The sequence below is a fragment of the Scyliorhinus torazame genome, chromosome 19 (genome assembly GCF_047496885.1).
Source record: "Scyliorhinus torazame isolate Kashiwa2021f chromosome 19, sScyTor2.1, whole genome shotgun sequence".
Lineage (NCBI taxonomy): Eukaryota > Metazoa > Chordata > Chondrichthyes > Carcharhiniformes > Scyliorhinidae > Scyliorhinus > Scyliorhinus torazame.
The window spans coordinates 116,641,741-116,785,919 of record NC_092725.1 but is presented as its reverse complement, the minus strand read 5'-3'; the positions used below and the strand labels follow the sequence as shown (position 1 = coordinate 116,785,919).

General features: G+C 46.0%; 1 protein-coding gene across 1 annotated transcript; it reads right to left on the bottom strand.

The window, feature by feature from the left end:
- Nucleotides 1–42,941: 42,941 nt before the first annotated feature.
- On the bottom strand, nucleotides 42,942–140,685 carry myrfl (myelin regulatory factor like). Its single transcript, XM_072485093.1, has 25 exons — nucleotides 140,300–140,685; nucleotides 122,565–122,655; nucleotides 119,632–119,693; nucleotides 114,739–115,006; nucleotides 113,665–113,762; nucleotides 105,018–105,165; nucleotides 103,677–103,872; nucleotides 95,384–95,460; nucleotides 91,485–91,595; nucleotides 90,767–90,857; nucleotides 89,495–89,695; nucleotides 89,020–89,128; nucleotides 87,182–87,291; nucleotides 83,827–83,990; nucleotides 81,615–81,675; nucleotides 73,251–73,339; nucleotides 65,698–65,772; nucleotides 65,435–65,499; nucleotides 65,140–65,334; nucleotides 55,582–55,632; nucleotides 54,498–54,585; nucleotides 51,731–51,805; nucleotides 47,702–47,810; nucleotides 44,482–44,556; nucleotides 42,942–44,367 (listed from the first exon to the last, which is right to left on the bottom strand). The coding sequence occupies exons 1-25, from the start codon at nucleotides 140,343–140,345 to the stop codon at nucleotides 44,281–44,283; spliced, it is 2,742 nt and encodes a 913-aa protein (XP_072341194.1). The 5' UTR covers nucleotides 140,346–140,685; the 3' UTR covers nucleotides 42,942–44,280.
- Between the last annotated feature and the right edge of the window lie 3,494 nt (nucleotides 140,686–144,179).

Below are 144,179 nucleotides of genomic sequence, written 5' to 3'. Positions count from 1 at the left end.
GTATTGATGATAATATCGGCCATTTGCCTGGGAAAACGGACAGTCTATATTTGCAGCCGGTTGAGTAAACGCCTTCCCAATAAAGCTCTTGTTTGTTTGTACCTTTGTGGTGTGCAAGCATATGCTTTTGAAATACCACAAAGAAAACTGGTGATGAAGGGGTCAGAAATACACTGACAGACTCCTGGAGAAGAAAATAAAAGTATAGGAAAATCATCGATCCACGCTGTCATGATATACATCAGCATATCATGGTGCCGATACACACACACTGATGGACACACAGCAACCAATCAACACACACAACACCACAGCCAATCACCAGTTAGAGCACACTCACTATAAAGACAGGGGGCATCAGAGTTCCCGCTGATTCGGGATGCAGCCTCCTACAAGGACAGAGCTTATAGCTTACAGCACAGGTCCTCACCATGTGCTGAGTGCATAGACTGGTTCGGACAGGCATAGGTCTTTAGTTTAATCTAACATCGTGTTCACCCACAGTGAAAGTATGTTCAATCTAGGATAAGGGAACAGTTTCTAACTTAATAAAATAGTGTTGCACTATTTTAAGTGTTGGTGGCCTGTATGTGTTCTACGGATCCAGAACACCCAACACATCATGATACCAGGCGTCGAGGGATATTAGAACTTCTTAGACCTACCTGCAAGTGATCTGCCTTCCACCAGCATACAGTCATCCTGCAAAATGGCCGCCGCTCCGCATCACCGGTAATCTAGGGGCCAACTGGAAGATATTCAAACAACGCTTCCAGCTCTACCTGGAAGCCACAGACCGGGAAGATGCCTCGGACACCAAGAAGATCGGTCTCTTCCTAACCACGGCCGGGGAACATGCCATCCACATTTTTAATTCTCTCACCTTTGCTGGTGATGAAGATAAATCAAAATTCAAGACGGTCCTCCTCAAGTTTGACACTCACTGCAACATAGAGGTGAATGAAAGTTTTGAGCGCTATGTATTCCAACAGCGTTTACAGGGTAAGGTTGAGCCTTTCCAGTCCTTTCTCACCCACCTCCGCATCCTTGCGCAGTCCTGTAATTATGGGCCCACCTCCGACTCTATGATACATGACCAGATCATTTTCGGTGTTCAGTCGGACCCCCTACGCCAGCAGCTCCTCAAGGTACAGCAGCTCACCCTAGCGACCGCCATCGAGACCTGTGTGCTACACGAACACGCCACTAGTCGGTATTCCCACATCCAAGTGGCTGAAACGGCGCGGCAAGGTCCCCACGAGGCAGAACGGGTCCAAGCAATCGAGCAACTCCAGGGCCTCAGCCTGGATGAGGGCAGCCATTTTGCACGCTTGTGCGCACAGAACGAGGGGACGGCAACGTCGACGAACGTACTGCGCAGGCGCGCACCACGTACAGCCGAACCGCGCATGCGCGGTGGTGCAGCGAACGTACTGACGCTACAATGTGCGGCAACTGTGTCTCCGCCCACTTAAAGCGGCAATGCCCTGCCAAATCCTGACAATGCCTGGGATGTGGCAAACTTGGACACTATGCTGCTTTATGCAGATCAGCTCGGCCTGCCAATTCGTAATCCTCCGGCCAGACTCGCAGGAATGTCCGGGCCATTCAACCCACGGTCACCGAGTCCGATGCGGACCTACTACCCGATATTGACACCGAGGACCCGAAGACACCTTTTCGAATCGGTATCGTTACAAAAAACAGGGTGTCCCCGAAGCAAAGAATCCAGCCTCTATCGGTATACAGCATCGATCCAGACGATGAGTGGTGTGCCACCCTTATGGACAACCGGTCCCAAATACGATTCCGCCTGGACACTGGTGCCTCCGCCAATCTCATTGCGCGGTCTGACTTCTAAAGCCTTTGTGTCAAACCAGCCATCCTCCCATCAGCCTGCCGGCTATTAGATTATAATGGCAATGCCATTGCTGCCAGCGGCTCATGTCAGCTCGAAGTGACGCACAAGTCACGCAAAGCCATCCTTCCCTTTGAAATCGTGGGCTCCTCGAATGCCTCCCTGCTTGGCGTGCAGGCATGCAAGCTGTTGAACCTAGTTCAGAGAGTTCACTCTCTCCTGCTGGCGCGTCTGCCTTTCAGGCCACTGACTTCAGGGCGCAGCTCGACACCATTATCAACCAGTACCACGACGTCTTCGACGGCATGGGCACGCTCCCGTACACCTACAAGATTTTATTGAAACCGAATGCCACGCCTGTGGTGCACGCACCTCGCAGGGTCCCAGCACCCCTTAAGGACCACCTCAAGCAGCAGCTGCAGGACCTCCAGGACCAAGGAGTGATTTCCAAAGTCACGGAACCGACCAACTAGGTCAGTTCCATGGTATGTGTAAAAAAGCCTTCCGGCGAATTGAGAATTTGCATTGATCTCAAGGATCTAAATCGCAATATCATGAGGGAGCATTATCCAATTCCCAAGCGCGAAGAGTTCATGTGTGAGCTGGCTCGCGCCAAGCTCTTCACCAAACTCGATGCCTCAAAAGGATTCTGGCAAATCCAGCTCGATAAGTCCAGCAGGAAACTTTGCACATTTAATACCCCTTTTGGCAGATATTGTTACAACAGGATGCCGATCAGGATCATATCTGCATCAGAAGTGTTCCATAGGATTATGGAACAAATGATGGAAGGCATTGAAGGTGTTCGCGTCTATGTTGATGACATAATCATTTAGTCCACCACCCCGCAGGAGCATGTTAGTCGCCTCCAGCGCGTATTCAGATGTAATATTGAGCATGGCCTCTGCCTCAACAGGGCCATATGCTCTTTTGGTCAGACGGAACTCAAGTTCCTCGGGGACCACATCTCCCAATTGGGTGTGCAGCCGGATGTGGACAAGGTAGCTGCCATCACAGCTATGAAAACACCAGAGGACAAGAAGGCGGTCCTCCTCGTGAAAGTGAGGCAGCTGTTTTCAAACATTAGGAGGGTTTTGAACGTTGTTATGGCACCGGCGGAAAGAAAGGAACAGAGGTAGTTGTGGCATTGGATGCCGAGAAGGCGTTTGATCGGGTAGAATGGGGGCACCTGATGGCAGTGCTGGAGAGGTTTGGGATTGGACCAAGGTTTGTGAACTGGGTAAAGCTATTATATAAGGAACCGAAGGCGAGTGTCCGCACAAATAATATCAGTTCGAGATATTTCTCTCTCCACCGTGGGACGAGACAGGGATGTCCTATGTCCCCCCTGCTGTTTGCACTTGCGATTGAGCCGTTGGCCATCGCATTGAGAAGTTCGGGAGCATGGAAAGGAATAGTGCGGGGGGGGGGGGGGGGGGGGGGGGGGGGATAGAGCATAGGGTGTCCTTATATGCCGACGACTTGCTGCTGTATGTGTCGGAACTGAGTGCGTTGATAGGAGGAATATTGGAGCTACTGCGGGTATTTGGGTCTTTCTCAGGGTACAAGTTGAACCTGGACAAGAGTGAGTACTTTGTGGTGCCTCGGCCGGGGGTGGGGGCAGGGGTGGGGGGGCTGCCATTCCGTAGGGCAGGGACTCATTTTAGGTATCCGGGGGTGCAGGTTGCCCGGGAGTGGGGGAGGCTTCGCAGGTACAACATCACTAGTTTGGTGGGGAGAATGAAAGCCGATCTGGCAAGGTGGGACGGCCTTCCTCTGTCACTGGCAGGTCGGGTACAGGCGGTTAAAATGAATGTGTTGCCGCGATTCCTGTTTATTTTTCAATGACTACCGATTTTCCTGCCAAAGTCTTTTTTCAGAGAGATTGAGGGAAGGATTACCTCATTCATATGGGGAGGGAAGGTGGCCAGAGTGAGAAAGGTGCTGCTACAGAGGGGAAGGCAGGCAGGGGGTTTGGGTCTCCCGAACTTGTTGTACTACTACTGGGCGGCAAATGTGGGGAAAGTGCGGAGCTGGGTCAGAGGGGTGGATTCTCAGTGGGTCAGAATGGAGGAGAGTTTGTGCAGGAGGTCGGGGCTGAAGGCACTTGCAACAGCGCCGCTCCCGATAGCTCCGGGGAAATATTCAGGGAGTCCGGTAATAATAGCTTCATTGAAAATCTGGAGGCAGTTTCGCCAACACTTCGGGTTGGGTTTAGGGTCAAGGGAAATGCCGATTCGGGGGAACCACAGATTTGAGCCAGGGAGGTGGGATGGAAGTTTTCGGAAATGGGAAGAGAAGGGGATTAAGACGCTAAAAGATTTGTTTCTTCGGGGTCGGTTTGCAGGATTGAGGGAGCTGGAAGCAAAGTATGGGCTAGAGCAGGGAGAAGGGTTTAGGTACACGCAGGTTCGGGGTTTTGCCAGGAAGGAGATACAGAGCTTCCCAGAGGAACCGGCCTCCACATTGCTGGAGGAGGTGTTGACGACAAGGGGACTGGAGAAGGGGGCAGTGTCAGCGGTCTACGGAGCTATTCTGGAAGAGGATAAGGCACCACTGGAAGGGATCAAAGCAAAGTGGGAGGAAGAGCTGGGAGAGGTTATAGAGGAGGGGGTCTGGTGTAAGGTGCTCCGGAGAGTGAATGCCTCCACCTCATGTGCGAGGTTGGGGCTGATACAGCTGAAGGTGGTGTATAGAGCGCACCTCACGAGGGCAAGGATGAGCCGATTTTTTTAAGGAGTAGAGGATGTGTGTGAGCGTTGCGGGGGGGGGGGGGGGGGGGGGGGGGGGGGGGGCGCCCGCGAATCACGTTCATATGTTTTGGTCCTGTGCAAAGCTAGGGGAGTACTGGAAGGAGGTGTTTAGGGTAATTTCCAAGGTGGTGCGTGTGAAACTGGACCCGGGTCCCCAGGAGGCCATATTCGGGGTGTCGGACCAGCCAGGGTTGGAAACGGGAGCGGAGGCAGATATCATAGCCTTCGCCTCGTTGATCGCCCGAAGGCGGATCCTGCTGGGATGGAGAGCAGCCTCTCCACCCAGTGCCCTGGCGTGGCGGGGGGACCTGTTGGAATACTTGACCCTTGAGAAGGTTAAGTTCGAACTGAGGGGAAGCTCGGAGGGGTTCTACAAGTCATGGGCACTATTTATTATGCATTTTCAAGAACTGGATAACATCGAACATTAGTTGGGGGGGTGGGTGGGGGGTGGGGTGGGGGGGAGGGGGGCTGTGTAGATTAAGGGTGACTATGGGTAATCCCTGATTCCTTTTTGTCATTTGTTTATGTAAACATGTGGGCTGAGGTTTGGGGGTTGGTGGGCGGATGGGATCGTTGTTATTATGGGGATTGACATATCTTGCTGATTATTGTTTATTGTTGATGGGTGTAAATGTGGGAGAAAATGTGAAAAAGGAGGAGAATAAAAAAACATTTTTTTTTAAAGAAAAAAAAAGAAGGCGGTCCTCCGATTTCTGGGCATGGTCAATTTTTTAGGGAAATTTATCCCTAACCTCGCCTCTCATACCACGGCTCTCAGGAACCTGGTCAGGAAGACAACAGACTTCCAATGGCTCCCTGCCCACGAGCGCGAATGGAGAGAACTCAAAGCAAAACTGACCACGGCCCCAGTCTTAGCTTTCTTTGATCCAGCAAAGGAGACCAAAATTTCGACCACTGCCAGCCAATCTGGCATTGGGGCAGTGCTCCTTCAACATGATGAGTCCTCATCATGGGCCCCCGTTGCATATGCGTCATGTGCGATGACCCCCATGGAGCAGCGCTATGCGCAGATAGAAAAGGAGTGCCTGGGCCTTCTGACCGGTGTGGTTAAGTTTCACGATTATGTCTACGGACTTCCTCAATTCACCGTCGAGTCCGACCATCGCCCGCTGGTCAATATAATACAGAAAGACTTGAACGACATGATGCCTCGCCTCCAGGGTATTCTTCTCAAGCTCCGGCGATATGACTTCCAGCTGGTATACACCCCAGGCAAAGGCCTCATCATTGCTGACGCTCTCTCCAGGGCAGTCAACACTCCATGTGACTCAGCGGGATTTGTCTGCCAGGTTGACGTCCATGTGGCATTCGCGGCCTCCAATCTACCTGCCACGGGTGAACACCTCGTCCAAATTCGCCGCGAGACGGCGGCTGACCCCTTGCTATCATAGGTCATGCGCCACCTAACGGACGGGTGGCTCAAGGGCCAATGCCCTCAGTTCTATAATATCAGAGTTGATCTGGCGGTAGTAGACAGGGTTCTTCTAAAACTGGACTGCATTGTCATCCCACATAGCATGCGCCAACTTGTCCTGGAATAACTACACGAGGGCCACTTTGGCGTGGAAAAGTGCCGCCGACGGGCCCGATACGCTGTGTACTGGCCCGGCACTAATGAGGACATAGCCAACACAGTGCTCAACTGCCCCACTTGTCAGCGCTTCCAGCCGGCCCAACCACGTGAGACCCTGCAGCCCCATGAGTTGGTCACGTCACCATGGACCAAGGTGGGCATCGACCTGTTCCACGCGCTGGGAAGAGACTGTCCTGATCGTGGACTTCTTTTCAAATTACCCGGAGGTGATACGGTTGCACAACATCACCTCGTCTACCGTCATTCGTGCATGTAAAGAAACATTTGCTCGACGCGGCATCCCGCTCACGGTTATGTTGGACAATGGCCCCTGCTTCGCCAGCCAGGAATAGTCCAACTTTACCAGGCGGTACAATTTTGCCCATGTGACATCCAGTCCCCTGTACCACCAATCCAATGGCAAAGCGGAGAAGGGAGTACATATAGTCAAACGGCTCCTATGCAAGGCTGCCGATGCTGGGTGCGATTTCCACCTTGCCTTGCTGGCCTATCGCTCCGCCCCGCTGTCCACTGGCCTGTCACCAGATCAGTTACTCATGGGTTGTACCCTGAGGACGACTGTGCCGTCCATCCATGTCCCAGACCTCGACCACGTCCCAGTCCTTCGCCGGATGCAGCTGTCTCGTGCACAGCACAAGGCGGCTCGTGACTCCCGTGCAGCTGATCTCCCTGCTCTGGCTCCAGATTACAACGTCCACGTCCATCTTCCGGATGGGGGCTGGTATGCGACCGCTGTTGTCCTTCGGCAGGTGGCCCCCCGCTCGTTCCTGGTTCATCTACCGGATGGCTCTATTCTGCGCCGCAATCGACGCGCCCTTCATCTCGTTCCACGCTCACCACGTGATCCTCCACTGTCGCCTTGCCTTTCTGCTGCCCCTGTCACGGACTATGCAGAGCTCCCTGTCACTCTGCCTCCCCCTGTCTAACGCAGTCCAGCCCGCTCGTGAACCGGCGGCTCTCGACCCACCCTTGAGGCGGTCAACCAGAATTCGTCACCCACCTCAGAGACTTAATTTATGAACTTTGCGGACTTATAGACTCTCTGAATTGTTTCGTTGCTTTGTTTGATCGTTTCGCTGGTTTGTATATAGTGTTTATCTTGTTATTCTTGTTGCATACTGCTTCTCTGCACCAGGCACCTTCCCATGTAAATAGCTTAGTTCTCATATACGTAGTCCTGTAAATATGTCTTCGCACCCCACACGTAGTTAGGAACATTATCTCTGTACACACATACATTCTTTTATAAAAGGGGGGATGTCATGATATACACCAGCATATCATGGTGCAGATACACACACACTGATGGACACACAGCAAGACCAATCAACACACACAACACCGCAGCCAATCACCAGTTGGAGCACACTCACTATAAAGACAGGGGGCATCAGAGTTCCCGCTCATTCGGGATGCAGCCTCCTACAAGGACAGAGCTTACAGCTTACAGCACAGGTTCTCACTATGTGATGAGTACATAGACTGGTTCGGACAGGCATAGGTCTTTAGATTAATCTAACATTGTGTTAACCCACAGTGAAAGTATGTTCAATCTATGATAAGGGAACAGTTTCTAACTTAATAAAATAGTGTTACACTATTTTAAGTGTTGGTGGCCTGTATGTGTGCCACGGATCCAGAACACCCAACACATCACACGCTACAGCCATTCAAAAATGATTAAGATGAAAACATCGTTACAACAATGGAAGGGTGCTAAATATTAGCAGCAACCATCGAAGGAACTGAAATTTAAACAGTTTGGTGAAAACAGCATCCAAAGAAGTTTGCCACCTGCACTACCCGGAAAGCTCTGGGATAGTGTTCCCTCTCCTGTGAGTAGCAAAGTACCCCGCAACAATAGTTTAGAGCTGGGCCTGCTCCAAATTCAGAAAGAAATAGGCGTACATTGTTTGAAAAAAAAAGTGAGGTCATGCTAAAATGTTTGTGGCATATTGTGCTTACGCAAGCCCTTTCCGTAGTAAAATAGCTGGAAATTTTGTAGGGCCATATAATGAGAACACTGAACGATAGAGCTCATAAACTGAAATTTTCGATTATTTTGTCCCAAGTGAACAAAATTGCAGCAGACATTGTAGTCCCAACTTTCCTGTGTGCAATGGAGGGATAAACCTTCAACCTCATGCAAAGTCTGGTGCAACCTGAAAAACCAGGCTCAAAAACCTATGATGAGATTGTGGAGACATTGCAGGTCCATTTCTTATCTGAACCCATGGTGTGCTGAGAAGTTCAGGTTCCATAAACGTAACCAAGAAGATGATGAATCAATCACGCAATTTGTAACTACATTGGAAAAAAAATAGCTGAATACTGTGAATTTGGAGATGTCTTGGATGGCACCATTAGAGACAGACTAGCGTGTGGGTTAAAAAGTGAAGATATTCAAAAAAGCAACATAAACCTAAAGAAGGCTTTAGAAGTTGTGATCTCTATGGGAATAGCAGATAAGGAAGCCCAACAATTTACTTTGAACACTAAAATGCATAAAATATTGTCTGAGATGTGAACACAGATTCAAAATTGCCATCAATGTGCAAAAACTGGTCATGCAGCAGCAGACTGCTGGTGCAAAGTTGCAAAATGCTTGAATTGTGGTGAATGTGTGTGTTGGGGAAGAAAAAAACAAGTTCCAAACAAGAACTATAAAAAGTAAGAACTAAGTGTATCAAATGGAAAACTAAATAGAGGGAAAAGGATCCACAAAAGATACAAAAAAGGCACAAAAAAGGACCAGAGTCAATCTGATGAACTATCATTGAATGTACTGGCCATTGCAGGCGAACGAACCATTACTGGACGGGCAACTGGAGAAAATGGAGGTGGACACTGGAGCAGCAGTTTAATTTGCAGCAGAAACTGTTTACCAAGAGAAACTACAACATATCAGCTTAAAATCCACAACAGTAACACTTAAAATATCGATCGGAGAAGTGGTGCCATTGATGGGCTGTATTGATGTAAATGTGCAGTTAAATGGCCAGCCGCAGATTTGTCCCTGCGCATCGTGAAAGGTAACTTTAACCAGCTCTAATGGGGAGAACCAGGCTGGAGAGAATCGACCTAAACTGGGCTGAGGTCAATCTCATGTCGGAGTCCGAAGCAAGGTCCAACCAAAAGCCTAAAGGAGCAGAAGGTAGCAGCTGCTGAAAAAGCTCTAAAAATTGCTGTGGTTAAGGCTCAGGCTAGTAGTGCTGGGACCAAGATAACAAAGGTTCAGAGTAGTGTACATATGTGGTTCAGGATCCAGAAGCCAAGGATGAAGAGCTTAAAGAAGATGCATATGAACACTTTGACAAAAATGAAGGTCCAAAGTATACTGAGCAATTTGGCAAGGGTGACCGGAATGCATTTAGGTACTCCGCTCAGAGTAGAATAGAATAGAATCCTTACAGTGCAGAAGGAGGCCATTCAAGCCTGCACCAACCCCCTGAAAGAGCACCCTACATAGGCCCATGCCTCCACCATATCCCTAAACCTCACCCAACCTTTTGGACACTAAGGGGCAATTTAGCATGGCCAATCCACCGATCCTACACATCTTTGGACTGTGGGAGGAAATCTGAGCATTTAAAGGAAACCCACACCGATACGGGGAGAATGTGCAAACTCCACACAGTCGTGTGAGGTCAGATTCGATTTTGGGTCCCTGGCACTGTGAGGCAGCAGTGCTAAACACTGTGCCGGCCCTTGTAAATTCCCTTTGAACCACAAAGGAACAAGAAATTGAAACACCATTCTCGACCATAAGGAAACTCTCAAGTTCATTGGAAAGAACATTCAGTTTGGAAAAAGAACTGCTGACTACCTTCATGCATCAAGGGTAAACACAAATCAAAAAGGTGCTGATTGTAATTCTCCGGAATTCCTCAGGAGCAACAGCTTTAACTGGAGAGGTTGGAAGTTTCACCCCAGAAACAAGACCTAAAACGCAAAGGTGAATGCTGCGTGGGTGAAACTTTGAGGGCCACAATCTGGAGAAGGCACCGCAGAGGCTGTCCCATGGGGTTGAGGTAGAGGAGGCCCTGGTATGAGCTGGAGGAGCAGCAGTTAACAACGAAAACACAGATTGACAGCCTGGGACAAGAACTAGAGAGGCTGGAAACTGAGCTTGAGCGAAATCGAACGACTCCAATGCCCGCAGAACACCAACTGCACCTTACTACAACTAAGATCGATTCGGGGTGTACCATGCCCAGCAGTGCAAACAATAGTACGAAATGTAATGAAATGCAAAGGTTTGAAACCTGCCACCTCAAGCATTACACCAATGGGAATGACCATCAAGGCAAGGAGTTCATATGGATCACGTCGGATCATTTGAAAGACAAAGGTTTTTCATTGTGGCAGACGCACGCTCGAAATGGCTTGAAGTCGCCATCAATAATGACCTCGGAGAGGACAACAGAAATACTGGGTGAGATTTTTGCAAGATTCAGTTACCCTGAACAACTTGTTAGCGACAGTGGGCCAGAATTCATTTTGTAAGAATTCGCAAATTATCTAAAGGAGAATGGAATCCTACACATCCGCTCCGCTCTTTATCACCCTGCCACAAATGGGCTGGCTGAAAGGCTTGTTCAGACAATGAAGCATTAATTTTAGGTCAGTCGTGAGCAAGGATCATTGTCAAAACAATAAAGCCAATTCCTGATTACGTACAGGAATCCAACACATTCGACAACCCAAAGTTCTCCGGCGCTACTCATAATGAAACATCAGTCGCCTAAGACAAGAGAAATGATTGTGAGAAAGCAACAAAGTCAGGTTTTGTGATGTGAGAACAGGGCTAAGCAAGGCAAGAGACATGGCTTTATTAAGTGGCAAGGTCAAGGGTTTGAGCACTTAAAGACTCACTTAAGACAGGTCATCTGGATGAAGGTGGGGCAGTGGGTCCTCAATTCTCTGTCGCAGGCAAACCTCTGCGAGATCCATCGACCTTTTTGAGAATGGAGTCAAAATCCTCTACTTGGGCACATCCCCGCCCAGCTTCTCCCTTTCGCACCTGCTATGCACTATCTTCTCCTGCAGGTACACAAACAGGGATATTGTGAGCCTGATGGGTCAGAGGTCGAGCCCAACTGGCATGTGTAGGCACCATGCCTAGGCAGGGAGGGGTTCTGATGAGGAGTGCCGGGGGTGGGGTGGTTTGAGGATAATGGTGGGAGGGGAGGTCAGGTGCTGGGAAGTTGAGAGGTGACATTGCGGGGATGGTGGAAGAGTCCAGTGCCAAAGGGGGACAGGGGGCACTTACCCTTGCAGATTGCAGGAGGTCATTCATCTGAACCCACCCGCTTGACCATGCTGCTCGCACTGACCACTGCTGCCACTATCTCCCAAGTGGGATCTGCCACATTGCCGGGGGCCTCCTGCCAACCCATGGATACATCGTTGCCCACCTCTCCTCCACCGCATCCAAATGTCTTGAGAGCCCTTCCAAAAACCTTGGAGCTGGTCTTCGAGAGGCCATCTTCCTGGCTTGAATGAGAGGGTGCTGTTAGGCAGTTTATATGCTGTGCTCCTTGATTGAAGTGCTCAGCTGACCACTGCAGTGCTCAAATACAATAACAGGAACATTTGTACAAATAACTCGAATGAAGAAACTACTTCTTATGATCATAACCGCTTTAGTTTTCTTATTCTGGTTTTCTTATCCTTATTTTGAATAAGTCATTAATTTTCTTCATTATTTTAAAATCTGGATTATGCTAGCTCTTAACTTTTGGTTTTCCATTGAATGTATATTTAGTTTGCTTAGCTCATTACTGTAAAATTTGGAATCATTTTTATGGCATTTCAGTCAGCTATATTATTTTTGTCTTTCATGTAGCGCTTGGTATCCATGAATATGCCTTTAAACAGTGATGCACAGTCATGTTCAATGGAACTCTCTTTGCTTTGTTCGAACTGCTTTAAGGATCAAAACTGAAGGTACAGTATTTTACAATATTTCACAGTTTATCTATTTTCAAATCTGTAAGCTATGATGGATGGCCTTTAATGTTTATAAGTTGATTAGGTGCCTGCTTCGGGACATCTATTTCTAACGTGGTTATTTTGAAGGAAACAAAATAAGAAAAAGCCCAGATCTTCTGACCTCAGGATATTCGCAGACCAATGTACCCCAGAAGATGTGCTGCAGAATTCCTCAGAAGTCCCAACTCCAGGAGTCTGCGGGGATTGCCCAGAAAGTTTGAAGTTTGAACTGCTCCCAGAATCCTCCAAAACATTCTTCAACTGAGTTAAAGTCAGAGACTTGGTACAGTTTTAACTTACTTACCCAGGAAATGTTTAGCAAGTGAAATCCTGGTCTAACAACTGGGTAACTACAGAACTGATCCCCTCCAATCACTGACACTGACTACCCCACCGACTCCCGCCCCCACATATGCCAGTGCCCTCGACCCGACCTAATTAGCCCCTGACCTCATGTGGCAAAAACATTTTCAAGGTGCCTAAAGATCGCATTCTGGATTGCACCGATATTCATGCCGGAAATAGCACTTTCTAAGAAAAATTCTGGCCCTCTTTCTGTTCAATAAATACCTCCATGGTCTTCTCCAATCCAAGTGCTTGATCACTCCAACCTATTACCCTCTTGGTGTTTCTTTGACTCCACCATAAGAGCAAACCCCTCTTCTCTTTTATTCCACCAAGTCTATTCTTTTGATGGTCCTCTCTAACATTACAACAGTGACTGCATTTCAAATGTAATGGGGTTTGGGACTTCCTGAGATCATGAAAGGTGCTATATGTAAATAGAAGTCTTGCTTTTTGAAACTTTTTTGCCATTCCACTTCAAAATCCTCAGAACGCATCATTTTGAACAAACCCTTCCGTTACTATGAGCTCTCCATCCTTGCTTCGTGTCTGTGTGTTTTATGAATAATTGTAAAACCCTTTGGGACATTTTCTTTACATTAAAGCAATGCTATGAATGAACATTTTTGCTGACTTTCAGAAAATGTTGGGTGCTGTGTATGTTTTATTATATTCATAGAAAAACCTTTTGCAATGTAATGTTCAGAAGTAAAAGATCTATTCTTGTAATTAAATCCAGCCTATCTGGTTCTAGTACTTCATTAAAGCTGAAAAATGCCTAAGGGTTAAGTTGAGAAAGTTTCATTATAAACAGATAAAATTTTAATATGTATAGACTCAAGGATGATTCAATACATTCTGTACATTTATAAACTGCTGGTATGTAATGTAGTAAGCATAGATTCTATCACAATTAACTGTTGTTAATTCTTGTTCATTTGCACCAGAGCACACATCTGCAGAAGGTGATAATGCAAGAATTCATCACACTCCTTTTGCTTTACAAGTTAATTGATAATGAAGCACGTGCAGCCATGTATTTAAATTAACTAATTTTACACATCAATTTTAAACATCAATTATAACATTGAAGGAAATTTGTTATATGGTTTTACTTAAAACTCATCACTTCTTTTAACTGTCATAATCTTTTCAGTTATAATCTTTTCAGTTATCAAAGCAATTTTTCTAACTTTGATGAATATTTACTTTAATATCAGATATGATAAAGAAATATCAATGGCATTGACTTAAGGTTCACTTAAGGATGGGGATTATTTTCTGTGGTTCCCAATCTTAACCAATCCATTGAGTGAGAAGGGGAGGTTACATAGAATAGATTTTAGTGATGATGCTCATTGCTGACCCCGAAGAAAGCCGTCCACAATAATTCGGCAATCTCCACGGTGCAAATTCCCCGTTTCCCAACATCAATTTGGATCTTGTGTCAAGCAAAGGGAATCTCCAACTATTCCTCAACAGTGAGGGCAGGCTAAAATGTCAATCATATTGAAGAATTCTTACAAACAGTAAACTAAGAAGTAAAATGCACTTTTATCATCACTTGATATAAATTTTGCAGAGAGCAAAACAGAGATTGGGATATACACATAGGAATAAGTTAGGAAGTTGAAATATAAACAAACATGAACACCTACATCTGCACTATAAAAATACTTGTGCCTAGGGCGCTGAAGCCTGTTTACCCACAATATTATGACAGGGCCCACACGCCAAATGATATCAAGGGACTAAAACTTGTGGTTGTTCAATCTTGTTTACGACAATCAAAAAAAAATAGATTAAAATTAATTTGTTACTAAGTCATAACTACTGATGAACAACCTTTCTGGCCCTGAACAGCTTATTTTATCTTTGTGGAATGCCACATACCTATGTTACAATACAAATTCCACATTTTTAAAATGATTTTTTTTAAATAAATTTAGAGCACCCAATTTTCTTTTTCCAGTTAAGGGGCACTTTAGCATGGCCAATCCACCTACCCTGCACATCTTTGGGACGTGGGGGTGAAACCCACACAGACACAGGGAGAATGTGCCCCAGGGCCGGGATCGAACCGGGGTCCTCGGTGCCGTGAGGCAGCAGTGCTAACCACTGCGCCACCGTGCCGTCCAAAAATGCTTTTGAATAGAATAGAGCTTTATTGTCGAAGCAAAAGTGGATATTTGTCTTTAGCTTCACCTCCAGTGTAACAAATAATCATACGGCCATTAGATAAAAACAGTTAACTTCAGTCATTAGTTAAAAATAGTAACTATTTCATGAATACCTATATTCATACATTCGTGCATTTTTTAAAAATTCATTTACGAGATGTGGGCATCGCTGATCAGGCCAACGTTTATTGCCCATCCCTAGTTGCCCTTCAGAAGGTGGTGGTGAGTTGCCTTCTTGAACTTCTGCAGTCCTTCAGGTGTAGGTACACCCACTGTGCTGTTAGGGTTGGAGTTCCAGGATGTTGTCCCAGCGACAGCGAAGGAATGGCGATATATTTCCAAGTCCGGGTGGTGGTTGACTTGGAGGGGGACCTCCAGGTGGTGGGGTTCCCAGGTATCTGCTGCTCTTGTCCTTCTAGATGGTAGTGATCATGGGTTTGGAAGGGACCTTGGTGAGTTACTGCATAGATAACATGCATTCATACCATACAAACTTAATACATTACACTCTGCCAATAAATCATTTACTGCAGTTAAAATAAATAAAAACAGCAGGTTAAATTTACATTATATTATTTAGTAAACTTATGGCTCTAGAAACAAAAGACCTCCTGAACAGATTTTTTCTAGAAATAGGAATTCTAAAGCGTCGGCCCAAAGGGAGCCTTTCAAACTGATGATATAAAGAATGAGAGGTGTTGCTAATGGTGGCCTGAGCTTCCCTCTTAGCTGCATTGTTAAATAAATTATCGTCTGTCTCTGCTGACTACCAATGGGTTAAGCTGCAATGTTGGCGATTTTAGCCAGCCTACCTTTGCAATTCAAACTCAGGTCACAATACCAAAACGTAATGTTGAAGTTAAAATACTAGGCGGGATTTACTGACCACCCCGCCGCATGTTTTCTCGTGGGGAGGAGGCCCGTCAGTGGGATCTACCGGTCCCGCCGTTGTCAAGGGGATTCCCTGTTGACAGCACCCCTCGCTGCCAGGAAACCCTTGGGGTGTGGTGTGGGACCGGAATTTCTTGGCGGTGCGCACAGCCGATAAATCACATCCACTGTCTACCAGACTTTTGTATAACTTGTCTAAAACATCTTGACTCCAAACCCTTTCAAGGGGAATGTGTAATGAGACCTGGGCATCGTTGTGCACCATTTACTGAAAGTAAGCATGCAGTGCAACAGGTGATAAAGGAGGCAAATGGTATGTTGGCCTTCATAGCGAGAGGATTCGAATACAGGAGCAGGGATGTCTTGTTGCAATTATACAGGGCCTTGGTGAGACCACGGGCGAGATTCTCCGACCCCCCGCCGGGTCGGAGAATCGCCGTTGGCTGGCGTGAATCCCGCCCCCGCCGGTTGCCGAATTCTCCGGCACCGGATATTCGGCGGGGGCGGGAATCGCGCCGCGCCGGTTGGCGGGCCCCCCCCCACGCGATTCTCCAGCCCGGATGGGCCGAAGTCCCGCCGCTAAAATGCCTGTCCCGCCGGTGTAGATTAAAACACCTACCTTACCGGCGGGACAAGGCGGCGCGGGCGGGCTCTGGGGTCCTGGGGGGGGGCGTGGGGCGATCTGGCCATGGGGGGGGCCCAGCCCCTTAAAGTTGGGGCTCTGAGAATTTTGCCACTGGTCACTGCCGGCGGGAACAGCGCGGGAACGCTGGGGGGGGGCGGCCTGTGGGGGCGGGGGGGTGGTTCCTGCACTGGGGGGGGGCCTCAAAAGGGGTCTAGCCCACGATCGGTGCCCACCGATCGGCGGGCCGGCCTCTCAGAAGGAGGACCTCCTTTCCTCCGCCGCCCCGCAAGATCCATCTGACAACTTCTTGTGGGGCGGCCGCGGGGAGGACGGCAACCGCGTATGCACGGGATGGCGCCGGTCAACCCGCGCATGCGTGGGTGATGTCATTTATGCGGCGTCGCTTTTACGCGGCGCCAAGGCCCGGCGCGCCTAAATGACGCGGCGCTGCTCCTAGCCCCCCGGGGGCGGGGGAATAGGGGGCGGGGGAATAGGGGGCTGGGAGTGGCCTCTAACGCCGGAGTGAAACACTCCGGTTTTCACTCCGGCGTCGGGACTTAGTCTCCCGATGGGAGAATTGCGCCCATTGTGTGCAATCAGTCTCCTGGGGCGGGATTCTCCCCTACCCGGCGGGGCGGGGGGTCCCGGTGGGATGGAGTGGCGTGAACCACTCCGGCATCGGGCCGCCCCAAAGGTGCGGATTTCTCTGCACCTTTAGGGGCCAAGCCCACACCTTGAGGGACTAGCCCCGCGCCAGAGTTGTTGAAGCGCCGCCAGCCGGCGGGAAAGGCCTTTGGTACCATGCCAGTCGGGGCCGAAAGGACTTCGCCGGTTGGCGGAAGTCCACGCATGCGCGGGAACGTCAGCGGCCGCTGACGTAAACCCTGCGCATGCGCAGCCAGGGTGTCTCTTACACGTCGGCCATCGCGGAGGCTATGGCCAAGGCGGAAGGAAAAGAGTGCCCTCACGGCACAGGCTTGCCCGCGGATTGGTGGGCCCCGATCGAGGGCCAGGCCACCGTGGGGGCCCCCCCCCGGGGCCAGATCGCCCCCAGGACCCCGGAGCCCGCATGCGCCGCCAGTCCCGCCGATAATGTAGGTGGTTTGATTCACGTCGGCGGGACTGGCATGACAGCAGCGGGACTTCGGCCCATCGTGGGCCGGAGAATCGCCGGGGGGGGGGCCCACCGACCGGCGCGATTCCCGCCCCCGTCAAATTTTCGGTGCTGGAGAATTCGGCGGCTGGCGGGGGCAGGATTCACGCCGCCCCCCCGGCGATTCTCCGACCCGGCGGAGGGTCGGAGAATCCCGCCCCCTATCTGAGGAAAAATGTTCTTGCTATAGAGAGAGTGCAGCTAAGGTTTACCAGACTGATTCCTGGAGCTGATATATGAGGAGAGATTGGATCGATTAGGATTATATTCATTGCAGTTTAGAAGAATAAAGGGGGATCTCAGAGAAACCTATAAAATTCTAACAGGACTGGGAAGGGTGGATACAGGAAGAATGTTCTCGATGGTGGGGAGTCTAGAAACAGGAGCTACAGTCAAAGATTACGGGGTAAACCATTTAGGGCTAAGATTAGATGAAACGTCTTCACCTAGGGAATGGTGAGTCTGTGAAATTCATTACCATAAAAAGCATTTGAGACTAAACCATTGTATGTTTTCAAGAAGTAGTTAGATATAGTTCTTGGGACTAAAGGGGTCAAAGGATATCGGGGAAAGCAGAAACAGGCGACTGAGTTGGATGATCAACCAAGGTCAGAATGAATGGTGGAGCAGGGTCAAAGGGCCTGTTTCAAGTTGACTCCTTTTGGGGTTTTTTTAGAAACATTTTATTGAGGTATTTATTTTGGCATTGTAACAGCAGCAATATAAACAATGTACATAAAAATATAAACATATTTTTCCCACCCCCACAGGTCCCACCATTACTTAACCCCCTAATCTACACTAACCTACCCCTCTCTCCCCCCCCTTTCTGCTGACGATTAATTCTCTGCGAAGAAGTCGATGAATGGTTGCCACCTCCGGGCGAACCCTAACAGTGACCCTCTCATGGCAAAATTAAGTTTCTCCAGACAGAGAAAGCCAGCCATGTCTGATAGCCAGGTCTCCGACTTCGGGGGCTTTGAGTCGCTCCGTGGTAGTAATATCCGCCTCCGGGCTACCAGTTTCATAGAATTTACAGTGCAGAAGGAGGCCATTCGGCCCATCGAGTCTGCACCGGCTCTTGGAAAGAGCACCCCACCCAAGGTCTACACCTCCACCCTATCCCCATGCCCCAGTAACCCCACCCAACACTAAGGGCAATTTTGGACACTAAGGGCAATTTATCATGGCCAATCCACCTAACCTGCACCTCTTTGGACTGTGGGAGGAAACCGGAGCACCTGGAGGAAACCCACGCACACACGGGGAGGATGTGCAGACTCTGCACAGACAGTGACCCAGCGGGGAATCGAACCTGGGACCCTGGAGGTGTGAAGCAATTGTGCTATCCACAATGCTGCCGTGCTGCCCCAGGGAAGCAAAGGTCAGAACGTCCGCCTCTTTCTCCTCCGGGATTCCCGGATCCTGCGACACCCCGAAAATCGCCACCTCTGGACTCAATGCCACCCTTGTATTTAATACCTTGGACATGACATCAGCAAACCCCTGCCAAAATCCCCTCAGCTTTGGACATGCCCAGAACATGTGGACATGGTTCGCCGGTCCTCCCGCACATTTTGCGCTCCTATCCTCCACCCCAAAGAATCTGCTCATCCGGGCCACTGTCATATGAGCCCGGTGAACGACCTTGAATTGAATCAGGCTGAGTCTGGCACAAGTAGCGGTCGCGTTGACTCTACTCAACGCGTCCGCCCAAAGGCCCTCCTCTATCTCTCGTCCCAGCTCTTCCTCCCACTTTCGCTTCAGCTCCTCGGTCTTAGTCTCCTCTGATCCCATAAACACCTTATAGATGTCAGAAACGCTCCCCTCTCCTATCCATCCTCTAGAAACCACCCTATCCTGAATCCCCCTTAGCGGCAGGAGTGGGAAGGTTGATACATGTCTACGCAGAAAGTCCCGCACCTGCAGATATCGAAATTCGTTTCCCCCCGCCAATGCAAACATCTCCTCCAGCGCCCTCATACTCGGAAAGCTCCCCTCTATAAACAAGTCCCCCATCCTCTCAATCCCCGCTCTCCGCCAAATTCAGAACCCCCCGTCCATCCTCCCCGGGGCAAACCGGTGATTATCGTAGATTGGGGACCAGACTGATGCTCCCACTGCTCCCACATGTCTCCTCCATTGCCCCCAGACTCTCAAGGCCGCCACCATGGGGCTGGTGGAGTACTGTGCCGGCGGGAACGGCAGAGGCGCAGTTACCAGTGCCCCCAAACTTGTGTCCTTGCAAGAAGCTGCCTCCATACGCACTTGGATACCTGGGTATCTGAAACTGTCCCCTCTAAATGGCAGTTCCCTCAGTCGCCTCTCCTGACCCCTCGCCTGGACCACAAACATAAGTTGACTGCTTTTTAACACAAGGCTCTATGAGGACCACTGTAAATTTCTTTCTCAACTGCAACTAGAGAAAATCTTCCAGCTGTGCATCTCTCATGAAATCCAATCTGGGATAGAGTCCCACCCACCTTCCATGCAATGAATGATGAAATTAGTATTTTATCTGCTTGAAGTGCAGGCCGAACTGACAAATATTTCCTTTGGCTCTCTCCAGTAAAACTGAACTGTCTGCTTCTGTCACCAAATACGCACAGAGAAATTAAACAAAAAAATTTATAACCAAGGCTCTACCCTGAATCACTATGTGGCGTGTTTTGGGCTGAGACAAACAGAAATGCAAATTGATTATTTTGCCTTCGACACAATTCTTTGATTCTGCAACCCATATGAATAAAGTCTCATTTGTGGAATTAATGAGAAATAACCTGGCTCTACCAAGAGGTCTCGAAATTAATCGGTAATTGTTTAAATGTTCTTATTTCTATAAACTCTGACCTTGCAAAATAAACACAGGTTAGCTTTTAACTGCAATTAACTTCACACTTGTTTGAATTGCATTTACTTCAGGGTTGCTTATCAGTTTTTCAATCCGATGCCCATTATTTATCTGCAGCTAAAAGTTTAATTCCTAAAACGACATGTTATATTCTAAAACAAATGAATGATGAACTAGATATTCGCAACACAATGAAGATGGCTTCATTGAAATATCTTTGTTCAAAATTGTGCATGTCTGCATTAGGAACGGTATTGACACAAGGAGGAACTTACGTGTAGCTAAGTTGGAGCAGCAAGATGGTGTGTTTTTCTCAGAGCCTCGTTCATCTGCACAGAACATCCTGGCAGATTATCATTTAGCACAGCTTCAATGAATACGTTCAACAATCACTTGTTTTGACAAAATTATGTACATTTAATTTCTATTTTATCATGTTTGCTACTTTCTTTTTCTGGAATATCTATCTTACACGGCATCACAGATACAGTTTTACAGCTAGCAGTCACCATTCAATATTTCATCTCACTGCCACCAGGCAAATTAGTCGAAATATTAAGAAAAAGTTAGCATCGAGGGCCGAAGGGCCTGTACTGTGCTGTAATGTTCTATGTTCTATCTCCGGATGTTAAGCATAAAACCAGAGACTTCAAATCAGGAGTTTATTATTTGAATGCTGTGCTGAACTGTGTGTCTATGGTACAGACAACACACTAAAGTTCACAGCATCAATGCTAAGTATGTGGACATTGTCATGAAGAGCAACTAAGCAGTCAGGAAAGAAGGTTGTTACACTCCCCACACATGCCGCAACCTCCCTCCCCGCACCCCCCACCATGAATCCATAGGCCGGTGAGTGTAATTGTAACTCTTCTGTTGCCACCTAGCAGAGATCAGGAAATGATTGTTGTTGTTGTATGCCCCATGACACAGGGGCAGCACTTATAACTCTGGGCCAGGAGGCTGCAAGGGAAAGAACCCCTCCAGGGATTCAGCAAAACATCTACGCTGACGCAGCAGTATAGTACTGAGGCAGTGTTACACTGTCAGACGTGGCATCTTTCAGATGTGGCGTTAACCCAGGACCCCATCTGGGCAGATCTTTTTTTTAAATTCCATCGCACTATTTTGAAGAAGAGCAAGGGAGCTTCCCCAGTGGCCTGACCAATGCATATCTCTTAGTCAATGTCACCATAACAGAATATCTGGTTACTTACCTGGGGGATCTTCCTGTGCTTAAATTGGCTGCCCTGTATGGAACCTCTTTTTCAGTAGCTTAACAGTAACATAACCTGAGATTCAGAATTGTTTTATATCCAGAGGAAGTTGCTCCAAAATAGATTAAGATTAGAAAAGTATAATCAGGGTGCCAAATCTGCCCTCCCTCTTCACCACTGCTGAATCCCCTTTTCGAGCTCAGCAGAATGCTTACATTCGTAGAATTTCTATATATGATAGATGGAAACCTCCCAGTCTGAAATGGGTAACTTAAGTGGGCACTCATCAAATGAATAATATTAAAATCGGGACTCGTTTTCAAACCTATGTCCTTGCCTCAGGTTTTGAAGGGAATAGGCTTTATCCAAAATGGAGTTCAGCATGCAAAACCGGCCACATTCTTTTGTCGGTGATGAACTTATGTTTTTCTCCATTACATAACCCACTAAAGCTGTTTCACTTTGAGCCTAGTTCTCCAGAGCGTGACATAGTGGTTGCATTTTCAACTAATCTAATCCTATTCATCAAAGGAAGGTGAAGCTAACGTGTTTTATTACCTGACAGATCAAATTATTTCGAAGTGCAAAAGAGAAGCTTAAGATTGTTTGCCAGGGAGTCATTCATCTGCTCCATTCTCCTTGGAAAATTTATGGAGCAGCTGGACAGCAGTTGTGTGCAACTTTCAATTAAAAACGCCCACAATATATAGAGCTGGAGGTTTCCATGGAGCTGCTTGAAACCTTGTTTTCTGTGCAAACACTTGGGGATATTGTTTTGAGAACTATTTGAAGGTGCAGGGACCATTTTGGGGTCGCAAACCAAAATGCCTCAATCATGAGTGCATCTTCCAATGGGGGATAGTGCCAGAAGGGGGAAGGCCATTCAGAGTGGTTAGAGGGAAGGGTAGGTGTAGTGATAGCACAGTTATGTTGTAATTCACCGACTGTCCACTAGGAGTCTCATTAGTATATAAGTGAATGTTAGAGTCAGGTGACCTCAGATTAACCAGGGAGTTGGGGGAGATGTTGCTTGTGCATGGTCATACTATTATTCATCTGTTGTTTTGTATGTATTTGACCAACGGGTAATGTTAATAAACGTTTACACCTTTAGCTACAAGTGTTCTTGTAATATAAATCAGACCATCCGACAAGAGCAAGGTACTGCTCAGGTAAATGGAGAGGAAGAGGGCACTATAAACCAGCAAACAATCCCTAATGTTCACAACTATCTGGATCTGTCTGCTGAAGAAACCCTATCGCTTAACTCTATTATTTGCTGCTTATGCTGTTTGGCACACAAGTAGTCCTGCATTGTAACTTCAACAGGCCGACACCACATTTTTCTGTATGCCTGATGTTGCTCCTGGCATGCTGGCCAAGTTGATCCCTGGTTCAATGAAGTAGAATGGTGGGGTGGGAGGCCATGAGGTTGCAGATTGTGGTTGAATACAATTCTGCTGCCGCTAATGGCCCACAGCACCTTACGGATGCCCAGTCATGAGTTGCTAGATCTGTTTGATCATTTAGCATGTTCGTGACTTCCGGGTGCGGCGATGACCAGCTAAGTCGCACGTTTCGGCAGCTCCCGGTGGAACGGACTTTTGGGCTCTTAATAAGAGCCCCAACGGCAATTTTAACGGCTAGAAGCACTGTGCGGTAAACCAGAAGGGAATCCCCCCCGGATACGGATGGAAAAAGGAGGGGAAAGTGGCCAGATTGCAGTGGATCCTTTGGAGCAGCGGCAAGGAAGGCAAGCAAGAACCAAGATGGCATCGGAAGATGGCAGTTTAACATGGGGCCCTGAACAGCAAGAGTTTTTGAAATGTTGCGTGGAAGAGCTTAAAAAGGAAATGAAGAAGGAGCTGTTGGCCCCGATATTACAGGCGATCGAAGGGCTAAAGGATGAGCAAAAGACCCAGGAGCGGGAGCTTCGGGTCGTGAAGGCAAAGGCTGCCGAGAACGAGGACGAAATACAGGGCCTGGTGGTGAAGACGGAAATGCATGAGGCACACCATAAACGATGTGTGGAAAGACTGGAGGTGCTGGAGAATAACGCGAGGAGGAATAATTTAAGGATTCTTGGTCTTCCAGAAGGTGCAGAAGGAGCGGACATCGGGGCATATGTGAGCACGATGCTGCCCTCGTTAATGGGAGCGGAGGCCCCGGCGGGTCCGCTGGAGGTGGAGGGAGCATACCGAGTGATGGCGCGAGGACCGAGAGCAGGAGAAATTCCTAGAGCCATAGTGGTGAGATTCCTCCGTTTTAAGGACAGAGAGATGGTCCTTAGATGGGCAAAGGAAACTTGGAGCAGTAGGTGGGAGAACGCGGTGATCCGCGTATATCAAGACTGGAGTGCGGAGGTGGCGAGAAGGAGGGCGAGCTTTAATCGGGCCAAGGCGGTGCTTCACAAAAAGAAGATAAAATTTGGAATGCTGCAACCGGCAAGACTGTGGGTCACATATCAAGGGAGGCACCACTACTTTGAGACGGCGGATGAAGCGTGGACTTTTATTGTGGAAGAAAAATTGGAATAAGCGGGTTATTTTTTTTAAAAAAGAACGTTTGAAACAAAGTGGTGGGGCGAGTATGGGGGGCGAAGAGGGGGGAAAAAGGGGTGGAAAGATGAGTTTTATGTTATTAATCCTGCGATGCGGTAACTTTTCTCTCTTCCACAGGTGGTGGTGGAGGGAGGAAGGGAGGTGGAGGAGATGGGGCGTTGGCCATGGGGGGCGGGGCCAAAAGGGAAGCGCGGGCTTTGTTCCCGCGCTATGATAATCATGGCGGGAATAGGGAAGCAGGAAGGAGGGGGCGTCGCACGGTGCAAGCCGAGGTCACGGGGGGAAGCCGAGGTCGGCCAGAGTTTGCTGACTTCTGGGAGCAACATGGGGGGTGTAACTACGCTAGTGGGGGATCTAGCGGGGGGGGTGGGAGGGGGGAGTTACTGGGTTGCTGCTGCTGGGGAGAGGGAGGAGCCGGAATGGGGTGGGGTGGGCGGGGGGGCACTGCCTGGGGGGGACACAACTGCGTGGGAACCGGGTGAGGAGCTGGGAAAAGGGGATGGCTAATCGACAAGGGGGGGGGGGTAAAAAGCCCCCCAACCCGGCTGATCACGTGGAATGTGAGAGGGCTGAACGGGCCGATAAAGAGGGCATGAGTACTCGCACACCTTAAGAAACTTAAGGCAGACGTGGTTATGTTACAGGAGACGCACTTGAAACTCATAGACCAGGTTAGACTACGCAAAGGATGGGTGGGGCAGGTGTTTCATTCGGGGCTATATGCGAAAAACAGGGGGGTGGCTATGCTAGTGGGGAAGCGGGTAATGTTTGAGGCAAAGACCATAGTGGCGGATAGCGGGGGCAGATACGTGATGGTGAGTGGCAAATTACAGGGGGAGGCGGTGGTCTTGGTAAACGTATATGCCCCGAACTGGGATGATGCCAATTTTATGAGGCGCATGCTAGGACGCATCCCGGACCTAGAGGTGGGAAAGTTGGTAATGGGGGGAGATTTTAATACGGTGCTGGAACCAGGGCTGGACAGGTCGAGGTCCAGGACTGGAAGGAGGCCGGCTGCAGCCAAGGTGCTTAAAGATTTTATGGAGCAGATGGGAGGAGTAGACCCGTGGAGATTTAGCAGACCTAGGAGTAAGGAGTTTTTGTTTTTCTCCTATGTCCACAAAGTTTATTCGCGAATAGACTTTTTTGTTTTGGGAAGGGCGTTGATCCCGAAGGTGAGGGGGACGGAGTATACGGCTATAGCCATTTCGGATCACGCTCCACATTGGGTAGACTTGGAGATAGGGGAGGAAACAGAAGGGCGTCCACCCTGGAGAATGGACATGGGACTAATGGCAGATGAGGGGGTGTGTCTAAGGGTGAGGGGGTGCATTGAAAAATACTTGGAACTCAATGATAACGGGGAGGTCCAGGTGGGAGTGGTCTGGGAGGCACTGAAGGCAGTGGTTAGAGGGGAGCTGATATCAATAAGGGCACATAAAGGAAAGCAGGAGAGTAGGGAACGGGAGCGGTTGCTGCAAGAACTTCTGAGGGTGGACAGGCAATATGCGGAGGCACCGGAGGAGGGACTGTACAGGGAAAGGCAAGGGTTACACGTAGAATTTGATTTGCTGACAACGGGTACTGCAGAGGCACAGTGGAGGAAGACACAGGGTGTACAGTATGAGTATGGGGAGAAGGCGAGCAGGTTGCTGGCCCATCAATTGAGGAAAAGGGGAGCAGAGAGGGAAATAGGGGGAGTGAGGGATGAGGAAGGAGAGATAGAGCAGGGAGCGGAGAGAGTGAATGGAGTGTTCAAGGCATTCTATAAAAGATTATACAAAGCTCAGCCCCCGGATGGGAAGGAGAGAATGATGTGCTTCCTGGACCGGCTGGAATTTCCTAAGGTGGAGGAGCAGGAGATGGTGGGGCTGGGAGCACAGATCGAAATAGAGGAAGTAGTGAAAGGAATTAGGAGTATGCAGGCGGGGAAGGCTCCAGGACCGGATGGATTTACAGTTGAATTTTATAGGAAATATGTGGACTTGCTTGCCCCGCTACTGATGAGAACCTTTAATGAGGCGAAGGAAAGGGGACAGCTGCCCCCGACTATGTCAGAGGCAACGATATCGCTTCTCCTAAAGAAGGAAAAAGACCCGCTGCAATGCGGGTCCTATAGACCTATTTCCCTCCTAAATGTAGACGCTAAGATTCTGGCCAAGGTAATGGCAATGAGGATAGAGGATTGTGTCCCGGGGGTAGTCCATGAGGACCAAACTGGGTTTGTGAAGGGGAGACAGCTGAATACGAATATACGGAGGCTGCTAGGGGTAATGATGATGCCCCCACCAGAGGGGGAAGCGGAGATAGTGGTGGCGATGGATGCCGAGAAAGCATTTGATAGAGTGGAGTGGGATTATTTGTGGGAGGTGTTGAGAAGATTTGGCTTTGGAGATGAGTATATTAGATGGGTGCAGCTGCTGTATAGGGCCCCGATGGCGAGCGTGGTCACGAATGGACGGGGGTCTGCGTATTTTCGGCTCCATAGAGGGACGAGGCAGGGATGTCCTCTGTCCCCATTATTGTTTGCACTGGCGATTGAGCCCCTGGCAATAGCATTGAGGGGTTCCAGGAAGTGGAGGGGAGTACTCAGGGGAGGAGAGGAACACCGGGTATCTCTCTACGCGGACGATTTATTGGTGTATGTGGCGGACCCGGCGGAGGGGATGCCAGAGATAATGCGGATACTTGGGGAGTTTGGAGAATTTTCAGGATATAAGCTGAACATGGGGAAAAGTGAGCTGTTTGTGGTGCATCCAGGGGAGCAGAGCAGAGAAATAGAGGACTTACCGCTGAGGAAGGTAACAAGGGACTTTCGCTACTTGGGGATCCAGATAGCCAAGAATTGGGGTACATTGCATAGGTTAAACTTAACGCGGTTGGTGGAACAGATGGAGGAGGACTTCAAGAGATGGGACATGGTATCCCTGTCACTGGCAGGGAGGGTACAAGCGGTTAAAATGGTGGTCCTCCCGAGATTCCTCTTTGTGTTTCAGTGCCACCCGGTGGTGATCACGAAGGCTTTTTTCAAAAGGATTGAGAAGAGTATCATGAGTTTTGTGTGGGCCGGGAAGACCCCGAGAGTGAGGAAGGGATTTTTGCAGCGTAGTGGGGATAGGGGGGGGCTGGCGCTACCGAGCCTGAGTGAGTACTACTGGGCCGCCAACATCTCAATGGTATGTAAGTGGATGGGAGAAGAGGAGGGAGCGGCGTGGAAGAGATTGGAGAAGGCGTCCTGTAGGGGGACTTGCCTACAAGCCATGGTGACGGCGCCGTTGCTGTTCTCACCGAAGAAATACACCACAAGCCCGGTGGTGGTGGCTACTCTGAAAATTTGGGGGCAATGGAGACGGCATAGGGGAAAGACGGGAGCCTCGGTGTGGTCCCCGATAAGAAATAACCATAGGTTTGCTCCGGGGAGAATGGATGGGGGATTTGGAACATGGCAAAGAGCAGGAGTAACACAATTGAGAGATCTGTTTGTAGATGGGACGTTTGCAAGCCTGGGAGCGCTGACCGAAAAATATGGGTTGCCCCAAGGGAATGCATTCCGGTATATGCAACTGAGGGCTTTTACGAGGCAACAGGTGAGGGAATTCCCGCAGCTCCCGACGCAGGAGGTGCAGGACAGAGTGATCTCAAAGACATGGGTGGGGGACGGTAAGGTGTCAGACATATATAGGGAGATGAGAGACGAGGGGGAGATTATGGTAGATGAGCTGAAAGGGAAATGGGAAGAAGAGCTGGGGGAGGAGATTGAGGAGGGGCTGTGGGCTGATGCCCTAAGTAGGGTAAACTCATCGTCCTCGTGTGCCAGGCTAAGCCTGATACAATTTAAGGTGTTACACAGGGCGCATATGACTGGAACACGGCTTAGCAAATTTTTTGGAGTAGAGGATAGGTGTGTGAGATGCTCGAAAAGCCCAGCGAATCACACCCACATGTTCTGGTCATGTCCGGCACTACAGGGGTTTTGGGCGGGGTGACAAAGGTGCTTTCGAAGGTAGTGGGGGTCCAGGTCGAACCAAGCTGGGGGTTGGCTATATTTGGGGTTGCAGAAGAGCCGGGAGTGCAGGAGGCGAGAGAGGCTGATGTTTTGGCCTTTGCGTCCCTAGTAGCCCGGCGCAGGATACTGTTGATGTGGAAGGAAGCCAAGCCCCCGGGTGTGGAGACCTGGATAAAATGACATGGCAGGGTTTATAAAGCTGGAATGGATTAAGTTCGTCCTCAGGGGATCGGCTCAAGGGTTCACCAGGCGGTGGCAACCGTTCGTCGAATACCTCACATAAAGATAGAGGGAATGGAAAAGAAGAAGACAGCGGCAGCGGCCCGGGGTGGGGGGGGGGGGGGGGGGTGGGGGGGTGGGGGGGGGGGGCGGTGGGGTGGGGGGGGGGGAGGGGGGGGAGGAACCAGAGAGATTCTCAGGGATGTTAATATATAAGTATAATATGTATAGGTTGTTGTTATAGATAATTGTATATTGGACTGTTAAAACATATTTTTGGAGAATATTTATCTGGGACAAGGCAGTTGCCATTTAGTTTTGTTTTTGTTTATATATTATTTATTTCCTGTTTATAAAACTGGCCATTGTTATTTATATTGTTATATTACTGTGTAAAGGATACACAATGTACTGTTATGGTTGGCCAAAAATTTTCAATAAAATATATTTTAAAAAAAAATAGCATGTTCGTAGTGCCACACAACATGATGGAGGGTATCCTCAATGTAAAGACGGGACTTTGTCTCCACAAGGACTGAGCGGTGGTCACTTCTACCGATACAATCATGGACAGATGCATCTGTAGCAGGCAGATTGGTGAAGATCAGGTAAAGTATGTTTTTCCCTCTTGTTGGTACCCTCACCACCTGCTGCAGTCCCAATCTAGCAGCTATGTCCTTTAGGACCCGACCAGCTTGGTCTTGGTGATGGACATTGAAGTCCGTCTGATTTCATTCCTCTTTTTTGTGTTTTTATACTGGTTGAATACAACTGAGTGGCTTGCCATTCCCATTGCAGAGGGCATTTGAGAGTCAACCACATTGCTATGGGGCTGGAGTCACGTGTAGGTCAGACCAGGTAAGGACAGCAGATTTCCTTCCCTAAACAACATTAGTGAACCAGATGAACAATGGTTTCATGGTCGTCATTAGACTTTTTGAATTCCAGATGTTTTATTGAGTTTAAATTCCATCACTTGCCGGCTCCTCAGATCATTATTCTGGGTCTCTGGATTATCAGTCCAGTGACAATAACACTATGCCACCGCCTCCCCCTTCAAATGTGACCAGTGCAGAATGACAGCAGACTTCTGAAAAATAATTATAACCGGACAGAACTAAAAGTCCATTCCCAAGATGGCTGAACCAAATTATCAACCAATACCATTTTATCCAGAAAAAAGTAAATGCGATATGACCTGAAGATTACCAGACTATTTTCCTTGACAACCTTATATTAAACTTTGGACTGTGGCAGTTTAAAGTTCTCACCTGGAGAAACAAACATTACATTTGTGGGGGGAATACTTTTATTAAAACTTTTGAACAGGTTTAGTATAAATCCTACAAAAACACAGAACAACAATTGAACAGTAAAATTCCCCTCCCCACCACCTCTTCCCTTACAAAAGTAAAACTCAGTTACTAAGTCCCCCCATCCACACTTTTCTCCCCCCACCCACCCCTCAACAGCTAACAGTGACTAACTCTTTAAAATACAATATAAACGGCTACCATCTGCGGTAAAACTCTTCCACTGACCCTCTCGCAGTAAATTTAACCTTCTCGAGATGTAAAAATTCCATCAAGCCACCCAGCCACGCTGAGGCGCTTGATGGTGTAATCGAGCTCCAGCCCATGAGGATCGACCTCCTTGCCACCAGCAAGGTAAAGGCCAAGATGTCTGCCTCCCACCTCATCAGGGATTCCGGCACAACCGAAACCCCAAAAATCACCACCAGCAGGCAAGGCTCCAACCCAATGTCTCAAAAATGGACTTCCAGACGTGCGCCAGCTTTGAGCATGACCAGAACATGTGTGCTAGATGTGCCAGACCCCCCCAGACACCGAACACATCTATCATTCACCCCTTCAAAAAATCGACTCATTCTAGTCTTCATAAGGTGTGCTCGGAACCCCACTTTCAGCTGGATGAGACTCAGCCTCGCAAAGGACGAGGTCGAGTTCACCCTCCTCAATGCCTCACTCCAAACCTCCTTCTCCAAGAGCGGGCCTAGCTCCTCCATCCACTTTGCCTCCACACCCTCAAAGAGCCCTTCTCCTCCACCATCGTCCGCTGGTATATACCGGACATGCTGGCCCCCTCTGAACCAGAGCAGGTTAAGATCCTCTCGAGCAAGGTAAAAGACTGCTTCATCGGAAAGGATGAAAATTATTTTTTGACCCAGCTGCGCACCTGGAGATACCTGAACACATCAGCACCTATGAGTCTATATTTATCTTTCAGTTCCACTAAGCTAGCGAACCGACTTCATCATAGAATTTACAGTGCAGGAGGCCATTCAGCCCATCGGGTCTGCACCGGCCCTTGGAAAGAGCACCCTACTTAACCCCACACCTCTACCCTATCCCCGTAACCCAGTAACCCCACCTTCTAAAATTAAGTCTCAAACTTTCTCTGAACCTTTATCCTCCAATTCCTAAATTTCACGAACGACCGAGCAGATTCAAATAACTGATTCGCACGGATAGGCGGCCCTCAAGTTTAAACGCTAAATAATTTGGGCTCCTTGGGCTCTTATCCGCCTAAATAAACTCAGTCACCAGACGGTCAACCTCTCTGAAAAAAGACCTTGGGTAAGAATATCATAAGGCACTGGAATAAGAATAGAAATCTCAGTAAGATGTTCATTTTAACCGATTGCTCTTGGCCCACCAGACCATCTTGGAAGTCCACTTTGACCTTTATCACCAGATTCGCATAATTCAACGTTCAGAGTGCCCCCCAGTCCCTTGCTATCAGGATACCCAAATATCGAAAATGATTTATAGCTAGCCGGAATGGCACTCCCCTAACCCCCCCCCCCCACCCCCCCCACACACACACACCCCCCTCGTCTCTTCAACTTAACCACAATGTATTCAGTCTTTCCTATGTTGATCGTGTAACCAGAAAAGGCCCCAAAACGCTGCAAGGTTCGCATAATATTACCCATTGACCCCTCCAGATCCCTCACATGTAATAGTAAGCCATCGGCGTACAGCGAGACCCTGTGTTCCACCCCTCCTCTAACTATTTTTCCTCATGTATTTGAGGACCTCAGGGCCATGGCTAGTGGCTCTATTGCTAACGCAAACAGCAAAGGTGACAACGGACATCCCTGCCTGGGACCCCGGTAAAGCCGAAAGAGGTCGGCGGTCACGTTGTTAGTTCAAACACGCTACAAAGCCCAACCCACATCCAAATTTTTCTAAAACCGCAAACGGATAATCCCCCTCTACCCGGTCAAACACCTTTTCCACAAGATCATGGTCTCCAGGGCCTGACCCAGTCCCCCCCCCCCCCCCCCCCCCCCCCACCGAAGCAAGCACCACATTTAACGGTCATCTCATGTTCGCTTCAACTTCCGCCCCTTAATGTCGTGTTATGTACTCTGGGATACACAGGCTGCAACTGGATGCAGCTTTAACCAAAAAATATTCCAGACCTTGAAGTTAGTTCAATCTGATTTATTGAACCTGTAGCACAGTTAGCACAGTTCTCTATGAGTTCGACTCTCTGCTAACCTAAGTGTGGTTACTCTGTCTGACTGAACCAGACTAGCTCTTAGCCACGTGCTGGAGGTGTGATACTGTAAATACACCCTGACTCACTCTGTAGATATTCATCAGTGGAACGAGGCGGAGTGTGAGTGCCTCGTGCCTTTTATAGTGAGATACCGCCTCTGAGTGTCCTGCCTGCTCATTGGTCATGTCCTGTTCGAAACTTGTTTGGTCTTTTCCCACCACCTCTGGCAGACCAGGTTCCAGTCTTAATGCCAACACCTTAGCTAACAGCTTCGCGTCCACATTTAATAGGAGGATACAGACATTAAATTTAGTTACATTTTGAAACATACAGCTTAAGTTATAGGCAGCATTTCGGCGCCATCCATTCTTGGCCAGATGTGCTATTGAGAATTCTCTATCATTTTTACAACACCCAAAACAAAATATGCGTAGAAAAGTAATGATACTGTCCTAAATTTACAAGCCTTTAGTATGATAATTATACCCGAGTATGAATGAAGATATTTCAATTAAGCTCAACTTTGTGGGCAAGTAAGGTTAATTAGAAATAATTAATGCTTGAAAGGTCATTCTAACAGATTTTTCAAAGCTCAACGGTTTTTGTTCTATTTGTTCGCCCTGGAGTGCATAATATTTTAAATTCAGAACACCACCAGCATAGACTTCACTAAATGGGAGTTATATTTCAGGAAACTATGAAACATAAATCACAGAATGTTAAGCTACAAAACTCACATCCAACTCACGTCATGTGGAGTACCTTTACAAGCATTTGTTCATCGGCATGATATGGTCAATAAACGTAAAGGTGTTTGATCGAGGAAGAGAACAGATAATTCATGCACAGAGCAGGCTGTGCAACAGATGTCAAACCAAAGGGGGTATTGCTGGAAAGAAAACATGATGTGCAATACCAACAGGAGGACGAGCAATTTGGAGGAGACAGAAGACTGCAAGAGAGGAATGAATTTTCTCTGCAAATAGATAAAATGACTTAAAAAAAATTTTTAAATCTCAAAGTAAATCTCGTTTACTAAAATTGGAGCAGAATAATGAATATTTTTTCTGCTGCTAATTCTGGGTATCCTCGGAGCCGCTTCAGCTCCACCGTTTTAACATTGCCAAGCTACAGAGCAACTGTAGTAGGATTGAGGATGTGCAATGATGCAAAGTACATTCAGGGAACAATAAAACATGCAGTAAACAACAGAACATAAAGCACTGCTATAAACCCAGCATATTGCTGGAATTCGGTATAATGCATTGTGTAAGTTGCATTAGAAAATGTACATTACTAAATAATTTGTAATTAAAATAGGAAGTGCTTTGAGGCATCAATTTGAATTTTACTTAAATTCATCAGAGTAAGCCTCATTTAATTAAACATGGAGTTTAATTATTCGATTTCCAGCAATAGCATTAATATACATTGGAAATACATTCATAATATTTTCTTAAATTATGACCGTCAAGGTTAGTTTTTCAATTATACTCTAAAGTTACTCTGATTTGGATTAATGAGGTATGCTGTGTTGATTGGAAAAGTGTCTTCCATGCATTTCAAATTACTCTGAGTCTTAGGGCGCGATTCAATAAATGGAGCCAAAGTCCCACAGCGAGGGCGTTTAGCTGCATGTTTCGCAGCGCTCACAAAACCAAGAAACGTATGGATATAAAACGGCACTCACATTAAATAATGGGCTTCAATGGGGAACGTGTGGCCAAGGCCGCACATAGCCTTGTTTTCTACTCTGAGGAGCTCCGCTCACCGGGGGGGGGGGGGTGTTGGGGATTGTTTTGAGGGCTTCAGAGATTGGGGCGCGATTTAAGGCTATCCTCCTCACCATTTACACCCCACCAATTTGCGTGTCATCCATGAACTTAGTGATCAACCTTCCTACATTCATATCTAAATCATTTATATAAACCACAAACAGCAAGGACCCCAAAAATGATCCCTGCGGGATCCACTGGTCACAGGCTTCAAGTCAGAAAAAACACCCCGCAACCATCACTCTCTGCTTCCTCCCACTCAGCCAATTTTGGATTTAATTTGCCAAATTTCCTTGGATCCCATGAGCTTTTACCTTCGCTATCAGCCTCCCATGTGCGGCCTTATCAAAGCCTTGCTGAAGTCCAAGTAGACTACGTCAAATGCATTTCCCTCATCTACATACTTGATCACCTCTTTGAAAAATGTGGTAAATAGTGAGAATAGCCTTCAATCACGTTGGTCACGCATGACCTCCCCTTAACAAAACAATGCTGAATGTTCTCAATTAATCCCTACCTCTCCAAATACAGATTAATTCTGCCTCTCAGAATTGCTTGCAATAGTTTCTCCCACCACTGAGGTTAGACTGACTGGCCTGTAGCTTCCTGGTTTATCCCTTCCTCTCTTCTTAAATAATGGCACTGTGGTGTTGGGTGTTCTGAGGTGCAGATGAACCAACACGGTTGTATTTGGTACAACGCTGTTTTATTTCAACTTGCTATTTACAGTTCTGTCTTGATACTCTGCACGTGGTGACTCCCTGTGTGTGATGTTAATCAGGTCCTGTCCTTGTCCTGGTCTCCAGATCTACTGGCCACCAGGTGTCGTGTTTCTTCTCTTATACTGTCTCTGTCCTTGTCTGTGATTGGCTGTCGTGTTATGTGTGCTGATTTGTCTGTTGGTCTGTCTATCATGATGTGTGTGTTTGAATATCATGGCAGGTACCACATTGGCTATCCTCCAGTCCCACAAGTTCATAAGAAAAATTCAAAGTAGTTATGGTAACAACAGAAATGGATTCAATGGGACTACAGTGCTGAGGACCCGAGTTCGAATCCCAGCCCCATGTCACTGTCCGGGTGGAGTTTGCACATTCTCCCAGTGTCCGCGTGGGTTTCACCCTCACAACCCAAAGATGTGCAGGCTAGGTGGATTGGCCAGGCTAAATTGCCCCTTAATTGGAAAAAAAATAATTGGGTACTCTAAATTTAAAAAAAAAAGAAATGGATTCAAGGGGAAGGTGATTAAGTACATAACGTGGAAAGGAATTGAAGAACACGTTGATAGGATGAAGTGAAGTAAGGTCGAAGGAAGCACGTCTGGAGCATTAACCCCAAACATTGACCTGCTTGGCTAAATGGCCTTTTCTTTGTAGCAAATGGCATGCAATTAACTGATTAGCCAACCAGGTGGAAGACATTTGTTGAGAATAAAGTGCTTACATGGAATGTGAAAGTGTAGGAGAATGCCCTAATTATTGACATAAACATAACCTCAAAATGCAGTTAATAGTCAGGCTGAATGCTGGGAAAGGTAAGGGTTTATGGCAAGCTCATCATAAAAGATTATACAAACCAAATATTCTTCACCAGAAATAGAAGACAAACCTTGAATGTTATAAGGCAAGAGATGTTCCAATAAGGGCGATGATAAATATGTTCTGGATCTGTGTGAAGCCCTTTGTCAACAAAAACCTGATATTAGGGATTCAAATGGCCTGAAATTACCAAAGAGTCATTGGGTTTGAAACATCAACTCTGTTCCTCTAGAACATAGAATATTACAGCGCAGTACAGGCCCTTCGGCCCTCGATGTTGCGCCGACCTGTGAAACCACTCTAAAGCCCATCTACACTATTCCCTTATCGTCCATATGTCTATCCAATGACCATTTGAATGCCCTTAGTGTTGGCGAGCCCACTACTGTTGCAGGCAGGGCATTCCACGCCCTTACTACTCTCTGAGTAAAGAACCTACCTCTGGCATCTGTCTTATATCTATCTCCCCTCAATTTAAAGCTATGTCCCCTTGTGCTAGACAGCACCATCCGAGGAAAAAGGCTCTCACTGTCCACCCTATCTAATCCTCTGATCATCTTGTATGCCTCAATTAAGTCACCTCTTAACCTTCTTCTCTCTAATGAAAACAGCCTCATTTCCCTCAGCCTTCCCTCATAAGATCGTCCCTCCATACCAGGCAACATTCTGGTAAATCTCCTCTGCACCCTTTCCAATGCTTCCACATCCTTCCTATAATGCGGCGACCAGAATTGCACGCAATACTCCAAATGCGGCCGCACCAGAGTTTTGTACAGCTGCAACATGACCTCATGGCTCCGAAACTCAATCTCTCTACCAATCCCTCGCCGCAAATGAAGGCTCGTTAGCTAATTTGCTAGCACCGTGCTCACCAGGTCAAGCAGCCCTTAAACTGCACTTGCTCAGCCAACCCCAGCCAGCTCGCAACAATGGCGCTATGGAGACCAGCCCTAAGATTCGGGGATGCTGACCTGGGGAGGTTGCTAGACGCTTTGGAGGCCAGGAGGAATGTTCTGTTCCCTCGAGGGTCCCGGAGGGTCAGTCATAGGGCAGCCACTGCTGCCTGGGGTGAGGTGGCAGCAACTGTGAGCGGCGGGAGTGTGACCAGGAGGACTGGCCTCCAGTGCTGAAAAAAGGTCAACAACCTACACTGGGCAGCACGAGTGAGTGGAGACCAACACCCAACCCCCCCTCGAGACCTTTCCGCCCCCATGTGAGCATCCACCTGCCCAATTCTCCATGCGGCCTCTATCCCTCCTTACACCCCCCATCTCGCTTCGACCCTCCCTTTATCCCCACTCCCTTCAACGTCCCAACCCTTCCTTCATACCCCCTCCCACCACTGTGATCATGTCTGCAGTGGGCTGCATGGACTATGTTTCATCAAAAAGATCCACAAAAGCTATCTAGAAAAATGCTTAAACTAATCGAGTATCACTGCTAAATGAGTTGACTTCACCGAGGACTTTGCTAAGTGTATTGTCATTGCTAGCAACATGCATGCCTGAGTCCAGAGGGTTCCCTCAATAGAAACATAGTAAAGCTGTCATGATAAATCTTTAACATTTTATGGATAATTTAACTCTACTCACAATGTGTGGGAGAAACTACACATGTCACAATCTTCTTTAATTGTATTTAATTGTGTTCAACTTGGTTCTGACTTCCACAGGAGCATATTCATTTTACTGGCATTTGTCAAATTATAATTATCTCTAATGAATACTACATAACCTGTTGCTGAAACAAAACACCAGAACTGTGGAGCATGATGCAGAACTAGCAACTGCTCTAAGGACAAATTCACATTTCATAAAAGCTCTGACAACATAATGGGTAAAAGCGATAGTTTATGTCAATAACAGAGTATGGAAATTCCTGTTAATGATATTGGCCGGGATTCTCCGAGCCCGCACCAGCTCGGAGAATTGGAGTTGACTGCGAGACGGCCCGCGACGCCGGTCCGATGCCGGAACCCGATTCTCTGGTCGACGTGGCGCCAGTCAGGGGCTGTTAAAAGAGGGCTCCGCGGCGATTCTCCGTAGTATTCCCGCCGGCGTGGTTCAAACATGGTTCCACCCACCGGCATGGTTCTAACATGGTTCCACCCGGCGGGAGCTCGGACCTGCGGCCACGGTGGCTGTCCTGATGGGGGGGCGGGGGGAATCAGACTCCGGGGGGGTCCCCGCGACGGGTAGGCCCGCGATCAGGGGACACCGATCGGCGGGCGTGCACGATCCGTGGGGGGGGTTCTACCTTCTTCCGCGCCAGTCTGTTGAGTGGCTCCTCCATGTTGCGTGGGCCCTGGCGGAAGCGGCCGCGGCGCGCATGCGCATACCCGTGGTTGGGTGCCACGCACATGCACGGACCTGCAGCCGGCAGGGCAGGGCTGCATATCAGCGCCAGCGGTGCTAGCAGCACTCCGGCACTGTGCTGGGCCCCTATGGGCCACGGAATCGCTGGGCCAGGAGGCCCATTGACACCGCCGTGATATACTCCGGTGTTTACACTGGCATCAACACTTAGCCGCGATTTTAGAGAATCCCGGCCATCATCTTTTGAATAGATAATATGTGCATATCAAATTCCTCTTTTCTATTTAAATGGCGACATTAAAGTTATTTTTAGTTGACCAACACGTCTGTGAAAATGGCAAAGAATAATTTAATATAAACCTACATTAAAGTGATTGCGCCATTTAATATTCACACATATGGAAACAATAGAATTCAGTTTGTTACAAAAATGAGTAAAAATTTTTAATTTTGCATTGAAAATTGCCAAATATAGTTTTATATTTTCAGTTGTCATCTTTTTGGGAAGTGCAAATGTTTGAAAATTACTTGTGAAGCATATTTAAATACTTAAATGCTTCTTAAATTTATACATAATCCATGAAACTTGCTTTTCTGACCATGCAAAGATCATGAAATTAGATCACAAATCCTGTTAAAGAAACAAAATAACCTACAGATAAGAACTGATATTGCGTGTATAAATAGAGATGCCTCCCAATGATTCAGTGAGTAAAGATACAAGCTTGATCCTGATCACACAACCTTAGCTGGAATTGATGGTAGATCGGCACAACTGGCTTCAACAGCCATGCTATTGAAAACCGAGAGAAATCAGCCAGAGTTCCTGCTTTTGATCTGTTGAAGATGGTGAGTGAAATGATGTACAGTTCCATAGTCTTCTCTGCTTCACCAAAATGATTATTAATGCTTCCTGAAATTGTGACCGTAGCTCTGTTATCACCTTTTCAAAATAAATAAAATATCTCTCAAAGAACAAAGAAAAGTACAGCACAGGAACAGGCCCATCTGCCATCCAAGCCTGCGCCGACCGCACTGCCACCTAACTTAAAATCCTCTACCCTTCCGGGGTTCTATTCCCATCCTATTCATGCATTTGTCAAGACACAAAACATCACTACTGTACCTGCTTCCACCACCTCCTCTGACAGCGAGTTCTAGTCCACTACCCTCGGTGTAAAAAGCCTCCCTCGCACATATCCTCTAAACTTTGCCCCTCGCGCCTTAAACCCCGAGTTATGTCACAATCCAGTTAGGGACCAGTATCCTTTTGTCAGAAAAGTAAAACAATCTACCATATCAATATTGTGCTCTAACATTCAGAATTAACATAAGGCAAATATGAATTAACATGCAAACTAGCCGAACACACCACATTGCACATGAAGTAGCAAATGACACCAAGATTGATCCCACAGATTTCTCAGCAACTCACCCAGATGTTCTTGACCATTGTGAATCACAATATCTCGTTAAATTCACGAGGGTTTTTAAACTCATCACTTTTGAAGACCTAACCTCTGAATTAAAAGGAGCAGTGACTCAGACTGCCTTGACAACTACTCACCTGATGGTTCAGAGCCTCTTCCTCAGTCTGTGTTCCCTGGGATTCACAAAGCTGTATTCCTGTCAGCACACTTCCAAACCTTTTGCAGACTGCTTGCCTCACTAAGCTGGTACGGACCCTGGGGCTGATGGTTAAGTCTCTCTTCCTGGGACTGTGTTCTCTGGGATGCACAAAACTGCATTCCTGCCTCTAATTATCAGCACACTTCCAACTCTTTTGCAGTCACCCAACTTCACCAAGCTATGTAAATGATACCCAGGACTTCTTTGAGCCCTAACACTCTCCAGTATGGTGAATAAAAGTGAATAAACTCACACTTAGCCAAATTATATTTAATCTTGTTGCCCAGTCGCTTAATCCGTCTGTATCTTTTTCCAACCTCTTTTATGACCTTCTCACAGTTTACCTCCCACCTAACTCTTGTCAGAAATCCCAGAATCATCATTCTTGGTCATTTTGTCTCAGCCATTAATAAAGATTACAATAGCTGAAATACTGATCACTGCAGCACTCCACCAGTTACAGCCTGTGAATTTGAAAATGCATGTTTATCTCTATCCTCTGCTTCCCATTGTTAACCAATCATCCATCCACCCTAATATATTACCCACAACTTCATAAGCTCTTTCCTCGAGTGTTGTTACATTCCTGTTAAAAATTATTAATATTTAAAGAAATCCAAACACCCAGCAATTAACTGACAGAACTACACCAATAGATTGCACGTTTTCAAACTTTAAATTATTTTATGAACGATAAACCCTATTAACTTAACACTATAGTGTACAACTATTTACGTTACAAACTCAGTTTTGATTTTCCCCAAGAATTCCTTTATACGATACAACAATCTTAGGTGCATTCATTTCTCTCAAGACCAACTTGAAGTTATGCCATATCTCTCTGGAATTCACTTTAACTCTCCTCAGTGTTCCAGCTATCCTCCAAGGTAAGATTCTATGAAGGTAATTCTATTAGTTTTTGTCAAAGGAAGATCACGTCTTACAAATTTGAATAAATTATTTGAGGAGGTGATGAGGTGTGTAGTTGAGGATAATGCGGTTGATATAGTCCACATGGACTTTAGTAAGGCTTTTTACAAGGTCCCATCTGGGAGGCTGATGAAGAAGCTAAGAACCCATGGGATCCAGAGCAATTTGGCAAACTGGAATCAAAACTGGTTTAGTTGTAGGAGGCAGAGTGTGATAGTTGAAGGTTGTTTTTGTGACTGGAAGCCTGTGGTGTGCCACAGTGATTGGCGCTGGTTCCCTTGTTGTTTGTGCTATACATTAGTGATCTGGATGTGAATGTAGGAGATATGATAAGTAAGTTCGCAGGTGACACAAAAATTGGTGGTGTGCTAAATAGTGAGGAGCAAGGCCTTAGATTACAGGACAATATAGACAGGCTGGCTAGTTGGAACTCGGAATTTAGAAGGATGTGGGGGGGGGGATCTTATAGAAACATATAAAATTATGAAGGGAATAGATAGGATAGATGCGGGGAGCTTGTTTCCACTGGCGGGTGAAAGCAGGAACTAGGGGGCATACCCTCAAAATAAGGGGAAGTAGATTTAGGACTGAGCTGAGGAGTGGCAAATGGAATTTCACCCAAAGGGTTGTGAATCTATGGAATTCCCTGCCCATTGAAGCAGTTGAGGCTCCTTCATTAAATGTTTTCAAGATAAAGATAGATAGTTTTTTGAAGAATAAAGGAATTGAAGGGTTATGGTGTTCGGGCGGGAAAGTGGAGCTGAGTCCACAAAAGATCAGCCGTTATCTCATTGAATGGTGAAGCAGGCTCGAAGGGCCAGATGGCCTACACCTGCTCCTAGTTCTTATGTTCTTTTGGGCAGAAGAGTGGCAAATGGAATTTAACCATGAAAAGTGTGAGGTAGTGCATTTTGGGAAGACTAACAAGACAAGTGAATACACAATGAATGGTCGGACCCTAGGAAGTACAGAGGATCAAAGGGACCTTGGGTATGCAAGTTCACACATCTCTGAAGATAGCAGGACAGGTAGATAAAGGGTTAAGAAGGCCTATGGGATTCTTGCCTTTATTAAGCAAGCATTGAATATAAAAGCAGGGAGGTTATGCTGGAACTGTATAAAAAGCTGGTTAGGCCCCAGCTGGAGTACTGTGTACAGTTCTGGTCACCGCACTATAGAAAGGAAGTGATTGCACTAGAGAGGTGCAGAGGAGATTCACCAGGATGTTGCCTGAGCTAAATTGTTTCAGCAATAAGAGAGACTGGACTGGCTGGGGTTCTTTTCCCTGGAGCAGAGAAGTGGGGTCGGGGGGGCCTGATTGCATTAAGGACATAGATAGGGTGGATAGGGGTACTTTTCTCCTTAGAGGAGGTGTCAATAACGAGGGGGCATAGATTTAAGGTAAGGGGCTGAAGGTTTAGAGGAGATGGGAGGAAAAATTGTTTCCCCAAGTGGGTGGTTGGAATCTGGAACTCACTGGATTAAAGGGTGGTAGAGGTGGGAACCCTCACAACTTTAAAGAGTCTTTAGATGAGCACTTGAAATGCCATAGAGTACAAGGCTACAGATCAAGTGCTGGAAAATGTGATTAGAATAGTTAGGTGCTGATGGTCAGCGTGAAGACGATGGGCGAAAGTGCCTCTTTCTGTGCTGTAAAACTCTGTGACTGTAAGTATTCAATTGTACATAATTAGTGAAACAGGCACTCTTTAAATATAATTCATTGCTCTTTCCATGTTCGATTTGGCTTAGTTCTATACCAGGTGATGCTTTTATCCACCAAGACATTATCCATTTGCTCCTTAATAGAGTCAAACAGCCGCATGTTTTATCCTTCTTCACAAAAAAACGACACATTTTAGAATTACATTCGGCCCTCTAGTGGACTTGCATGGCATTTTCAATTAGTCGGCACATTGAACAAAATATTTTGACATTAAGGTTGTTTGTAAAATAAAGCTGTGATGCATGGGGAGGGATTACATCGAATCTTTGATTTTAAAAGATGCACAGAGCAGTTGTTCCACAAAATGTTTCTTTATTAACAGAGTACTGATTGTGCCACTTGTATTCAAACACTTGTGCATTACTATGATTCTTCATTTCCTTCCCAAAATATCACTAATTCCTAATGAAATTAAAGACTAGCCTATTAGAGTTCAGAATTGTGCTATTTCCTTGCTACTCCTGACCAGCTAACTCTTCCTTCACTACATAATATCATTTTTAAATTCATTATGTTCAACAGACCCAACTGTGTCAAATCGTTCCCAGTCTGCATTTCTACAGCACTTTCCATCCTTTCCAGCTTGTTTGACCTCTCCAATTCTTATGCCAAGACTAAGTGATTCTGGTCATTCTGTGAACCTATACCTCATCATCTTCAATCAGGGCCAATAACCTGAAACTGTTCACTTTGGCTCCTGGGTCACGAAATACACCTTAAGTGTTGTAATTGGTAAGGAACAAGACATCCTGCTCCTTCATTTTATTAGTCACAGAACGTATGTTCTGTCTCCTCAATCCTCATCTCCAAAGTCACTTAATAATATTCATTCCCAGACAATAATTTCTCTCTTTTGATTGATTCTGCAACTATGGATTTGTGGGGTAGTGCTCTGGATTTCCCTACTAAAGTCTTCTATCTGCATTGAAAATGTCCTTACACACCTCAAGCAGATCATCCTTTAATCTTCTTGTCTTTAGAGAATGCAACCCAGGTTGTTACTAAAGCTAGATTCCTTGTTTCATCCCAGGCGTTATTCTGGTGAATCATTAAGACATACCTTGCAGGTCTAATAAAACCTACCCAATTTGATTACTGATTTGGCTTTGGGTATGTAAAGCATAATTTCAAAGTCTGCAGATGGAACAAAACACAAATGTAGCAAACAACGAGGACGATGGGAAACACTTCAGGAACACAGATGGATTGAAGAAATAGGAAGACACCCACATGGTTGATGAAATTTAATGGAAAGAAATACGAGGGATTCATTTTGATAAGCAATGAAAGCATAGTGCAAATAGATTCAATGCCATATTTCAAACAACAGAAATAAACATTTCGGGAGAAAATGTGCCATGGGAAAACAAGGGAGTGGGACATGCAAGATAAGCTGAATAGCTTCCTTTGGGGTTTTATTGTTCCTTGTTTCTAGGATGGTATGCCCAAAACTGAAAACAATGTTCCAAATTAATTCTAACTAGTGCTCTATACAAGTGCATGGTACATGCTAATATTTACATTTCGTACTCCCCCAGCTGCGTCCCAATACATTCCTTTATCCATGCCCTCCTCCATACTTCCTTAATTTGATGATGCACTACTCTCATCTGTTAAAGTGCACTTTCTCACTTTTTGTTACACTCTATCATTGTATTCACTCACTCGATGCCATTTGGAATTTTCTGCTATTGTTGTCTTCATAATCTTTCATAATCTTTATTGTCATAAGTAGGCTTACATTAACACTGCAATGAAGTTACTGTGAAAAGTCCCTAGTCGCTACATTCCGGCACCTGTTCGGGTACACTGAGGGAGAATTCAGAATGTCCAAATTATCTAACAGCACGTCTTTTGGTACTTGTGGGAGGAAATTGGAGCACCCGGAGGAAACCCACGCTTTTACAGGGAGAACGTGCAGACTCCACACAGTGACCCAAGCTGGGGATCGAACCTGGGACCCTGGCTCTGTGAAGCAACAGTGCCAACCACTGTGCTACCATGCTGCCCCACAACCCTCCCACATCCACCTTGTCAAGACCGTTCAGGATCTTATGAAATTCAATCGAGAACATTGCTTAATTACATCTACGAACTTACTAAAACATGCAAATTCGATAACAGTTGACAGAAATTTATGTTTTCTAGAATGTTAGTGCTAATGCAGATTGTACTGAAGATACTGTATAGTGAAAAACCTCATTCATTGTGAGATTCATTTAGTTAGTTTCAATTTTATTAATCTATAAAGTTTACAGAAGTAAAAAAAAATTAAATACTGTCAAAATTTATTTTCAATCTTGGCAACTCATTTAAAATACATGTCCCATGTAAAAGTGTGCTTTTCATTTTCTGATCCATTCCGATTTGATGTTAGTCCTGTGCTTCAGAGGCGACAAGAATCATGAGCAGACATGTAACATGAGCAACTTTACATCTTAAAAAATTAAACTGGTCAATTAACATGTGCCAAAAAGCTAAATGGACTTATGGAGCTACAAGAAACCCCATACTAAACGAAAGTAATAAGTCCAAGGGCAATACGTACGTAGGGTTTGTTCTACTGAATTAGCTACATTGTCGATAAAAGTAAAAGTAGTAATCTGTAAAGAATATCCCAGCGAGGTTCTGATTTGTTCTGCAATCTGCTAGGCCCTGTAAAATAATCAATATTCAATGATTAAACAGATAAAGGTACGACTCAGATTCGTACGGTACAGAATATACTAATATGATATTAGATTTTAAGTTAATTACAGATCGACTTACTGGTTCTACAACACGGAAGTGGTATGTGCACTCCTGTAGATGTGCTACTGGCAAGAACCAGAAATGCTGATATCCCTGGTGGAATATTCAAAAATTCAGTGAAAAGGACTGCACTGTACATTAAGAGTTATGAAATAGAATTTAAGTAAACCAATAAAAATAATGCTAAATTACTTAAAACATTTCAAATTAACCAATTACTTCAGTCAGTTCATTTTTGTGACTTCTAGCAGTCCCAATTGCATGGTTTATGTGTACATACATAGTAATATAAGAAATAGGATCTGGAGTAGACCACATGACCCATCGAGCTTACTTTGCCATTCAGTACGATGCTCACTGATATTCTAAATCAACTCCACTTTCCTATCTGCTCCCATATTGCTTGAATCTTGAGAGAACAAAGATAGCTCGATCTCAGCCTTGAATATGCTGAAACAATGCAGCATCCACAACTCTCAGTGAATTCCAAGGATTCAGAACCCTCTCTGAGCGAAGGAAATTCTCCTCCTCACAATCCTAAAATGATCGAACTGTTGTCCCGAGGCTGCGCTCCCATATTTAAGATTCCCCAACCAGGGGAAACAACCTCTCCATGTCTAACCCTGTCAAACCCCTTCAAATCTTGTAAGTTTCAATGAGGTCAGATCATATTCTTAAAAACTTCAGGCCCAATTTACTCAGCTTATCATAGGACAACATTCTCACCCCAACGACCAATTACCCTTTACTGCACTGCCTCCAAAGCAATAAATATATCCTTCCTTAGATATGGGCACTGTTTGGGTTTTGAAATGTAACAGTGCTGCATGACCTATCTAGCTTGCCTCCGTCATGTGACCTCTGTCATGAGGCAGTCTCTCTATGAGCTGCCATTTTAGATGAGTTCAATGAAAAGTGCGACTGAGAAAGTCTACAGTCTTTAAATGCAGAACCTGGTGTCAGGAAGTAGAGGTAAACCGCACTGCAGGAACTCGCAAAGGCTCTTTATACACCACCTTCCAAACCCACGATCACTACCATCTAGAAGGACAATGGCAGCAGATATATAGGAGCCCCACCACTCACCAAATCACTCACCATCCTGACTTGGAAATATATTGCCGTTCCTTCACTGTAACTCTCTCCCTAATAGCACAGCGGGTGTACCTACACCTCAGGGGCTGCAGCGGTTCAAGAAGGCAGTTTACTGCCACCTTCCCAAGGGCTATTAGTGGTAGGCAACAAATGCTGGCCCAGCCAGCAAAGCTCCCACATCCACCTTGTAAAACAAATAAAAATAAAAATAGAGCTTTGAAATCCTGGAAATGCTGCAGAGAAGCCACAGCTTAGAAAGGCACACAAAAATGATCAAATCTGTTAAAAGCTGCTGAAAAAGCACAAGGAAAAACAAATACATATTCACGGTTGCAAGTAAAATACTTGCGTGGACATGGCACTAAACCTTCCACTCCCAGCTCCAGTAGAAATGAAAGGCAATATATTTCCAAATCAGGATGGTGAGAGCATCAAGGACACACCTGTGGTCACAGAAGCATATTGGGCACATCAAGATGAATTGACAGCCCAAAGATGGCTCTTTGGGCAAACAAAACAGAGTCATCATCCCTAAAGAGATGAAAGGAGATATGCTGAGCTTATGAAAGCCATCAAGGAATTGGATCGAGTCTGAGAAAGGCTCTACTGGCCAAACATGAGCAATGAAATTAAAGACCACATTTGCCAGTGTGGCCAAGCTAAACAAGCTACAGAACTATTGATGATGCATGACATCCAAGACAGATCATGGATGAAGCTGGGTGTAAACCGCTTCACTATCACAGGAAGTGATTACCTTGTCACTGCAAGCTACTGGTCTGACTACTGGGAGCTATGACTAGCTGATTTCAAAAATGACAGGAAATACAGAAGATGCCTAAAAGCACATTTCTGTGATTACATTATTCCAGACATTGTGATGAGTGACAATGGCTCTCAGTTCATGAGTGAAGAATTCAACAGTTTCACAAAGGATTGCGAAATTCAACCCTACACATCATGTCCGCACTCTCCCCAGTTGAATAGAAAGACCTAGGCAGCAGTGCAAATTGCCAGAAGAATCATCAAAAATCAAGCAATCTAGCACAGATATCCACAAGGCAAACCCCAATGGAGAAACACTGAAGGTAAGGAAACTAGTTCGGTCCAAAGACTAATGGTCACGCGGCACACAAACTACCCTTCCAAAAACAGAAAAGCTACTAAAACCAGATGTAGTAAAAGACAATTTTCATTTTTACAAAACTGACAAAACCATTGTCAGAGCTGACCATTGTAGGGCCAGTCAGGGTACAAACCTTCAATGCTCTCAACAGGAAATTTGGGACATGTGGAGAGAAGTTGTCACCTCGATCATCAGTGATGGAATTGAACACAAAGTATACCACCAGATTAAAGGGAAGACTTTACCCTTCATCTCACAGATCTTTAATTTTATCATGCTAGGAAATAGTTTACACGTTTTTAGGAAGACCTTTAAGGAATTTTTTCTCACAGATCTTTCATCTTGACATGCTGGGAGACAGACTAAAGGGTCTAAAATCCAAATGACCCCTATTCCAGAAAAGAAGCCCCCCCGACCTGAGCCCCTCCAGCCCAAGACCCAATCCCCACCTTCAGGAACCCCCGGCACCCTGGACACCTGCAGGGAGGGTATTCACCCCTTTGCCCACCCCTTCTGAGTGCAAGGTGTCAGATTGGCACTGCCAAGGGGCAGGGTCTGAAGGGGTGGCTGAGCAGGAGGGTCTTGCCAGTGACTCACGGGGACTGCAACAGTATACGGAGACCAGGGCACGTTTAAAAAAGGCGCTCAATCTCTGAGGAGCAGCACTGTCATTGGGCTTTGGCCCTGCCCCTCTCAAGGCCAACATAAAGCCCGATCCTGTGAAAAAAAAAATTCGAAGTGCTATTCATGTCAGCGTCACTCCTAGCACCAGCGGGAAACAATCCCGATTCCCCAATGGAGTGAGCACTTAGTCTTCAAACAGGAGAATCATGGCCAATATGTTTCGCTATTATGTTTCAAAACAAAACAGTGCTAAGAGTAGGTCATCAGTTGTAGTTAATCAATTGATGAAAAGCTCAACAAGCCTTTTCTAAGCAAACGATTACTCTGAAATTTCATTCAGCATTTAAACATATTCTACAAGGTATTATGCTGAGCAGGAGAATGACAAATTACCTGCGACATTTCTTGTGAAACATCTCTTTTAGTTGCACTGCTTGCAGATTTTGCACAAGTCCCGCCAAGGTTCACCGTACATTTATAAACAATCAAGGGCGCTGTGGTGCTGCAAAGTATGAACAGGTCAACATTTTAGCATCAAATAATATGTACTACACAGGAATTATTCTAACGTCTTCTTAGGCAGCTCCTCAAAGTAGAGGATGACGCTTCCACAGTAAATACGAGTTCTCCAGTGTGCAACCTACAGCCTCTGTCACAGGTTGGGCAGATGGCGGCTGGAGGAGCGGGCGATGGGGTGCCCGACTTTGCTGTCGACGCTTGACTTCAGTTGGTTCTTGGCAATGGATCTCGAGGTCCCTTCAGGATGCTTTTCCTCCACTTCGGGTTTTCTTGGGCCAGGGATTCCCAGGTGTTGGTGGAGATGTTGCACTTTTTCCAAAGAAGCTATGAGCGTGCCCTTCAAGCATTTCCTCGTTTACTGCGTTCAAGCTCTGAGTAGAGTGCTTGTTTCGGGAATCTCATGTCAGACAAGTGGATAATGTGGCCCATCCAGTGATCGAGCGTGGTCAGTGCCTCGAAGCTAGGGATCTTGGCCTGAGGCAGGACAGACACTGGTGCGCCTATCATGCCAGTGGATTTGCAGGATTTTGCAGAGGCAGCGCTGGTGGTTCTTCAGGGCTTTGAGGTGCCTGCTGTACATGGTCCATATCTCTGAGCCATATAGTAGGGCAGGTATTACTACTGCTCTGTAGACCATGATCTTGGTGCCAGGTCTGAAATCCTGCTCTTCAAACAGTCTCTTCCTCAGGCGACCTAAGGCTGCACTGTCACACTGGTGTTCAACCTCATTGTTGATGCCTGCCATTGGTCACAGTAGGCTCCCATGTAAGGAAAGTGGTCCACGTTGTCCAAGGCCTTTTGATGAAGGGGCAGGGCTGTGTGGTGAGGACAGGTTGGTAGAGGACCTTCCTCTTTTGGATTTTTTAAATTTAATTTAGAGTACTCAATTCATTTTTAAATTTAGAGTACTCAATTCATTTATTCCAATTAAGGGGAAATTTAGCATGGCCAATCCACCTACCCTGCACATCTTTGGGTTGTGGGGGCGAAACCCACGCAAACACAGGGAGAATGTGCAAATTCCACACGGACAGTGACCCAGAGCCGGGATCGAACCTGGGACCTCGGTGCTATGAGGCAGCAATGCCTCATAGCACTGCGCCACCGTGCTGCCCCTCTCTTTTGGATTTTTTGTGTAAAGCCTATGTTCCCATATGCCTCAGAGAAGGTATGAATGATCACTTGGAGCTTGGCATCGTAAGTGCGCTAGATGCAAGCATCATCTGCATACTGTGGTTCAATGAGGATGGAATAACCTTGGATCTGGCCTACAGGTGGTGGAGGTTGAACAGATTCTAGTTTGTTTTGCAGTTTAGTTGCACTCCAGCGGGCATCTTGCAGTGGGTGAGCTGGAGCATTGCAGCAAGGAAGATTGAGAAGAGCGTTGATGCGATGACACAGCCTTGTTTCACCCCACACCACAACTTGAATTGGGTCTGTGGTGGATCTGTTGGTCAGCATCATGACTTGTATGTCATTGTGGATCAGGCAGACGATGGCTGCAGCCAAAACAGAGGGTACTGCTCCATAATTCCTCATGGTTGAGTGTTGAAGGCCTTTGTGAGGTCAAAGACGACCATGTACAAGGGTTGCTGCTGTTTCTGCATTTCTCTTGTAGTTGCTGCGTGGTGAAGATCATGTTCGTTAAGCCCCTAAGTGGTGGAATCCACATTGGGACTCTGTGAGGAGCTCTTCAGCCACAGGGAGAAGACAATTAAGGAGGATTCTTGTACGACCTTCCCTATGGCCGGCAGCAGGGAAATTCCTCTGTAGTCTCTGCAGTCAGACTTGTCACCTTTCTTGAAAATGGTAACGATTATAGCATCTCAGATCTCTTGCCACGTTCTCCTCCTTCCTGATCAGAGAAATTAGGTAATGTATTCACACCAATAGTGCGTCTCTGCTATGTTTTTGTGCCTCAGTGGGGATTCCATATGCTCCTGATGCCCTGTTCTTCAGCTGTCAGGCGGCCTATTCTACCTTGCGCTGGGTTGGGATTCGTCTTGAGGTGGTGGCGGGTTTGCGTGCTGCGGAATGGAGTCAAGGACATTCGTGTTGAAGACAGAGATTCTGTTAAGCAGGTCTTTGCTGTGCTTCTTCCAGGGGGCACTGACTGCCTCTATGTTCTTGCTGAGCACCTTCCTGTTCATGGCCAGCAGTGGGATGGGGGCTTGGCGTTCTGGACTGTGCTAAAGAAACCTGGTCTCAATGTTGACAACTAACTGTTATAGCTCCTGCACTTTCCCCACCCATCATCTGTTCTTTAGGTCAGATTATTTTGCTGGAGATCAGCAGTTCTCTTGCTCTGGAGTTGGGTTGCTGTTTCAGGTTCAGAAATGCTTTCAGTCGCTGAATCTCCTGGTCGTTCTCATCAAACCAGTCTTGGTGTTTCCTGGTCGAGTGACCCAGCATCTCTTCACAGGGACTGATTATTGAGGCCTTGAGGGCAGACCAGGCACAGGTGACGCCCTGCATCTTTGGGTCGCCAGGAGTCATCAAGTTGTCAGTGTGGTGCTGGCTGAATAGGGCTTTTTTATCAGGGTCTTTGAGTGCCTCAGCATTGATTTTCCTGCAGCATTGCCGTTGCTACATTGAAGCAACATTGATGTAGATCACAAAGTGGATTAGGCGTGGTCCGTCCAGCTGCATTTCTCACACTCATTCCTTAAAACCAGGTGATCAAGGTTTTCTAGACTTCTCTCCAATGAAGAAAAGGCAAAGACCACACAACTGCAGTGGAACAGAAGGCATGAAAGGCTGGAAATAGCTATTCCCCTTCCTATTAATTAAATGCTGTTGTACAAACAAAATCAGGGGCGTCATTCTCCGCCGGCGGGAGTCTCCGTTTTGCCGGCGCCCGGGGGTTTCCCGACGGCGTGGGGCTGCCCCACAATGGGAAACCCCATTGACCGGCCGGTGTTACGGAGACTCCCGCCGGCCGGTCGGGGCAGAAATGTGGCGGGGTGGGTAGGAGAATTTCGCCCCAGGTTCGCAAAAAGGTCCATTTTAACATTCATGTACCCAAGGCATTTGCTTGCAAATTTACATTTTCTGATCTGTCCATTCATAAAACAGTCCAATTCTGATCTGCAGATCATGTAAAATAATAGACAGCTAGAAAACAAGAATTACACCATTGGCAAGGTAAATTCCACAGTCATTTTAATTGAAAAACTGCCCTCTGTAAGGAACTTAGACTTTCTCATTAGTAATGGTGTATAGGCAGGACTGCAATTGTTTACTAACCTGAAATACCAAGATTTAGAGATGCCGGCGTTGGACCGGGGTGAGCACAGTAAGAAGTCTTACAACACCAGGTTAAAGTCCAACAGGTTTGTTTCGAATCACTTTCTTTCGGAGCACTGCTCCTTTCTGAGCAGGTACATGAGTACATGAATGTTAAAATGGACCTTTTGCGAACCTGATTTTGTTTGTACAACAGCATTTAATTAATAGGAAGGGGAATAGCCATTTCCAGCCTTCATGCTTTCTGTTCCACTACGGTTTTGTGGCCCTTGCCTTTTCTTCATTGGAAAAAAGTCTAGAAAACTTTGATCACCTGGTTTTAAGGAATGAGTGTGAGAAATACAGTTGGAAGGAGCAGTACTCCGAAAGCTAGTGATTCGAAATAAACCTGTTGGACTTTAACCTGGTGTTGTAAGACTTCTTACTGAAATACCAAATAACACCTTGGATTAAGCAGATTATGTGACACCTTGTAACAAATGTTAGTTATGCTTTCAATAGTTATTAGTCAGCATAATTAAACAACTTTTGAATATCCTTAATTAAAATCCAGTCCATTCTAGATGATCGGACTGCCAATTAATATTGGTATATACAAGCTTATTAGGATTTGGTTTGTGGAGAAAATAAATTATGAAGATTTATAATTGTACTTACTTCATTTCCAAAGTCATTCTCATATTCACAGGAGTATATTTGTTGATTGGAATTATGTAGCTATAGTTGCCATTCCTGAATGACGAGTGGAGAAAAAAAAGACACTATAATTTGAAAACAAATTGCCTTTATCAGCCACGCAAACTGCACAGAAAGCTACTAAACTTTGTATTCTATAGGCAAACAATATTATATGAATGGAATATCCAAAGTAAAAATAGTTTTAACAATAAGTTCTACTTTTAAAAAAAAACAAGTTTACGTGAAGTCATGAACTTATCAAAAGTCAGGTACCAACTCTTGTCTATTAAACTGAGAGATGAAGTCCTTTAGTGGAATGTGACTGTGTAGTTCAATACAGATGCAAATGACTGCAGACAAGGCCAGGTCACATAACAGTGCCATTTTGTAACAATGGGGAAACTATCTTTAGTAGAGTATAACAGATGTGAAATTGTGACCAGCGAACACACGTCACATGTTTTTATTACTTCATGTTCACATATAAGCATAAATTTAAGATATATAGAAAGATTTACAGGGGCTGGTTTAGCACACTGGGCTAAATAGCTGGCTTTGAAAGCAGACCAAGGCAGGCCAGCAGCGCGGTTCAATTCCCATACCAGCCTCCCCGAACAGGCGCCGGAATGTGGCGACTGGGGACTTTTCACAGTAACTTCATTGAAGCCTACTCGTGACAATAAGCGATTTTCATTTTCATTTCATTTCAAGAAAGGAATATAGAACAGGATCAAGTCTGCCATTCAGTCTCCCCGTTCAGTTAAATCATGGTCGATCTGCATTTCAACTCAATTTAGGTGTCTTAGATCCATATCCCTCAATAGCCTCACTTAACAAAAACCTATTAATTTCAATCGTGAAGGTTTCAATCGACCCAGCATCCACAGCCATTTGCGGGCTCTGGGGCCATGCTGTCCAAACTCTTGAAATGAAAATGAAAACTCTTGTTGCTTCTGCAGACTACGAACCGCTTGCAATCATGGTCTCCGTTCTTAGGATGGAATCTCTAAAAGCCAATAACGAACCATATGCATGTTATACAACTTCAGAGCTCTTTGAAGTTTCACTTCTTGCTTCTGAGCTAAAGTTGCAGATCTCCAGGATATCAGTCCAAGACATAAAAAGTTCTAGTGATTCGCCCTATCATGTTTCATTCCTCAAACTTCCACAGTCTCAGCAGCACAAAAACCATTGATGGGATTCAATTATCTACTTCTATCACTTTCAGTTTGATTCTAAATCAATTTTTTATGCAGGAATTTTCTTTGAATTCAATAAATAAATATTAAGATTTTTTGTCAGGAGTCTATCACACACCCATAAAAGGAAAAATGCTAATCTCTCTTCTAGTTTATGCATGTTCACTAGGTACAGATCTTTGCTTTTGTAATTATAGCACAAGTTTAAAAAGAAACACTTGGGTCCCAATCATCCAATTTCCTGAAAGGTACTCCTCACTCACTGGTACCCCCTCACTCACCACTGGTACCCCCTCACTCACCACTGGTACCCCCTCATTCACCACTGGTACCCCCTCACTCACCACTGGTACCCCTCACTCACCACTTGTACCCCTCACTCATCACTGGTACCCCCTCATTCACAACTGGTACCCCCTCACTCACCACTGGTACCCCCTCACTCACCACTGGCACCCCGTCATTCACAACTGGTACCCCCTCACTCACCACTGGTACCCCCTCACTCACCACTTGTACCCCCTCATTCACAACTGGTACCCCCTCACTCACCACTGGTACCCCCTCACTCACCACTGGTACCCCCTCACTCACCACTTGTACCCCTCAATCACCACTGGTACCCCCACACTCACCACTGGTATCCCCTCATTCACAACTGGTACCCCCTCACTCACCACTGGTACCCCCTCATTCACCACTGGTACCCCCTCACTCACCACTGGTACCCCCTCACTCACCACTGGTACCCCCTCACTCACCACTTGTACCCCTCACTCACCACTGGTACCCCCTCACTCACCACTGGTACCCCCTCACTCACCACTGGTACCCCCTCACTCACTACTGGTACCCCCTCACTCACCACTGTGCCCCCTCACTCACCACTTGTATCCCTCACTCACCACTGGCACCCCTCACTCACCACTGGTACCCCTCACTCACCACTGGTACCCCTCACTCACCACTGGTACCCCCTCACTCACCACTGGTACCCCTCACTCCCCACTGGTACCCCTCACTCACCACTGGTACCCCTCACTCATCACTGGTACCCCCTCACTGACGACTCTGTCAGGCTAGAAAGTGCCACTGGTAATCTATGCCAAAATCAACATGTTAAGCATGTTAAGTGGGCTAGAGTAACAATAAACTACCAACTATATAAGTGCAAATTACAAGCAAAAATGCTGGAAATTAAAACAAGGACAGAGAATGTCGGAAATATGTGGCTACAAAACTGAAGATTTAAATTAAAAGAAACATAGGAATAGAATCAGAAAAAAATAGGGATTGAACAGGGAAAATGCACACTCCAGTCAGAGAAAGTTAATGACTTGAATGACCTTGTCCTAGCTGTCAGAAAGAAAACCATGTGCAAGTTAAATTCCATTAAGCATTGCTTTGAGGTTTTCCAGTCTGTAACTACGAATTAGGATAGACTTGCGGTGTAACAATAAAAAATACAAATTAAAATATTAGCACATTGGTTGCCTTTTGTAAAATTACATTAAAGAATTTTATCTATAATATTTAAAGTAACTAACCCACAATGAACTCCTTTAGCACAGTAACGGTGATCAATAAGTTGTTGGCTTTCCAGAACCCTTAATGATCTAACAGATGTGTCAAACCCTATTAATATCAAAAACAAACCAAAATCAATGAAATTCTATTGAGAAGAAAAATCAATATTCCAACCAACCTTTGAGCTCTGATAGCTTCAGTACAAAAATGTGTTTAAAACTGCCCAATCATTGTTTAATAGCGACACACAAATTTCTTTACAGATCTGAAATTAAAATACACTTTGTGGGGAAAATACCAGTAAAAATAAAAATTATATTTGACAATGTACAACAGCACAATGAAAGAACGACACCACAAAGCAACTTCAGTTAATTTATTTGAGGAATTATTATTCAGCCCTTTAAGTCTTTTAAACCAGAGGCCCAGTATGATTATTCTAGCCTAAGCTTCACTCCACTTGAGGGAATGGTATCGCCATCATCTTTAGTTTCAAACCCACCATACTGATATTATATCAAAATTTGTCATGGAAGGCGATAATTACCTTCACTTGACAACCTTGAATTTGTGTCAACCTCAACTGTATTTATCACAAACCAAGAATGCTCATGATGTTCTCTCTAGTTAATATTCAAGCTTCAGCCTTGTTGAAGTATTGAAGTAAATGAGAAGGTTGTGGGTTGAAGGCCCATTTCAGACATAATTGAGTACGTAGTGAGTATTATAATGTTGGAGATGCTGTCTAAACCCAGGATACATCTACCTATCCATCATTTTATAAAATATTCAGGGGCATTTCTTATTGTCCATCAGAGCATCATCTTTCTTTAAATCAACCATGTTTCCCCATACCACACTTTGGGCAGGATCTTCCAGCCCTTCCTGGTGGTTGAGGACAACCTCCCGTGGTGGGCGAGGGAAGATCCCAGAATTCATCCACTTGGAAATGCATCAAATAGTTTAGGAAAAATGTAACAAAATTATTTGATGGTCAATATTTACTACATTTTATTATAATATTACACAGAATTCTTTTCTTCCTTTTTAAATCAACATATTTATCAGCTTGTTGAGCAGAAGTAAACTAAGATTTTCACTTACAATCACCATTATTAATTTCCTTCACATTTACTACTTGGCTTGTTGTCAGTTCTGAAAGAAGAATTCAAAATATTGTTATCTCTAAATGTTAGCAGTGCAATTCATATCATAAGCATCATTGGGATCTAATGAAATCCAAGTATTACATATATATGTCTGGGATTGAAGGTAATAAGTAGAACTTTGTCTTGGGAGGTGGCGGGGGAGAATATTTGTGGCGCACAGATCTAGCACCAGTTTCAATGGCTTTTAATCTCTATAACTATCAATAATCAAAAATAGTCAACAAAATCCCAAGGGGTTTCATAGAAGCATTAACAAAACTGCACATCGAGATCACATAAGGACATTAGTGAAGATGATCAAATGTTTTGTCAAAGACGTAGGTTTTCAAGGAGGACCTTAAAGGAGGAAAGAGAGGTAGAGCTGCTGAATGTTTTAGTGAAGTGTAGCCACCTGGGTTGGCCAACTCCCGATGTAAAATGGAGAACAGCAAAGGCTGCAGGGAAATTCAGCCAACACAGGCAGAAACCAGCAGGTGCAAGTTACTGTGTATTAAACTCTGCAAAAGCCCAGACAGCATCGATACAAGCAGCCATCTGCATAATAATGTAGCAGCCATCTACATACTAATAAGCAATCCCCGGGAACAATTGCAACATTTGGGACAAACAAAGCTAAGCCAGACTCCCGGCGCCCGCAGGAGCCAACACAAAAGAGGTTAACGGACACCTCAAGACCGCCCATCGATCAGGGAACCGCTCCAGTATTGGAGAAATCGAACCAAGCGATTGGAACGAAGTCCAATCACCTGGAACCAGGTACAAGGTCCGCCCCGAAAGGCGGGAAGCCCCTGGGGACTATAAAGTTAAGCCCCCAAGCTCAAATCGTTCTTCGTGACCGGGTCACTCAGCAACGCGAACCAACCTTGACCGTGACCAGTTCAACTGCCGCCGATATCCAGTAAGTCTTAAGTCAACGCTCGCTACGAGATAGACGCTCCTAGCTACCAATCCGTACCAACTTCGAATCCCGCAGATTCAGAACCCGAATGAAAGGCCATTTGTTCCCCTGACCTGGTGGGCCAGTCCAAAGCTAAGTATAGGCCTGTTAGTCGTAGAAGTAGCTTAGACGTAGAATTTGTGCATGAGTAGCGATTACTGTGTATAATAAATGTGCTTTGATTTGAATCTTACTAATCGGTGTATTGAGTTATTGATCATTACTTGAACTTGAACCTCGTGGCGGTATCATAAAGATACCTGGCGACTCGAGAGCAAAGGTTATAAAACAGAGCCAATTGAGCCAACCAAAAGTTAGCAACATAAGGCATTGGAGCTTAGGCCTAGGCACGGAGGGCACATCGCCAATGGTAGAATGATTAAAATATGGATGCTCAAGGGCCCAAGAATTGAAGGAATGCAGATATCCAAGAGGGTGTAGGGCTGGAGGAACGTACAGAAATAAGTGAGCTCATGAAGTAATTTGAAAACCAGGATGGGAATTCAAAAATCAAAGCATGGTTCAACCAAGAGCCAATGTAGCTCAGTGAGCAATGAGACGATGAGTGAACAAGACTTGGTGCAGAAAAGAGTTTTGGATGACCTCGTGTTAACAGAGAGTGGGAAGTGGGAGGCGGGTCAGTAGTGAAATGGGAAAGTCAAGTCTACAAATGAGAAACAAATGGGCATGTGTTCAGCAGCAGGTGAATTGAGGCAATATTGGAGTCAGGCGATGTTATGACACTCTTACTGAAGGCACCGGTGAATAATCACTCTCTCATCTTAGTGTCAAATGTAATGCGAAGGTTGCAGGCAATCTGTTTCAGCCTCAAGACTGTTATCAGAAAGAGAGCTGGATTCAGTAGCTAAGGAACTGAGTTAATAGCAGGCAGTAAAAACGAATAGTTTTGTTCTTCCCAATATTTAGTTAGAGAAAATTACAACTCATCCAGCATCGGATGCCGCACAAGTGATGTGACAATTTAGAGATGGTGGTGATGTCAAGGGAGGTGGTGAGGTGATATTTGGTTCCGGAGGAATCTTTTGAGCAATTTATCCCCCCCCCCCCCGCCATGAGTTAAAAGAAGAGTTTTTCCAATCAGTACAGCGTTCTCTCTGTTTAGTGAAAGTATTGCATTTTATAAATTACATAGAGATGCTGAGAATACGCCTTCTTCTGGGAAGGCCAAAATAATCAACTTTGCAGTGGAAAGGCTCACTTTTACCAAAACAAAATCAAGATAAAAACAGAAAAAGCTGCAAATGTTCAACAGTCAGAGAAATCAGTTAACGTTTCAGACCTGTGTCTTTCATCAAGAATTTTATAAATGTAGTAGGTTTTGAACAAATGAAGGGGGGGGGGAGAGAATAACAAAAGGGAAGATCTGTGATAGGGTGGAGAGCAGGAGGGATTAAATGAAAAAAAAAGGTTTTCTGATTCAAAGCCAAAAGGAGACAAATAAATTAAAGATGTATCTAGAAATGGCATAATAGCCACCTTCTGAAAGTTAAGAAAAGGGAATAAGAGACAAGAGGAAAACAACCAAACAAGCAAAGAAAACAAAACAAAGGGGGCAGAGATCATGGATCCTGAATGATTGAACTCAGAAGTCAAATCCAGAAGGTTGCAAAATGCCCAGTAGAAAGATAAAGTGCTGTCCTTTGATGTTGCGTTGAGCTTCTTTGGAACATTGTAGCGGGCCAAGGACAAAAATGTCAGAGTGGGAGAAAAGAAAGAGTTAAAATGACAGGTGACTGGAAACTCAGGGTCACACCTGTGGACAGGATGAAGGTGCATGCGATTGGTCTCCCCAATGCAGAGGAGATCACATGGTGAGCAGCGAATTCAATATCCTAAATTGAAAGCAGCCCAAGTAAATTGCTTTTTCACTTGGAAGGTGTGTTTAGTTGAATGGTGAGAGCTAAAATGGTAATTGTGAGAGCTGTTTCTCAAACTAGTCTGACATTGTCTTTTGTCCCAGACACCAGTGGCAGGACCGAGCCGGGAGAGGTGACAGTACAGTGGTATACAGTAGGTGGGAAATTGCCCTGGGAATCCGCAACATCGACTCTGTACCCCATGAAGTCTCATGGCACCAGGTCAAACATGGACAAGGAGGCCTCCGGCTTATTGCTACATATCATTCCCCCTCAGCTGATGAATCAGTATTCCTCTGTGTTGAACAACACTTGGGGGGAAGCACGGAGGGTACCAAAGACACAGAAGATACTCTGGTGGGGTCTTCAACGTCCATCACTAAGAGTTGTTTGGTAGCACCACTACCGACTTAGCAGGCTGTGTTCTAAAGGACTGGGACTGGGATAGGCAGGTGGTGAGCGAACCAACAAGAGGGAAAAACATACTTGACCTCATCCTGACCAACCTGATTGCCACAGATTCATCTGTCCATGACAGTATCGGTAGGAGTGACCACCACACAGTCCTCATGGAGATGAAGTCCCATTTTTACAATGAGGAAATCTTCCATCGCGTTGTGTGGCACTACCGCTGTGTTAAATGGGATAGACTTCGAACAGATCTAGCACAAGATTGGACATCCAAGTAGCATAGAGGGTCAGCAGCAGCAGCAGAATTGTACTCAACCACAATCTGCACCTCATGGCCTGACATATCCCTCTACCATTACCACCTAGACAGGGGATCAACCCTGGTTCCATGAAGAGTGCAGGAGGGTATGCCAGGAGCAACACCAAGAATGAGGTGTCAACCTGATGAAGCTACAACACAGGGCAACTTGCGTTTCAAAAAGCAAGTCATAGACAGAGCTAAGCGATCCCACAACCAACCATAAGGCATAGGAGCAGAATTAGGCCACTCAGCCCATCGAATGTGCTCCATATTCAATCATGGCTGATATTTTTCTCATCCCCATTCTCCTGCCTTCTCCCCATAACCCCTGATCCCCTTATTAATCAAGAATTTATCTATCTCTGTCTTAAAGACACTCAGTGATTTGGCCTCCACAGCCTTCTGCGGCAAAGAGTTCCACAGATTCACCACCCTCTGGCTGAAGAAATTCCTCCTCATCTCTGTTTTAAAGGATCGTCCCTTCAGTCTGAGGCTGTGCCCTCTGGTTCTAGTTTTTCCTACTCTTGGAAGCATCCTCTCCACATCCACTCTATCCAGGCCTCGCAGTATCCTGTAGGTTTCAATAAGATCCCCCCTCATCCTTCTAAACCCCAATGAGTACAGACCCAGAGTCCTCAACCACTCCTCATATGACAAGCTCTTCATTCCAGGGATCTTTCTTGTGATTCTCCTCTGGATCCTTTCCAAGGCCAGCACATCCTTCCTTAGATACAAGGCCCAAAACTGCTCACAATACTCCAAATGGGGTCTGACCAGAGCCTTTCACAGCTTCAGAAGTACATCCCTGCTATTGTACTCTCGCCCTCTCGCCATGAATGCTAACGTTGCATTTGCCTTCCTGACTGCCGACTAAACCTGCACATTAGCCTTTAGAAAATCTTGAACTAAGACTCCTAAGCTCCTTTGTGCTTCTGATTTCCTCAGCATTTCCCCATTGAGAAAATAGTCTATGCCTAAATTCCTCCTTCCAAAGTGCATAACCTTACACTTTTCCACATTGTATTCCATCTGCCACTTCTTTGCCCACCATCCTAGCCTGTCCAATTCCTTCTGCAGCCCCCCTGCTGCCTCAATACTACCTGTCCCTCTGCACACCTTTGTATCATCTGCATACTTAGCAACAGTGCCCTAATTTCCTTCTTCCAGATCTTTAATGTATATTGTGAAAAGTTGTGGTCCCAGCACAGACCCCTGAGGCACACCACTAGTCACCGGCTGCCATCCTGAAAAGACCCCTTTATCCTCAATCTCTGCCTTCTGCCAGTCAGCCAATTCTCTATCCATGCCAGTATCTTACTCTTAACACCCTGGGCTCTTAAACGTATTTAACTGCCTCCAATGCTTCACCTTGTCAAAGCCTTCTGAAAATCTAAATAGATCATGTCCACAGGTTCTCCTTTGTCTAACCTCATTTTTACCTCCTCAAAGAATTCTAACAGATTTGTCAGATGTTGGAGAATGGTTCAAATGGGGAGGCCTGAGGCCAGGACAAGTGGATGTAGTTTCAAGGTTGTGTTCATAGATTGGCAGTAGTTGGCACAATGGCAGCAACAGATACAGGAAGAGGTAGGTGGAAAGAAGGCTGAAATTCAATGGAAGGGTGTGGCCGGAAATGAAACAAAACTGGGTTGGCTGCAAGTCAGGAAACCTGATTGGACTGAGATCATGGGGACCAGGCAGACTCACCAGTCACTTTAAAGGTAAGTGAATGTGGTGTGGGTCCCGAAGGTCGGACTGCGTGTGTTCCGGAAAAACACTGATCTAGAAGAACAAGAGCTGAAACTACCTGGAAAACCAGCACCTGGAAGTTCTCCTCCAAGCTTGACTTGGAAATATATCACCGTTCCTTCACTGTCGCTAAGATAGAACATAGAACATAGAACGATACAGCGCAGTACAGGCCCTTCGGCCCACGATGTTGCACCGAAACAAAAGCCATCTAACTTACACTATGCCATTATCATCCATATGTTTATCCAATAAACTTTTAAATGCCCTCAATGTTGGCGAGTTCACTACTGTTGCAGGTAGGGCATTCCACGGCCTCACCATTCTTTGCGTAAAGAACCTACCTCTGTCCTATATCTATTACCCCTCAGTTTAAAGCTATGAACATAGAACGATACAGCGCAGTACAGGCCCTTCGGCCCACGATGTTGCACCGAAACAAAAGCCATCTAGCCTACACTATGCCATTATCATCCATATGTTTATCCAATAAACATTTAAATGCCCTCAATGTTGGTGAGTTCACTACTGTTGCATGTAGGGCATTCCACGGCCTCACCACTCTTTGCGTAAAGAACCTACCTCTGACCTCTGTCCTATATCTATTACCCCTCAGTTTAAAGCTATGTCCCCTCGTGCCAGCCATTTCCATCCGCAGGAGAAGGCTCTCACTGTCCACCCTATCTAACCCCCTGATCATTTTGTATGCCTCTATTAAGTCTCCTCTTAACCTTCTTCTCTCCAACGAAAACAACCTCAAGTCCATCAGCCTTTCCTCATAAGATTTTCCCTCCATACCAGGCAACATCCTGGTAAATCTCCTCTGCACCCGCTCCAAAGCCTCCACGTCCTTCCTATAATGCGGTGACCAGAACTGTACGTAATACTCCAAATGCGGCCGTACCAGAGTTTTGTACAGCTGCAACATGACCTCCTGACTCCGGAACTCAATCCCTCTACCAATAAAGGCCAACACTCCATAGGCCTTCTTCACAACCCTATCAACCTGGGTGGCAACTTTCAGGGATCTATGTACATGGACACCTAGATCCCTCTGCTCATCCACACTTCCAAGAACTTTACCATTAGCCAAATATTCCGCATTCCTGTTATTCCTTCCAAAGTGAATCACCTCACACTTCTCTACATTAAACTCCTTTTGCCACCTCTCAGCCCAGCTCTGCAGCTTATCTATGTCCCTCAGTAACCTGCTACTTCCTTCCTCACTGTCGACAACACCACCGACTTTAGTGTCGTCTGCAAAATGACTCACCCACCCTTCTGCGCCTTCCTCTAGGTCATTGATAAAAATGACAAACAGCAACGGCCCCAGAACAGATCCTTCTGGTACGCCACTTGTAACTGAACTCCATTCTGAACATTTCCCATCAACCATCACCCTCTGTCTTCTTTCAGCTAGCCAATTTCTGATCCACATCTCTAAATCACCCTCAATCCCAGCCTTCGTATTTTCTGCAATAGCCTACCGTGGGGAACATTATCAAATGCTTTACTGAAATCCATATACACCACATCAACTGCTCTACCCTCGTCTACCTGTTCAGTCACCTTCTCAAAGAACTCGATAAGGTTTGTGAGGCATGACCTACCCTTTACAAAGCCATGCTGACTATCCCTGATCATATTATTCCTATCTAGATGATTATAAATCTTGTCTCTTATAATCCCCTCCAAGACTTTACCCACTACAGACGTGAGGCTCACCGGTCTATAGTTGCCGGGGTTGTCTCTGCTCCCCTTTTTGAACAAAGGGACCACATTTGCTATCCTCCAGTCCTCTGGTACTATTCCTGTAGCCAATGATGACATAAAAATCAAAGCCAAAGGTCCAGCAATCTCTTCCCTGGCCTCCCAGAGAATCCTAGGATAAATCCCATCAGGCTCCGGGGACTTATCTATTTTCAGCCTGTCCAGAATTGCCAACACCTCTTCCCTACGTACCTCAATGCCATCTATTCTAATAGCCTGGGTCTCAGCATTCTCCTCCACAACATTATCTTTTCCCTGAGTGAATACTGACAAAAAATATTAATTTAGTATCTCGCCTATCTCTTCAGACTCCACACACAACTTCCCATCCCTGTGCTTGACTGGTCCTACTCTTACCCTAGTCATTCGCTTATTCCTGACATACCTATAGAAAGCTTTTGGGTTTTCCTTGATCCTACCTGCCAAATACTTCTCATGTCCCCTCCTTGCTCGTCTTAGCTCTCTCTTTAGATCCTTCCTCGCTACCTTGTAACTATCCATCGCCCCAAATGAAACTTCACACCTCATCTTCACATAGGCCTCCTTCTTCCTCTTAACAAGAGATTCCACTTCTTTGGTAAACCACGGTTCCCTCGCTCTAAGCCTTCCTCCCTGCCTGACCGGTACGTACTTATCAAGAACACGCAGTAGCTGATCCTTGAACAAGCTCCACTTATCCAGTGTTCCCAACACTTGCAGTCTACTTCTCCAACCTATCCCCCCCAAGTCACATCTAATGGCATCATAATTGCCCTTCCCCCAGCTATAACTCTTGCCCTGCGGTGTATACTTACCCCTTTCCATCACTAGCGTAAACGTCACCGAATTGTGGTCACTGTCCCCAAAGTGCTTGCCTACCTCCAAATCCAACACCTGGCCAGGTTCATTACCCAAAACCAAATCCAACGTGGCCTCGCCTCTTGTTGGCCTGTCAACATATTGTGTCAGGAAACCCTCCTGCACACACTGTACAAAAAACCTGGAACTCCCTCCCTAATAGCACTGTGGGTGTACCTACAACTCAGAGACTGAATATTCAAGAAGGCAGCTCACCATCACTTTCTTAAGAGCAACTAGGGATGGGCAATAAATGCTGGTCTAAGCCACATCTCATAATTGGATAAATAATAAATAAAAGTGCCGCACCTCCCGAGCTTACATAGAAAGCTGCAGCAGAAAAAAAAGAGTGGGTGTTGGGCGGTGAATCAGGGTGTCAGGGAGGGAAAGGTCCTTTCAGAATGCTAAAGGGGAAGGGAATGGTAGCTGTGTTTGGTGTTGGAGGTGGCGGGAGTGGAAGAGGATGATCAGATGAATACGGAAGCTAGTGGGGCGGAAGATGAGGACAAAGATTCAGCTGGAAAAGACAGATTTTGGGGAGGGGGGTGCATTGAAGCAGTGGGAAGTAGAAATTGACTCTGTATATCGCATATTTCATCTGAAATCTGGTAAGATCAGAAAATGTAACGTGCCCACATTGCACCATTTTATTTTGCTCTCCTCTTTCATTATTTTCAAACTACTGAGGGGATCCCTTCAGAACCAAATCTCACCTGTTTGTCCACAAAACAGATATCCAACACCTAGATTAAAATATATTTGAAGTCTTCTAAACAAGTGGTACGATACACAGCTTTATTTCTCTCCAAATGTCATTTGTCATCACATTCGCCAACATTAAAAATTCATTATGGAGAAGAATCCTTTTTGGCAACAGTGATAAATGATTCAAAAGCATGCATTATTCAGCACTTTTTCTCTCAACTTGTGTTCTCGAACTTGGTCCTGGCAGAAAACTTTGCCAACTCAATTTTTCTTACATGTTCCTAAATTACTTCCTGTATAAAGCACTGCAACACTTTGCTGCTGGAGGGGGAAACAGGGCAGATGTATTACAGATGTCTCTCTGGTGCTTACCAAGAGAGCAGGAAAAAAGAAATCCAGGAGAAATTATATTGGTGTGCCAGTCGGACATCTCATTATGATCTTCAAATCTATTTCCTCGAAGTAAATATTTTAAACAGTAACATCCCTTCAGCATAATAAAGTGTGGTCTTCACAGTTTATAGCATCTCTGCCACTCAGCGATTATTCCAAGATAAGTGTTGGAACCTTATCATCCTAGGGTCCAGGATATGATGCCAGTGAAGGTCCTTTGCAATAATTCTTAAACAACCAGGAAGGCCTAAGTGGTGTAAGTGACTTCTGACTGTTTTCACCCATCCAGATACGAAAGATTGGTGGAACCTTTTTAATGCACCAGCAACAGATATTATAGTGTGCAGTTTGAAAGTTATCAAGTGGTACAGGCTTTCAAAATTCATGTTCAATGGAAGTACAGATACCTACCTGCTGTCAGTTATCAGTGGACTGAGGGGAATTTAAAAAAATAAATAATGTGAAATACCAATTTTCTTTTTAAAAGAGTATTAAGGAGTCATAAAATCTTACCTGAATGTAAAAGGTTTTGTGTTAGGTGATGATCTTTGGTGCTTCCCCTATTTTTACTTTGATTAGAGATGCCCTTTCTTTGTGATTGAAGCACACAACAGTGCACAGTAACACAAGGAAGGATATCGCAGAAGCTTACTTCAGGCCAGGGAATTTCAATATTTGCTGTTGTATAAACTGAACTTGCAGTCTCTGCTACGGAATAAAATGGGCAAACCATGTAAGTTACAATCAATTTGATGAAAAAATGTTTTTTCTATGTAACGCATCAAACGCATTCAGTGAAACAATTTACCTGGCAACGTTGTATGTGGAGTAAAGGCAGTAAATTCATTTGTTGTAAAAGACTCTGAAATATAGCTGCAACAGTAAACAAAACCGCTGACTTAACACATTTGCAGGAAATCTTTAATTTATTTTCTTCAAAGCAAGTATCTCAAAAGCTAAAGAACTGTCTTTTATTTGGTCAGAAATAGCAGTCCAGTCAATCACATGAGCATGTGGTAAGAGAGCGGAAATTTATAGGTAGATGGAGGGAACATTTTACAAAGAATTTACCTTTCATTGAGACTGTTAACAAGACTTCTTTCTTCATTCAAAGTGAGCACGTAAAGTGCAGATATCAAAATCACACTGTCACAAAAAACACGTGTTATTTGCCACATAGTAAATCAATAGAAACAATTGTCTTTCTTTGCATGTAGTCAATGTGACTGAAAAGTAAATAAACTTATCTTGTGTCCCAAACTATTCTAATTAGCAGTTCTATTTTCTACTGTTGCAAATGGATATCAAAGCTGGTATATTGTTTAAATGCAATAACTTCTGAAAATATAACAGACCAAATTATAATTAGAGATCTGGCACTGATCTGAGATGCTTTGCTGTTAAACCGACGTAGGTAAAGGCCAAGCTTGTACGCATCTTTTATTGTAGTTAAATGATATAAATAAATTGGATCATAAAAGCTCCTACTACTCATTTAGTGAGATTTATACAGCCATTACCATAGTAACATGTATGTGCTCTGCCCGCCTGTCAAGAAATGTGAAAAGGTTCCACTGACTTCAACCTTGCTATAACCAAATTGACAATTAACAAAACCGGAGTGACATTTCATGTCACAATATGAAGATTGAGAATGGATGGATAAACAGTATCTGTATAGAACAAATTTATCTGATTCAACCAATGAGCCTATTTTTCATTGGAAACAGAAAAATAATTGCTGGAGAGAGTTCATATGGACAAATATTATTTCAATTCAGAATAAGGCAATGGCATTTTTAAAATATATCTTTTTATTAAAGGCATTTATATAAATATTAAGCACGAACCATCACAAGAGTAAGAACAACTAGAAATCTCAGACAAAGTAAATAACCACCCGAACACCCCTACCTCCCTGCCGTCCCCCTCCTCTCGACCTACCTGCCCCATTTTAACCCCGATATGTCCCCCTGCTGACACCTTAATTTTCCTTGAAAAAAAATCGATGAACAGCTCCCATCTCTGGGCAAACCCATCAACTGACTCTCTTAAGGCAAACTTGATTTTCTCCAACTTTGGGAACTCCGCCAGGTCACTCAACCATACCCCCGGCTTTGGTAGCCCCGAATCCCTCCACTCCAGCAAAATCTGTCTCCGGGCTACCAGGGAGGCAAAGGCCAAAACGTCGGCCACTCTCGCCCCCCCTGGACTCCCGAGTCTTCCGACACATCAAATATCACCACTTCTGGACTCGGGACCACCTTCACCTTCAGGACCTCGAACATTAAGTCTGTGAACCCCAGCCAGAACCCTTTGGCTTCAGGCATGCCCAAAACATGTGGACATGGTTTGCGGGCCTCCCCACGTACCGCCCACACGTGTCCTCTACCCTTTCAAAGAACCTACTCATCCTGGCTACTGTCATATGCACCCTGTGAATTACATTAAATTGGATAAAGCTAAGCCTCGTGCACAACATAGATGCATTCACCCTCCTCAGAGCCTCCTCCCACAACCCGGCCTCCAATTCCCCCCAGCTCCTCCTCCCATTTCCTCTTGACTTCTCCTATCGGGCAATGAAAATTTTAGCACACTTCTAAATCTTAGTTTATCAAAAACACTTCTTCAGTGTTTCCCTCCCTACCCCCTCCTCTAACCAAAAAAAAAAAACAACCGCTGTTAAGATCAAGAGGAAGGCTCAAGGGCAGGTAGAACTCGAAAGAAGTTGAACCGTGACATCACAGCCTGCAGGTAAGGGACTGGCTGGTGACTAGTAAGTAGTTTTTCTTTTCTTTTCCCTCCGGTGTTATCGTGCGGGGTGCAGAGGTTGCTGAGTGAGTGCTTGCTGAGAAGGGGAGTGAATAACAGGTAAGCTCTTTCTTTCTTTTTCTTTTTTTATCTAGAGGAGATGGCAGGGAAGGTGGTGCAATGTTCCTCCTGCAGAATGTTTGAGGTGAGGGACGCCGTCAGTGTCCCTGCTGATTTCATCTGTGGGAAGTGCACCCATCTCCAGCTCCTCAGAGACCGCGTTCGGGAACTGGAGCTGGAGCTGGATGAACTTCAGATCATTCGGGAGGCAGAGGTGGTCATAGATAGAAGCTTCAGGAATGTAGTTACTCCGAAGAATAAAAATAGATGGGTGACGGTGAGAGGGGCTGGGAGGAAGCAGTCAGTACAGGGATCCCCTGCGGTCGTTCCCCTTAGTAACAAGTATACCGCTTTGGATACTGTTGGGGGGGAGGGACTTACCAGGGGTAAGCCATGGGGTACAGGTCTCTGGCACAGAGTCTGTCCCTGTTGCTCAGAAGGGAAGGGGGGAGAGGAGTAAAGCATTATTCATTGGAGACTCCATAGTTAGGGGGATAGATAGGAGATTCTGTGGGGAGAGAGAGAGTCGCGGTTGGTGTGTTGCCTCCCAGGTGCCAGGGTGCGTGATGTCTCGGATCGTGTTTTTGGGATCCTTCAGGGGGAGAGGGAGCAGCCCCAAATCCTGGTCCACATAGGTACCAATGACATAGGTAGGAAAAGGGATAGGGATGTAAGGCAGGAATTCAGGGAGCTAGGGTGGGAACTTAGATCTAGGACAAACAGAGTTATTATCTCTGGGTTGTTACCCGTGCCACATGATAGCGAGACGAGGAATAGGGAGAGAGAGGAGTTGAACACGTGGCTACAGGGATGGTGCAGGAGGGAGGGTTTCAGATTTCTGGATAATTGGGGCTCATTCTGGGGTCGGTGGGACCTCTACAAATGGGATGGTCTACACCTGGACCAGAGGGGTACCAATATCCTGGGGGGGAAATTTGCTAATGCTCTTCGGGAGGGTTTAAACTAGTTCAGCAGGGGCTTGGGAACCTGAATTGTAGCTCCAGTATACAGGAGGTTGAGAGTAGTGAGGTCATGAGTAAGGTTTCAAAGTTGCAGGAGTGTACCGGCAGGCAGGAAGGTGGTTTAAAGTGTGTCTTCTTCAATGCCAGGAGTATCCGGAATAAGGTGGGTAAACTTGCGGCATGGGGTTGGTACCTGGGACTTCGATGTTGTGGCCATTTCGGAGACATGGATAGAGCAGGGACAGGAATGGTTGTTGCAGGTGCCGGGGTTTAGATATTTCAGTAAGCTCAAGGAAGGTGGTAAAAGAGGGGGAGGGGTGGCATTGTTAGTCAAGGACAGTATTACGATGGCAGAAAGGACGTTTGATGATGACTCGTCTACTGGGGTAGTATGGGCTGAGGTTAGAAACAGGAAAGGAGAGGTCACCCTGTTAGGGGTTTTCTATAGGCCTCTGAAAAGTTCCAGAGATGTAGAGGAAAGGATTGCAAAGATGATTCTGGATAGGAGCGAAAGCAACAGGGTAGTTGTTATGGGGGACTTTAACTTTCCAAATATTGACTGGAAACGCTATAGTTCGAGTACTTTAGATAGGTCTGTTTTTGTCCAATGTGTGCAGGAGGGTTTCCTGACATCGTATGTAGATAGGCCAACGAGAGGCGAGGCCATATTGGATTTGGTACTGGGTAATGATCCAGGACAGGTGACCACAATTCGATTACATTTACTTTAGTGATGGAAAGGGATAGGTATATACCGCAGGGCAAGAGTTATATCTGGGGGAAAGGCAATTATGATGCGATGAGGCAAGACTTAGGATGCATTGGATGGAGAGGAAAACTGCAGGGGATGGGCACAATGGAAATGTGGAGCTTGTTCAAGGAACAGCTACTGCGTGTCCTTGATAAGTATGTACCTGTCAGGCAGGGAGGAAGTGGTCGAGCAAGGGGACCGTGGTTTACTAAAGCATTCGAAACACTTGTCAAGAGGAATAAGGAGGCTGATGTAAAGATGAGACATGGAGGTTCAGTTAGGGCGCTCGAGAGTTACAAGTTAGCTCGGAAGGACCTAAAGAGAGAGCTAAGAAGAGCCAGGAGGGGACATGAGACGTCTTTGGCAGGTAGAATCAAGGATAACCCTAAAGTTTTCTATAGATATGTCAGGAATAAAAGAATGACTAGGGTAAGAGTAGGGCCAGTCAAGGACAGTAGTGGGAAGTTGTGTTTGGAGTCCGAGGAAATAGGAGAGGTGCTAAATGAATATTTTTCGTCAGTATTCACACAGGGAAAAGACAATGTTGTCGAGGAGAATACTGAGATTCAGGCTACTAGACTAGCAGGGCTTGAGGTTCAGAAGGAGGAGGTGTTAGCAATTCTGGAAAGTGTGAAAATAGTTAAGTCACCTGGGCCGGATGGGATTTATCCTAGGATTCTCTGGGAAGCTAGGGAGGAGATTGCTGAGCCTTTGGCTTTGATCTTGAAGTCATCTTTGTCTACAGGAATAGTGCCAGAAGACTGGAGGATAGCAAATGTTGTCCCCTTGTTCAAGAAGGGGAGTAGAGACAACCCCGGTAGCTATAGACCAGTGAGCCTTACTTCTGTTGTGGGCAAAATCTTGGAAAGGTTTATAAGAGATAGGATGTTTAATCATCTGGAAAGGAATAATTTGATTAGAGATAGTCAACACGGTTTTGTGAAGGGTAGGTCGTGCCTCACAAACCTTATTGAGTTCTTTGAGAAGGTGACCAAACAGGTGGATGAGGGTAAAGCTGTTGATGTGGTGTATATAGATTTCAGTAAAGCGTTCCCCACAGCAAGCTACTGCAGAAAATACGGAGGCATGGGATTCAGGGTGATTTAGCATTTTGGATCAGAAATTGGCTAGCTGGAAGAAGACAATGGGTGGTGGTTGATGGGAAATGTTCAGACTGGAGTCCAGTTACCAGTGGTGTACCATAAGGATCTGTTTTGGGGCCACTGCTGTTTGTCATTTTTATAAGTGACCTGGAGGAGGGCGTAGAAGGATGGGTGAGTAAATTTGCAGATGACACTAAAGTCGGTGGAGTTGTGGACAGTGCGGAAGGATACAAGTTACAGAGGGACATAGATAAGCTGCAGCGCTGGGCTGAGAGGTCGAAAATGGAGTTTAATGCAGAAAAGTGTGAGATGATTCATTTTGGAAGGAATAACAGGAAGAAAGAGTACTGGGCTAATAGTAAGATTCTTGGCAGTGTGGATGAGCAGAGAGATCTCGGTGTCCATGTACAAAGATCCCTGAAAGTTGCCACCCAGGTTGAGAGGGTTGTTAAGAAGGCGTACGGTGTGTTAGCTTTTATTGGTAGAGGGATTGAGTTTCCGAGCCATGAGGTCATGTTGCAGCTGTACAAAGCTCTGGTGCGGCCGCATTTGGAGTATTGCGTGCAATTCTGGTCGCCGCATTATAGGAAGGATGTGGAAGCATTGGAAAGGGTGCAGAGGAGATTTACCAGAATGTTACCTGGTATGGAGGGAAGATCTTATGAGGAAAGGCTGAGGGACTTGAGGCTGTTTTCGTTAGAGTGAAGAAGGTTAAGAGGTGACTTAATTGAGGCATACAAGATGATCAGAGGATTGGATTGGGTGGACAGTGAGAGCCTTTTTCCTCGGATGGTGATGTCTCGCACGAGGGGACATAGCTTTAAATTGAGGGGAGATAGATATAGGACAGATGTCAGAGGTAGGTTCTTTACTCAGAGAGTAGTAAGGGCGTGGAATACCCTGCCTGCAACAGTAGTGGACTCGCCAACACTAAGGGCAATCAAATGACCATTGGATAGACATATGGACGATAAGGGAATAGTGTAGATGGGCTTTAGAGTGGTTTCACAGGTCGGCGCAACATCGAGGGCTGAAGGGCTTGTACTGCGCTGTAATGTTCTATGTTCTAAAACAGGTTCTGGACAGGCACAAAGCAAACAAGTGAAGACAACCATTACCTCTCAACGTTTAATGAATAAAACAAAACTGAATTCTTCTTCCAGACATTTCTGTAGTCATGCCCTCATGTAGACCAATTTTTGTTGTCAAATTAAGGTTCGTTAATCTTTTAATAACTTTTAAAACTCTGATCTTTTGTTTGCCATTAATGCTAAATTGAAATGATCTGTTAGTGAGAGATAAAACTGGTGCCTGATTTCTTTTTCACTGCATATACATTTAACATATACATCTGTTGTGTGCGCCTGAATGCCATTGTAATGCAAAGGTGCTCAGTAGAGAAAAGGTTAATGTGGGACTGCAAGATAGCACACCCACTGTATGATGTGTAGAGTCACATGGCAATAGACTCAGAATAAAAGTAGAGAAGTATTGTTGCAATTGTATAGGGTGTTGGTGAGACCACATCTGGAGTAATGTGTCCAGTTTTGATCTTATTTGAGGAAGGATGTGATGGCATTGGAAGCAGTTCAGAGGAGGTTCACCAGATTGATCCGGAGATGAAGGGTTGACATATGAGGAAAGATTAAACAGACTGGGCTTATACTCGCGGGATGGGTATACTAGAAGGATGAGAGGGGATCTGACCGAGGTATATAAAATACCAAAAGGGATCGAGAAAGTAGATATAGACTAAATGTTCCCCCTGTGCGGCAATCTAGAAAAAAAAGTCACAGATACAGGTTGAGAGGCAGTAGATTTAAAACTGAGAAGAGGAGGAACTACTTCTCACAGAGGGTGGTGAATTTGTGGAACTTGTTGCCCCATAGTGCGATGGAGTCTGAATCGTTAAATAGTTTCAAGAAGGAGATAGATATATTTCTGATTTTAAAAACGGGTTAAAGGGATATGGGGAATTGATGGGGAGGTGGCTTTAGGAGCAGGAAGAGATCAGCCATGATCTGATTGAATGGCAGAACAGGCTTGAAGGACCAAATTGCCTACCTCTGCTCCTAATTCCTATCTTCCTATGTTCCTAATAGTCTAGAAGGAATCTACGTACATGGCAGCAGCACCGTGCATGGCAGAAGCACCAGGCATGGCAGTGACTGGAATCTGTGCATAGTTAAAGACTACCAATGAAGTGTTCATGTTTAAACATTCAAGTTTTGAGATCTCATAATTGAGACACCAAACAAACCCATAACACAACAACATCTATTAAGTCAATAATCGTTCTACAAGCTCTTAAAATAATTGAGAAGCTGGCAATTGAATGGCACTGCACAATTACCCTTCAATAGTATGGATTCTATTGTTCTGTCCCTGTCTTAAACATATCCAACTCCAACTCATTTCTTTCCCTGTGGAATTCTTAGCTTCCTCAGACTTTACTTTCATCTATAATCTACAGACTTTGATCAAATTTAAGATTATCAGCTAAACACTACTTTATTTTGATCTATCTTGTATTTTCAACTTTGGTGGCATACTGCACAATGAGTAAATATTAAAAACACTGCACACCACAGTAGCCCCTATAAGAGGAAGTTCAATGCTGGAAGGGTGAAACAAGGGGTGGTTCTTGCGTACCGATACACACCTTTTTTACAGTTGCAATTGATGGATTAAAGAGCAGCGATTGACAGATTTTGAATGAGTTGCTTGTCCTCCCATCCAGGGAACAGTAAATGGAAGGATAGAGGCAGAGCAGCAAGTTAAAAATGCATTTTTTTGCCCCTGGCTGAGGCCACAAAGAGGTAGAGTTGGACAGCTGACGGAGGTACAGCATCGGCCTGAACCCGGGTACTAATTTGCACAGCTTCAATGACAAACTGACAAAATACTGCATAATGTATACTTAGCTTAGCTGCTTACCAAAACGCCATGAGTCCCAATAAAGCCATGATGACAATATGGAAAACCTTGTGTAAAGAACAGTCGCCTTTCTTCTGGTTAAAGTAGGCCTGGATTACAAAAAGTAAAACAATTGTAGAAATGTTTTCGCTTCTGCCTTAACCAATTTGCTGACATCAGAAGCTTCCACAGAATCAAAGGGCTAGTTTCACAAGTTACTTCAAAGACACAAACAATGAAATGCTTCCAATAAGAAAATTAATATTCTATTGAGCAATGACATCATTAAATACAATTCCATGTAGGGACTACCATTTTCCTGTGATAGGGAAATAAGTACTAAACGTTTTGTCAAAATTGGAATAATATACTTCCACTGAATTGCACCTTTGATAGAGTAATGCATAAAGGAATGTGTTCCGACAACATAATGTTTCTGGAAGTTATAATTTTTATAAAGCAATGCTCAAATAATTTACAATATTATCAGAACCTAATCCATGCACTGGTTCCCTGTCACATACTTTAGTCTGTGTGTTCTTTTAAGGAGATTTTTAAAATCAATTTGCACAATTTATACACAGACCCGGTCAGTCACCACTCAGATTTGAATTTTTTAGAAGAATTTATTCCAAATAAATTAAGGGTGGAATTTGTTGTGACCCCCCTGGGAAGTAAGGAAGTGTGTATCATCCAGTTCCCATTAACTCAGAACGAGTATGACCCACCCCCCCCTCCCCCCGGGTAATTGGGGGCAGAGCTTCCCCCTTAACAGGGAAGGCCCCTAGGCATAAAAACACCGGCCTGGATGCAGGTCGGGGAGGGTGGCCCTTTGGGGTGTGGGAGTTTAGTAGTGTATCATAATAAATCTCTTTCTTTGTCTCCTACTGTGCGTCATATGGGTGTTTCTCGCCTGTCAGATTCTACAGGACTTAATGTGGCCTACTTAAGAGGGCTCAAGGCAAGGGGAGGGGGGGGGGGTGTAAAATCAGGAGGGGAAGCCTGACAAATTGATGACAGATCCACATTTTACCAGCAGCAGGAAACCTCTAAGGTGGCACTGTCACGATGATGTGGCAGGCAGCTAATACTAATTGGTGGGCAAGTGTCAGTGTGTCATCTCTGCAGAGCTGAGCATGAATCTTCTGGCTGGGTCTGAGAGCCAATGGGTCATTTCTGAGGAGCAGAGGTTTCAGATTGTAGCAGTGGCCTCTCAGCAGGTTAAGCATAGGCACAATGCCACAGGGAGCAGGGGTGTTAACAAGGCCTGGGAACTTTTTTGCAAGGGCAGTACCCGGACCAAGGAGGATAAGCAGCAGGATATGACTCATCCAATCAGTCCTACTGGATAGCCATGTGGAGGAGTGTTGATGAAGAGGGAGGAAGGCAGCTGCAGCAAGGGCCAGTCACTGGGCAAACCACAGAAGAATGACGAGTGCAGTAGTAGCATGATCCCGCAATAAGACAAGGTCAACCATAGCCCAGAGATTTCAGGACATGCTTGATCTATGTCCAGAAGTTGAAAAACCAGTGCCAACAAAGGAAGTGGCTGTCAAGGGAGATTGGCATTGACCTGGGAGATTGGCAATGACCTGGGAGATTGACATTGACCTGTGCAGAGCACTCAGAAGGAGCTCTGAACCATGGGACAACACCTAATACTATTGGCACTGTACGTTACTGTAGAGTGTTGCTAATTGTGTTTCTTTTAATTTGGCTCTGAAGATAGCGGCCAATATGGTCGCCTTCATTCTAATTACGTATTGCTCTAGAGTCGCCAGGTATCTTTCGATACCGCCACAAGGTTCAAAACCGAATACTGATCAAAGACTCGATACACCAGTTAGTAAGTTCAAACTCAATGCTCATTTATTTAGACACAGTCAAATATACTCCTGCATAAAACTCTACAAACTAAACTGTCACTACTGCTAAAAGCTTATACTTAGCTTTGGACGCCCACTCAGTTGTCATGATATTCAGGTAAACATCATAGCACAAACATACATACTGATGGACAGATCAACGGACCAATCAACACACACAACACCACAGCCAATCACAGGCAAGAGCATACACAGTACAAAACAGGGAACACAACATTTCCTGGGCATTCCAGGAGACAACTCAGGGCACAGAGCTCATAGCAAACCACTCAGACATCCACCATGTGCTGAGTGCCACTACAAGATAGTATTAGGAATAGGTCCACAGATTCTAGGGTTATGATCGAACATCAGTAACCAGTTTACCACTGTAAATAAATGTTAGTAATAAAACTGAGTTGTACCATTCGCAACCGTGCTGGTTCGTCTGTGTAGCAGAGCACCCAACACATCATCAGTCAGAGGAACAATGGCCGTTGTTCGGTTCTGAGGCTGCTGGGGTTGAATTGGTACGGAATAACAGCTAGGAGCATCTGTCTCGTAGAGTGCGTTGACCTTGGACTTACTTGTTCTGATGTTGCTGTTGGGCAGGTCTCTCCTTGGTGAGAGCCGGAGCCGCAAGAGAGCAATTCTCTCTTGGGGGATCCTTCTTATACCCAAATGGGGCTTCGCGTGATTTTGGGCGGGCCTTGAACTTAGCCCCAATTAATTGGACCGTTTCCCAATCGTTCCTATCGATTTCCTCCAATAGAGGGGTGGGTGCCCTGATTGCTGGGCATGTCCTAGGTGGCCGTTGGCCTGCTTTGTTCTGGTCTCCTCTGGCGCCAGTATTGTTTTCTTAAATGTTACCCTTTTTGTCCCTGAGGATGGCTCATTAGTATGGAAATGGTTTGCAGTATCGGTCTTGGCTGGGAGCTACGGCTCCAATCAACAGACAAACCTTGCACCTGCTTGCTTTCTCAGTACTGTCCATTTTCCCTGCAATCTTTGCAAAGTGTCCATTTTGTAATCGGGAAGTGGCCATCCCAGATGGCTACAAGAGATGAACTTCTACATACCCAGAAACTTCCAGGGATCCACCAGGAACATGTGCAGGCTCCCCCAGGCAGCAGCTCATTGCTGTATTGAGGAGGTTACCAATGCATTGTTCAAGAGGACCAGAGTTTGTGCACCATCGAACTGACCCTGATAACCAGGCTCTATGTGGCTGATACCAGAGGTCTATCATCACTCTGAGGCTCAGATTCCCCCAGTCCACTGACTGTCAGCGACCTCAACTGACACCAGCCTCCATTAACTGCTCGCGCATAAATGTGATCAAACTGGTGACCCTGAATCTACTCATGAGCACATTCCCTTTGACGCAAGAGTATTTGTGTTGGTGGAAGGTGTGGGGGGAATGAAGTGATGGTGCACCCGGAGATGAACAGCAGGGCCCCAGTCCCTGCGGCTACCCATCCTTCCAGAGTACGAACAACTGCATGAAAGAACACAAACAGTGAGAAGTGAGGCCTTCAAATTTCCTCCTCCCACCCATATGCCTGCTGTGAATATTTTGTCCAGTGGTGGACACGAGAGCCTCCTCAATCTCTTTGTCCGCGACTCCAGTTTCTCCATCCACGATCACTCAGCCACCCTATTGGTTCTAGGCAGACACCAGTGTGCAATTATCGACCACTCATCAGTGATCTTGACCCCTTTGTGGGCCTGTTTCTCCTGCAAGCAGGAGGAGGAACACAGTTTCCACACAAAGGTCAGCTGAACACATACGCAGCTGTCATTCCTCTGGCCATGATGGGGGTTTATGGATGTCTTCTCCTTGCCTCTACTCTTGTGGAATGTGGAGGGCACTGACAAAGAGAGCCTGTCACCAACATGCATCAATGCATCATCAGGCAGCTGGTGCACCCCAATACCAGGACTCACCTTGTTGATTCCTCTCCATGTGCCGATCCATCCAGCTTTGCCAATTGCACGCCTCAACAAACTGAGCAGTAAGTCGGACTCACCCGGACAGAGTGGAGGAGGTTATTGAGCTGTTTGTGGTACTACATTTCTGTACCCATGAATGCTGGCCTCCACTGTTAGCCCCATCCAAGTTTCCTTGCACATGTAGGTTTAATAAGGACACGCGGAGTTCACACCGAGTAAAATAAAGAAATGTAATTTTATTTACACACGATATTTACACTGCCCAGTTGATTCCTAACGGGTTCCTGTTCTGGTCGGTGCCTGACTGGCCAACCTTTTATACCGAGGTTAATAGAGATCCCCCGCTCCTAGCAAGGGAGCTCTTACTCCACAAGAACCACGGGGAAGAAAATCATTCCGATCCTGTTGGCATTGTGCGGGTATTACGGTAGGAGAGTCTTTTCTTGCTGTCCCTAGGGAAGTGTACCTTCTACCTTTCCCATGCATCCTAGAGGACAGCGTGCAAGGAGGCATTGCTAAACCATGGAGACACCCAGTGTCTTCCCTCAGTTATGTTGGCAGCAGTCTCCTGGTCCACCCCTCGGACTTCAGTTGAGTGAGGGCTGTTAGACGTTTTAATTGCTGTGAAATGAAGAGTCTAAAGTTCTTGTTTCCTTTTCACCAAACACCATTTATTTCACTTCCACAGCCTCTGTACAAAACTCTTAACAACACACCACCTGACAGAGGCCACCTGAAGCCCCTTTACATATCAGTGTCAATTCATGGATACTTAACATAAATGAGGCAACTAATTGCAATGTCTCTTAACCCATTACTTAACAGTCTCCCCTTCCTTGGAGAAAAAAAATAATTAGGTGAAAACAAAATTTTAAGAAACTCAAAAACACACACATGATGTCCCCCCTTTTTTTTGTTTGAACAAGAAAGAACAAAAAAACAGTCACAGAAACAAGCGCCCTTCATTAACAATATCCAAAAGTTTCTGTGAACTCGCCCTTCTTTTCGTAAAACAGTCTGACAGTTGATAGTTCCTGTCGACCCATTTAATTTTTGTTATTTCCCCTCTGTCCAACATCTGCTTCAAACTTGCAATGTCTATCCGTAACCTCTTTTCATTGACACTTTTTGTAGAGTGCACATTTTCCCACAGGGATTTATTGTCAATGTGACAGTCAATAGCTATATTACCCAAATCCCCGAATCCCAAAATTTCTGTCAATATCATACTTATATAAAAAGCCATATCCACCGCCTCTACAAGGCTTAACATCTCAGCAGCCAAAGTGATTTTTACCACTTTCCTTATTTTCTTTGTTTGCCACACAAGTGGGCTACATTTACCATTGTTCCCCAAAAGGAAAATTATAAAACCTCCTGCGCTTGAAACCCCATCACATAAATTTGGTAAGGACGCATCACTATAAACTATGAGTTTCAAGTGCTTAAGGTCACCTAAAACCGGGAACTTCAAAACACACTCCTGCATTTTTAGTTTGGCCAACGCTTTATTTGCTCTTATTAGGTCTTCCACTTTGGGATCATTCATTTTTGTACTCAACTCTAAGACATCAAAACTCACGTCCGGTCTAGTCTGTCTACCTAACCAGTTCAGTTGCCCAATTAAACTTCGCAGTTGCTCTTTTTCTATCTTTGAAACCATTGCGTCTTTTTGTGAAACTCGGCCATGACTAATTGCTATTGGGGTGATGCTTTCCAAATAAGATTGTTGATGTAAAGTTGCCCCTAACTTAGTCTGTCCAATTTCCAGTCCAATATATTTAAATGCATCGGAAGCCTGACTTCCAACCCTGAATTTTTTCCTCATACCAGAGATTACAATAGCTTCAAAATCACTAGTCCCACCCCACAAAATATCATCGACATGCATCATAAGAATGCCAGAAAGATTTCCTTTATAGTGCCAGTAAAACATTGCAGGATCTGCTTTCAACTGGCAACAGCCTAACTTTAACAAAACTGACCTTACCGAAAAATACCAGACTCTAGATGCATCATTTAATCCATATACACATTTGTTCAACTTCCAGAGTACCCCTTCTGTATATGCTGCTTCTTTAGGAGGACGGAGAAAAATGTCTCTCTGGAGCTGATGCCCCTGCAAAAAGGCAGCTTTTATATCTATAGATTTGCATTCCCATGGCTTTGTGGCTAATAGAGCGAAGAAGATCTTTAAAATAACCTTTCCTGCTGTAGGTGAATCTACCCTTAAATCCTGATCTTCTACGTTTTCTTCAAATCCCCTTGCCACAAGCCTGGCCTTTGCCTTATAAGTTCCATCCGGAAGAACCTTTTCCGTGCAAATCCATCTGTGGGATAGAGCTCTTTGTCCCCTATCCGGTACTTCCGTGTATACCCCAAATTCACTCCAACTATGCAATTCTTGCTGTTTAGCTTCTTTAATAACTTTTTCATCTAATTTATTTGAAGCCACCAAAATCTCACGTGCATGTGGGCTTCTACTGCTATTAGTATTCGTAGTCTTACTCATGTTCCGAGATCTTGACAAACTACGTCCCCTCTCCCGCCTGGTACCTCGTTCTGTACTGCTACTGCTTGATCTTTCCCTTCTGCTGTGGGATGTCCTTTCAATAGTTCTCGACCTTTTCCTGCGGACCTGTTCACTATCCGATGTACTATCTGAACTGGCACTGCGTTTCTGTGCCCTCCATTTTTGAACTTTGTTTTCCCAATCCATTGTCTGGACTCCTTCCCCTGAATGCTGTACATTCAACCAATGTTTATACTTTCCAGTGGCCTTCCCTGCTCTACTAATAACAGTTGCATCCTTCCATTGTCTAGACCCTTCAGGCAAGTATGTCACTTTTGTACCAACTTTTGGCAGTTGCCCTTTTGGAAAAATGGCCTGTTTTAATTCACCAGATGTGTTGTGTTCCTCCACAGAAACCCTGTCTATATCAGTTAATTGGTCCTCATTGTTCTGTAACACATGCGTACCAGATGACTCTGGTTCCTCGTCATGTCTGTCTGCTCTGTCTAAATTTGAAAATTCGTAATCTGTACCCATTATCCTTGATGAATGGACCCTAACAGTTTGATTACCATGTTGCAAAATAATTGTTTTGCCACCTATGCCTATGATCTTCCCTGGGCCTTTCCATTCATTAGAATTGTCTCTCTTATAGTATACCATGTCTCCTTGCTGAAAAACGGCATCTGATGGCCGTACGCTATGTCTGAAAGCTCTGCGAATTCTTTCAAAGACTTCTGCTTCCAAAAAAGCTTTTCTACTGCTATGTAATGCATTTAAATGTTCAGCAAAACCAGAGCTAATTGTAGTCCCCTCCCAAGCTGGAGGCAGGTCATCCAAAATGGACGGAATTTTAGGATTTCTACCAAACACTAATTGATAAGGACTATAGCCCCCAACGATCTGCAATGAATTCTTTGCATGTACTGCCCATGCGAAAGCTGAATTTAGCCTGCAATTTGGTCGATCTGCCAATATTTTCCGAAGCATGTCATCGATGACAGCACGATTTCTTTCACAGACACCATTACTAAATGGGCTTTCTGCAGCCGTATTCATAACTCTGATATTCATGTTTTCACACATATCCCTAAACTCATCATTAGCAAATTCTCCCCCATTGTCCGCAAGGAATTTTGCCGGTGGACCCATTCCTGTCCCTATCCATTTTTCCACGATTTGATCCAGAATTACTCTCTTTTCTTTACTTCGTACAATCGTTGATCGACTAAATCTGGTTGCTAAATCTACAAAATGCAAAATAAATATATTATTTGCTTTATCCCAGATCTTAAGGTCCATGATCACAATGTCGTTAAAATCCCTGGCCAAAGGTAGGGTTACTGTCGGTCGTGCTGGTGTCCTTATCTTATTGCATGAGGAGAGAATGCTGATTGGTTGGCAAATGAACTCCGGTTGGCAAGTGAACTCTGATTTGTTGGTTGGAAAATTCTTACATATACAATCACAAATAAAAATTCTCTCTTTCCTTAAAAGACACAAAAAATGGATGCTTTGCTCATTTATTGCTGCTTGAGGCAATTTTGTACTGTGTACAAATTAGCTGCTGGGTTTCTACATCACAACAGTATTACACTTCAAATATCCGAAAGTCACTCAAGGTAGTATATAAATGCAAGTCATTTTGTTTTACTTCACTTAATTCAAAGGGGCTTCATATAACATTTTTGTATTAAATTTCGACACTAATATTTAAACTGGTCAATTAAAATTATTAGATAGTTGACTTTTCAGTGCAAAAATGAATTTGAATTACCTGTCCTTAATATATATTTTTTAAAGGATTATTTAAAAAATAATTCATTCTTTGGATGTGGGTGTCTTTAGACAAACCATCATTTATTACCTTGGCTTCAATATGGTAGTGGTGAGCATCTGTGTAGTCAAGGGACTTTCCGCAATGCTTTCAGTCGGGAATTCCAGCATTTGACACACAAATGCTGGAATTTTAAACAAAAACTCTGCCATGCTGCTCATTTCTCAATAGGGAAAGGAATTGATGAAACAATACAACTTGCCTCTGCTTTCACATACCTTGCGTTTGGCCATAACAGATTTCCTTGAGGGTGTCACATTGGATGTCCGACCAAATATGCTATAAAACAGTCAACAAATCTTCATTTAACCAGTCCTTTCACTAGATACACAACAATATTGCTTTGTTGTAAATTTAAGTTATAAATCTATAAAGGGGTAACTTTACTCTATTGGCAATAGTTGAAAACATTTTCACAATACATATTTCAATTGTGTACCCCCCCCCCCCCCCCGCCCCCCAACACCGCCAGAATCACAAAGCCAAAAAATGACCTGTATTGAGTGTGACAATTGGAGAAGTCATATATAACACATCATAAACTAGGTTTTAAAGGGAATATAGAGTTTACAGATCTCGTATTGAATTAAATACTAATCATGCTTTTGGTTTATACATGTTGAAAAAAATTAGCACTTTTCTATTCTGGGGCAGACTTGAGAGTGCTTCAAGAAACACACTCTAGGGGATGGCATGTGGCACAGTGGTTAGCACTGCAGCCTACAGCGCTGAGGACCCGGGTTCGAATCCCGGCCCTGGTTCACTGTCCGTGGGGTGTTTGCACATTTCCCCCGTGTTTGCGTGGGTTTCACCCCCACAACACAAAGATGCGTAGGTTAGGCGGAATGGCCACACTAAATTGCTCCTTAATTGGAAAAAAAAATTGGGTACTCTAAATTTATTTTAAAAAAGAACCACACTCAACACATGAAATGAAGATGGAGTCTTGGAATTGGTCACATGGGGATCTAGAAATTAAATCAGCTGGGGTGAGTAACAAGCAATGAATAAATTTTTTAAAAGACAGGACATAAACAGGATGAATGAGTAAACAGTGCAGGAATTCACAGAAGCGAATTAGCAGTGGGTATGACTTTGAACGGTTCCTTCTTCCCAGGGTAAGTGATTTTTTAAAAAGAATATTTAACAGCTGTAGTTGGTAGGATTTAAAAATACAAGCCAGGTAAAGGACCAAATGAAAACTCCAACTTGTCCCAGAGTGAAAGGAAGCATTCAGCAGAATGTCTGCTCCTCACTTCATTGCAGTGTTGATGTAAGCCTACTTGTGACACTAATAAAAATGATTGTGATTATTATTATGCTGATAATACTTAGGAGAAGAGGAGAATGTTTCTTTGAAAAGAAAAGCTGCAGTGTCCGCTCTTTGTGCTGGGAGAAAGAATGCAGTCGATATTGTGGGCACACACTCAATTGTTGCTGAGGTGATCAAGTGAATTATTAATACGTTGCTTCACACAGCTAAATAAAGATCAACAATGTAACAAATTATAATATAGAATAGTTTGTAGTAAGTTCATTACAAATACCAATTAATTATTTTAGTGAAGCAATGTATTGTGGTAATAGCATATTACAATGGTAACAGAAAAAAAATATTAAATAAAGTACAACTTTTCTTTTTTTTGGTTTTATTTTTCCACTCTATTAACATGGTTTTCTTAACTCTTTTTCCGCATGGCCAAAGAATGTTTATACAGCTCCATAGACATTGGGACGCCTCTGGTATTTTCCAGATCATTTTAATGTGGGAAAGCTCTCACTTTGTGATGTTGGACTATTTTTAATCCTCTTCACATCAGTCTTCCACAACCACTTCCAGCACCAAACACCGACAGTCTTTATGAATGGGAATGTCAAGGAATGATTTCCCTCCCTAACTCAGGAGTGCAGGTGGATATTTTAGTGGCTTTCTTTTGACCTCAGCTAAGACTTGCTAGCTCACCACAGAAGCTGGGAATTTCATGAGTGGTCAAGTGCCAATTTCTTCAGTGAATGTACCCATGTAGCTCCTCATAAGTGCAGGGTCTTCTCAAGGATTGTATAGGACATACATTGGACAGGACGGCACAGTGGTTAGCACTGTTGCCTCACAGCTCCAGGGACCCGGGTTCAACTCCGGCCAAGGGTGACTGTCTGTCGGGTCACTTTCTCCCCTTATCTGCATGGGTTTCCTCCGGGTGCTCCGGTTTCCTCCCACAGTCTAAAGATGTGCAGCATAGGTGGGTTGGCCATGCTAAAATTGCCCCTAAGTGTCCAAAAAGTTAGATTGGGTTACGGGGATAGGGTGGAGGCGTGGGCTTAAGCTTAAGTGTGGTGCTCTTTCCAATGGCCGGTGCAGACCTGATGGGATGAAAGGCCTCCTTCTGCACAGTAGGGATTCTATGATTCTATGAAAGTAAATACACTCACCTGCTCCTATTCTTCTCACTTATTGTGGATTTCATGCTCCCAATCCGCTTCAGCTTGGCAAGATTTTTGTTCCAGACTTCTAATTCTTGAATTCTTTTTTCAAAATTGTCAGTCAACTTGCATAACTCTTTCACTGCTCCAACATTCTCCATGAAAATTTGTTCCTACAGAAAGGAAACATTCTTCTTCATCTAACAAAAGTACAATTTCTGCATAATATTGGGAAGAACAAATCAATTTTCCTTAAAATTACTAACTACCAATTAAACATCTTGCAAAAGTGGAGATGATTTAAGCTGCCTTCACTACAACCAAATCTAAGACAAATTCAAACTGGCCAATTACTTCCCATCAGTCTACTCTCAATCATTAGCAAAGTAATAGAAGGTATCATTAAAAGTGCTATCAAGCAGCACTTCCTCAGCAATAACCTGCTCACTGTCTGTCAGTTTGGGTTCAGCCAGGGCCACTTAATTCCTCATCTCATTATAGCCTTGATCATGGGGCAGCATGGTGGCACAGTGGCTTAGCCCTGTTGCCTCGCGGCGCCGAAGTCCCAGGTTCAATCACGGCTCTGGGTCACTGTCCGTGTGGAGTTTGCACATTCTCCCCATGTTTGCGTGGGTTTCGCCCCCACAACCCAAAGATGTGCAGGGATTGGCCATGCTAAATTGCCCCTTAATTGGAAAAATTAATTGGGTACTCTAAAAGAAAAATTTAAAATTACAGCCTTGATCCAAACATGGACAAAAGAGCTGAACTCATGATGCGAGTTGAAAGTGACTGCCCTTGACATCAATGCAGCATTTGACTGAGAATGGCATCAAGGAACCTGAACTAAACTGACATCAATGGGAATCAGGGGGGAATGCTGTTCACTGGTTGGAGTCAGGGATAGCACAAGAGAAGATGGTCGTGGCTATTGGAGGTTGATCATCTCAGTCCCAAGGCATCACGACAGGAGTTCTTCAGGGTAGTGTCCTAGGCCCAATAATTTTCAGCTGCTTCTTCAATGACCTTCCTTCCATCAGAAGGTCAGAAGTGGGGACGTTTGCTGATGTTGATGTTCAGCACCATCACTCTTCAGATACTAAAGCCGTGTGTGCCTATATGCAACAAGATCTGTACAACATTCAGGCTTGGGCTGATAAATGGTAAGTTACATTCATACAAGTGCCAGGAAATTACCATCTCCAACAAGAGAGAATCTAACCATCTCCTCCTGACATGTAATGACATTACCATCACAAAATCCCCCACTATCAGCATCCTGAGGTCTACCATTGACCATAAGCTGAACTGGACTAGACATGTAAATACTGTTGCTGCGTAAGAGGCTGTGAATTCTGTGGAGAGGAGCTCACATCCTCATTCCCCAGAGCTTCTCCACCATCTTCAAGGCACAGGTTAAGAGTGTGGTGGAATACTTTCCACTTGCCTGGATAAGTGCAGATCACACAACAATACGCAAGAAGCTCAGCACCATCCAGGACAAAGCAGTTTGTTGGATTGGAACCAATTCACTATCCCCACCCATGGCGCACAGCGACAGCAGTGTGTACCATCCACATGATGCACTGCAGCAACTCACCAAGGATCCTTCAACAGCGCCTTCCACTTAGAAGGATAAGGGCAGTAGTTGCATGGAAACACCACCTGAAAGATCCCCTCTGAATCACACGCCATCCAGACTTGTAACTATATCACCATTCCTTCATGGTCGCCAAGTCAAAATGCTGAAACTCCCTCCCTAACAGCAATGTGGGCTTACCTACATCACATGGACTGAAGCGGTTCAAAAAGGCAGCTCACCACCACCTTCTCAAGGACAATTTGAGATGGGTGGTAAATGCTGGCATAGCCGGTGATGCCCACATTCCGTGAAAACATTTTTTGAAACGGACTGACCCTTAGCAATCAGTCTTGTTTGAACCATTTAAAACACAAAAGAACATATTCCTAATTAAATAGGGAGTACAGAAATGTAACCTTGATGTTGAGGAAAGAGAATATTGAATATGCCATTAATAGGCCCTTAGGTAGCAAATTAAGAAAACCAAGAAGCTTGAACAGACATTCTCATTTCTTGGTTTTTTTTATGGTAACCGATGGGTATTTTAGAGTATACAACAGTAAAAAGAAAATCATGGGGGCGAATAACCAGCCTTGTCGCGCCCTACTTTGTGATGCAACGAGGTCTCTCATTAGATCTTGAGAGGCGCCGTGATCTGGATCTCGCCCTCAATGGGCATGATCCAGTTTTGCATATTCAAGTCAGTAGTTAGTCTCACTTGAATATGACTATGCTGGAGTTACCCAATGTGCGAGATTGAATGGCCTCGCCTCAGAGACCCCCCCCCCCCCCCCCCCCCCCGTGGCACCGTTGACCAGGTGTAATGGCACTTGAGATTATTTCCCAGGTGATCGGGGTTTCCTGGGTGGTCGGGCCCTGAGCAAGCTGGTACCCTGGTACTCCTGCTGGCACCCAAGCACTGCCAGGATGTCAAGCTGGTGGTGCTGAGGTGGCATCTTGGTGGTGCCAGGGATCAGTTACAGGGATGCCCTGCCCTTATGAGATGGGATGCGGGGGGCTCGAGGGCTTCCTAATTAGTGAGTTTGGGCATTGGGGGGGGCCAGAGGCCATGGTGGCAGGTTGAGAGATTGGGGCACCCCGATCTCTTCCTGCACTGACGAGCTGAGCTATTCGGAACAGTCTAAGTGATGCCTTGGTGAGGCGTTCCTTGCTGAGGCCCAAAAAAGAAACAGTCGAGTTTAATAACGGGGTCATTTTCAGCGGTGCAGGCACCGGGAATCACCCCACCAAACACACGCAAAATGGGACTTCATTTTCCATTAAATCGGGCATCATATTTTCATCTTACAATAATGAAACTAAGCCCAAAACCAGTAAGAAAAGTTCACTTCAGAAATTAGCAAAATAATTACACATACTTCGCAATTTAAACAGGCTTCTTCAACTCCAAATTTAAACAGAAAAGTTATGAAAATGGTTAAGATGTGAAGGGCACTTTATAAATCTACTTTAATTTGTTCTTCATTGGACTGGCATGCAATCCTAGCTTTTATTTAATTGGAAATTCCAAGAGTTAGACTGGATTCTCACTTATGAAATGCAAATGAGTTCCAATCATTGCCTTGTATGATTTTTTTTTAAAAATCTTTAATAGGTAGGGTATAAATTAATAATTAAGTAGTTTTTCAAAGGATTAAACTCAGAGTCTCAACTTTTTTTAAATGCTAACATTCAGTACGTCTATGGATTGAAGCATATAGAATTGCCAAGGTGTCAGGCCAAAAATCAGTCACAAATATTAGAAATTGCAAATTCTATTACTTTGTCGACCATGAGGAAATTCTCGATTTTATCGCCATTCGTATAGGTCACATCCCCAACCTCCTTTACAGCTGATGGCAGGATTTCCTTCACTTCCTGTGCTATTATACCTGTTTAAAACAAAGATCATTGGACGTAATTCTTGCTGTGCTTGAATGCTGACTGCTGATAAGATTTACACATTACAATGTTTCAAAGCCATTATAAAAGCACACTTGCAGTATAATAAGATCACATGATTAAATTAAAAACAATTGGTTTTTAAACGGATATTGATTCAATAGTTTAAATTTTTTTACAATCTAATCTCAAAGATGGTCATATATAAAGGAATTCCAGTTTAAATATGATACAGCAAACATCATCAACATAATATCACCTCTCATTGACTTGCCATTGTGAGTAAAGGCATCCTGCTACATGATCAAAATTTGTACTGATGGTATCACTTTTGGATACAAAAATAAACACTCAAATTTAATTTAAATAAATTAAATGCCAATATCAAAAATCCAATAAAGTCACAAAACACAAGCACGGCCCTATCAGCACATCCCCCCTTATTTACTAAACTAGTTTCCCCTTAAATTCATGCATTATGTTCACCACAACCATTCCATGTAATGGAGAGTTCCACATTCTCACCACTAAGGTATCATCCGAATTTCTTATTGGATTTAATTGTGATCAATATTTATGGGCTCTAGTCTTAGACTCCCAGAAAAGTGAGGATATTTTTATTTAACAAAAGCAAAAAAAAATGCATGCCACATAATAGCAATAAAATTATTTAGGAGAAAGATTTGGTGCTGACTAAAATCTATAGATTGAAACAACTTCACCTTTCCTATCCTATTAATCTGTCATTAAATAGCCCCTGGCCTCCACTTATGCCAGGTTTTTCCATGACGGATTAAAAGGAACATCAAATGGGAAGGTGTCATATTAGCAAAAGAGCAATCAATTTTACTATTCCATCAAACAACAGGCCAGCACGAATAAATTTTGAAAAACCCAGGATATCAACCAAGAATGCACCATAACAAATGATGAAGGACACCCAGTTACACTTTGTAAAATATGTACAGAAACTTCAGCAGAGATTAATCATATCCATTCCAGTTATATCTGAATATGAATGCATTTATAGGATTAGTGGCATCAGCCATCAAATAAGAGTTAACTAAATTGCATCATTACTTAAATTGATGAAGCAAAATGTAAATTAAAAATTGCAGGGAAACCAACAGATCACATCGCATTAAAATATCTCACACATAGGAACAGGTCTTGGTTGTTTAGTCGCTTTAGTCTGTTCTGCTATTCAACAGGTTTATGATCATCATTAGGTCAGTACAATGCAAGCTTTCCTATTGTGGCATGCCAGCTGTGCAATTACTGTTAAGCTCGATGGTAACTCTAGGAAGCAAGTCTTCACTTCTTCAACTCCAAATTTATTTTATTCAGTGATCACTTCTCCATCAACAAAACAGTGCCACTTGTATCCCCTCTATTGACGCAGTATATTAAGCAATAAGTGCAATCTATAACCATTTAAACCCAATTCCAACTCAAGTACCAGGGACCATTAACTCTTTCCTAACAATTATTGAACAAATGGAGACAGATTAGACAAGATATTTTGGGGTTTGTACTACTCCCTATTTAAATGCTTATCACATTAGAATGTGCGTCCATGTGTACTGCAAAATGCACAGGATGTTCTTCTTTAAATGCCAATTTTAATTGGACCAAATTGACGTTTTCATGAAAGGATAAAAATAAGATGCTATGTGGAATATTTTCAGAATGGTTAATAAAACTTGGAGTTGTATTACCAGTTTCATGAGGTCGATCTACTCCCATTTTTGATGCAAAGTCAGGCTTGTAATCATACTCAACTAGCCTCATTTGTGTTATCCGCTTTAGTTGTTCCGTAGTATCAACCTACACAATAAACATTTTTGATACGTTATATGCTTGTACACACTGTAGAAATCTAGCTGTGACAACTGACCATGACAGCATTGGCAGAAGAAAGATTTGCATTGTTGAATTTTGAGATCTGCATTATTTGCTACTTCCAGGCCGTGTTCTTTTGAGCTATTCCAGCAACAGACATTTCTCCCTCACCCCCATGGCCAGCTCACTTGTGCACAGAAGTATATGCCAACTGAAATATGCCAAAGAAATGTAAGTACTCACCTCAAACACTTCACTGAGGTAGATCGGGGGGGGGATATAACTGATAATTGTGCTGACAAGAAAAATCTTGGACTCTTTGTACACAGTATAGGCGTTAGAAATACTCACCTCATGGATGTTCTCTTTGGCTCGTCTGTCAGATGGATGCATGACTGCACCCATTACCTTCACATTGCCACACACAACCAATGCCTCATCCGGAGTATCCGTGTTGATTCCCACTTGACCATGGCAGACAATTGTGTTAGCAGTTTGCCCTCTTTGCCATGTTGCTTCACGGTCATTTTCAAACTGACTAGGATTTGAAGCCTAAGAAATCAAGGCGAAAATGGTTACCTCAAATTCCTGACTGGACATTTTAGATATGATATAACTCTGATGGCTTAGAAAAACAATTTTGTACAGCTTTTGATAACAGATAATCATTCTTCCCCTAACAGTGTTTGTCCTGACAGATGTTGGTGTTTTTAAAATGGACTTTACAGTGCTCCTGTGTAACAGCCGTCACAATAACTGGCTGATTCATAAAGCAGACGTCAGAAAACATTTGTTTACTACATATCATTTATATGTAACTTATTGATAACGTTACTTATAATATTAGTACCAAACTCACAGCAACAGTAACATCTGAAGATAAGAGATCATAACATGCGGAAGTGACATCCTTCCATTACAAAGAACAAAGAACAAAGAAATGTACAGCACAGGAACAGGTCCTTCGGCCCTCCAAGCCCGTGCCGACCATACTGCCCGACTAAATTCACTGCTAATTACATTAAGCAGTGAAACAAATCCGGACAAATACCACACAGTGTTGAGTTGGACCATCAGCTACTATCAGGCACAAATATTACTATTTTAAAAAACACACGTTCATGCGTTCGAAGGGAAAAATATGATGAAGCAATAGAAATGATATTTTGAAAGATTTTGACAGCGGTTATTGTTTGGTTATTATGGCAATTTAGTGGCCACATCTGCCATGAGCACAAAAAGTTCCCCCCTCACACTGGTGAGATTCACAACAAATAGTTAAGAATGTGAAGCAGTCGAGGGGAACCCACCGGGAGTGCAAAGTTAAGTATAGCTCCGACGGGAGCGGGGGGAGAGGGACATGCCCCCTGGCAGTACAAGGGCGGCACTACCAAGGGCAGAAACACTGGGGAACTCCATTGGGGGCGGGGGAAGGGCGGTGAGGAGAGAGTTGTCCCGGTGGGGTGCTGAGCCAGCACTATAAGCGCGAAACCTTGCCTTATGTTTCTGCTTCACGTGATCTTGTGATATCTTTGCGATCCACTTTAAGGTTTAACTGTAAGAATATTTTCAAATATATTTTAAATTGTTTTCTTAAATGCAACTGAATTTCAATATACTTACCCGCACAATTATTCTTTCAGATGTATGAGCAGCTAATAAATAATTCTGGTTTTGGCTGGCAGCATATAAGCCAACTACAAGCATAAAGTATCTAAAGAAAGGAGAGAATCCTATTAAAGCAACCATCATTCATTGTTGACAATGACCGTTCTGATGTGTTGGGTGTTCTGGATCACATACAGGTCACCAACACTTGAAATAGTGCAGCACTATTTTATTGAATCATGAACTGTTTAAACATACTCAGACTGTGGATTAATACAATACTAGCTTTAACTAAAGACCTTTTCCTTGTCCTAACCAGTCGATGCACTCAGCACATGGTGAATGTCTGTGTTGCAGGCTGTGAGCTCTGTCCTCCTAGCTAGCTGCAACTCGAATGAGCGGGAACTCTGATGCCCCCTGTCTTTATAGTGCGTGTGCTCTCACTGGTGATTGGCTGTGGTGTTGTGTGTGTTGATTGGTCCCACTGTGTGTCCATCAGTGTGTCTGCACCATGATATACTGGTGTATATTATGACACGTTCTGAGTGAACCCTTTTCTAAAAATCATATGTATTCCACAGCAGGTTTATCAGGATCTGAAAAATAATGAGTTAATATTTTGTTTGGATTCTTTTTTTAAATGTTGTGATTAATGTAAGGTGTCAAATAACATATCCATGCTGTACCTGTTTTGCTACAACTATCTATTTTGTTACATATGGATCATATATACCTTTGATCAGGATTAGGTTTGCCTTTTTTCCTCATGTTATTTGCTGTTGTTTCATCAAAGTGCAATCTTCCTAAAGTGATTTTTGTGGTTTGGTCTCCTGGCAAATCAATCCTTGAAAGAAAAACACTGAATTCAGTCTAACCCATGAAACATTGGATGTAAAACATGAGATAATTTATAGCCATTTGACCTAAAATGCTACTTTAACAGTAACTTGTAGAGCTTCAAATCTACCCAGATAAAAATTCCACACATTAGAGTTCCTCTCAGCAGTTATATTTTAATAGATTGGGCTGAAATCTTGAAACATTTAAATTAATTATAGATTTGTTTGAAATGTTCCCCTCCTTTCGCATGGCACTAGAGCCGGGGTCTCTGCAAAATCATATCCTAATTCCAGAATTATTTGGGCTACTCCAGCTTCAAAGTGAAGTGAAAACCTCTTTGTACCAATGCTGTAACCGTAGTTTCAATGTATTCTTACATTTATTGGTTGCACATATGGAACCATTGTGCTCAACCCAAATTAAATAATTTCCTGTCTCTTCAACATTTCTGATACTTAAAAGCATGTTGACACCAACAAGTTCATTACCATGTGAAGATGGGGTTTCAATGTATCTATTTCTACTTTGCACCACTATGTGTCTATCTGATCTCCATTGGTTTTCCGCCATCCCAATGTTGCATCTATTTAACCTTTTCTCAGGTGATGTTTTTGATTTAAAATTGTTCACATTTTAAATAGAGGGTGGGAAAGAACTGGGGAGATTAAGAAAAAGTAGTGCAAAAAGGGTCCATTGATACAGCTAAAACACTCAGTAGAGGAAATGGCTACAGAACTGAATTTGTAGGCGCGATTGTTGCGCCCGGCATGAATCGGGGCTAGCCGGTTGAATAGCGGGAGAGACAAAAATTGAGGTTTGCACCGGGCGCAAACCATTTTCTGATTCACCCAGCCCACTCCCGATGGGAGTGAACCTCGAAGTGGCTCAGTACACCCCCTGTCTTTTAAAAAAAATAAATGTAGAGTACCCAATTCATTTTTCCAATTAAGGGGCAATTTAGCGTGGCTAATCCACCTAGCCTGCACATCTTTGGGTTGTGGGGGCAAAACCCACGCAAACACTGGGAGAATGTGCAAACTCCCCACGGACAGTGACCCAGAGCCGCGATTGAACCTGGAGCTTCGGCGCAGTGAGGCAACAGAGCTCACCCAACACCCCCTGTCTTTAATAAGTCCTGCTGCCTGTTACATTTGGTCCCTTTGCGATCAGGATTGGACCTCAGCCTTGCAGCATTTAAATAGTTGGAAGTGTAGTTGCTTTGAACTCCAAGGCTCATGCTCATGTCTACATATCAGAGAGGTGACAAAGATGCGTCCCCCATTGCAAAGCGTTATGGTGAAGTCTCTCATCAGTCAGCCCATTCAAGGGATGACAGGGGGCAGCGCTGGTCCAATGAATGCACTCAATTGCCCGAACTCCTGACTGGGGGTGGGGGGGCACATGGGTCATTGAGGCTCTTAAAGGTCAAAGCTCTTCATTCAGGTGGATTTGAGGGAAGACTGTGGGGGTGACTATTGTGTGACATGGGAGGGAATGAGGTTTAGTGGAAAGGTGCTCACATAGGGGATTGTACATGGGTGATGTCCCAGGTCCTGTAAGGGCTGAGGGTCAAGGCATTGTCAGGAATCCTGATCACTCACTTTGATGTTCTCTTCCTTTCAGCTTATGATTCTGGAGAATCATGGAGCAAGTTGATTTGCCAATTCTAATGATTGCGATCAACGAGCAACAGCGACATGCTGCTGCACGCGGCCAGGAACTGCGCCCTGCAGAGGAGGAGGAGGCAGGGCCCCTTGTTCTTCCAGGAGCAAGGCCACAGATAGTGGAGCCTCGGAGAAGACACTACCAGTCATGGGTATTCTGGAGTCAAATTTCCCACCGCCAGATGTTAGGGGTCCAGTGCCAGAATAGGCTGCATCTTTCCTGGGTGACGATGGACCATCTGTGCCAGGTGGTGCAAGAGTTGCCACTTTGGGCTGACAAAGGGTCATCTGGACTCGAAGCGTTAGCTCTTTTCTCTCCCTACAGATTCTGCCAGATCTGCTGAGATTTTCCAGCATTTTCTCTCAAGAGTTGGCACCACATGGGTTGGCACCACATGGGTTGGCACCGCATGGCACCACATGGGTTGGGAGGTCAGCCATTGCCTGCAGCCCTGAAAATTACCGCTGCTCTGAACTTCTATGCCAGCGGCTTGTTTCAGAGCTACATGGCAATTGCGGTCTTTCACAGTCAGGTGCAGGGTATCATCAACTGCATCCACGTGGTTCTGTGTTCCCCATGATGCCATGGGCAGCATTTGTTAACTGCAAAGGATACCACTCCCTCAATGTTCAGATCATCTGTGACCACACAATGCGCATTATGCAGGGGTGTTCCTGTTTCTTGGGGAGCATCCATAAGTTAAATCTTGCAGTCCTTGCCATTTTTGATAGTGAGCAGTGGTTGGAAGTATGACTCCTCGGGGACAAAGGGTACCCACTCAGGAGGTGGCTGATGATGCCAGTGCGGAAGCCCCAACCACCCGCAGAGACTCGGTACAATGAGCTCTGGGATGACCAGACCCAGGGGCGCGTCATCGGCCAAGGGCTCTGCAAAGTCCTGGGCTCCAGCATCTCTCTGAGTGCAGGATCCCTGGGACATGTCTTCCTCTGCCTGTTATGGATCTTCAGCTGTCAGGTGAACACCAGTGAGTGACCCAGAAGCCTGCCTGCTAGTTAATCCCACTGAGGTGCGAGTATCTGTGCTGGTGGAGGGTGCGGGTGACAGCTGTGGTGCCCCCTCGATGCTCGTCTCTGAGATAACTCCCTCGGAGCTGTACTGGTCTGTGGTCTCCAGAGGGCGCATGGATGGTCTGGGCTGGTCAATTGATTTATCTGCAAGGGAAGTGAGATGGCATTGGCGCATCACAGGAGCAGACTGATGGGAGAACGTTAACTCACTTGTGGCTTGAACCATGGCTGCCCTCACCTCACCCTCTACACAGGTGCAGTCCTGCTTCTCACCTGCCAGTCTCCACATAGGGAATGAGGCATCTCAGCTCAGGCATGGCTCTAGCAGGCTGTGCCCGCTCATGCCAGCTGTGCTTGAGTTTGTCCTGCAATGAGACAGACTGGCAGAGTGAAGGTGAGAGTTGCCCAGTCAGATGGCGATGAAGGTTGGAATGTGTGGGAGGTGAGTTCAAATTATTTACTGTGGCTGGGGGGTAGTGCCATGACAAGTGTTGGGAACTGTGAGATGGATGGGTTAGAGCTCACCATGGAGATGTGATAGGTTTGTGGAGAGGTGCAGCGGAAGTCAGGTAATTCATCTTCTTCTAGCACTGTTGCCACTGTTACATAATGCGCATGATCTGAACATTAAGGGAGTGGTATCTTTTGCACTCTTATGGAGTTACCACGTACCCTTATGGAGCAAACTGGTACTCACTATCACGGCCACTGTCTCCCAGGCAGGGGTGGTGACATTACTTGATGGATGTCTGAGTGATCGTGGTTAGAGGATGTCACGCCTCTTGGTGCTGTCTTCCTGGCTGCCAGGCCATGATTGGACTTGGAGCAATTCAGGGGAGTGCTTGGGAGGTATTTAAAAGATATGCTTTTCACAGAGATTAATTTTTCTCGGGGCAAGCCGCCATGAGCTTGGCGCGAATCATGTGGGAAATAATTTTGTTAAAGAGGCTCAATATTCAGTGAGTTTTCTTGCCATTGGCGTCGGAAGCATTCTTACCGATATTCTCACCAGAACCAACGCTTTGAAAAAATATGGTAAGATTCCGCCAGATATCTTACATCTCCTTTAAAAAAAAAGACCTACTGTCAATCAATTTACCTGACTGGATTGAAAGGCTTCTTGCTCCGGTCTGACTGAGATTGTTCGATGGTGATCACCTGATTCGTGGCCTCAACCTGTGTGTAAAGGTAAGTTTCAATACTACCATACTTTAATCGCAATGATGAAAGAAAATATTATGCAGTTACTAACCACAGAAAAACGTTGCTGAAAACAAAACAAAGTAAGTAAGGAGAAAACACAAAAAATGCCAATGAGGAAGTGGTGTCTGAAGATAATGATTTTGCTGAAATACATCTTGTTATTCCAAGTGTTCACAAAAGGAATGTGACAAAATGCTACAATTACGGATACAGTTTAAAGTTGAACATAGATTGAAAGAAAAAAGTTTGTTGAAAGAGAGAACATAGTTGGGACCCTGTGGAGGTTCAAGTTGGGTTATGGGCTGGATTCCCTGCCGCCCACCGTCGGCAGCAGCGTTCCCGATCCGGCGGAGAATCCAGCGTTGGGGAAGAAATGAATTTGGCGCCCATTTCTGATGCTCCGGCCCCCTGCAGGCAGCGGCATCAAGGTTCATGCCCCACGCTAGCGGGAGGGGGGGTGCAAATGGTTCAAAATGACCTATTTGCATTCCTATTAACCAGCTGGATATCAGATTCTCCATTCCTCCGTGATGCTCCGGCCCTCTGAGTCGGGATTCAAGCAGATGTGGGTTGGTGCAAGTATTTGCCAGCATAGCCCTTTTATGGTGGGCCTTGCGATGGACCAAGGAGGTAAGTATTTAAGGTAAGTGCCTCTAGAGTCCATCAGAGCCCCCCCCCCCCCAACAATGCAAATCCAGTCCCCATCAGATCCCCCACACCAGAGGTCCCTCTTCATATCAGAGACCCCCAACAGATGCCCCACCATAACAAAGACCCCCCCCTATAACAGAGTACCCCTCATAACAGAGACCCCCCCTTCAGAAGCTAAAGATCCCCCCAGGCTGATCAGCGAAAAAAAATCCCTGCTGTTTCACTCGCCTGTCCCTAGAATATAAACATCTCGGAGCGAAGTGCTTTTACCTACTCTTTTCCTGAGCACAAAGCACTTAACTGCTTTTGATGTAGTCTGAGCCGTCAATCATAGCTAGATGTTTGTAAAGTTTCACAGCAGGTTACTGGAGATCCATTGAAGCATGACATCTGGCTGTCAATTTACAGCCTACTAACAGTTATTGCTCTTTGAAGTGAATAGAAGCCTTGCAAATCAAAGGAACTGATGGGGTTTAAAGCCTTCCTGTGAAATTACAACTGCTGCTCTGGGTCTCTGGTGTTGGAAGGGAAAGGGAAGTCTCTAGTATCAGGAGGGGAGTCTCTGGTGTGGGGGTCGGATCACCCCTGCATGTATACACACTGACTAATTAAGCTTAGTTTATGGCACTAGTTTCCATAAAATGTAGGCAGTGAGATTGTGGCATAGTGCTCGTGTCCCTGGACTAGTAATGCAGAGACTCAGCCTAATGCTGCTGGTGGAATTTAAATTTACTTAATAAAATATGGAATTGAAATTATGGTGAATGGTGGCCATGACAATCATCATCAATGGTCATAAAAATCCATCCAGTTCATCAATGTCCTTTAGGGAAGGAAATCTGCCATCCTCACCTGATCTGGCCCATGTGAGACTCCAGATCCACAGGAAAGTGGGTGATTCTTAACTGCCCTGTGAAATGGCCAAGCAAGCCACTCCATTCAAAGGCAATTAGAGAGGGTGACAAATGCTGGCCTTGCAAGCGATGTCCATGAAAGAATAATTTTAAAAAGGGAGGTGGGGATCATCTTCCCTTTGATACACCAGTACTGCGATGAAGCTCTTCATGGACCTCTATACTTTACATTTCTGAAGAAGCTGGACTCGGAAGACACAGCGAGAAAGGCAGAGCAGAGTCAAGGCATAGAAAAATATGGGCTGAGTGGCAATCTAACGATTATGACGATATTAATAGATCAAATTCGGTTTAGATTAGATTAGATTATGTGGTAGTACCAGGTATTGCGGTACCTAAGAGGCTGATGACTCAGGAGTCTACCATTGGCTGTTGTTACGTAGCTCCGCCCTGACAGGCGGAGTATAAGAGATGGTGCCGTCCCAGCAGCCTTCACTTTCTGTACCGAAGCTGCTGGGGAACAAGTTCTAGTAGATTAAAGCCTTCAGTTATGAAATCACTTCGTCTTGAGTGTAATTGATGGTGCATCAATTTAATCTACTAGATTTAAGCTGGAGGGATGGATCTCTGAATCAAACCGGAGGCCTTCAACTCAGCCCCCACGCGGAGAACTTGGCTGCAATATTTAAACACTGGCTGGCGTGCTTTAAAGGCTACCTGGAGATGGCCGGAGGCACCCCCTCAGAAGGACAGAAAATGCATCTCCTGCGCTCAAGGGTCAGCCCTGGGATCTACACCCTTATCGAGGAGACGGAGAACTATGATGCCGCGATCGAACTGTTGGAAGGACATTATATCCGCCCTGTAAATCAGGTCTACGCACGTCACCTGCTTGCTACGAGTCGGCAAAGCCCCGGGGAATCGTTGGAAGATTTCTACCGGGCGTTACTGGTGCTGGGCCGAAACTGTGGCTGCCCGCTAGTTTCGGGGAGCGAGCACATGGAACTTTTAATCAGGGATGCTTTCGTAGCAGGTATGGGCTCCTCAGATATCTGCCGAATACTCCTAGAAAGGGACACCCTGGCACTTAGAGAGGCACGGGCCCTGGCAGGGTCCATGGACGTTGCCTACAAAAACGCGCAGTCCTATGCGCCCGACCGCGCGGCGGCCCCATGGGCTGCGTGGCACCCCACAGCGGCAGCCCCACAGACCTTCCCCCTGACCCCGCAAGCCTGTGCTACGAGACGGCCCGCTAACGCCGCCGGGCCCCGCTGTTTCTTCTGCGGGCAGGCGAATCATCCCTGCCCACGCTGCCCGGCCCGCACTGCCACCTGCATAGGGTGCGGCAAGAAGGGGCACTTTGTGGGGGTCTGCCAGGCCCGCGCCGTGGCCGCGGCCTCCAGCAACTCCGGACCGCCGCGGCAACCCCCCCTTCAGGCCCCGGCCGGCCAGCGCTCACCGCCACCCCCCCTATCCTAGGGCCCGGGCACGGCCATCTTACCCCCCGGACACCACGCTGGACGGGTGGGCACCGCCATTTTGTCCATCCCCCTGCCATCTTGTTAATCCCCGGACACCATGTGCGACCCATGGGTGACGCCATCTTGGATGGGGCCCCAGGACCCCAGCTCGGCCGACTACACGCTGCCCGATCAGAACTCGCAAATGCTTCACCTGGCCTCGGTGACACTGGACCAAAGTCGACCACGGACACTCGCAACGGCTACAACGGCGGTCTTCATCAACGGCCACGAGACGTCTTGCCTGATTGACTCTGGGAGCACGGAAAGCTTTGTTCACCCCGACACGGTAAGGCGCTGTTCACTTGTAACCCACCCTGTAAACCAAAGGATCTCCCTGGCCTCCGGGTCACACTCGGTGGAGATAAAGGGGTTCTGCCTAGCGAACCTCACTGTCCAAGGCAGGAAATTCAACAATTTCCGCCTGTATGTCCTGCCGCACCTCTGCGCGGCTACCCTCCTGGGACTGGACTTCTAATGCCACTTGCAAAGCCTGACCTTTAAATTCGGCGGCCCTATACCTCCCCTTACTGTCTGCGGCCTCGCGACCCTTAAGGTCGACCCGCCTTCCCTGTTTGCGAACGTAACCCCGGATTGCAAATCTGTCGCCACCAGGAGCAGGCGATACAGTGCCCAGGACCAGACCTTCATCAGGTCAGAGGTCCAAAGGCTGCTGGGGGAAGGGGTCATCAAAGCGAGCAACAGTCCCTGGAGAGCTCAAGTAGTGGTGGTAAAGACCGGGGAGAAGCATAGGATGGTCATTGACTACAGCCAGACCATCAACAGGTTTACCCAGCTGGACGCGTACCCTCTCCCCCGTACAGCCGACCTGGGAAACAAGATCGCACAATACAAGGTCTTCTCTAAGGTGGACCTCAAGTCCACCTACCACCAACTACCCCTCCGTAATAGTGACCGCAAGTACACTGCCTTCGAAGCAGATGGGCGGCTCTATCAATTTTTAAGGGTTCCCTTTGGTGTCACTAATGGGGTCTCGGTCTTCCAGCGAGAGATGGACCGAATGGTTGACCGGTACGGCTTATAGAATCATAGAATCATAGAATTTACAGTGCAGAAGGAGGCCATTCGGCCCATCGAGTCTGCACCGGCTCTTGGAAAGAGCACCCCACCCAAGGTCCACATCTCCACCCTATCCCCACAACCCAGTAACCCCACCCAATACTAAGGGCAATTTTGGACACTAAGGGCAATTTATCATGGCCAATCCACCTAACCCGCACATCTTTGGACTGTGGGAGGAAACCGGAGCACCCGGAGGAAACCCACGCACACACGGGGAGGATGTGCAGACTCCGCACAGACAGCTTACGAGCAACGTTCCCGTATCTGGATAACGTCACCATCTGCGGCCATGACCAGCAGGACCACGACACCAACCTCCGCAAATTCCTCCAGACCGCGAAAATCCTTAACCTGACATACAATGAGGATAAATGCGTGTTCAGCACCGACCGTCTAGCCATTCTAGGCTACATAGTGCGAAATGGAATTATAGGCCCCGACCCCGAACGCATGCGCCCCCTTATGGAGTTTCCCCTCCCTCACTGCCCCAAGGCCCTGAAGCGCTGCCTCGGGTTTTTCAGCTATTACGCGCAGTGGGTCCCCAACTACGCAGACAAAGCCCGACCCCATATCCAGTCCACAACCTTCCCCCTGTCGACGGAGGCCCGCCAGGCCTTCAGCCGCATCAAAGCAGACATTGCAAAGGCCACGATGCACGCCATCGACGAGTCCCTCCCCTTCCAAGTCGAGAGCGATGCGTCCGACGTAGCCCTGGCGGCCACCCTCAACCAAGCGGGCAGGCCCGTGGCTTTCTTCTCCCGTACCCTCCATGCTTCTGAAATTCGCCATTCCTCGGTCGAAAAAGAGGCACAAGCCATAGTAGAAGCTGTGCGACACTGGAGGCATTACCTGGCCGGCAGGAGATTCACTCTCCTCACTGACCAACGGTCGGTTGCCTTCATATTCAATAATGCACAGCGGGGCAAGATTAAAAACGACAAGATCTTGCGGTGGGGGATAGAACTCTCCAACTTCAACTACGAGATCTTTTACCGTCCGAGGAAGCTAAACGAGCCTCCTGATGCCCTGTCCCGCGGCACTTGTGCCACTGCACAAGTGGACCGCCTCCGAGCCCTCCACAAGGACCTCTGCCACCCGGGGGTCACTCGTTTTTTCCACTTCATCAAGACCCGCCACCTGCCCTACTCCATCGAGGAGGTCAGGACAGTCACCAGGGACTGCCAAATCTGCGCGGAGTGCAAACCGCACTTCTACCGGCCAGAGAGGGCGAACCTGATAAAGGCTTCCCGTTCCTTTGAGCGCCTCAGCATGGATTTCAAAGGCCCCCTCCCCTCCACCGACCGCAACACGTATTTCCTGAACGTGATTGACGAGTACTCCCGGTTCCCATTCGCCATCCCCTGCCCAGACATGACCACAACCACCGTCATCAAGGCCCTCCAGGGTATCTTTACACTGTTCGGTTTCCCCGCGTACATACACAGTGATAGGGGGTCCTCCTTTATGAGCGACGAACTGCGTCAATTCCTGCTCAGCAAGGGCATCGCCTCGAGCAGGACAACCAGTTACAACACCCGGGGAAACGGACAGTTGGAGAGGGAGAACGGAACGGTCTGGAAGACTGTTCTACTGGCCCTACGGTCTAGGAATCTCCCAGTCTCCCGCTGGCAAGATGTCCTCCCGATGGCCCTCCATGCCATCCGGTCGCTGCTCTGTACAATCACAAATCAGACACCTCATGAACGTCTCCTTGTTTTCCCCAGGAAGTCCTCCTCCGGGACCTCGCTCCCAACCTGGCTAGCGACACCCGGACCCATCCTGCTTCAGAAGCACGTGAGGGCGCACAAGTCGGACCCGTTGGTCGAGAGGGTCCACCTGCTGCACGCTAACCCCCAGTACGCCTACGTGGTGTTCCCTGACGGCCAGCAAGATACAGTCTCCCTTCGGGACTTGCCGCCCATCGGAACCCCACGCGCTCCCGAACCATTACCCTCACCCCCACCCCACCCCCCCCACAGCAGTGGGAGGGGTCAGTACTCCCGCCACTCCTGCCTTGGCCCGCCCACCCACCGACGCCTCCTACAGGCGCCCCCCCTTTGTGTCAAACGTTTGCCCCAACAGCGCCGCCTAGGGGTGACGAAGCTGCCAGGGAGGCCGAAACCACGCTCCCGGAGCCGCAACCACCGGGACCCCCACCAGAATCACCATCGAAGCCCAGACGCTCCAGAAGGACGACCAGGCCACCCGATCGACTGATTGCTTCGCTGTGACTTTAACTGTTGTAAATATCCTCGACTGCACGGTACCTCCATACCTGATCATACCATGTTAAAGGCGCCTGTTACCACTGGCCTCCACCCCCGCCGGACTCTTTTTTAACAGGGGGTGAATGTGGTAGTACCAGGTATTGCGGTACCTAAGAGGCTGATGACCATTGGTTAGACCCAGGAGTCTACCATTGGCTGTTGTTACGTAGCTCCGCCCTGACAGGCGGCGTATAAGAGATGGTGCCGTCACAGCAGCCTTCACTTTCTGTACTGAAGCTGCTGGGGAACAAGTTCTAGTAGATTAAAGCCTTCAGTTATGAAATCACTTTGTCTTGAGTGTAATTGATCGCGCATCAGATTATGAAATATAACTTCACTTCTTCTCCACTATTTATATGTGTTTTTCCACAAAGAACATTTTAGCAGTGGGGGTGGCACAGTGGTTAGTACTGCTGCCTCATGGCACTGAGGACCCGGGTTACTGTCCATGTGAAGTTTGCACATTTTCCCCGTGTCTTCATGAGTATTACCCCCACAACCCAAAGAGGTGCAGGGGAGGTGGATTGGCCACGCTAAATTGCAGCTTAATTGGAAAAATAAATAATTGGGTACTCTAAATTTATTTAACATTTTTTTAAAAAAGAACATATTTGCAGTTAATTAATATAAACAAGTCATGATCAAAATACTGGATAGGCCTCAGCTAACGTAGTGTGCGCAATTCAGAGCACACTTAAGGAAGGTTATCAAGGCTTCAGAAAGGAAGCAGAGATGATTTACAAGAATGGTACCATTGCTGACAAGCTTCCGTCACATGGCAAGACTAGAGAAACCAGCATTGTTCTCTTTAGAGCCCAAGGGAAAATCTGATTGAAAATCATGAAGTGTTTTGATAGAGTAAATAAGGAAAAGACTGTTCCCAATGGCAGAAGGCACAAGAAATGTCCTGGAATGCACTGCTTGAAAGATTAATGAAAGCAGATTTAATGATAGCTTTCAAATGGGGACTGTCAACTTGAAGTGGATAAATCTGCAGGGCTATGTGGAAAGAACAGGGGTGTGGAACTATTTGGTTAGCTCTTTCAGAGAACCAGCATAGGCACAACAGGCAGGATTCTGTGCTCTAGGATTCTCTGGTAAGAAGAGGAAATTTAATATAGTATGAAAACATCATAGAGCTACTTCAATTATAATTTATAAACTCAATGATTTTCTGATGAGGAAAATTCCGCTAGGCAATGGGGAAAATTCACGGCGGATAGCACTGGATAAACTGCTCTTGCAGAGGACACAACAGCTCAAGTAGCAGTAAGCAGGAAGAACCTTAACTATCCAATGACTATGGTTAGCAAACAATCCATTTTGTTATTACCGCTGCCATTTTAATTTTGTTTACTGGTAATATATCAAAGTCGGAATTTGAATCTGACAATTAGAATAATTAAAAATGGTGCTGAAGGGATTTAGGTCAGCACAACCCTTTAGTGACATGGCCTTGAAAAGGAAAAAAGTGTTTACTTTGAAATGAAGGCTTGAGTAATAGTGAGTACACAAAGTGCCAAGATTGCATTGTTTTCCATTTTAAATCTGGTGTATGTTTTTTTCCCCCTCCAGTGCATTACTTACATGAATACTTCCCAATAAAACCAACTTCAATCTTAAAATAATTTGGCAAAGGTTTACTATAAATAAAAGATTGAGATGTAAAATTAAACAACGTCTAATTTCTAATATCTTTCCCACTGTACACTTGTGCTATGATTGGTGATAAGCTTTATATTTTAGAGGCTTGCATATGAATTATTTAAATATGGAAGTGAAACTGCAGAAGCAAATCTAATTTTGAAACTTGCCTTTACTCCCAAAACTTTCAAGAAGAACATTTCAACTGGCTTAAGTCCTAGAGGTGTTTTGACATATTTTGGACATCCAATCAAACCGATATGAACTGTGACCTGAAAATGGTTCTTCTTTTGACAAACAAATGAATCATCTGCAGGTGAAAAATTAAATCCTTTGTCCGCATCCACTTGATAGCCTGGAGCAGGTCTAATTAAAACAGCAACACAATATATATTAAATTGTATGTGCATAAATTAATCAACTTAATCATAAACCATAGTGTAATAATCAAAAATTATATTAAACACGTGGAATATTTTCAAAGCATTTTGTAGCAGGTATTGAGATTCCAGCAACTCCTAGAACTGTGATCCAGTTTTCAAATCTAATATATAACAAGTGATACGAATAAAATCTGATTTTTTTTGGCCCTTAGTCCAATTATTAAAGTACAGTTAACATTATATTAAAGACATAAATCAACGTATGAGAGTCTCATGTGCCATTAGTCTTAAAAGCTTTAACATCTTAGCTAAATTAATTAAAAATTGTGCACAGCCATTTCCATCAGTAAGCAGGAAGAACCTGTTTATGGCCTCAGTGTGACTCCCTTATGCATGTTTGAAGCTTCATATATTCCGACATACAACTCTGTCCTTTGCAGACATAAGAAGCAAGTCCATGCATTGCACCTTTTTCCATTAAACAAAACCTTGGCTGGCGGACAGCCATTCCCTGCTTCATTCCCCATGCCGTGACCAGGGTTGACCTGCCTGGTTTGAATTTAAACAAAAGGTTTAGCAGTTAACTGTTCCCTGGTGCATTCTCCATAGCAATGCCTCTATCAATCAGAGTCCACTTGCCAACCAAATAGCACACAATCCTCATGCGGTATAAGATGTTGTTCCCTTTACAATTGGTATTCTTGTGAATTTGGCCTGATGAGTGCAAGACAAAACGTTTTGACAGTATGTTTCTTTTTTCAGCGATTAAAAACAGTTACTATTATTTGAACAAAACTTACATTTTACATTTTGTTTTTTCACAGAGTGAATTGATTCTTACCAAATCAGTGATTGTGTTGATTTTGTCAGCAAAGCCTGTAATAACACAACCTGTGGTGGAAGTGGTCATCTCTAGCAGCAACATCTGGATTTCTCTGTTTTACTGGGTATGTGCAGTACCAGAAGCTGCTATCAATTCTACACAGTAATAATGGTGATGTCGAGAGCTTCACATTATTACTAAAATGAAGTCTGGGGCAAGATGCTTGGCCATCTCTGCCACTTAAAGTTTGTGAAAAAAATGTTTAAACATTGGAAGCCAAAAATAAATATATAATGGGTACTTACAATTCATTGTAACTACTGTCATACAAAGTTGCCCAATGATTGGGTTGAAAAGGATACCATTTCAAACATGGATAGCCCCAGTCCACAGAAAGTCCATTCTGACTGTCAGTATCATAACTATTGATATTGATACTGTGGTCTCTGGAATCTATTGTTGAGAAAATAAATGTGAATATGCAAATTCATGTCCCTTTTGAGAATATTTTATTTGGAGTTAATATCTCAAAAATAATAGTCCACAAAAGATAAATCATTCTGCATCCACCTGGAAGTTCCCCTCCAAACCTCACACCAACCTGACTTGGAAACATATCATTGTTTCTTCACTGTCGCTGGATCGACAATCTGAAACTCCCTCCCTAACAGCACAGTGGGTGTACCTACACCACATGGACTGGAGCTGTTCACGAAGGTGACTCATCACCACCTCCTCAAGGGCAATAAGGGATGGCTAATACTCCCACATCCCATGAATGAGCGTTAAAAAAAGGTAGGATACAAAACCTCCAGACTGAAAGTACAACCAAATACATCCAATTTATTTGGTTTATACAGAGAGATGCAATGAAATGAAAATGAGCAGTCACTGGGTGTACCACAGATCATCAGTTTGAACTTCAAAAAGTTACACGAGAAGATTCAATAAAAATGGACAAATCAAATACTAAGAGATGCATGCAATGATCCCATTAAAGAAAATTAATGCAGTACACAATGATAACAGAAGCTATTTATGAAAAGCACCATTTTCAGAGTTCACACTAGATATATTTAAAGATGATAGAACTCTGTATTGAGGCCATATTTGATCATGTCTCAATTTGATATCTCACACTTACTGGTTTTACTCTGTGGTCTAGCCATCTCCCTTTTCATCTTACTTGTCTGCTATTTCTGTGCCTCACTTTTCTTACCAGTTGCAGGGCTTTTGACTTCCCACTTAGATGTAAGGCGCAAAACCCCAACATTGTTTTTTCTTGTTCCTCTTTCTCATTTCACAATGTTTTGATCATGCTTTACACCCCTAAGCACTCTTCATGGACTATGGTCAGTTGTAGGTATAACTGTTACAATCCCAGTTGATGTTATAACTGGACAGGAAGATCCAGGAATGGAAATGGCTCAAAAGACCGTAACTTTTATTTATTTTTATAAAAACTGGAGGAACAGAGTCACAGGACCACTGATTAGTTTCAACAACAAGAAAAAAACAGTTATTAAACAATTATGATGCAATATGCCTTTACTCCCCCCGCACCCCCTCGGTTTAATAATTACACACAGATTTTAGGGTGAATATGGATTATAAAGTACATCTTTTTTTAAAATATTTTATTGAAAATTTTTGGTCAACCATCACAGTACATTGTGTATCCCTTACACAATAATATAACAGTATAAATAACAATGACCTGTTTTATAAACAAAGGATAAATAATATATAACAAAAACTAAAACTAAAACTAAATGGCAACTGCCTTGTCTCAGATAAACACTCTCCAAAAATATGATTTAACAGTCCATTATACAATTATTTATAGCAACGACCTATACATATTATACATATATATTAACAACCCTGAGAGTCCTTCTGGTTCCTCCCTCCCCCCCCCCCCCCCCACCCCCCCACCCCCCCACCCCCCTGGGCTGCTGTTGCTGCCTTCTTCTTTTCCATTCCCTCTATCTTTCTGTGAGGTATTCGACGAACGGTTGCCACCACCTGGTGAACCCTTGAGCCGATCCCCTTAGGACGAACTTAATCCGTTCCAGCTTTATAAACCCTGCCATGTCATTTATCCAGGTCTCCACCCCCGGGGGCTTGGCTTCCTTCCACATCAACAGTATCCTGCGCCGGGCTACTAGGGACGCAAAGGCCAAAACATCGGCCTCTCTCGCCTCCTGCACTCCCGGCTCTTGTGCAACCCCAAATATAGCCAACCCCCAGCTTGGTTCGACCTGGACCCCCACTACTTTCGAAAGCACCTTTGTCACCCCCACCCAGAACCCCTGTAGTGCCGGACATGACCAGAACATGTGGGTGTGATTCGCTGGGCTTCTCGAGCATCTCGCACACCTACCCGCTACCCCAAAAAATTTACTGAGCCGTGCTCCAGTCATATGAGCCCTGTGTAACACCTTAAATTGAATCAGGCTTAGCCTGGCACACGAGGACGATGAGTTTACCCTACTTAGGGCATCCGCCCACAGCCCCTCCTCAATCTCCTCCCCCAGCTCTTCTTCCCATTTCCCTTTCAGCTCATCTACCATAATCTCCCCCTCGTCCCTCATTTCCCTATATATATCTGACACCTTACCGTCCCCCACCCAGGTCTTTGAGATCACTCTGTCCTGCACCTCATGCGTCGGGAGCTGCGGGAATTCCCTCACCTGTTGCCTCGCAAAAGCCCTCAGTTGCATATACCGGAATGCATTCCCTTGGGGCAACCCATATTTCTCGGTCAGCGCTCCCAGACTTGCGAACTCCCCATCCACAAACAGATCTTTCAGTTGCGTTACTCCTGCTCTTTGCCATATTCCAAATCCCCCATCCATTCTCCCCGGGGCAAACCTATGGTTATTTCTTATCGGGGACCCCACCAAGGCTCCCGTCTTTCCCCTATGCCGTCTCCACTGTCCCCAAATTATCAAAGTCGCCACCACCACCGGGCTTGTGGTGTATTTCTTCGGTGAAAACGGCAATCGGGCCGTCACCATAGCTTGTAGGCTAGTCCCCCTACAGGACGCCCTCTCCAATCTCTTCCACGCCGCTCCCTCCTCTTCTCCCATCCACTTACTCACCATTGAGATATTGGCGGCCCAGTAGTACTCACTTAGGCTCGGTAGTGCCAGCCCCCCCCCTATCCCTACTACGCTGTAAGAATCCCTTCCTCACTCTCGGGGTCTTCCCGGCCCACACAAAACTCATGATACTCTTTTCGATCCTTTTGAAAAAAGCCTTCGTGATCACCACCGGGAGGCACTGAAACACAAAGAGGAATCTCGGGAGGACTACCATCTTAACCGCCTGCACCCTCCCTGCCAGTGACAGGGATACCATGCCCCATCTCTTGAAGTCCTCCTCCATTTGTTCCACCAATCGCGTTAAATTTAACCTATGCAATGTACCCCAATTCTTGGCTATCTGGATCCCCAAGTAACGAAAGTCCCTTGTTACCTTCCTCAGCGGAAAGTCCTCTATTTCTCTGCTCTGCTCCCCTGGATGCACCACAAACAACTCACTTTTCCCCATGTTCAGTTTATATCCTGAGAATTCTCCAAACTCCCGAAGTGTCCGCATTATCTCTGGCATCCCCTCCGCCGGGTCCGCTACATATAACAACAAATCATCCGCATACAGAGATACCCGGTGTTCTTCTCCTCCTCGAAGTACTCCCCTCCACTTCTTGGAACCCCTCAATGCTATTGCCAGGGGCTCAATCGCCAGTGCAAACAATAATGGGGACAGAGGGCATCCCTGCCTTGTCCCTCTATGGAGCCGAAAGTATGCAGATCCCCGTCCATTCGTGACCACACTCGCCACTGGGGCCCTATACAACAGCTGCACCCATCCAACATACTCATCTCCAAAACCAAATCTCCTCAGCACCTCCCACAGATAATCCCACTCCACTCTATCAAATGCTTTCTCGGCATCCATCGCCACCACTATCTCCGCTTCCCCCTCTGGTGGGGGCATCATCATTACCCCTAGCAGCCTCCGTATATTCGTATTCAGCTGTCTTCCTCAATTGGTGGGCCAGCAACCTGCTCGCCTTCTCCCCATATTCGTACTGTACACCCTGTGCCTTCCTCCACTGTGCCTCTGCAAGTTGTCAGCAAGTCAAATTCTACGTGTAGCCTTTGCCTTTCCCTGTACAGTCCCTCCTCCGGTGCCTCCGCATATTGCCTATCCACCCTCAGAAGTTCATGCAGCAACCGCTCCCATTCCCTACTCTCCTGCTTTCCTTTATGTGCCCTGATTGATATCAGCTCCCCTCTAACCACTGCCTTTTGCGCCTCCCAGACCACTCCCACCTGGACCTCCCCATTATCATTGAGTTCCAAGTACTTTTGAATACACCCCCTCACCCTTAGACACAGCCCCTCATCCGACATTAGTCCCATGTCCATTCTCCAGGGTGGACGCCGTTCTTTTTCCTCCCCTATCTCCAAGTCCACCCAATGTGGAGCGTGATCCGAGATAGCTATAGCCATATACTCCGTCCCCTTCACCTTCGGGATCAACGCCCTTCCCAAAACAAAAAAGTCTATTCGCGAATACACTTTGTGGACATAGGAGAAAAACGAAAACTCCTTACTCCTAGGTCTACTAAATCTCCATGGGTCTACTCCTCCCATCTGCTCCATAAAGTCTTTCAGCACCTTGGCTGCTGCCGGCCTCCTTCCAGTCCTGGACCTCGATCTGTCCAGTCCTGGTTCCAGCACCATGTTAAAATCTCCACCCATTACCAACTTCCCCACCTCTAGGTCCGGGATATGTCCCAACATGCGCCTCATAAAGTTGGCATCATCCCAGTTCGGGGCATATACGTTCACTAAGACCACCGCCTCCCCCTGTAATTTGCCACTCACCATCACGTATCTGCCCCCACTATCCGCCACTATGGTCTTTGCCTCAAACATTACCCGCTTCCCCACTAATATAGCCACCCCCCTGTTTTTCGCATCTAGCCCCGAATGAAACACCTGCCCCACCCATCCTTTGCGTAGTCTAACCTGGTCTATCAGTTTCAAATGCATCTCCTGTAACATAACCACATCTGCCTTAAGTTTCTTTCGGTGTGCGAGTACCCGTGCCCTCTTTATCGGCCCGTTCAGCCCTCTCACATTCCACGTGATCAGCCTGGTTGGGGGGCTCTTTACCCCCCCCCCCTTGTCGATTAGCCATCCCCTTTTACCCAGCTCCTCACCCGGTTCCCACGCAGCTGTGTCCCCAGCAGGCGGTGCCCCCCCGCCCCGCCCACCCCACCCCATACCAGCTCCCCCTTCTCCCCAGCAGCAGCAACCCAGTAAATCCCCCCCTCCCACCCCCTCCCCCCCCCCGCTAGATCCCCCACTAGCGTAGTTACACCCCCCATGTTGCTCCCAGAAGTCAGCAAACTGGCCGACCTCGGCTTCCCCCCGTGACCTCGGCTCGCACCGTGCGAAGCCCCCTCCTTCCTGCTTCCCTATTCCCGCCATAATTATCATAGCGCGGGAACAAAGCCCGCGCTTCCCTTTTGGTCCCGCCCCCAATGGCCAACGCCCCCAACTCCTCCACCTCCCTTCCTCCCTCCCCCACAACCTGTGGAAGAGAGAAAAGCTACCGGGTCGCAGGATTAACAACATAAAAATCATCTCTCCCCCCTTTTTCCCCCCTCTTCGCCCCCCATATTCGCCCCACCACTTTGTCTCAAACGTTCTTTTTTAATAACCCACTCATTCCAATTTCTCTTCAACAATAAATGTCCACGCCTCATCCGCCGTTTCAAAGTAGTGGTGCTTCCCTTGATATGTGACCCACAGTCTTGCCGGCTGCGGCATTCCAAATTTGATCTTTTTATGAAGCACCGCCTTGGCCCGATTAAAGCTCGCCCTCCTTCTCGCCACCTCCGCACTCCAGTCTTGATATACGCGGATCACCGCGTTCTCCCATCTGCTGCTCCGAGTTTTCTTTGCCCATCTTATGACCATCTCTCTGTCCTTAAAACGGAGGAATCTCACCACTATGGCTAGAGGAATTTCTCCAGCCCTCGGTCTTCGCGCCATAACTCGATAGGCTCCCTCCACCTCCAGCGGACCCGTCGGGGCCTCCAATCCCATCAACGAGTGCAGCATCGTGCTCACATATGCCCCGCCGTCCGCCCCTTCTGCACCTTCAGAAGACCAAGAATCCTTAAATTCTTCCTCCTCGCATTATTCTCCAGCACCTCCAGCCTTTCCACACATCGTTTATGGTGTGCCTCGTGCATCTCCGTCTTCACCACCAGGCCCTGTATATCGTCCTTGTTCTCGGCAGCCTTTGCCTTCACGACCCGAAGCTCCCGCTCCTGGGTCTTTTGCTCATCTTTTAGACCTTCAATCGCCTGTAATATCGGGGCCAACTGCTCCTTCTTCATCTCCTTTTTAAGCTCTTCCACGCAGCGTTTCAAAAACTCGTGTTGTTCAGGGCCCCATATTAAACTGCCACCTTCCGACGCCATCTTGGTTTTTGCTTGCCTTCCTTGCCGCTGCTCTAAAGGATCCACCGCAATCCGGCCACTTTCCTCTCCTTTTTCCATCCGTGTCCAGGGGGGATTCCCTTCTGGTTTACCGCACAGTGTTTTTAGCCATTAAAATTGCCGTTGGGGCTCCTATTAAGAGCCAAAAAGTCCGTTCCACCGGGAGCTGCCGAAACGTGCGACTTAGCTGGTCATCGCCGCACCCGGAAGTCCAGCATACAAGATGTCTATGGGCAAATACACTCTCCACTCTGAACTCCAAGTGAATATTGTGGATGTCTGCCCAGAACCCCAAGATGATTGCCACATGAGAGTTTCCTGACTCTACTTGCATAAACACACTTTAAAATCTTCTCTCATAGGGTGGCACAGTAGCACAGAGGTTAGTACTGTTGTTTCAGAGCCCCAGGGACCTGGGTTCGATTCCTGGCTTGGATCACTGTCTGTGTGGAGTCTGAACGTTCTCCCATGTCTGTGTGGGTTTCCTCCGGGTGCTCCGGTTTCCTCCCAAAAGTCCCGAAAGACGTACTGCCAGGTGAATTGGACATTCTGAATTCACCCTCAGTGTAAATTCAGGTGCCGGAATGTGGCGACTGGGGGATTTTCAGAGTAACTTCATTGCAGTGTTAATGTAAGCCTACTTGTGACAGTAATAAAGATTATTATTATTAATAATGCTTTCCCTTCGCGGTTTGCATTCAGAAATCCAGACCAGGTTTTCCAAATTAACTTTTAAACAAAGCTTCTGCTCCACTTTCATGCAATATGGCATGATTTAATTTTTAAGTTTTGACTAGAACTTGTATTTTATGTAGGATTTAATTTTTGCACTGGGCCGAAGAAGACAATACCATGAGGAAGGCAGGAGTGCAGGACTATTGATGAATGGGTTCAGTTGATTGGTATCGCACTGGAATTAGCTCTTCACGTACAGCCCAAGTAGAAAGGGGCTGCCAGAGGTTGCAACCTCCCCTCATCCTCCACCTTCTCCTCCTCATCATCCTCGTGCTCACTATCCTCGACTTCTCGTCTGATTGGTGGTGGCAAGGACTGTTCCCTCATGTTGACAAGGCCGTGCACCATACCGTCACAAGAGAGTTGCTCGGTCAGGGCTATTCCAGAGGAGTCCAGGGAGCAGGAACATTGTATGCCAAAAGTCTGTTCTATCAGATTTCTTGTGGCAGCGTCGGTCTCAATGTATGCATGCTGTGTCGGTGTACACGGGTTGTAAACTGGTGTCATGAGGAAAGGAAATAGCAGAAGTAGACAACATGGCTCCTGATCCTGCCCAGACATTCAATATAACCATGGCTAATCTTCAGTTACCTGCCAGCACCCCAAATCCCTTCATTTCCCGAGAGAACAAAACTCTCTCTACACCAGCTTTGAATATCCTCAACAATGGAGCACCCACAACCCTCTGAGGTAGAGAATTCCAAAGTCTCAACCTAATGAGTCAACAAATTTCTCACCTCAGTCATAGATGGTCAGAGGCTGTGTACTGGGTTTCATATTCACCAGCCAGGAGAAACAACAACCATCTACCCTCTCAAGCCGCTTCAGAATCTTGCACATATCAACAAGATTGTTGGGTATTCACTTTGTTCCTATTGGAACAAGGACATTTTGAGAGTCCGATCACGTGACATGTTGATGATGTCCTCGGCCGTTTACACAGGCAAATGGGCAGTCTATCCTAACAGCCTGCAGAGTAAACCGATAAAGCTCTAATTTGTTTGTACCTTTCTGGTCTGCAAGCCTAACCTTTAAAAATACCACAAAGATCACAGCACATCCCTCGAAACTCCGACTAATTTAATCAGTCTCTCATCATAGAACACTCCTCTTATCCCAGGAGCGAATCCAGTGAAGATTTGCTGCACCCTCTCCAATGCAACTATATTGTCCCATGGAAAGCAAATTTGAGCACCATACTCCATTGTGTGGTCTCAACAAACGCCTATATAATTGTAGCAAGATTTCCATATTCATATACTCCAATTCCCTTGCAGTTAAGGTCATCATGTAATTTGCTTTCCTCATTGCTTGCTGTAACTGCATGCTAGCTCTCTGCCTTCCTTGTACGAGCACATCCAAGGCTCTTTGACCAATATTTCAAAGTTGCACGCCTATTAAAAAGTACTTTGATTTTCTATTCTAACTATTAAAGCAATCTTTGACCTAGTCCATTTACAATACATGCAACTGTAGCAATAATGGCTAGCTCCCTCAGGGGACTATAGGTGATTCTGATCAGTTACATGTGTTGGTCATTTCACTGCCAGAGACAAAGCAACTCTTTTAGAAGTTAGAAATAACTTTATACAAAATTTATCCTAGAGTTTCTAAAAACTGCATTAAAAAAAACTTTCAGCGATGGACAAATTCAAATTTAAAAATTCAAACTGCATCCCAAATATACCTACTGCTGCCTCCTTGACTTTGAATATTGTTCCACATCTGATCCATGGCATTCTCACAGAGGTCTGAATGTTTCCTCTTCCCTGAATGTGGAATCAAAATTCTAGAAAACAAGAATTTATCAAATAATTGTAGAATAGAAGTTGCGTAATTGTAGCTTTTGGGAATTAAGTACAAACCTTGGGCGGGATTCTCCACGAACCAGCGGGGCGGGCAACTCCGGGGCGAAGGAGTGGCGTGAACCACTCTGGCGTCAGGCCGCCCCGAAGGTGCGGAATCCTCTGCACCTTCAGGGGCTAGGCCGGCGCCGGAGTGGTTTGTGCAGCGCCGGGAGGCGCGGAAGGAGCTTGGCAGGACGCCAACCGGTGCCGAAGGGTCTCCGCTGGCTGGCGCGAGTTGGCGCATTCGCGAGAGCGCCAGCGTGTGCTGGCATCATCCCAGTGCATGCACAGGGGGGTTCATCTCCGCGTCAGCCATCGCGGACTGTTACGGCGGCCAACGCGGAGGAATAGAGTGCCCCCACGGCACAGGCCCGCTCGCAGGTCGGTGGGCTCCAATTGTGGGCCTGGCCACCGTGGAGGCACCTCCCGGTGCCAGGTCCCCCCGTGCCCCACCGAGGACCCCGGAGGCCGCCTGCGGAGCCAGGTCCCACCAGTAAGTACCTATTGTAATTTACGTCGGCGGGACTGGACGAAAACAGGCAGCCACTCAGCCCATCGCGGGCCGGAGAATCGCCGGGGGGGCTGATGCCAGCGGGACCGGCGCGGCGCAATTCCCGCCCCCGCCAAATCCCCGGCACCGGAGAATTCGTCAGCCGGTGGGGGAGGGATTCACGCTGCCCCCCGACGATTCTCCAACCCGGCGAGGGGGTCGGTGAATCCCGCCCCTTGTTGCAATTATTTACTACTTCTGGACTGGAATTTAATTTATTTGCTTGATTTTAATTCAAAGATATTTTAACAAGCTAAAATGCAACAAGTGAATTCTGAGAATTGCAAATTAATTAGATTTTGATTTTATCATGGAATATAAATTGAAATTCAATATATTGTTTTAACTTTTAATTAAAAGTTACTCACTCAGGGTGGCGATAGGTATTCTCTTGAACAGGAGGAATTGGCACACCCACATAGCTGGGCTGTACTGAACTGTTGCTTGCAGGTGTATTTACATCAGGTTTTACAAAATTTTCCCGAAGTCCAATTTGTGTGTGATGTTTTGGCAAGTGAGAATGACGAGGCAACACCAGCTCGCTAAATCTACATGGAGCTTTTGGATGGGTCATTGAAGAATGCTGTCCCATTTGGGCATTAATTCCAGCTCCCCGTGCACCATTATACTGAACATCTAAATAAAATATGAAATTATTCCAGCATCATCCCATTACAAAGCATTTCTGCCATTTTTCATACAAACTGGAGTGTGATGAGGCAAGCGAAAAGTAAATCAACATCTTAAATTGTATGACCACATGCAAGGTCATCAATAGAAGGTCATTTGACCCATGGTGTTTATTTTGGTTCCATATTTACATAATTCAAAACTATTGCCACTGTTCTGTTCTCTATCCAGAGCCCTGCATTTCTTCTGTTCATTATTTATTCAATTTTCCCTCTAAAGATGCACGAGTCCTGTTACAGTCAAGCTTCTACTGGAAAGTGTTCTGAAGTTCGACAATTCTCTACATAAGAAAAAATATTATTAACCGCTGTTGTCACTCAGTGACATGTTAAATTGATGACTACTCATTATTCTCCCCTTCCAAAAATGATTTTCAGTATTAACTCTGCCAAACTCTTAATAACTTCTATTTAACCACATCTTGGCTTCTCTGCTCCGGTAGAAATGGTAGACCTGGGATTCTCCACTCCCGCGCCGAAGTGCCCACGCCGTCGTGAACGCCGTCGAGGTTCACGACGGCGCGAAAAGGCCCCTATCCCAACCGATTCAGGGCTCGATAATGGGCTAGGAGCGGGGCCACGTCATCTACACGCGCCAGGCCTTGTCGCTGCGTAAAGACGGCGCCGCATACATGACGCGGCTGGCGCCGCATAACTGGCGTCACCCGCGCATGCGCAGTTTGGCCAGCAAAAACCCGCGCATGCGTGGCTGCCGTCCTCTCCGAGTCCGCCCCGCAAGAAGATGGCGGACGGATCCTGCGGGGCCGCGGAAGGAAGGAGGTCCTCCTTCAGAGAGGACGGCCCGACGATCGGTGGGCACCGATCGCGGGCAATCCCACATTTGAGGTACCCCCCCGGTGCAGGATCCCCCCTCTCCCCCCCCCCCCCCCCGCAGGCCGCCCCCCCCAGCGTTCCTGCGCTGTTCCCGACGGCAGCAACCAGGTGTGGAAGGCGCCGGAGGGAACCCGCCGTTTTGGCCCGGCCGCTCGGCCCATCCGGGCCTGAGAATTGCGGGGGTGCCGGAGAATCGCCATTTTGGGTGTCTCCGGCCTGCTGCCCGCGGAACTCGACGGGGCCATTCCCGCCGCTTGGGAGAATCGCGGGAGGGCGTTGGACCGGAGTCCCGGGAGATTTTGGCGGCCTAGGCGATTCTCCCAACCGGCACGGGAGTGGAGAATCGCACCCCTAGTAATCCAGAGCCTTGGACTAATAATGCAGAAATTGTAAATTCAAATCAAACATGGCAATCTGAAAATTGGAATTCAGCTTTTAGAATCTGAAAATAAAAGCTGGTATCAGAAAAGTGATCATTAAGCTATCAGATTGCGGTAAAATTGGTCCACAAATATGCTTCAGGGGGAAGACCTATTATTCTTACCCAGTCTGGTCTGTAAGTGACTCCAGTCCCACATCAACATAGTTGACCCTCGAGTGTCCTCTGCAGTGGCTTAGCAAGCCACTCCGTTGCATCACCAACTCAGGATTATCAATAAGTTCTGGTTTAATCAGTGAATCCCACATCCCAAGAATGACTATTAAGAAAATCCCTATTTATAACTAATACAAAAGAAAAACACTGTTGAATATCTGAAATCGACCATTCATGTTAACCCTTGCTCTGCCAGGTCAGAGTATTTCCAGCACTTGCTGTTTTTATTTTTCTCTATTCCTAGTCCTGACGAATTTACATTGTACCCTCGCTGTAGCTTTCATCTATGGCTTTCATGTCCTTTCCCTAAAGTATACAGTGCTCTGCGGCCTGAATAATGTATTGTACAAATTCACCATTATTTCTTTATTTTCGTACTATATGCCTGCAGTTCTGAAATTAAATATTGGTCTTTTGTTATTTTATCCACCTGCACTTGAACTTTTGTGTGGAATATGTATTTGGTAATATTGTTGAAAGATCGCAATCTACTTGGGTGGCACAGTGGTTAGCACTGCTGCCTCACAACACCAGGACCCGGATTCAATTCTGGCCTTGGATAACAGTGTGGAGTTTGCACATCCTCTCAGTGTCTGCATGGGTTTCATCTGGGTGCTCCAGTTTCAATCCACAGTCCAAAGACGTGCAGGTTAGGTGGATTGGGTTACAGGAAGAGGATGGGGGAGTGGGCCTAGGTAGAGTGCTCTTTCAGAGGGTTGGCCGAATGGCCTCCTTCTACACTGTAGGGATTCTATGGATACATAGATCCACATCCTTCCATAAAGTCTGATCTCCCATTCCCAGTCTTTAAATCCAAAATGTATTGGCTTACACTGATCACATTAAATTGCATCTTTCATTTGTTTGTCCATTCTGTCACCTCTGCCTTCCTCAAGTCTCTGAGTTCTCCCAATTTTTTTCTCATTAGCAAAATTAATTATTGCATCCATTATCATAGAATTTACAGAGCAGAAGGAGGCCATTCAGCCCATCGAGTCTGCACCGGCTCTTGGAAAGAGCACCCTACCCAAGGTCAACACCGCCACCCTATCCCCATAACCCAGTAACCCCACCCAACACTAAGGGCAATTTTGGACACTAAGGGCAATTTATCATGGCCAATCCACCTAACCCGCACATCTTTGGACTGTGGGAGGAAACCGGAGCACCCGGAGGAAACCCACGCACACACGGGGAGGATGTGCAGACTCCGCACAGACAGTGACCCAAGCCAGAATCGAACCTGGGACCCTGGAGCTGTGAAGCAATTGTGCTATCCACAAGGCTACCATGCTGCCCAGTTCCCAAGACAAATCATCTGAGGACTCCTCGACGTAGAAGTGGTTCCAACACCGACCCGTTTTGGTGGTTGGGGTAAGGGGCTGGTTTAGCACAGGGCTAAATCGCTGGCTTTGAAAGCAGACCAAGGCAGGCCAGCAGCACGGTTCAATCCCGTACCAGCCTCCCCGAACAGGCGCCGGAATGTGACGACTAGGGGTTTCTCACAGTAACTTAATTTGAAGCCTAGTGGTGACAATAAGCGATTTTCAATTCTATTTTTTTCATTTCATTCATCGTTGCCAGTTCTCCTCCAGTCAAACAGCCATTTATCCGAACTATATTTCCTGTCTGACAACTAGCTTTTCGGTTATACAAAATATGCTCCTTTACTCTACTCAGCTTGTCAAAGCAATACGCCTTTGAAAAATATTTATCTCTACTGTCCTCGATTGACACTAATTTATCGTAAATGAAGCTGCAACTGTGCGAAGAGATAGTGGGCGGGATTGTCCGTCCCCCCGCCGGGTTGGAGAAACCCTGGGGGGCGGCGTGAATCCCACCCCGCCACTCCAACACAGCGGCCCCCCTGGCAATTCTCCGGGCCCCGGTGGGCCAAGCGGCCGTCGGTTTCTGGCTAGTCCCGTTGGCGTGGATTGGACATCATGGTCCCACACGGCGGGACCTGGCAGGTAGGTTGGCTGGTGCTGTCCTCAGGGGGGCGCGGGGGATCCGACCCCGGGGGGGGGGACCCCACGGTGGCCTGGCCCACGATCGGGGACACCGATCTGCGGGAGGGCCTGCGCCATGGGGGCACTCCTTCCTTCCGCGCCGGCCCCTGTAGGGCTCCGCCGTGGCCAGCGCGGAGAAGACACCCTCCTGCGCATGCACTGAAAAACACCGGCGGTTCTGCGCATACGCGAACTCGCGCAGTCCCTTCGGCACCAACCCCTCTGGCGCTGGCCTAGTCCCTGGAAGTGTGGAGAATTCCGCAACTTCCGGTCAGCCCCGACGCCGGAGTGGTTCGCGCCATTTTTTACGCCGGCGTCGGGCCATCGCGCGGATTCAGGAGAATCCTGCTTAGTGTGTCACCCAATGGTACAATAGGTGTTGCTGATCAGTAATTCGGAAAGGGAAGAGATACTAGGATGGAAAGCTAGTTTTCGGAAATGAGCTCTGACCATAGCCATCCTTGTGAGCAAAGAACTATGACTCAACACAGAAGACTGGACAAGTATCAACCGTTTAAATTACAGTTCAAACGCAGATAGAAACTACAAATCTTATACAACAGCAATTTGCATTTATATAGCACCTTTAAAATAAAGCACGTCATGGCACTTTGGACAAAATTTACAACAAAACTAAAGAAAGACCTAGGGGAGATTAAAAGCTTGGTGAAAGAGGTGGGTTGTAAGCTTTTGGGAAGGGTTATTTTAAACCCAGGTATGAGCAGAATTTAAGGGGTGTCCTCTGTGGTCACAGAATGGGGGGGAAATCAACAGGATATCAAGATCACAGACTGAAGCAGATGTAGAAGGAGAATGTGAAGAAAAACTGGAAAAGGACAGATAGAAGTACCAATGAAAGATTGAGATTCAATGCTGAAATTTGAGACCAGAAGAAGAGAGGAAATAGATTAGTGGCATAGAGGCAAATTATTTAAATAATTACCACAAAATAAACTTTCAAACCTTGTATAACCCGGTTACCATTTATGTTTGACGAGGCCAATAAAACAAGCATTTCAACAATAAGCATTAAGATATGTTTACACCATCTTACATATTTCATGTGCCCATTCAAAAGCAATGTTTTACATACAAAACTCAACATTAGTCATCTTGTATGGAAAAGTCACATACCTGTCATCTGTGGAGGTGAACAGCGCTCCGATACAGAATCTGGTGGTGAATCTGGTAAAGTACTGTGTTGAGAGAGAAACTTTGAACTTATATGGTAATGTACACCAAAATTAAACCTTATATTGCTGCGTTTTAGCCGTTTTTTTGCTTCAATGCAAACATTCCCATAAAACACACATCAGATTTGACTCTTAGAGTTCAATATAGTGGGACCAGTAACAGCACTTCCAGAATATGATGGACTTAGACCCCATTCATGGTTAAATAAATGCCTGATGTTGTACTAGGAACTAAGAATGTCCCATGCTATTCCCATATCTCAGCCCAACAGCAGTGGCGGCATTAAAATCTGCCTCAGTGTCTGAAGGCTAAGGCAAGGAAAAGATGAAACATGTAGGAATCCTATTCCTGATCACCAAATAGTACAACATTTAGTGAGGACAAGATGAAGTGTGGCTGTCAGTTTTCCAACCCTTATCCATAGCACAGTCAGATAGCCCGCCAACACTCAATTGGCAGGTTCACAGTGGCCATGGGCAAAATTCTATGTTGAAACCATATATCGCATCGATCACTATCTTTAGGAATGGAGAGTGCAAGGAAGTATACACTGCAAATAAACTCCAGTGGAACAATTTAACATATTTCACAAAATTACAGTACTACAGGTTACAGGACAGGAGCCATTCAGCCCTTCCATTCCATGCGTTCCAAGAGTAACTTAGTTAGTTCTGTGCAGCCAGCGCTTTCTCCATAGTTCTATAAATTCTCTCTCTTCATGTGTTTATCCAATTTCCTTTTTAAAATCATGATTGAACATGCCTTCACCAGCTCAGACAACGCATTTCCAAATCCTAACCACTCCGATAATAAAAGGTTTCCTCATGTTGCCTATGGTTCTTTTCCCGATCATCTTAAATTGGTGTCCTCTGGTTTTCATCCCTTCCATAATTGGGACCAATTTATCTCTCCCTGGATCAACTTTCTCTACTTTGAGGAGCACAAGCCCCCACTCCTCCAATCTATCTTTATAACTGAAGGTCCTCATCCAAGGAACCATTTCCTGCACCTTCACTGATCTCTTCACATCCTTCCTAAATTGTGGTGCCCAAAGCTGGACGCAATACTTCAGTTGAGACCGAATCAGGATTTTATAAAGGTTTGTCAGAACTTCCTTGCTCTATGCTTTTATTTTTAAAGCCTAGATGTCTTTTTAACCACTTTCTCTACCTGCCCTGGCACCTTCAACAATTTGAGCCTATATAACCCCACATCTCTCCATTTCTGCATCCCCTTTAGAATGCACTCTTTGCCTCTCCTCATTATTTCAGCCAAAATGAATCACTTCAGACTTCTCTGCATTAAATTACATCTGCCATGTGGCCTCCCATTCCATCAGCATGTCAATAGCCTCTTGATGTACATCATTATCCTCATCAGTTCATAATATTTCCAAGTTTTCTGTCATACGGCCTAGGCTTCAGTATGCAAGTCAATACATATATCAGAGAAGCAGTTGTCCAGATACTGATCCCTGGTAACTCAATGTCTACCACTTACACCAATACTCTCCATTTCCTGCCACTCAGCTGACTGTGTTAATGCTACCACTGTCCATTTTATTCCATAGGTTTCAATTTTATTGGCAAACCTATTATATAGCTCTTCATCAAATAACTTTTGTGAAGTCCATATTGATCACATCACCCATATTACCCTCATCACCTCTCCCAGTTATCTCATCAAAAGACTCTAGTTAAACACGAATTGCCTTTAACAAACCCATGCTGGCTTTCCTTAATTAATTTGCACTTCTTCAAATAGGTGCTAATTTTGTCCCAGATTATAATTTCATTTCCAGCATCTTTGCAATTTCCACACTTATTCCCCCCTCAACACCGTGGATGTATCCCATCCAGTACTGGTAACTTATCTTTATATAGAGCCGGACTTTCTAATACCTTTTTTAAATTAATATTTCTTTCTCAGGCAATCAGTATCCCCTAATGCACCATGATTCCTGCAGTACCCGTCCTTGGTAAAGACAGATGCCGACTCCTCATTTAGCACCTCAGTCATGTCCTCTTTCTCCATATGCAGATCCCCTTTCTGGCCCCAACCCTCCCATTACTAATGGGAGCATGGGCAGCAGGGTAGCATGGTGGTTAGCACAATTGCTTCACAGCTCCAAGGTCCCAGGTTCGATTCCTCGCTTGGTCCAATGTCTGTGCGAAGTCTGCACATTCTCCCCGTGTATGCGTGGGTTTCCTCCGGGTGCTCCGGTTTCCTCCCACAGTCCAAAGATGTGCAGGCTAGGTGGATTGGTCATGCTAAATTGCCCTTAGTGTCCAAAATTGCCCTTAATGTTGGGTGGGGTTACTGGGTTATGGGGATAGGGTGGAGGTGTGGGCTTGGGTAGGGTGCTCTTTCAAAAAAAGAGCCGGTGCAGACTCGATGGGCCGAATGGCCTCCTTCTGCACTGTAAATGCTATGATTCTATGGTTCTAACCGTTTATGATTTATATGCCAGTGAAGACTTTTGGATTTGCTTTTATGTTAGCTGCTATTCTCTTCACTCTTTCTTTGCCTCTCATTTCCTTTTTCATTTCCATCTGAACTTGATATATTCAGCCTAAACGTGGTATTTACACTACATAAACAGGCCATTCAGTCTAACCTGTCCATGCAGGCGTTTATGCTCCGCTTGAGTCAATGGGCCATTCATAGTTACAGAACATCAGAAATAACTTAATTGATGGAAGTTCGACACAAAAGTCGAGGCATCTATGACTCAAACATCACAATGAATGATAAATATAATGAGGGTAAAGTAATAATTACAATTCAAAAGTCGTTAATATGCACATAAAATGAGTCAATAATACCATTAAAATATTACTTCCATAAGTTATCCACACCACCAAACTACTTACATGGCTCCTGGATCCAGGTCATTACTAATATATGCTTCCAGCATACTGGTGTCAACAAAAGGATTCTCCATTGCTCCAGTGACATCCTGACCTAAAGAGAGAGAAATAAGTCACTGCGACTTTGTACAACAAAGTTCATTTTATAAAACGAAGGCACTAAAATACTCAATTTTAGCATAGCCAATCCACCCACCCCACACATCTTTGGGTTGTGAGGGTGAGACCAACACAGACACAGGGAGAATGTGCAAACTCCACATGGACAGTGACCCGGGGCCGGGATCGAACCCGGGTCCTCGGCACCGTGAGGCAGCAGTGTACCACCATGCCGCCCACAAAGGCACAAAAGATCATTTATTTGCTTAATGGCATACCTATCTGGCCATTTATATTCCAAAATGATAGCGCCTATGTCTTCGCATCTTCATGTAATCATTTTTTTTATAATCTTCCTTGTTAAATTAGTTAATGGTTAGTTTCATGCAACTAATTCATCACTGGATAATCTGATGAGCAGAATAGTGGAGAAGTAGCAGCCAAGAAAATTGCTGTGGATAATAATTCAAAAGAGGAGATGGAGGCAATCATATAATGAAAAGGATTGTGTGAGGCTATCAGAGACACTTTGGAGGGAATGCGGTTGGGGGTGAGGTGGGGGTGGGGATTTTTAAGTCCCCAGGAAGGGTAGGACAATGATAGGAGATTGTAGTGATCTGTACATCTGTATATACATCTGCACATACACCAGGGACTGCAGACAGATGTAACAACCACAGCATCACTAGAGAGAATCAGAGACGGGTATAAAGGGTCCAGCCCAAGATAGAATCCGCCTCTTTCAGAAGCACAGGGCTAGTGAGCAGCAGCAGACAGAGACAGCTCAGCATAAGCAGTTCACCTTAGCTTCACTGGTCATACCTCTTGACTGTATTATATCTAGTTAAGCTCTGGAAACAGAACAAACCCATTGAATAAAGTATTTGTGTTAACTGGAAGTCTATAATCTTTATTCAGACTTAGAGAATAACATATGATACCAGGAGTAATTTCAGAAAGCTAGCTAGACACCAGCAAGAGAAGGAAAACTTAAACCGGATAGTCGACTGTGGAAGACTTCGCAGCAAATGGATCCTCGACGACTAACTGATTCGATGGAACTTGTTGGAACTCCATGGCAGCTGGAAACAACCGGTAATTTAAGTTATAACTGGAAAATGTTTGAACAGCTGTTCCAAATACTTATTACAGCTAATGATTTAGGCACTGCCTCTGACGCAACGAAAATAGCCCTACTACTCTCAACAGGAGGACATGAAGCTAGAGAAATCTATAATTGCTTTAATTACTTAGAAGGTGAGGAGAACACCAAATTAGAAGTTATACTCAAAAAATTTGATGAACGCTGTAAGAGTCACTCTGGTGAGATGCTGGAAAGATTTAACTCTTGTCAGAGAAACGGAGGGCCCATCTCTGATTTTATCACAAATCTCAAGCTAATTCCACAAGGCTGTGATTATGCTGATTTCAGAGACACTGTGATAATGCATCAATTCATTTCTGGACTATCTGATAAAAATTTGAGGGAAGAACTTTCACAAAATAAGTATCTAACTCGAGAAATCGCAATACAAAAATGCCTTGCTTATGAACAAAAACAAAATCAATACTTTGAGTCTCTACCAACACAAAATCATCATTTAGAAAACAAAATCAGTAACAATGGCGTGGACACTCACCACGAGGCGGCGGCAGGATTGAATCGGAGGAAGACGGAGGTTCTGAGCGGCAGCCATCTTGAGAAAGGAGCTGCACATGCGCGGTTGCAAAAAGAGCGCATAGTACAGGAAACTCGGAGTGCACATGGGCAATCGAGTCCTACGCATGACGTCACGAGCGTCATGACGTCAGAGTACCAGGACCACGCCCACTTAAAAGGGAAATGCACGAAAATGAACAAAAAGAAATTTAAAGCTGCAAAACCCAATTTTCTTGCCTCAAAAGACAGAACAATGCCCGAACTTACACCAGCAGTTGAAAATAACTTTCACAACACCCTGGAACAAGCAGTTAGCACCGCCCTAGAAGATGATATGGTCCTTGTAGACTACGACTCAGACGAAGATTTCATCTTGGGAGATGGCTACCCCAGTACCAAATCCGAACCGCAACTAGAGGTGTTGTACCGTGAAGACCCCGACGATGGGATCTTCAGATTGGGGAATCTTCAGCCCAGCATATATGACATCCCGACTCGTGAGTGCAGGATTATGCTGCGGCCTGAGGCCAATAAACAGAGAGTGATCCACACACCACAAAGGGTCCCAGCCGCCACACAAGAAGATGATTCGTTCATTGAACATGAAGAGAACGATCACAACTCCGAAACAAAAGGCGATGATTTGTCTATCGAACAATACACACAATACTGCTCAGACATGGCTGAGTTATTTGGAGATCCTGATCACAGCATCAGCAACACAGTTGAAAAGCTCAATATGACTCTTCTCATGGTAGATGAATCCAGTACCATGGTTCCATGGCAGATCGTCGATACATGGGATGACAGCGATACCCAAGACGAAGACGACGCCACACAGAGAGCATAGAATGACTCTGTTGAGAGAGCACAGATAGACTCTACAGTGAGAACACTGCACAACTCCACAAAGAGAGCGATGACAGACTCCACAGAGAGAGCGATGACAAACTTCACAGAGAGAGCGATGAAGGACTCCACAAAGAGAGCGATGACAGACTCCACAGAGAGAGCGATGACAGACTCCACAGAGAGAGCGATGAAGGACTCCACAGAGAGAGTGATGACAAACTCCACAGAGAGAGCGATGAAGGACTCCACAAAGAGAGCGACGCAAGCCTCCACAAAGAGAGTGACGCAAGCCTCCACAGACAGCTCGGTGACAGACTCAAAAATGGAAGCAAGCAAACACTCCATAGCGAACGCCATGCATGTACAAGACCATGAAGATCTATCAAGCTTATTTGAACCACCAGAAGAATACACTGAATGTCTACACACTGTATGTGAGACAAGTGATGAAGAAATCACAATTCCCATACAGGATGTGCAGGATCACAGCGAGACTGACATATCTCAGCTCGTCTGCACAGAAGCACTCAATAATCAGAGGACGGCCATCCATGAGTCCAGAGAGACCACGTCAATAGAAATCCTGAAGATTTTGACTCCAGAAAAGGAGCGCCACAACCCACAACAAAATGAATTCGAGAAGATTTTGACTCCAGAAAAGGAGCACAAAGAGATCACAGATGATTCAAATGAACCTGAAATGACTCCAAAAGAGGAGCACCAAGAAACTAATGATAATGCAAGTGACCCTGAAATGACGCCAAAAGAGGAGCACCAAGAAATCAATGATGATTCAAGTGACCCTGAAATGACGCCAAAAGAGGAGCACCAAGAAATCAATAATAATTCAAGTGAACCATAAATGACTCTAGAAGAGGAGTACCAAGGAAGCAAAGAAGAGGAATCGAATCCACCACAAATGACTGATGTCACCAACATCAATGCAACATCAGATCATTCTCACAATTCTCAAGAAGAAACGCTCAATGTAGCAGATACCACAAAGGACACTGACACCAATAACTGTGACAATGACTCAAATAATCCACATGGTACACTCATTGAGCGCAACAAGAACAACAAAAACCACAAGAAGCACAGCAGAAACAAGAACAACAAAAACAACATGCAGTGCAACAAGAACAAAAGCAACGAGAAGCATCCCAGAAACAACAAGCACGACAAGAAAAAGAACATGAATAAAAGCGAAAACAACAAAAACAGAATCAATAAGCGCGACACAAAGAACAACAAGAATGACAACAACAAGAATGCCAATGAAAACAACCAAGACAGAAACGACAAAAACAACAACAAGAACGACAACAAAAACAACAAAGACAGATACGACAGAAACAACAACAATGAAACAACGACCTGTACAACATCGTACAACTCTGCACGTGAAGGACAATGCCACAGCACACTGCAAAACAATGACAAGACTACAAACATGCCATGGCATGATAAAGAATCGCACGAATTCACATCTGCTCCAGAACAAACAAGCAAAACAGCTTTCACGAACGATGACATACAGAATCAATACCACAAACACAAGAAAAAGTCGCGGTCAGACAATGGTGCGACGCAGAATCGCTACCCGCAATCAAATGGAACAGGGGGAAAAGGTGTCCACATCATTAAACGACTCATCAGCAAAACGGCCGAGTCACGTTCCGACATCAACCTAGCTCTGTCATCGTACCGAGCAACCCCATTGAGCTCAGGATTGTCACCAGCGCAAATGCTCTTCGGCAGAGACATCCGGACAACCCTACCGGCAAAGCAATTCCGAGACCCCAGCAAAGCACCTGTTCTCGACAAAATGCGGGCACTATGCTCCAAACAAAAACTATACTACGATCAACATGCGATACCACTCAAGCCACTGACAATAGGTGACACCATCAGAATCAGGGACCCAGAAGGCGGATGGTCTGAGTCAGCCACGGTGATCAGGCAGGAGGCACCGCGGTCCTACATTGTCAAATCGTCTGCGGGAGTACTTTTTCGCCATAACCACCGGGATCCATTAGAGATTCGACCTACAACGCCAGTATTTCCCACACTGGACTTGACCGAGACCATTTGTCCACAGGACATTCCTCGCCACACAACGCCAGACTGTACTCTTGATGACATCAAATCATCATCCCTACTTCCACCGTTAAGGCGCTCCAGCAGAAGCCGGAAGGCACCCGACCGGCTAGATTTGTGACGACACTTCAACACACGCACAAGACGAATATGGACATTTCTCACGATGGACTCACAACACAGTTAATTGTTTCTGTATTACTTTTATCATTTTCACAGTGTGCAGGTTTGCATATTCTCACCACTTGTTATGTACAGTTTTCTTGAGGCCAGTCTAGAAAACTTGTCAAATAAAAGGGGGGGGGGCTGCTCTTTCCAGGGGCCGATGCACTCTGTAGTGATCTGTACATCTGTGCATACATCTGCACATACACAAGGGACTGCAGACAGATGTAACAGCCACAGCATCACTAGAGGGCAGCATCAGAGACGGGTATAAAGGGTCCAGCCCAAGGTAGGATCCGGCTCTTTCAGAAGCACAGGGCTAGTGAGCAGCAGCAGACAGATACAGCTCAGCAGAGGCAGTTTACCTTAGCTTCACTGGTCATACCTCTTGACTGTTTTATATCTAGTTAAGCTCTGGAAACAGAACAAACCCATTGAATAAAGTATTTGTGTTAACTGGAAGTCTACAATCTTTATTCAGACTTAGAGAATAACATAGCGATAGAGCGATCACATTCAAAATGTTGGGTTATCCGAGCCCAACATAATAGAGGTGCCTACCTTCCAGTTTAACTGTATGGGTTGGGGGCCAGGCGAATAACTCAATCTCAAGATACAGGTCAGTAAATATGTAATGTTAACAGGCTCTCTGCCAAAGGTTACAGCAGCCAGAGGACAGTGTCACAGTGATATTGTCACTATTGTCACAGTAGTAATCCAGAGACCCAGGGTAATGCTGGGTCTGATGGTGGAATTTGAATTCAATGATCAAAAGTCTAATGATGACCATTGTCAATTGTCGTTAAAAACAATTCACTAATGTCCTTTGGGGAAGAAAATATGCCATCCTTACCTGGCCTGTATGTGACTCCAGACCCAGAGCTATGTAGTTGATTCTTAAATCCCCTCTGAAGTAGCCTAGCAAGCCACACAATTGTATCAAACTGCTACAAAGTCAATAAAAAGGAATAAAATCAGCATTGACTTACCTAGGCAGCAGAAACAACAACGGCAGACACAGCCCTGTCGACCCTGCAAAATCCTCCTGATGAATATTTGGGAGTTTGTGTTAACATTGGGAGAGCTGTCTCACAGACTAGATAAGCAACAGCCTGACATAATCATACTCACAGAATCATACCTTACAGATAATGCCCGAGACACCACCATCACCATCACAGGACATGTTTTGTTCCGCTGGCAGGGCAGACCCAGCAGACGTGATGGCACAGTGATTTACAGTCAGGAGGGAGTTGTCCTGGAAATCCTCAGCATTGACTCTGGACCCCATGAAGTCTCATGGCATCAGGTCAGACATGGGTACGGAGAATCCCTGCTAATTGCCATGTACGGTCCACCTTCAGCTGGTGAATCAGTACTCCATGTTGAACAACACGGAGGAAGAACGAAGGGTGGCCAGGGGCGAGAATGTACTCTAGGCGGGGACTTCAATGTCCATCACCAAGAGTGGCTCAATAGCACCACCAGAGAACAAGTTGGCTGAGGCATAAAGGATATAGCTGCTGGACTGGGACTGCAGCAGGTGGTGAGGGAACCAACAAGAGGAAAAAACATACGAGTCCTCATCCTTATCAACCTGCCTGCTGCAGGTGCAACTGTCCATGTCGGTATCGGTAAAAGTGACCACCACACAGTCCTTGTGGAGACAAAGTCCCATGTTCACATTGACGAAATCCACTATTATGTTGTGGGCCACTACCACCGTCCTAAATGGGATGGACGTCGAACAGAATTAACAACTCAAAACTGGGCATCCAAGAGGCATAGTGGGCCATCAGCAGAAGCAGAATTGTACTCAGCCACAATTTGTAACCTTATGGCTCGGCATATCCCACACCATTACCACCTAGCCAGGGGTCAACCCTGGTTTAATGAAGAGAGCTGGAGGGCATGCCAGGAACAGCACCAGGCATACATTAAAAACTAAATGTCAATTTGATGAAGCTACACCACAGGACTTCTTGCATGCCAAACAATAATAGACAGAGCTAAGCAACCAATGGATGGATCCGGGCTCTGCAGTCCTGTCACATCCAGCCGTGAATGGTGGTGGATAATTAACCAACTCACTGGAAGAGGAGACTCCACAAATATCCCGATCCACAATAATGAGGGAGCCCAGCACATTAAAGACAAAAGATAAGGCTGAAACATGCACCGTAATCTTCAGCCAGTAGTGCCGAGTCGATGATCCATCTCAGCCTCCTCTGGAGGATGCAGCATCATAGATGTCAATCTTAAGCCAATTCAATTCACTCAGTGTGATATCAAGGCACTGGATACTGCAAAAGCTATGGGCTCCGATTATATTCCGGCAATAGTAGTGACGAATTTTGCTCCAGAACTTGCCGTGCCCCTAGCCAAGCTGAACCAAGCTGCTACAACACTGAAATCTACCCAACAATGTGGGGAAATTGCCCAAGTAAGTCCTGTACACAAAGAGCAAGACATAACCAACCCAACCCCATCAAGCTATTCTCGGTCATCAGTAAAGTAATGGAAGGGATCATCAACAGTGTTATCAAGCTGCACTAACCTACCCACCACTGGTGAACAGCAGCAGCATGCATCATCTACACAATTCACTGCAGGAACTCATCAAGGTTTCTTAGTCAGCATCTTCCAAAACCATGACTGCTACCACCTAGAAGGACAAGGAGAGCAGATGCCTGGGAACATCAACCATTTCGAAATTCCCCTCCAAGTACTGACCCTCCTGACCTAGTAATTGCTTCACTGTCGCTGGGTCAAAATCCTGAAACTCCCTCCCTAATAGCACAGTGGGTGTACCTACACCACATGGACTGCAGTGGTTCAAGATAGCAGCTCACCACCACCTCTCAGGAGCAATTAGAATGGGTAATAAACGTTGGCCTAGCTAGCGAAGCCAACATCCCATAAATTAATTTCTAAAGAGTCATGATGATCATGGGCCAGTTTTCCCACATCTCACAAGGGAGGCGAAAACTGCCATCACCAGCAGGTAAACACTTTCACAGAATGCTCATGGTCCAGGAGACACAGTAATGTTTTCTGAGGTCCATATCAGTAAATCAGCTAATAAGCTACATGATTTCCAGACCCACCCCAACCCCATGATAGTTTAACTTCAGCCAACCCCCTCCCTGCAATCTCCAGACCTCTACCCCTACTCCAGCCACTGGAGAGTGATTACGCAGGGTGGTTGAAAATTGAACGCATTGTAAACAGTAAAAGTTGGGGATTTGAGAGGTAATGGATAAGCAGATCTTCAACTGAAATTTAGTTGTAGTATTTTGAACTTAACATACAATGTCATAAAAACTACAAGTTAGTTTACTGCTACGAGGACAGTTTCTGGTAACTGTCAATCAGTGGTAAACAACTGCCCGAATAGGGGCTCGTTACTGCAAGAAGCCACGTCAGCACTTGTAACTCCTAGGACCAATATAGAGGCAGGCCATTTTAGATTTCATACCAGGCTTCGGTAACAGCCTAGTGATGTGCAAACATGTATCGAATAGAGATCATAATAAGATGAGTTCAAAACAATGTTTGAAAGAGAGAAATGCAAAGCAGCTACTAAGATTCCAGATTTACACAAAGCCACTATTAACGTGATGAAATAGAAACTGTCTGTTATAAACAGAACAAATCTGTTAATGGGAGGAAAAGACAGGTCAGTGGGACGGATTCAAAAAATAATTTAAGGTGATACATACCAGTTCATACGCAAAGCAGACAAGTGCTCTCCTTTTATAGGTTTTTAAATCTATATAAAGCCAGTAATTTTTGCTACACAGTGCCTTTAATTTATCTTGGTATGTACTCGGATGTTAACAGCAGATGGTTCTTCAGGTCCAGCTTTGTAAATGCTGTTTTCTGGGTGTTAACCAGCTGAAATCTAAAACAGCTAGCCGCCATAGGTTTCAGTATCTCCTTAAATACGTTCTTTCCCTTTGATCTTTCCCTTGCCTCACCCAGTCTCTTTTGAAATGCACTCTCCCAGAATTAATTAAAGTCATTTCTTTACTTTACCTCTTCGGATTGAAAAGAAAAGTAAACTGACCCTACCCTTTACCTACTTACACCTTTCTTTTAAAACCTATTTATATTCTCCTTTGAACCAAACCATCCCATTCAAATCTATTCCTGATGTTGCCTGACGTAAACATCTGTTTGAAGTCTCTCTAAGTTCATTACCACATCAAAGTCTCCTACTTCAATTACTATACTCTCAAATTCCCAAACAGTTTAAGAAATATGACAATTTCCTTGTTTTCCTGACAAATGGCACTGTGACAAATCCTCTGGATTTGTTTTCTCATCCAGGGTTTTAAAGATTGATGAGAATATTGGAACATTATCGTCAGGGCATCAGCAAATTTAGACAGTTCCCTTAGACTGAAAAAAATGTGTGTGCCATTCTGGTTAAGAAATATGAAGGGACAGGGAAGGAACGAGAGAATTGTAGATCAGTTTGTGTGAAATTACCATAATTAAGGGCTCAAAACCTTGAAATTTTTTGATTAGGGACCCTTTGGAGGCCATGTTGGGTGACCCTGGACAAAGGGAAATCCCGGAGCGCAGGGGCCCGGCTTCATGGTGAGAACAGGCGCCGGGGCTTCATTGCAGTGTTAATGTAAGCCTATTTGTGACAATAAAGATTATTATTAGTATGCAGCTAAAGGTGATGCACAGAGAACACATGACAAGGACCTAAATGAGCAGGTTCTTCCTGGAGGTGAATGGTGCCGGGGAGGACTGGCCAACCACGCTTACATGTTATGGGCCTGCACCAGACCTGTCGCGTTCTGGACTGCCTTCTTCAAAGCAGTATCCAAGGTTGTCGGCGTAAGGGTAGAGCCGTGCCCTAGAGTGGCAGTCTTTGGGGTATCGGACCAGCCAAGAACTACATATGGGGAAGAGGGCTGGTGCCCTAGCCTTCACTTCCCTAATCGCCGTGCCAGAGAATCCTGCTCGGCTGGCGATCAGCGTCATCACCCACAGCTGCAGACTGGCTGGCAGACCTATCAGAATTTCTCCACCTGGAGAAGATCAAGTTCACCATCCGATCAGAGTATGGCTTCCACAAAGAATGGAGGCAAGTCACTAACTTCTTCCAAGACTTGTTTGAGACCAACAACCAATAGAGTGGGAGTCAACGGGACCACAGGGAGCAATGGGAAAGGAGGAAACAACAAGGGAGAGGCCAGAAAAGCGGCCGACACAAAGACCTGAAAGCCCAACGCAAGGCCACACGAGGGAATCCTCAAAAGCAGGCTGACAACAGGGAGGGATGAGGGAAGAAGGAAGGAAGGGGAGGCCAAGCAATAGGGAGGGGGGAGGAAGGAGAACGAGGGCGGGCACTACCCACACATAAATACCAGACAACTACCCACATTGAAATAAAGAGCCAAGGAAAGGGCTCTGAAACAGCGGAAGAAGGGAGATTGGGGCGGGGGACGGGGACGGGGAGAAGGGGGGGGAGAAGGGGGGGGGGAAGCGACACCGAAAAAGAACAACTTGTAAATTGTAACCATCGTATTGATCTTGAACGAGTGTACAGTGTGTAAAATGTTAAAACTTTATTTAAAATATTTTTTTTAAGCAGTCCTGATTAGAGGGACCTCCCCAGGTGGATAGTTGAGCTATAAGAACTGGTTTGTCTATCTATCACCCCTAAATACGGACCATGTAGCCAATTCACACTCTTGTCCACCTGAGAATCTTCCCCGTGGCCGGATCGAGGTTGGGCAGCCACCACAATGCAGTTTCCTGCTCTTTTCCTGCCACCTGGGGCTGCTATATTTTACCCCACTGACTCTCAACCAACTGCATTGCAATAGGTCAGAAATGAGCATGGAAACCTTTTGCTGATTTCCACCAACTACCCTCCCACAACTGAGCAACCAGTACTCCTCCACGTTGAGCACTGATGTGTTAAGTAAGTTGGTTCAACGTTGACTGCAACTGGATGCAGTGAAACTAGAAACAGGCTTCTGACACAGGAGATGGTCCAACACTGTTTTATTGAACTTCCTGATTGCTGTACATAGTCTGCTGTGAGTTGACACTCTATCAATCTAACTGATAACCTCCTACTGGCTTGACCAGACTAACTCTCTACCTCATGTTGATAGTGCTCACTGGCTTGTGCACTCTGACTATCTCAGTAACTGTGTCCTGTAGAGAGAGGGAGAGTCTTAATGCCCTGTGTGCTTTATAGTGGTGGTGTCCTGTCTGGTGATTGGTTGTTATGTGTCGTGTGTGTTCATTGGTTATCCTGTGTGTCAATCACTGCCTGTCTGCATCTCATTATATACATGAGTGGATATTATGACAAGCACCACATGGAAGAAACTTTGAGGGTGTAGCAAGGGACAGATTGTACTCTGGGTGGAGGACCGCAATGTTTATCACCAAGAATAATTTTGCAGCAACGATACTAAACGAAAAGGACGAATCACTCAGACACAACATTTTATTTTCACGCGGAGGACACCCTTCATTGTGTTGTGTTGCACTACCGTCGTGCTAAACAGGATAGATTCAGAAGAGGTCTAGTTGTTCAAAACTGATCACCTAAGAGGCACTGTAGACCATCCGTTGCAGCAAATCTGTATTCCACAACACCATAACCTCATGGCCCAACACGTCCCTCATTCTACTACTACCATCAAGCTAGCAGGACCAAGCCTGGTCCAATGAGGAGCATCTGGCATGCCTGAAAATGAGGTGCCAACCTGATGAAGGCACTATACAGGACTAAATGTATACTAAACATTGGAAGCAATATGTTTCAGACAGAATGGATTGATCCCATAACCAACAGATCAAGTCAAAGCTATGCAGCCCCGTTGTATCCAATTATGAATGGTGATGAATAGTTAAATAAATCACATGAGGAAGAGGCTCTATGGATATACTCATCCTCAATGATGGGGGAAGCTCAAAAAACAATGCCAAAGCATTTGCAACTGCCTTCAGTTGAAGTTCGACTGCATGGCCTCCCGAGGTTGTCACATCAGTCTACTTTCCATCAAAGAGATGGAGCATGGGATCACCAGTGTTGTCAGGCAGTATTTACTCAGCAATAACCTGCTCACGGATGCTCAGTTTGAGTTCCACCACACACACTCAGCTCCTGACCTCATTACAGCCTTGGTCGAAATATGGAGAAAGAGTTGAATTCCAGAGATCGAGAGTATTTGACATTGTGTATTTTATGTTTGCCCTATGTTTCTTTTCATGTATGGAATGATCTGTCTGAACTGTACGCAGAACAATACTTTTCGCTGTGGTCAGCAGGAGTCAGCTGACTTACGGGAGTGTCATGGGGGGAGCAAAATGGCTAGATGAGGATCTAGCAGGGGGGGAGGGGGTGAGGGGGGGAACTGGGTTGCTGCTGCATTGGCCAAAGGGAAGCAGGAAGTAGGAGAGGTAGTCGGGCGGGAGTCCGCCGCCTGGAGGACTGGAGGGTGCGGCAGGCACGAGCACGTGGCTGGCCTAGAAAAGGAGATGGCTAGTCGGCAGGAGGGGGGGGGGGGGCGTGTAGCCCCCCGATCCAGCTGATAACTTGGAATGTGAGGTGCCTGAACGGGCCGGTCAAGAGGGCCTGGGTGTTCGCGCTGCAGGAGACACATCTGAAGGTGGCAGATCAGGTTAGGCTGAGAAAGGGATGGGTGGGGCAGGTCTTTCATTCAGGGCTGGATGCGAAGAACAGAGGGGTTGCAATACTGGTGGGGAAGCGAGTGTCGTTCGAGGCACTAAATATTGTAATGGATAATGGAGGTCGATATGTGATGGTGAGTGGTAGGTTGCAGGGGGTGCGGGTGGTACTGGTGAACGTATATGCCCCGAATTGGGATGATGCCGGTTCTATAAAACGCATGCTGGGTCGGATTCCGGATCTGGAGGTAGGAAGCTTGATAATTGGGGGGGGGGGGGGGGGGGGGGGGGGGGGAGGGGGGAGAACGACATCAACATAGTGCTGGACCCAGTACTGGACCGTTCTAGATCCAGGACTTCCCCCACCTGTCATAAACCCCCTGAGCACCTTGGCTGTAGCCGGGTAAGAGTCCGGCTACAGCCAAGGTGCTCAGGGGGTTTATGACAGGTGGGGGAAGTGGATCCATGGAGGTTTGACAGGCCGCTGGCCAGGGAATTTTCCTTCTTTTTCCACGTCCATGGAGCCTACTCCCGGACAGATTTTTTCATTTTCAGTAGGGCGCTAATCCCAAAAGTGGAGGGAACGGAATATTCGGCCATAGCCATCTCGGACCACGCCCTGCATTGGGTGGAGCTGGAGTTGGGGGAGGAGAGGGACCAGTGCCTGCTGTGGCGCATCGATGTGGGACTGTTGGCGGATGAGGGGGTGTGCGGGCGGGTGCGGGGGTGTATTGAAAGATACTTGGAGGCCAACGACAACGGGGAGGTGCAGGTGGGGGTAGTCTGGGAGGCATTGAAGACGGTGGTCAGGGGAGAGCTCATCTCCATTAGGGCCCACAGGGAGAAGTGGAGGGAGGGAGGGAGAGGGTGAGGTTGGTGGGGGAGATTTTTAGAGTGGACAGGAGGTATGCAGAGGCCCCCGAGGAGGGGCTACTTAGGGAGCGATGGAACCTCCAGACGGAATTCGAACTGTTGACCACGGGGAAAGCAGAGGCACAGTGGAGGAAAGCGCAGGGGGCGGCGTATGAGTATGGGGAGAAGGCGAGTCGGATGCTGGCACATCAGCTTCGTAAGAGGGAGGTAGAGATTGGTGGAGTTAAGGATAGAGGAGGGAATACGGTGCGGAGTGCGGTGAGAATAAACAAGGTATTTAGGGACTTCTATGGGGATCTGTACAGGTCTGAGCCCCCAGCGGGGGGAGGAGGGGATGCGACGATTCCTAGATCGGCTGAGGTTCCCGAGGGTGGAGGAGGAGCAGGTGGCTGGTTTGGGGGCGCCAATTGGGCTGGAGGAGCTGGTTAAAGGATTGGGGAGCATGCAGGCGGGGAAGGCCCCAGGGCCGGATGGGTTCCCGGTTGAATTTTACAGGAAATACGTGGACCAGCTGGGCCCGTTACTAGTGAGGACTTTTAATAAGGCGAGGGAGGGGGGGACCTTGCCCCCGACAATGTCCAGGGCGCTGATTTCTTTGACCTTGAAGTGGGACAAGGATCCATTGCAATGTGGGTCGTATAGACCAATCTCGCTCCTCAATGTTGACACTAAGTTGCTGACGCAGGTGCTGGCTACGAGAATTGAGGACTGTGTCCCGGGGGTCCAGCCCAATTGGTGCTCCCAAACCAGGCACCTCCTCCTCCTACACCCCCGGGAACCTCAGCCGATCTAGGAATCCCCTCCTCCCCCGCTGGGGGCTCAGACCTGTACAGATCCCCATAGAAGTCCCTAAATACCTTGTTTATTCTCACCGCACTCCGTCCCGTATGCATGAGGACCAGATGGAATTTGTGAAGGGTAGGCAGCTAAATACAAATGTGCGGAGGCTCCTCAATGTGATTAGGATGCCCTCGATGGAGGGGGAAGCGGAGGTAGTGGCAGCTATGGACGCAGAGAAGGCCTTTGATCGGGTGGAGTGGGAGTGTCTTTGGGAAGTGTTGCGGAGGTTTGGGTTCGGGGAGGGGTTCATCAGTTGGGTCAGGCTGCTATATAGAGCCCCGGTGGCAAGTGTGGCTCGAACCGGCGGAGGTCGAAGTACTTTCGGCTGCACCGGGGGACGAGGCAGGGGTGTCCCTTATCCCACTTGTTGTCTGCACTGGCAATTGAGTCGCTGGCCATGGCACTGAGGGAGTCCAGGAAATGGAGGGGATTGGTCCGGGGGGAGAGGAACACTGGGTGCCGCTGTATGCCGATGACCTGTTGTTGTATGTGGCGGATCCAGTGGAGGGGATGGCGGAGGTCATGCGGATCCTTCGGGAGTTTGGGGACTTTCGGGGTATAAATTCAACGTAGGGAAGAGTGAGCTCTTTGTGGTGCATTCAGGGGACCAGGGAAGGGGGAATAGATGAGCTACCGCTGAAGAGGGCGGAAAGGAGCTTTCGGTACATAGGGATCCAAGTAGCTAGGAGTTGGGGGGCCCTGCACAAGCTCAATTTGATGCAGTTGGGGGAGCAGATGGAGGAGGATTTTAAAAGATGGAATATGCTGCCACTCCCATTAGCGGGTAGGGTGCAGTCGGTTAAATTGACGGTCCTCCCGAGGTTTCTCTTTGTGTTCCAGTGCATTCCCATTTTGATCCCCAAGGCCTTTTTCAAACGGGTAAGCAGGAGCATCATGGGAATTGTGTGGGCGAATAAGACCCCGAGGTTGAAGAGAGTGTTTCTGGAACGTAGCAGGGACAGGGAGGGGCTGGCGCTGCCGAATTTGTGTGGCTATTATTGGGCAGCCAATGTGGCGATGGTCTGTAAGTGGGTAATGGAGGGAGAGGGGGCGACGTGGAAGAGGCTAGAGATGGCGTCCTGTGTGGGCACGAGCCTGAGGGCGCTGGTGACGGCACCTCTGCCGCTCTCGCCGACAAGGTACACCACGAGTCCGGTGGTGGCGGCGACGCTGAAGATCTGGGGGCTGTGGAGGCGACACAGGGGCGAGGTGGGAGTCCTCGGTTTGGTCCCCGATTCGGGAGAATCATCGGTTCGTCCCGGGAAGGATGGATGGGGGATTTCGGAGCTGGCATCGGGCAGGGATCAGAAGAATGGGGGACCTGTTCATCGATGGGACGTTTGCGGGCCAAGGGGCGCTGGAGGAGAAGTCTGGGCTACCTCCGGGAAACGCTTTCAGGTACATGCAAGTGAGGGCGTTTGTGAGGTGGCAAGTGAGGGAATTCCCGCTGCTTCTGGCACATGGGATTCAGGACAGGGTAATTTTGGGTGTATGGGTTGAGGAGGCAAGGTTTCGGCGATTTACCAGGAGCTGAAGGAAGAGGAGGAGCCCACGGTGGAGGAGTTAAAGGGCAAGTGGGAGGAGAAGCTTGGGGTGGAGATAGATGAGGGTCTGTGGGCTGATGCCCTGAGTAGGGTTAATTCTTCCTCCTCTTGCTCCAGGCTCAGCCTAATACAGTTCAAAGTTACTCACAGAGCGCATATGACAGGGGCGAGGTTGTGTAGGTTCTTTGGGGTGGAGGACAGATGTGGGAGGCGCTCGGGGAGACCGGCAAACCACGTCCATATGTTCTGGTCGTGCCCGGCGCTGGATGGGTTTTGGAGGGGTTTTGCGAGGACTATGTCCAAGGTGGTGAACGCCCGGGTCAAGCCGAGCTGGGGGTTGGCATTATTTGGGGTATCGGACGAGCCAGGAGCGCAGGAGGTGAAAGAGGCCGGTATTCTGGCCTTTGCATCCCTGGTAGCCCGTCGGAGGATTTTGCTACTCTGGAAAGATGCGAAGCCCCCTAGTGTGGAAGCTTGGATCAATGACATGGCAGGGTTCATCAAGCTGGAGAGGATAAAGTTTGCCTTGTGAGGGTCGGTGCAAGGGTTCCTCAGGTGGTGGCAACCGTTCCTAGACTATCTCGCGGAGCGTTAGGAGGAGGTCAGCAGCAGCAGCAATCCAAGGGCAGGGAGGGGAGGGAGGGGGGGGGTTTCTTTTGGGGTGGCGTTTGGGTGAAGCTGGAGGGTTTTCCCTATTTGTGTTTTTAAATGTTATATGGGGGGTTATTGTATATGGGGGAAATCCAATGTATAATTTCTGATTGTTGTGGTTTTTGTTTCTTTCTTCTTGTTAGGGGGGGGGAAGGGTTTGTTGAAAATTTGTTGAAAAATTTGAATAAATATATATATATTTTTTTTAAATACTTTTCACTGTACTTCAGTACACGTGACAATAAACAAATCTAAATCCAATCCAAAATGCATTGCTGTTCCTTCACCTTTATTGGTTCAAAATCCCTGAAAATCCCTGCCTAACAGCACATTAAAGAGACTCGTGGTTTGAGAAGGTGTCTCGCCAGCACATTTAAGGGTCATTTGAGGGTGGGCAATAAATGCTGGCGTCACCAGCAATGCCTACCCCCCATCAACAAATTTTAAAAAGCGTCTCCCCATACAAAGTCAACTGTTATCGCAAAGTGTTGAATTAGGCCCTGATTCTATAATTATACTGTCACTTCTGTTATGGTGCTGGTATAGAAATATATATTTAAAGACAATCCTCTTTACCCATTTTACTTTGTCATTAAAACTGCTTGATTTTGACCTCCAATGAGAAATGCTTTTAATGGAGGTTTTATCCATTATCGAAAGTGGAAATTACACCATACAGCTCTTTCTGAATGAGTCAAATTACTCATTCGGAGAGCTAGTTCAGACTTCTTCTGCTCCATAACAATTCTGTTATTCTGTAGTTATTTTGCATACCAAAACTATTAAACATTTCTCTATCTGATACAGTATCATGTATTTCTATTAATCTGTACAAGAAAGTAGATTTTTATTAGTCTGTATTGAAGTAAGTTAAAACCATATCAATAACTGAAGTAGGTGTTGTGTAGGCTTACCATCTGTGCCCATCCTCCATTCCTTCTGTTTTGTGACGAACTAATCCTCCACTCCCTCAAAATCCAGCTGTACAATTTAGTGAATAACGCAAAGTGGACTAAGTTACAAAGACATATGTTGGTTGGAAGTGAGGGAATGGTGGGTGAGGGTGAGACAATGAATAAACTGGCAATCCAGATGATCAGGATACTCCCTTATACCCCCAAACGTGCCTTTCAAGTTCTACTCTTGACCATTCCAGATGGTTATTCTGAAAATTATGCCACTTTGCACTGAATACACAAAAGGTCAAAGAAGTTTAAAAGACAAAATATCTTTTCAAAAATTAATAGTTCAAGAGCTTTTTTACAAAAAACCATAGGCCTTACCTTTAAAAAACTGCTGCAGCGCCTCATTTTCTCCCAAAACATCCATGTGATAAGTTTTAAAGAGAACACGATCCTGAAACTCCTCTGAAAAAAATACTTCTGGACAAATTCTCAGGTTCTTCAGCTAGTCAGAACAAATACACTCCCATTTTTCATTCGGCAAACTGGTCGAGAAGCATGTTCCTATTGCGAACATTTCCGTAGTTGTGCAGTTGAAGTACAATTACCGTCAATCTTTCTGCACCATTTACCTTTGCCCAGTTATTGTATCATCAAGAGTAAAGTTTGACAAAAAAATGACGATCTTCATGTTGACGCACACTACTCCAAGGTAATAATTTATCTTAAATAAGTCCTCTGTGGAAAGTCTCAACAAGCCCACTTAGTACACAAAATATTTCCTCATTCTTAATACTCAAGCGACCTTTGATCAGTACCTTCAAGCCTTACTCATTTATCATTACTGTAAGACAGAATACAGCAATTCAATTTTATTGCAAAGGGCAGTGGAACTATTATGTAAGTAACATAAATGGTGCACTTTGTTAAACTACACTGTTCATTGCGTAGCTGCCAAGGTCATATCATTGCTGATAGAGAGATATGAAAGAGGGAGGGAAGGCCGGCAAGGCCAAATAACTAATGAGCCTGTTGACAACCTATTTTCAAAAACGAATCAACAAATTCTGAAAAAAGGGAAAATAGAAATCTGTTAATTTCTTAAGACATTTTATAATAGCAACAACTGAGGCCAACCATCCATACACTCTGCCCCAGTACACCATTTTAGTTGTCAATATTCCAAAAGCGGGGGACTTCCGGTGGCGACAATGATGTGAGTAGTCGCACATTTGGCAGCATCCTTGTTGCGGTATTTCTGGGCCTTTTCCTCGATTAATGGGTGGCTGTTTTAATGGGAAAAAGTACAGGAGTAGTGGAGGAAGAGTTTATTCCACCGGTGGATGGATTCGTGGACCAGAAGTGGTTTTAGGTGAAAGGAGCTGTCGGAGTGAGAAATTTTGCCGGCGGTACAGGGGAAGATGGCGGAGGGTAAGGGACCAGCCCTAACATCTCAGTGGTCTATGGAGCAGCTGGTGGACTTCTTGAATGAGAAGTACACCCAGTAGAGAAAGGAATCTCCGGAGGACCTGGCCAGGACGGTGGACCCGATTGAAGTGGGGCTCGACCAAGTGGAGTCGAGGTTGGAGTCTCAAAGCCAGGCGATCCAGAAGGTGGAGGAGATGGTGAGCGAGCATGAGGAGCAGCTTACTTACCGCTCCTAGTGACCGAACCTGAGGATTGTGGGATTGCCATAGGCCAATGAGGGAGCGGACGCTGGCTCACATGTAGCCAAGAAGCTGGAGAAGTTGCTGGGAGAGGGGATCTTCAAACGGTCCCTGGAGGTGGATCGGGCGCACAGGGCGCTGATGAGGAAGCTGAAGGGTAATGAGCCGCCGAGGGCGATGGTGGTGCGGTTGCGCCGGTTTTGTGATAAGGAACGGATCCTGAGGTGGGTCAGGCAAATGAGGCGGTGTACCTGGGAGGGCAGCGAACGTTGAGTATACCACGAGGTGGGTACGGAGCTGGCCAAGAGGAGAGTGGACTTTAACAGAGTGAAGGCTGCCCTCTTCAAGAAAAGGGTGAAGTTCAGGATGCTGTATCCGGCCCACCTCTGGGTGACCTACAATGGTTGGGAATATCATTTTCGGATGCGGGAGGAAGCGATGGAGTTTGTGAGAAACAATGGACTGGCAAGAGAAGGAGGACATTGAACTTTGGAGGAGGTGTTTGGGGAGGTTGGTTCTCCCTGTCCCCCTGTCTGGGGAGATTGGCTTTTTTGGGAAGGGGGTTACCCCCTTCCTCATTTTTCTTGAGGGTTTTGTTTTCACCCTGGGGGGTGGGGTTGTTGGGGGTTTCTGAGGGAGGGTCGTGGGTAAGTTCATTGGACTCTGCTCTGTGTTTTCGTTCTCTCTGGGGGTCGTTGTCCTTTGTTCCTCTGTGGGGGTTGTGTTTTTTCTTGTCTTTCGGTCCTTGAATGTTGATGTTGTTGTTTGCACCTAGATAGTGTTTGAGCGGTGGGGTGTGGGGGAGGGAATCAGTGGGATGTAGGATGCTAGGCACCATGATCGGGGCTGCCAGGCAACTAGGTGGACTAGTTCACGGAAGCGCAGTGGGGGGTGAGCATGTGGCTAGAGTGTTGATGGGGATTGGGATTGTTGTTTTGTGGGGGGGGGGGGGGGGGGAGAGAAACTGCTGACAGGGGAGGGGCTTTTGAAATATGGTATGAGAGAGGTTGATGATGGTGGACATCCGAGGGCGGGCCTGATGGGGTGCGTGATGCGGGCCGGAGGCTGGCTCAGGAGGGGCTATGGTTGATTGTCGGGTGGGGGTGAGGATTCCCGCCGACGAGGCTGATCATATGGAATGTGAGACGGTTGAATGGGCCGGTCAAGCTTTTGAAGTGGGAGACATAGTGGCAGACTCCGGAGGGAGGTTCGTTATGGTGAGTGGGAAATTGAAGGGGATGCTGGTGGTGTTGGTGAATGTTTATGCCCCGAACTGGGATAATATAGTTTATGAGACTGGTGCTGGGGAAGATCCCAGACCTGGACTCGCACCAGCTGATAATGGGGGGAAAGGGGACGGGGGGGGGAATTTTAACATGTTCCTTGAGCCGAATTTGGATCGGTTGAGCCCAAGGTTGGGGAGAGTATGGGCGGTGGCGATGGATGTGAGAGGGTTTATGGAGCATATGGTGGGAGTGGACTCGTGGAGGTTTGGTAGGCCGCGGGCGAAGAAATCTTTGCTTTTCTCCCATATACATAGGGTGTACTCCCGGAACGATTATTTTGAGTTGGAGAGGACGTTATTGGCAGGGGGTGGTCAGTTCGGAGTACACGCGATTGTGGCTTTGGACCATTCGCCGCATTGGGTGGACTTGCAAGTGAATTGGGGGAGGGGGTAAGCATCCACAGTGGAGGCTGGATGTGGGGTTGACAGATGAAAAGATTTGTGAGCGAGTGAGGGCTGCCATTCGGGGATATATGGAGCTGAATGACATGGGTGAGGGTTCGGTCACCACAATGTGGGAGGCAATGAAGGCAGTGGTGAGGGGGGAGTTTAGTTTAATACAGGCGCATAGAGACAAGACGGAGCGGGCGGAGATGGGAAGGTTAGTGGATGAGATTCTACAGTTGGACAGGTAGTATTCGGAGGCCCCAGAGGCGGGGTTGTTGAGGGGGTGACAGAAACCTCAGGAGTTTGGATTGATATCCACGGGTAAAGCGGTAGGGCAGTTGAGGAGGGATAAGGGGACGGTCTACGAATTGGAGGAAAAGGCGAGTAGGACGTTGGCACATCAGTTGAGGAAGCATGAGGCGGCGAGGAGGATCAGAAAGATGAAGGATTAGGGGGGGTCACGGTCTTGGACCCGGTGGGGGTGAATGGAGTGTTCGGGGACTTTTATAAGAGACTGTATATGAATCAGAACCCCCAGCCGAGGTGGAGGGAGTGAGGCATTTTTTGGGATGGAGTAGGTCCTGGTGGAAGGATTGGGAGCCCCCATTGGGCTGGTGGAGGTGTTGGAGGGTGTGGGGGTGGGGAAGACTCAGGCCAGGACGGGTTCCTGGCGGAATTTTATAAAATATTTTGGGGGGACTGGTAAGGACGTTCAATGAGGCGTGAGAGCCTCATGTTATTGCAGGTCGCGATGTCCTTAATTTTAAAGAGGGATAAGGATCTGGAGCAGTGTGGGTTCTACAGGCCAATTTCATTATTAAATGTGGATGCTAAGTTGCTGGCCGAGATTTTGGCCTCAAGGATCGAGGGCTGTGTGCCGGGGATGATAAGGGAGGACCAGACAGATATTGTTTTAGGGGAG

What these genes read in the sequence shown, in the direction of transcription:
- myrfl (XM_072485093.1), bottom strand. Translation starts at nt 140,345, where the DNA reads ATGGATGTTTTGGGAGAAAATGAGGCGCTGCAGCAGTTTTTTAAAG. An exon ending in GCTGCAGCAGTTTTTTAAAG is followed by an intron (nt 122,656 to 140,299) that starts GTAAGGCCTATG and finishes CTCTCTCTTTAG; the next exon opens with GTCAGGATGTCACTGGAGCA. An exon ending in ACAAAACCTTTTACATTCAG is followed by an intron (nt 55,633 to 65,139) that starts GTAAGATTTTAT and finishes TTCTTCTTTCAG; the next exon opens with AACTGACAACAAGCCAAGTA.